Genomic DNA, 144,179 nt, shown 5'->3' with positions numbered 1-144,179 from the left:
ATAGCCGCTGAGCGAGTGACATCAATAATTTGATACAGATCAAAATACAGTGTAACCCCTACGCAACGGGGACCGTATTTTCTTAGATGTGTCCACCGGCTCATTCGATATTCATGGTCGCATCAGAGCTAAGCACGTGCGAGCATGGGTACGTTACCGGAAAGGAAAGGCGCGGGGGCATTTTGGATGTTACATATGCTCGGTGGAAAAATTACACCGTTGGAATCCGGATTGAAATTGAAGCCCCCGTGTCACGTTACGTTATACGCTTTTATCCAGGCGCGTGAAACGAAATTTGTTAGCAGTCTGTGCGCTCCCAAAGGGAAGACCAGTTAAGAATAATTCCATGTGTCACGGAGCTAGGGGAGCCTTGGTCACGCTAGAGACGATTCTAAAACTCCGGCATGTATCTCTTTGCGCATCAGCCCAGTACGGGGCCTGTACCGCGCCCTAATGGATAAACCTACAAATTAATAATAATTATTTTGATTGAGCATTTCCGTGTCCATTAAATTGCTGTCAGTTATAAACTGCCTCTTATAGGACGAGTCTGATTCCTGAAACTGTCTACCAATTACCACGCTCGTCAGACCTAAAAGCTAAACAGTGTTAGAAGCTGAACGTTTAATTATATTCACGTGTCGGGAATTGTGTAATTTGACACGATGACTTCAAAATCATTCCAACTGCCTGCGGTTTTAGTTTTCATCTACGGGCTCCACCTCAGGCACGTGTCTAATTTTATCCGTCAAAATTACGAATCAATAGTCAACCGATGTTCCTCAATTACGTTGATCGATCTTAACCGTTTGAAGAATCTTCCGAGAAAATACGAAACTTTTTTCCGACCGCAGATCGCGTGACTTGAAAAAATTATAGAGCTAGCAGATGATGCGCGTTATTTATTCCAGATCACCGATTTTCAATCGGATCATTGCAATTTAAGGTTTTCGATAAAAGAGCAAGGCCTGCGTCGGCCATATTCAGCCCACGGCGATGGCCACGTGTTCTTAAGTGTACCCCAAAGCGGTCTGAATGGCTGGTGAAATGGGACCTCAGACCCGTAAGCCCCCTCCATAGCGCTTCTCTTCTGCCCCTGTTCGTTCTTGCCCTTCACCACCAATAGCAGGTATGTGCCGTGGAGTGTAGTAAGACGTTATTTGAACCCTAGCATTGTTAGTTACGCACGGACAATGGGGCAGCTGAAGAGCTGGGCACAACATTGAGACATGTCAGTTGTTATTCGTGTCACCGGAGACACACCCCTTGATCGTTATTACGAAAATATTTGAGCCCTGTTGCTCTGCAATTCTTTCACAGTTGCAGAAAGCTCCTGCGCAGCGACATTGCCGGGTTTTATTTTTCCTCGTCTCCCCCTCCTCTTTTATCCTCCTTATTTTCCTCTGTCCCAATACTCAGTTGATGCGGGAGACGATGCTTTATACGTAACACGAGGGAGTTCTGAATGCCAGGGGAAACACTCTCGACTAAAGATGCTTCACCGGATACCGAGCGCGTTGGGTACCTACGGTTCCTCGTATTTCAGCGTATGTTTCGCAACCTGAGGTATACGGAGTGCCTAGCTTTGGGTGAAGGTCAAGAGAGTTGCAAACCTTGTGGCCAAGCAGGACAAAATCCCCTTTCTCCGGTCTAAGGATCCCGACTCGGAATGCTGATTTCGTAACTGCGTAACCGGGTTTGTAGCACGAATAGTGCATATTCACGGGATATAATCACCCTCGGTTATACTAGCTGCAGCTATAATATTGGAAAACTGTATCCGAAATGAACCGGCAAATATTGGACAACGGAATTCATTACCCCAGTTCGAATGGGATTTTTGTCTTCATTCTTCAACGGTTGGTATTGAAAATTTGTACACCACCAATGCAGCGGCCCTTACTAGTCCAGAAGCTGGAAGAAACTGGAGAAGACCTTAGCAGGTTGAAAAAAGAGAAACAATAACATAATTTTCCTCTCTCTTCGCTGTATCAATGGTATAATGGGCTTCATGGCACAATGCCGTTCGGCCCCTCGGAAAATGACGGTGCCACCAAATTAAACTGGGAAAGGTATAAAGATGAAAAATGATTCGTCGGTTGGCTGCAGGGCAGCAGGGCTCCTTAAAAGCCGTTAAATATCGCGCGAGACACGGGCCAGTGTGCCTCGATGATTCAGGTATTTACGGACAATACCAGAGAAATTGGCTTTTCGGGACCCCGGGGCCTCGGCACGCTCCCTAGGAGGTCCCCCATCTTTCCTACGAAACTGAAAGCCGTCGTTGCTTTGGGTCCGCGAACAGTTCGCCCGACACGTGAAACTCATTCTGCCTTCGAGGTGCTCCGTCTTCTTGGTCTCCCGCTTAACGGTCACGCAGATCTCGGTGGCCCAGATTCCCACGGCTGAATTGGTCGAATTTCTTCCCCACGTCAAAACGACGGAGATAACAATGTGTCACGGCGCTAATTCGTGTGCGCAAGCATTGGTTCGCCGGTTTGGGGTGGTCATTGTTCTTTGATGGAAGAACAATGGCGCGTCGAGTGCAGCGGGATGGAATGACATTACGTAAGATGAGTGAACGTAAACGATCGGAGAAATTCCAACCTGCGAGAGGCATTTGGACGGATGTAATTGTTCGGCTGACATTTTCGTGGCTGGCAAGCCAGGCAGGTTGACCTTATTCGCGTCTCCCCCATCCCCCATCCCCCATCCCCCATCCTCCATCCCCTGCCGCCTTGCATCCTGCATTGAAATGTCACCGGGTAAACTATGTCGGTCAAAGTGTTGCGTCCCGGGCTTAGAATTTCGTTAATAACAACCACTCGTCCCGCTCCGCAGCCAGGATCCGTTGTTCGGTTCGTTTCTACTCACTTTTCCATCTGTTCAACACCCGCGTGCCAACTGCTGCCTAAGCTTGGGGCCCTCGGAAAGCCCGAGCATTCGTCCTCGGTTTACGTGGCTGATTTGCTCCTGCGTTTAGCGCTGCATCGCATCCTTTAACGCCACTCGATTAGGCGTGGTGCAGGTTCGATAATTACGAAAATACCGAGACGAATATTTTCGCTTGTCACCCGACGTCTCAATGGAGACAATATTTTTGTATTGGCTTTGAAAAATCACACTGGAGCGGTAGAAATGGGGCACGCTGCGTGGTCTTCGGGAGCCGGGACATTAGGATCGCGTTAGGAGTCCTCACGTTTCCAAATAACACAAAAACTCCACGAGACATCGCAAGTCAAAACCGTACGGCATGGCACCCCGAACTCTGACGACCGGAAACCCGGCGTAAAAATATACCATCATCTCGGTTGCAGAGCCATTCTCAAGCGGGGAAAACTGTTTACAATGATCTATGGATCGCATTGCTCCTTGACGCCTTACGAAGATCGGGATCTGAGAGGGATATTATTGACAACGGTGGATGGTCGCTGAAAAGGGGGACCAAAAAATACTGCCAGACAATCACCTGGCCCCCGCATTCAACGCTGCAGATGCGCAATGGGGCTCGTCGACTCGACGGAAGGATGCTCCTCAGGCTACCTGATCTAACAGAGATATCCGCATAATCTTCCCCGCTGCCACGGCGAAGCTGTGAGAATCAAGATAACCGACAAAACAACTCACTACTAACACCGGAGTCGCGGAAAGTCAGTCTATAGTGAAAACATTCGATCGGAACGACTCGTTGCTGGACTCCTGAAAGCATATGATAAATAATTGAGTAGATGTATATTGTGTGTAATGAATGATTGAGTAGACGGTATCCTTGCAAAAGAAATATCTCCCAAGACTTGTTTGAAAAAAAAAAAAAAAAACAGCAGATCTATGGAGAAAATTTGTAATTCGTCATCCATATTACATTTCCGTCTATCAATTGAAACAAAGCAAGAAAGATGAGTTGTATAGATCATTCAAAATCAAAAACAAAGATCATCATTCAATCTTAAATTTTTTACAATTCCTGGTTATCAATCCGAAAAAAGGAAGTAAAAATGCGCTCTGGAAATTCCAGGTTAATTCGAACCGTAGTGCTCCAATTCCAATCTATGTGGCTCGATAAAAAGTGACCGGAGAGAAAACGAACGAGCCATCTAAGATGGACTTTTTCCCGCGACATCCTTTTACCGTTTCTAATTCAATATACACCTGGGCCAAACAAGGGACTTTATTCCGTACTTACAACGTTTTTAGGTCTGGCTTCCTTTGTTCTTCGTTATCCTCGTCGTTCAGTGTAGTTTTTTACACGGATGCTGGCTGGCGGGCTGCAGATTGCACTGCACTCCATTTCTAAAAATACAATTTAGTAAGTGTACAAATAATTGGGTCGAATAGAATTTGAAGTATTCTGAAAAGAAATAGTTTTAAGAATACGTGACAAAACAGTAACGAGTTTTTCCTTGACACGTTGAACTGTGCGGGAACACTTCGTCAAATACAGTGGATATTATTGTGAACGTAGAAAAGCCAGAATAGAATCTTTTTATGACTATCTTTTCACATCTCCACCATCCAGGCACATACAGCTAGAAATTCAATAAATCAACGATGTAAGAAAGATCAAAGAGTTCATGCGTCAGTCAATAGAGTGCGAATCACTTTCGCAATTCCAAATTGTTTGACTTGATAGAAATGGTTTTCCGAGCACGACTTTTACGGACAATCAATTTATCGTTGAATAATGAAAAGGCCCTGGTGTGTCTATCCATTAAAATTTTGTTGGAACTTTTTCTACTGTCTAGACACATCGCAGTTCAGATGCTTCGTGATCGATCAGATTGAATGGTCAAAACTCGAGTATCGAATAACTCACCTATTTTCACAGAAGCTCTTTGACAACAGAGTTGTATACTTGTACCTGCAATGATTTCTACTTAACTTTATGGAAATTTTTTTTTTATCATAAGTACCCGTCGCCATGAAACACCTTGACTCAACAAATTGTGGCACGGTTCCTAAAATATCGAAGCGATCAACGGTATCGATTCATTTTTTTCCATACGTTATGTTTTTACAAAAACACAAATAAGAAATACGATACGTGGCGGATAAATAATGAGTAAATAGAAAAATGAAAACCCATTCGCATAGCACGTCCGAGGCTGCAGAGAGGGGCACAGAGATAGATAGAAGCAGAGAGAGACAGAGAGAGAGAGAGAGAGAGAAGGGAGAGGGAGGGAGAGAGAAAGAGATAAAGATACAGAAAGAGGAAGGGAAAGAACTCTGGAGAAAATTGAAGTGAATAAATCAGGTTGGGCGTCCCTTTAACCCTTTGCCCTTTTAGCAAAAAAATTGACTTTACGATTTGTAATTTTTTTTATCGCTCAGAGGCTCGACTATAAATCACCTAAAATCTAAAATACTTATATTTATAACCTATAAATATGGAGATTGGGTAAAAGACGTGCTTGGCTGGTAACGGCGTCGCCGTAGTCAGCAAAGGGGCCTGCGATATCATAAGTCGAAGAAATTGCGCGCCCTCCAAAAATGTCGGAGAAGGAGAGAGCAAGAGAGACAGACAGGAGAGAGAGAAAAAGAATTGTATCATTTTCGCAGAGGCAGCTATACCTCGTTGTTTAACAGACGCACTTTTCACCGTTCAATCCAGGCACGTATTTACGAAAAACTTCTCAAAGCGAGCCAGTCCAGCCTCACAATCAAATCTCAAGCGTCCGTCGACTACTTGCAGTAGTTTGCGAATCGAGGTGGAATTTGGTTCTGTGGTCAGAGAAATTTAGCCGCTCAGACATGCAAATTAGCCCACGTCAAAAGACCGCCGCCTGTCACATACAGACTCCAATAGCAACGTTATACACTTAAGCTTACCTCGCAAGAGCCGTTTCGACACAGCATTGGTCAAACTTCCTCTCTCTTGTGCCTCTGCCTCTTCCACTGGTCTAAGGTAAGCTGGAGCTTTACCGATGCAGGTACAGCGCTCGCGTGTCTTCCTGCATCTGGTTCGCGGTGACCGTCCTTAGCAAACCAATATCCGGCAAAATCTCGAACGAAGTGGTTTATGGTCTGCCGTTCAGTACCGAGGCAGTACCAAGCCATAGAATCCGCGACGCGGTATTCCAGGGGATTAATTTTTCCGAACTACGTCTACGTAACCGTCTTTGAATCCCTCCTGACAGGACAAATGTCTCATCGTCAGCTGGTATTGCACGGCCAGCTTTTAGTGAAATGGAATTGACTCGTAAATGCGGTGAGCAGGTTCAAATCAATCGACCGTATCCTTTCGTTATTCGAGTGGAATTAATTGGGAATTCCTTAAAACCACATAACACGTTACGTGGTAGCTTGAATGGCAGTTTAGTCGCGTTACAAAGTTCAAGATGACATGTACACTCAGCTTTGAAAATTAATTACATTCTACAGAATCGCACTTTCGAGTGTCAATAAACGGCCACATTACAGAAACATTCAGCGCGCTCATCTAGACGAGATAGAGTGCAGAGCTGGAATGCGTGCTTAGACTGTTCTTTGAGACGAGATCCGCATTCGACAGACGTTACGGCGGTGATATTTCGTTTCCAAAAGGCAGGTAGTCGTAGCTGTTGGCAAGCCAGTAAGCGTATATTTCTCCTCTCATTCATGGGACGTTCGTTGCATACATTAGATCCAGCGATAAGAGCCTCGGCATGATCCCGATGTTGCCGAGCTCAAACGAAAGCCACGCGCGCTAAGTGAGAGCTTAGTATAAAACCAACCGCAAACGGGAGTTGGCAGATAAAGAAACGTGGCCGGAAAATTCACTGATCGGTAAGAGGCTATCCCCAAGAAGAAAGAGATCTCTGTCGGAAGAGAGAAAGAGAGGGAGAGAGACTGAAAGAGTGAGAGAGACGCGAAGAGAGCGTAGATACCGAGGCATTAGGCACCCCACGGTTCCGTGGGTCAAGAACAATGAAAATATTTCTTTAGAGCTGTACTCTGGAGTGTAGGACATTCCCTAATTTACAATACACACGTGGAGAAACAGAGCTAGACGATATATGGTCTGGACTCTGAGATACAAGGCGTCGGTCAGTGATCAATGCGCTTCAGGCATTCTCAACGACTCCGAAGGGACCATTTCACAGTCCACTATTTCTAACAGTAAAACTGCACCACGGGCGAAATAAAGAGAGTGCGAATGAAATAAAGAATGACGAAAGTGAAGTAGGTATCTCTGTAGAGCAACGCCTAATAAGTATTCCTGTTACCATGGAGAGGATACGTTCTTGGATATTTGCCAAAACCTCGATGGAAATAATAATAATAATAATAATAATAATAATGCGAAACAAGAATAGGACAAATAAATATCGACGATGCTATGAGGAGAATAATAATAATACTGATGATATGGCCTTTGTTGCTTTTCAATTCGACATACCGGATACAGTTGGCGGATACAAACCTTATTAGGGTTGTGGGAGGCTTTCATCAATCGTACAAACAGCAAACACAAACGATACGTATTGGGTAATAGAAATTTTACCGCTGCAATAATGGCGAGGATTCATCGAACCGGTAAATACAATTGCATTGAAAAATTTGATTCTTGAATCACACGTTGGCACCGTTTGCGTCCACTTCGATCAGCAACGTAGGCGCGAGATACGTCAATACGTGTACATTCATCTATACACGCGAGGCATTTTCCCCTCTTTGTATGTAATAATAGACTAAAACTGTCGAGGAGGAACCCACGTGTAGATGCCATCGAGTTACGAGTCTATTCATTATAACTACGTAGTATCGGATGTGACAATTAAGGTCACTGAATTTGATTTTTTCTCGTTGCAGCAAGTGCGAGTTACTGTATGTATGCATAGCTATGAGTTTAAAAGGGCGAAGGAGTCTGAACCTCGTTAGACTTGACACATTATAATGAAAAGAATAAAACCCAGGCGTAATCAGGTTGCTTTTAAGCTCATGGTGGCAGAAGTGTCGGGTGGACGCGTTTGTTTGTAAATTCGCAGTAGCGGGGACAATATTTGCTTTGTACCGACACGAGGACAATGGGATCCTCTATCCATCACTTGATACACGATGCGTACTCGCGTCACAGGCTGAGCCACCCTCGGCTTGACGGTCCTTTGCCCTTCATGGTACTCGAATATCGCGCCGTACCTCGCTATCCGTTATCCCGTCGTCTTCCGGACTGATTTGCAATTCGCTATATCAAAATGTGTGTTGTCGGGAGTAGCGTAAATCATGTACGACTACGTTAATATTCCCATCCTCGATTGAGCTCCGAGTTGTACAAATTGCATAACTTTACCTATTCCCTCGACTCCGTCCATAGCGACCATGTTCAGAGCAGCATGCGCCTCAAGCACTCGATTTGTTACATTCAAGCTCGTTCCTCGACTTCATTCCAGTATCGCGTTCGTCGTGGACTCGATAACTTTTAACCGCTGTGGTCTCAGATTTACGAGGGAAAAGGACCCAGCTTATTATTACCGGCAGGGTGAAAGCGGAAAACCCATAGGTTCTGTCACGAAAACAGCATTTTACAACGAGCCTCTATCCCGCAATTATGTCTTGATGCAACCGGGTCAAGACCCGTTGCTCAATTGGCCTTGACCTTGAGCAGGGTCTTCGGTGAAACGGTAGTCGAACTACGGGTATCTGCGGTACTCGTACCTACCTTATTACGGCTGTAATTTACGTCATGGATACTTGAGGGATTACCGAACGACAGCTTTCACCGACCGCAAGCAGGGTGAGACCGAGGGCCTTCCGTTTTCGGCTCTATGGGGTGGAAATTTGAAGAAAGCATAAATAGCCTGCAGGCCAAAAGAGGAAACGAGCGAGGCGGACCTCCCGCATTTTGGGCACCAAACGGTGTTTGACATTTGCCCATTTGCCCTCAAGTTGTGACCAAAGTGTCCTCCCACGCGGACCACCGACACAGTTCAGCTTCATTGTGCCCTCGCCGAGGTTCCCGCATTTTATTGGTGCTTCCGGATTAGCTGACTCCTTTCAGGATTTATAAGTAGTCACAGTGTCGTCCCTACGTCGAATTCAGACGTCACGCGTTTTATACCACATGCACATTTATTCTGAACCTTATTCCAGACCTTGCTATCAGTATAGACCCGCGCGTATGCGCCTTCGTATAAGGAATGGAATGCACTCTATAATTCTTTTGCCTGCTTCATATAACCTCCGCGTAGGCTTAACTTTTGATTTATTCAGGTCCCGTGGGTTAATTCATTTTTACCTTACGGAGTTTGGTCAACCACATGTAATATTACCATATATGCTCCCACGATTATAACGGTTTCAATCCAACCACTGAGGTTCACTGTACCAATCAGGCGAAAATCTCTGGATTAATTTTGCCGCACTTTTGTTTTTCAAGGACTTCTGAGTGTCGTCTTTTATGGTAGACAATGTGTAATCATTTCTTGAATGTGAAAAAATACATCCTAGTACGGATAATCAGTAGCTAGCTGGCGAGTGATTCTCCGAATTATTCATAATATTTACTCCTAAACGAGTAAAAGAAAGAAAGAAGAAGAAAAAGAAGAAGTCGCATACTGTATGTTTGATGAACGTGCCAGGTCATTTTCGTTAAGTTAAGCCTTATAGCTACACGGATAATGTATACGATCTAGCGGAGGTGGTGAGTGGTGACAAATACCATGGTTCTTAATTAATACACCGCGGTTCCACAGGTGTCTATATTAGAATTTTTTAAATGACGAATGGGCAACGAGTCGTTAAGCGCTCTCTGGCGTGTTTTATACAAAGTTATTATGGAGCGTTAAATGAATTAGTAAACGATGTCTATTCATCAAGTTCACCATGAAATGACCCCAACGAATTGGTGGGCCGAAGCGTTGTCTCTTGCTCGAAGAATACGTTAGCGTAGAAGACTAACGTTTCACTAGCATAGGTAATAAATTAAGACTTAAGGTAAAACGGCTTGCCGCTGAAACGAGCAAGAAATACCGCGAGCTCATTTATTAACATAGGCACAGGTAAGGCAGGACTGTATCAGCGAAAGTTAATAAACGAAGAATCGAATAGAAGGGAAAAGTTGGTACGTCCATTTCATTTGTGGAACGGCGCGTCGCCGTCTGTCGCGAAATTACTCTGCCGAAGACTCCTAGACTCCGCTCCGCTCCGCTCCGTTCCTCGTCCTCCTCCTCCTCCTGCTTCTTCTTCTTCTTCTTCTTCTTCTTCTTCTTATCCTTCGTAAAACTGTTTTCGAAGCCTCGTATAAACTTTTTCTCGCCCGACCCGTATCTTCGAGTCAATTACGAAGGTTGTCCCGAGCTCGGCCTGCAGGCGCACTCCTCGTCCCGGCGGGATGACTACCTTGGAAAAGTCACCCTTTGACGTAAGGTGTAATAAATTAGAAAGGGGCTCGGATAAAGAACGCCGTCTGTCCTCCAAGAGAATGCTTTCAAACCGAAGCTGAAGCTACGGCCGAGAAAGATACCGTGTCACGCACGCACGCAGGAAGCGTGAAAGGCGTGAAGGGGCAGGGTGCAGGTATACCTTGTACGTCCTCCTCGTATACTCAGTGCCGTGGGTTCAAGTTCGCATTAATCTAAGTGATTCGAGTCGTGAGTCAAGACTAAAACCCAGCCCCGAACCCCCGGATAGTTTCATTGTCGTTGGGGGGCGAATAATCCAGACCCCCAGGGCTCAGGATTTACGCACGGAACTTCCACCTCGGCATCGATGGCGACGTTGGGTCGGTGTGACGTAAAGTAACCGCGGTCCTAATCTGGTGACGTCACTGGCTCAAAACCTCGGAAGAAAGGAACCCGAAATGATATCCGGCGGGATGCTGTATACAATGTTAAAGGATCTCTTCATTCTATTTTTATTTTTTTGCTTTTTCTCCTCTTTGCGGGCGAAACGCGGGCGTTTATTGGGCGACGGGTAAACACCGGCAAATTGCACGTATCCGAGAAGTTGTTAAAATTCTCCATCTCACTAAATCACGCCGAATTTTGGGCCCTGTGAACTGCCAGAAATGACGTAGGAGAAGACTGACTACGTAGTTGGAGCTTTGGGCCACAATTTTAACCACCGCCATATATTTCACCGGGCAGTGAGTTATGGCAGAGACTCTCGACGCGAATGATTTAGGTTTAATAACGACGAGAACCGAACCGCACCGCACCGCACCGCACCGTTCCGTGCCGCACCACGTTGCCCCGTCAGGTCAGCCGGGCATTGTGGGACCTGGAAGGTGTCCCCGTGTAACACGAAGCAAGAAGGACCCCCGCGGCAACGGGGCCCAAGAGTTGGTCCCGGTCCCTCCGTTCACGGATACCCGATGTTTATAGCTCGACTGGAATTTCAGTTAGCCGCAGCCGAGAGAGATAACGTAATTTTAGTCGGGCGTAATTGGGCCCTGAAAATGGGACCCTATCGCGTAAATATCCACCTAATGTCTGGAGGCACTTTATTCCTCAAGCCGTTTGAGCCTCAAGTCTTACGGTGGCATGAAGACGTCAACGTCTCCTTCCTTGGGACGTTGCACTAAACACCTTGACCACGATACCAGCAGCTGCACGTTGCAGACGTGCGAGTCATACGCGCGTTTCCGCATCATTGCGCCACTCGACTTCCCAGAAATTGTAAATGCCCGTGTATCACGGGCAACTCTTTGTCCTCCTCGAGCATCACCGAATGCTCGAAACGCTCGTTCATCTTCGGAGAGTTAGTCACAGGTGATTATCTCCCGGTTATTATACCTGTCCAACGGTCAGGTGGATCACGCGCAAAATTCTTCAACTTTAACGTCGGTGTGTCTTGGAACCGCGATATTTCGTAGAATCGTTTTTTGCGACACCTCGGGGTGATTCATGGGAGGAAATAAACGCACGTTTCGACTTTGGTGAGATCGGTCAAAAGAGCAATTTATTCGTTGTGCCGTGATGGATTTTTATAGGCAGTAGGAGTGGTTTTACTTAGCAGCGGCAAGAGTATAGGATTCTCGAAAACCGTCTGTGTAATGCAGACAGAAAAACTATGGCATTGGTAGATCGATTTTTATAAAGGTCGAATTTCGGTTACCAAAAGCCTTCAGCGAATTGACCGGATATATCTGCCATGCAGACGCATATACAGAGTATATGCTGCCCGTCTGTGTAGGTGAGTGTTCGACTTTAGGTGTACTATAAATTGCGAAGACCTAATGTAAGTAAGAAGTTTGAAACGGTTCAACTTTGTAATTCGATTACCACACCGCTAGATAATTTATAACAAAGCAGCCCGAAGAGTTGACGCAACGTTAATTCAAATTTATATACTTAAACTTCAATATCGGGAAATCCTGGGAAGAATTCACCCCCATATATAAGAGTATGAATAAAAAGGAAACAAGAAGGAGAAGAAAGTAGGAACATTCCGCGCTCTGAACCCAACACATTAGCTGATTGACTATACGTTAGCAATATTTACCCGCCTCTCGTCTCTGTGGCGTCTGGAACGCGCTTCGTCATCCCTGTCGACCTGGACGCGGCACGAACCGTTCTAAGTGTCAACGATAAATTTAAAACCACATTTGTCAATTTTCACGTACATACACACGCGTCTGACTTCATTTCCGGGAGAGAATAATCGTAGTTTTGTTTATCGTTGATTGAAAAAATGGAGAACACGAGGCTTCGGTCCACCGTTTGCGCGGGCAATCGAGATCTCGTAATCGCTTCTATCGCTTCTGTCCGTCAAAGCCTTGTGGAATAATCTGTGGTCCATCAAAGGATCGTTAAAGTGATTTGTGAATTGCAATTCCTCCCTGCACTGCATTCGCGTCGTCGAGGCTGCACGAAGTACATTTTTCACAGGGCCTCGAAAGCCTCCCCTCAGCTTTCTTTATATAGGTATAAGCTTATATTATTAAAGACGTTTAGGGGAGCCCGGCCAAAAGTGTCTCTCCATCCAGAACGATGAGTAATGTTCCCTCGTATCGTTGAGGACCGGGAAAGCGCCGCCCCAGCTCCTTTAAAATACATTTATGGATATCGGCTGTGCACTCGTAGCGTAGTTTAAAATTTTATCAACTGCCTACGAATGATTATTTTCCTCAATATACGTACACTCACGTGATTTATCTCACGATTTTGAATAAGTTCCGATATCTCTATACAGCTGGACACGCAGTATCTTCATTATATTGGTCAAACCGCTTTGACTATCTGCGGCAATTTAAATTTTTTTTTAACTACAGTCAGGTGCACAATTTATAGTGCTAAGATGGATAGTATTTTAATCCCAATAAATTTCACGCAGGTATAGCATACGGATCTCGTGCTTCCGTCATCGCCCTGAGGGATCCTAGTCTTTTACATCAGAATTCAACCGCATCGAAAGATATAAAATTATAGCATGAGTATAGAATTTCGTATAAATTTAAGACCCTACTCCACCCGTTTCTCTAAGAATAAAATCGGAATCGTGGCGAACAGCACTAATTTCGAGTATAAGGTGGATAGGAAAAAAGGCCTGCGAAGTCTGTTGACTGATTGTGAGTGCTGGCCCTCGTCTTCGACCAGAAGCAGAGACCCGGGGACTCGGGAAGCCTGGCGTACCCGGTAGACCAAAACGCCCTCGTCTCTGGCTCGTGGTAAAAACGAGATTGCTTAAATTCAGCAGCAGCCCCCAAAGTAACCGAAGAAGACTGGCCAACCCCCTGAGTTATAAATAATGGGCTGCCCGCCCTTTGGCCTTCCATCAGTGTTGTGCTCGGCCAGGTTGCCGGCGGAATCCCTCCGCTCTCTGCCTTCCCGCGGCGCGACTTAGCGAGGCCTTCGGACATGCGGAGACCTTTTCTCCCCCTTTCCATTAAACGCAGGCGAGTAAGTCCAACGTACGCGACACGCGACGTTGCACTGGGATTCGTCCGACGTTCGTAGATTTCTAGGAATGTAGAACTAGGAAAAGGCTTTCGAAACCCAAGTCGCTTCTTCCCTCCATCGCAAGAATTTACACGTAGGTATTATCGTTAATGCGTCAGCACTTTTTGACCAGTCAACTGTGGGTAATAAGTCTGAGGGGATCTCAAACAATGCAATTTCCGAAAGATTATATTAGGAATAATGACAGAGGGTCATTCCCCTGGAAGATTAGTTTTATGTTTACCCGACACTATCTCCTCTCATCAGTAAACATGACTGTTGATTTCTTTAAAAAGACTCCCCAAAAAGACGCCCTTTGCTCGGCTGCGGCAAACCGACGGCTCCCTTTCCAAACCCGGACTCAGACACAGCAGGATGTGCCAGGGTTGTCAATATTTTTGACCGCGATACGCTCGACCGCCATAAAATTTTCCCTACCTCAGGCTACCTGACCTTCAACTTGAAATTTTTAACCAAAATCCGCAATGTCATTCGAGCAAGTTTTACTCAAAAATTTCTGTTTAAGCAGCGAACCAACCTTTATAGGTACACATGTACATACATCATTAAATTTATCGGAGTGCGAGATTATGTTTACTAGAATCCACGATGTGACCGTACTTTCAATTTCTCCCGGCTTTCTTCAGTCTCGTTTTTCTACGAGCTCAAGAGAGAAGTAAGAATGCCCCGAAACCCTCGGATACGCGTATAAGGTACGCGTACACACCTACACTGCAGGGTCAACGAAATTGTCCCCGGTCAAAACTGTTTAAGCCAGTATCGAGGGCCTCGCGTTGTCGTAAACACGTAAGGGATTTGGTCATTTGGGATTCAACATGAAACCCCAGCCCTTTCGAGAATCCCTTAAGGCTTAGAGACCTAGTCGAGATTCTTGCCCGGATAGAAAGGGCGGTCACGGAAAAATTTATAAACGGAGATGCGGACGCGGGCCAAAGCTCTGCTCCAGAGGCGAATTTTTAAGAGAGGACTCAACGGCGGTGCCACGCCATGCCATGTCGGGGCGGCTCGACCCCCCGGGTCGCCGGAACAAAGAACAGGCCGCAAACTCGAGTCCTGAGGAAAACACACAAGCTTTTAAATCATTATTGGGCAAATTTGGCGGTAAACTTTATCCTGGCTCGTCTATGTCGAGGCGGAGAACTCCAAGTGTACAATCTTAGCCGGTACTTTTTTCCCAAAAAAGAAGAGACTGACTCGATAAAACCGGTGGAACAATTTCTCAAAATCGTTCTGTATTGTTGTGAGTTTCGTCTACTTCTTATTGCTTGCTTTTTGTCACGATACATATGTATATATACATTTCCGAATCAGAGGATCAGGTCGAATTTTATCGCAAAGTAGACTCTACGATGATATATTGATGAAGCATGAAAGATTGTATTTCAGGTGAGTCACTTGAGAAGAATTTCAGGATGAAAAAATAATAGATAAAAACGTTCGTGAAACGAGGAGAGCTGGCTTGTAAAGATGAATTGATATTGTTGTCGATATTTGAGGATTGTTTGTAGATAATGCGCGAGTCTGGTACCTGACCGGAAAGATTGATCGTGTCCATAGCAAGTGAGGGAGCTGTAAAAATTTTGAAATTCCGTTCTCAGGAACATAGCGCGAAACGTAAACCTAACAAACGCATATATGCAATAGTCGGCGTCGGGAGAAAGGTTAATATTTTTTTACGCCGCAAAGAGGAGTAGAATAAGAGGAAGAAAAATGTGAAACTCTCAAGTTCTCTGTTATTCTAAGAAAGAAATTCAAGCACCATCGACATTACGAGATCGAACGAAGTTGGAGGGAAGGAGAAAAGAAACTATACGAGATGAAAGTTGGCAGGTATACCTATAAGCGGCGGATTGGTATATATGTATAATGTATGGCGTGAGAAATGTGTTGTCGGAAAATTAGCGCTCTTGTGCGTTTACAAAAACACAGTCTGAAAGCACTTCTGTCTTGGTGCTTAAATAGAGGAGAGCAAATATTTACTTTTCAAGCGTGCCTCGTAATCCGGAATAGTGCCGCGTTAGTTTCTCTTGGCACGAGGGGATGGCACCACCCGTACAGTCTTGAATTTCCAGGTCTACCGTAGTCACTCCTCGGCACCGCCAACCGAGCTCGTTTATTATCTTGCTATTTGAAATTGAGCCAATTACACGTCTCAAGCATAAAGTTTCAGCGACGCCGACCCGGAGTCGGTATTACGTCTACCTACATTTTTTTTCATCTTCTTCGGCAGTTTTTTCGCTTTCTCCTTCTTGTTTTCACCGCGTTTCATTTCTCTTCTACCCCTCGGCGAATTGGAGGGAGGTCCTCGTTTTATTCGAGGTCCCTGGGATGGACGCAAAGCGATGGTAACTGTTATCGTTACGACTGTGCAGGAGGCTCTGAAAGTCGTAATCAAAAGTTACGCAGCGGGCTGCGCTTTAAGCGCTAAGCGGTTCACACCTTTCGGATAATTTATCACCCGCCGAGATGATGCTTGTAAATCTACATCGCACGCATATGTGGCTGTAATAGTTATATCTCAGCGTGTGCATGTAAGTAATTTTCCTACTAACTCGGCGGGGCTGTCTTTGCAAGAATTGAAAAGCCCCCGCTGGATGCTCATCCTGCGGTTAATTCTTTACCCACTTCGTCTGAGACGAAGAGTTTATCACTTCAGTGATTAAAGTCTGAATGAAAACTTGAAAATCTCGTTACTTCTCGCTGCACGAAGGTCCTTAGGCACACTTGGATTTATATTTCACGCGTAAATCTCACAGAATAATATGAGCCGATGTATAGGTATAGTTTAAAGGTATACAGATTCACCGTCGCTGAGGGAAAAAAATTTATCACGGTTCGCATGGCTGACTCAGTTTAATACCGCCGCGCGTTTCATTCGATAATGTTCTGTTTTGATTAGAATTTGGAAAATTCAGACGGACGAGGGGAAACATTTTTCCACCATTACGCCAGTAGCGATGAAGATTTCATCAATAATGAAGTATTTGGTACAAGCCGATAAACTCAACTAGCGCGAATCTCTCGAATCAATGTAGAATTAATCGTTTTAATTGGTGCTTTGACCACGTGCAATCGGAACTAATTGATGGTAATTAAACGCAGCATTTCATTCGAATGAGGTAAATCGATCCACCGTACATTTTTTATTCTAGTAATGTTATGTATAAGGGCGAAGGCCTACGTGTACACGTACTGCGGGATCTACTTAAACTTATCACGTCTAAGAGAGAAATTGTGTAAGAAACGTTAGGGAATCCCGGCGTTATAAAATCCGTGGAAATTGTTGTTTCGCGAACACTCTAAAGCCTTGAATAACGTCGTTCACTCTCAGACCCTATTAGCGAATAAATAAAACGGATTTATGACTTCACAACAGAGCCATAAAGGAGACTGAAATAACGGCGTTGTATACAGCCTGATTTTGTTACTCCCGTCAGTCATTTTATTTTTTTTACGAAAAAGATGCGTAAAAACGTGCGGGGAAAGAATAAAGGGTGTTATATTATCCGCGATAAACAGGCAAACGCAAAGCAAAGTGCGACTCGAAACTAAAAAGAGATAAATCCTGTCGCATAGTCAAATCGCGATTCACGTGCCCATTCGGAGAATCAAAAATCACACGTCTCTCGATCTCTGATAACCGCCGGTATCTTGACGCGTCCAGCAAATAATTCCGTCGTCGCATGAATATCTACTGTACTATAAAGTGGGCTCGATCTGCCCCTGGGGGGAGTAAAATTTATTGAAAGACAGCCGACTTTTGTCCCCCGGGGCTGTTACTCACGATTCTTGGCGCCTCGCCTCGCAACCCTGAGTAACGCCGGGCTCTCGCGGTGTACAGAGGAGGCCGTACTTATCCCGAAGAACCCCGGGCTGCTCGGAGCAACGACGCTAAGTATGTGGCTAGGGGTGGAGGGTAGGCGAGCCCTGCAGCCCCCAGCCCCCAGCCCCCAGCAATCATAACAAGCTCCCCCGAGCCGGTTCGAAAGTCCGCGGGGGGATTTCCCTGCCGATTCAGCGACGCGGGGAGAGAAACCCCTGCGAAATAATGCGTACGCGCAGAATTCGCCACGCGAGAACTGCGGCTCACCGGGCGGCGCGAATCGTACCTATAAATTATCGGGCCCAGGCGCTAGCAGGGATTGTAATTATTTAAATCTAACGGCGGGCATGCCTAGCTGCAGACGTTAACCGAGGGGCGGGATAGTGCAGTGGGACTCGTTGACGAAATTGCTCATGATACGTCTATATGCATCCGTGATTCGGCAGAAAACAGATGCGTCGTCGCTCGGCGTCAAGTTGCTATACGGCTGCGGAATTTGAATCCCGTAAATATACGCGTTCGCGCGACGCGTCTAAGTGAGTTTGAAAATGTTTTTGAAAAGGGATGGACGGCTCTTTCAATCCAATATCCTTCCATCGTGCTGGATTTCAATGCCCATTATCTTCATGCAGTTACCCATAGACAATGCGCGCGTCGCGACGGGGAGAAAAGAATCGTGTTCGCAATAAAACTCGACTCTTGAATCGTCACGACGTGAAATATGTTGCCAAACGGTTTGGATCGATTTTATCATAGACATGATGTGAAAGGACCGATATACTATAAAACATCCAGAAAACTATCTGTGTTGCGTCTGACGTATTTTCGGAGGAATTTCACTCCCTTGATTTAGATCTACAATAACCGTACAGCTATTAATTATTTTATAGCAAAATATTTACATTTAATTTTTATGAAATTGATTTTCATTAATGAAAAATCATTCTTCTGATGTGAAAAATTTTTGGAGCGATAAGATCGTGCCCGTTATATTTTAGGTTCACAGTTTTAAGAAAAAAATTCATTTCGCTCATGTTTTTCAGGCGTACCCAAACCTTGAAGCAAAATCAATGTACACACCACCTGTAATTTTATTCAGGCAAATGTCAGTCAGCAAAATTTCCGTGTAAGTACGTGTGTAAAAAGCAGTAAAAAGAAATGAGATTGGTTGTCTCTTGATTAAAAACTCAGAGATTTGTAAAATCCAAGATCAGTGTCAACGAACCGCAGACACGCTTTTTAAGTGAAAAAGAGGCCGACAGGTTAATTATTACAGACGAATTACTCACGGCTACAACGCGTCAGAATAACCAACTGTAAGTCGGTACGTGAACTCGTCTGAAATGGGCTTGAATTTCACCCTTCGATGTCAATATGGAGTGGCATAAACGTAGAAAGCGGACTGCAGGCGTCTGAAGATTCTCTCGCGAATGTACTTTCATATATATTATATCTATAGAAGGTATAATACGTAACGCCATAGAGCGCATAAGGCGGGTCATAGATCGTAGGTTAACGTCTCCCGAAAGTGGGGCAAATCTGAGGAAGAGCCATCGTAATGGTGAGGACCGGCTCATCCGTTCGAGAGTATCAGGAGGAGAGAAGGAGAAAAGGAGCACAAATCGCCCGAGACAGGCATCCCTGGGTTTTAACTGTCCTGTGGGACCCAAGAGATCTCTCGCCGCGGGAATATCCCGAAGGAATTTGAGAGATCCTGTTTGTTGAAATATACGTGACAACGTTAATCCTCCACGGACAGCTCCGCGATACGTACCAAGGCGTTTTTATTTATTGCCTATGTACCTTCGCGTGTCCTCGAGCTCGTTTTTCGCCGTTTTCACGACGCTGCGGAATTTCTGATGCCAAATATGTTGTTGCAGCGAAAACAAGTCTGACGACAAATAGTAGAGAGTTTTATTTGCAACCATACTGCTGCACTGATATTTTCTCGTATCAATAAAATCCAGAACATATTTTCAATACTCATAATCCACGACAGATTTTGAATATATTTTGTATATGGCTGTATTTCAGAAATTTTCTCACCGTAATTCATTGCGTTATCGCACAATAAAATAGCGATAGTTTGTCTACGTCTTTCCAAATAACCGAATCAGCATACAATATTCCAATTTCTTTTCTTTTTCAACCGTGGATCCGAAGAAGTTGGGAAAATCAAGTTGTCGCTTTCACCCCGTTCCAACAAATATAGTTGATTATTTATTACAGCGACAGACGACTCAGATCCTCTTTCTTAGAATTATCCAGTCAACTATAGAGTACCTTTATATTAAATTCACCCAAAAGCATCTGCGTACCATATTTTACGCCAGTAAATATCCTCCGGGATTTAAATTTGCACAAATTGTCCTTGCGATTCTGTCTCCAGTCAATATACGATTGTGTGTACAAAGATGCGATTCCAATGCTGTTTTCGTGCACAGTCAACAATGAGTCGCGGTGTTCGTTTCATTGCAAGAGCCATATTGGCATCCGGTTTGAGGTTTTCACCGATGAATCGCGGAAGAGCTGCTGCACCAACCGAAACGGTCATGAATTGACGTGACTACAGCGATGCGATGGCAGTTTTAACAATGGCGGTAGAAAATTACAGGAGAACCACGTGTCTCGCATGGCGACCGCACTGGCTTCCGGTTTCTCGTCCCACACGTTGCCTCCGTCTGATCCCAAGACGTTTAGTTGTAGCGGCCCCCACGTCTCCGCTTTGCGTGAGCGATGTCTTACCTGTCCGCCCGTAGAAGAAGCGGGGGAAAGGCAACGGGAAAAGAAGGAGAGGATCCGCCATTACGCGAATAGGATGTCATTCGCAGAGCAGAGAGTCGGCCTACATCCCTCCTCAAGCGGTAACGTCTTATGGTATCACTCACTCTGCGGACAATGCTGTGATACCGTAGGTATTTGAACAATGACCCAGGACGCAACTGATTTATCCAACTCAATTCACCCCCACGCTAATTTCACCTACGTCGTTTTAATTGGAGATGATCTCGCGGAACTGGCGCCGCCTGCCGCCGATGGAAACCTCTAATTACGCCGAGCCATTCATGCGCATGACACCTACGTCGCTTACATGCGGGTAATTACCGGTGCTTACGTGCCTTGGAATTGTACGCAAGCGGATGGACGGCCAAGATGAATTCGACGTTTGTTCCCTCTCGGAGGAAAGCTCTTATAAATTTTCTCCGAATTAACCGGGGTGATTTATCAGCCCCCATCCTCGACTCTCACACCTTCCGAAATACCTTTCAACCTCGTTGTGTGTTAGGCTCCACGCACTTTGATCATATCGAGGAGCTTGCAGATAATCGTTCGCGAAAAGAATGGCCTCGCTCTGCAGGCATCGTTTTACTCACGCCAAGGAGGAAAAGTTTTTTGCGAAGCTCCCGGAGTATTCCTTGGGTTCTGAAGAGGGCCCGAGAAAGCATGCGGAGAAAATTTTAATCGGATAAAAGGCTTATGCGGGTCAAAGCTCCGGCCATTTTCCTTCCTCAACCCACTCTTCGGCTTTCGAGTTTTCCAGGCTCTTATGTACACGCACCAAGGTGAGCCTTGTTAAGGACCGGCTTCTACTCTATACCCCACGGATTTGCATTTGTATTTTCGCCAATTACACCTATACCCGTTTACACGTTAATTATCTCTGCCATGTTCTTTTTTGCCCAAGCCTCACTGCTCGCTGTTTCGCTGTTTCCGTTCTCCGTAATATTTTTCACAACCTCTCGTCAACACGCAGACGACCGGCTTACAATAGGTACTTGGCAAATACGCGGGCAGCGTTGACTCTGGCGTATATCTGCTGATCCGAAATCATTTCGCCTGACGAGTATACGCGGGTTGGAATGGCGTGGTAAGCTGGTACCGCGATGGCACTGTGCAGAGCAAAGTTTGCATTGTTCACCCTTGAGAAAACTCGCGAAAGCAATATCGAGTCTTTGTTTCCCCAACGAAGTCGCAACTTTTTCTCTCAAGATGGTGAAAAGAGGCGAGACAAGAGTGAACGAATGAACGAAAAAGAGATGAACCGATTCAGGATGAAGGAGGAGTGAGGAGAAAAGCACAACACCAGTTCCACCTAGAACGTCAAAATTCTTCGGCAAATAGCGCGCGCGACATTCTAAAGAAAGGCGAGTTGAAGTGGTGGACGTACTCGAATTTCTCCTATATCGAAGCGACGGATGTCCTATCGGGGGTCAAATATTGACGAAATTCTCGAAGAAAGCGACCCACGCTGTAAGTCGAAGTATTATAAAGGGATGCGCGGAGCGAAGACGTGGAAAACTAAATAGAATTCGTGCGTTGAAAGCAAAAAAGGATGAAAGAAAGAGAAAAAAAAAAAAAAGAAGAACGAAGCCAGAGATGCTTTGAGGATAATCAAAGTCCGGTTCCGGGAGTTATTACCGCGTGATCCAATCCACGGAACGATCAAACGATTGCGACGATCGGTTCGCAAGCACGCGGAAAAGCTCGACTTACTTAGTAAGGGGACAGCGAATGGGAAAAAAGAGATTCCCTTAATACGCGAGTCGAACGAAATTAGGCAGTTGATCAAAGCCAGGGAGCCCGTTCATCTACGTCGATCCGTCTAGGCGGGCAGACGGCTGGGCTGGTCTCGGGAGTCTACCGTGAAAACGAGGACCGTGCCCGCAGCGAATCGGCTGCAGTCACGCCCAAATACTATTGCTTTGTATTCAGTCCCTCGGCCACCCATCACCCCGTGGGTAATTTCGTTTGCTTGAACCCATGCCCACAGTGGAGTTGCACAAAAGGATGATCGGTCCGTCCGCCAATCGGCCGGCAGCTCCAGGGGAAGACGCAGGACTCTCGAAGTTCGTGACGGCGATTCTGCCCCGAGGATCAAGGTTTCCGGCGCTGATTCATTTCGGGGTAAGAGACAAGACGAGGGAGCAGCGGCGGTAATCTGAACCAGATTTCGGTTCATGCTTATTCGAGTTCCATTTATGATCGCCTCGACCCAAATCCACCGGCTACGTTTTCCATCCGACCGTTATCTGGCCGCTTCTCGAGGGATGCTATCCGCAGCAATGCGAACATTACAGGTGCCTCCGTATATGTACGGATACATTTAGAATATGCGCAGAACCTATTGTAGCCTAGAATCTACGGCACTGATCAGTATTGTGCAAGGATGGGTGTGCGTGCAGAATTTTTTTTACCGTAAATTCGAATGTCTTCTCTGACTAATCCGTCGAAGTTTGATAAAGAAACATAGTAATTTTTAGATGGATTCTTTGCTAGTACGATGTAACTGTTACGTAACAGTTATCGTAGGAAGAAAAAACTCATTTTTACGTATATAAACTAAGAGAAATTGAATTTTCTATCTGTTACACCTGTTACATAAATAATAAAACCCTTGAATTCAAATTACTCCAAGTGTTTTCATTAAATTTAAAAAAAAAAATACTCTTAAAAATGGGTATGATTTTAGACCGATATGATTTTAAGAAATCATATTACGTATAACAGGTATAAACTGTTAAATTATACCGTAGACAGAAGCCGATGAAAGAGGTAAAGGAAAAAAAAAAAAAAAAACGAGCATAGAAAAAGGGTAAAGGGTACACTGAAAAATTTGATCGAAATTGAACTCTACAAGCGTAATGTTTTCGCAGTCCACAGGCATTCGGTTGTAAAACCTGTCGATCCCCGGATCACGGGATATGAAATCCGCGGACCGTGCACAGGATAGAGAAGCTGACGGTTTCGACGAAGGTCGAGAGACGGTATCTCAAATTCCTGGCAGCGCATTGGAGCTACGCCGATCAGCGTCGAGGGTTTCGCGTTTCTGTAAATGTATATACATATACAGAAGCGGGGTGTTTGTACAACGCGCATCGCGCTGTGTCGAGCATGAACGAGGGGCAATGAATTATTCGAGAAACTCGAATGGCCGGAGTCGTAATTGAAAGGCGGCACGCCGATCGCATGGAAAGTGACGCCTCGTGTTCCCGTGGCGCCGCCACCCGGACGGCCAACCCCTGACTGCAGGGCTGAGGGCCAGGGTCCGCCTTGTCCCGCGACTCGAGTGCTCTTCCAGGAGTCTTGACACGCCGAAGGAATGTCGCGATTGGACCTGGCTGCCCGCACTCGGCGGCACTTCCCCGGGAAGCCTGGAACCCCGGGGTCGAGGTTACCCTCTAGTTGCCACCGCGGGAGCCCCGCAACCCCCGCTGAACACGAGGCGACGAAGTACTCCGGAGGAAATAGCCAACCCCTCCTTTCTCCCGCCTGTTTTTACAATGAATCCCTATTTATGGGGCTGTCAATGCGATATTTATGTTGGCCGATATTGCCTTACGAACCGAGTAATTGAAATTTCCCTGCTGCTCTCTTACACTCCCGCGATCCCATCCTCCGCAGCTGAGTCAGCGATCGTCTTCATACGAGCAACTCTCCTCTTATCCCCTCGGTATCCTTTCGGGGATCATTGCCAAGGTTATATGTACACTATATGTGCACGTATACCTATATCCCAACCTTCTAATCGCAAACGATCCTTCTTTGCAGCTTACAGAATCGAATCCTCTCATTTCGATAAAACACGAAACGGGTTCGAGATATATGATGTGCATGGTTTCTTGCTCATTATCGTTTATCTCTCTGAATCTGATATGTGTTCTGAATCTGACTTAAACTTTTTTATGCTCAAAATACACGCATTTTATATCAAAGTTTGCGACCTCGTGACCATATAAGCTACAGGCAATAAACGCGGTCGGGTTATATATCCGCGAATGCATATCGAGGGAAAACTCGTATACCTGGCGATGGAACTCGTGCAACATAGACTTGAGGTGTGAATAGTTTCTACGACGTCGTTGCGGAACATGAATGGATATTTGGCAACGAGCGGTATCGCCGTATACTTGTGTGGGGCAAATGGCAGTATTCCAAATCTGGGAATTTGCGGTGAGGACAAAAGCTCCTTAATTTAGAAATCAGATAAGCTTTTCTTGCCGGTGAAATTATGGAAGACACAATTGGCAACTAAAAACATACATGGGCATAAAACAATCTCGGTATAAAAAAAAAAAAAAAAAAATCCCGGAGGGATTATTATTGCCGAGGTTATACCCGAGGGTCTACGGCTAGAGTACGTGTCTGGATATAAATCCACTCAAAACAGCGGGTCTCTCGGCTAGCCAGACGTGTAACGGTTGGTAAACGGAGCAATTTGAATAACTACTAGTTGCGTTCGGATACCTGAAGTTCACAGACTATCGAGAAGATGTTGGTTTCCGGCGTTATGTCATTCTTGCGCATTCTTTTTCTTTTCTCAACTCACTGGGTTTGAATATGATCCAGAGAAAAAAAATAGAAATACGATTCTTCAATCAAGACTTGGGAGAAAATACAGAACTAAGTATGCCATTCATTCACTTAATTCGGAAGGAAGACTTCGCACAATCTGTTTCAAAATTTAGAAATTGTTTGTAGCCAATCTGAAACTCTTATACGTGTGAATTAGTATGAAAATTTTTGAAAATAAAATCCTAAATTTACTGATAAATCGGAATACGTATCGAAAAATTTTGTGGACGGTCACTGAAGGCATAGAAATTAAACGAATGAAATTCAAAGGATCTTATTCATCTACCGAATTGATTCATCTAGAAAAAAATTTCGAAATGAAAGTTATTAATTCACCTTCGTTGGCATATTTCGAAGAACTTGACCTCGATTTATCCGCAGAAAGCGAACAGCCGTTTCTTCACCAAGGAATTTATACGAGTACAACTCCGGATGCCATGAATTCTCCTCTTCGTAGAAAATCCGCACCATCAAAGGATCGGCAATGTAGAAGAGTGCCGCGAACATGGCTCGAGATTAAGCTCTCTATACTTCATGCCTCGCTCGTATAATGCGGCGTACAGAACTATGGCCGGGCATGAGGAAGCGATTGCCCGCAAGCTATGGAGAACCATAATTGTCGCGAGATGCCAGACAGCAGGTATATAAGAGGCATATGTAGAACGGTGCGTGGCTCATGGAGTTCTATGGTAATCCACTTGTTGAATACATGCATGCATGCAGCTGCAACTAACGAGTCCAGCCTATCCGTATTCGGATATGCATTAATTTCTGTTGCATCAACATTCGACGTTGTCATGGGTAAAGCGAGGAACCGCTTTGGAGTAGCGATTATACTGAAATGTTCGTACGGCCATTGATCTTCGGTAGGAAAATAAATGAGCAAACCCATGACACATGGACGTTTGATTCCTAATTACCACGACTCACGTCGATTTCTCTCAGGAACTTTTCAAAAATACCAAATTGACATAGCAATTATGACTAAGACTAACCGGAAATCATAAGCTTGTTACTCAGCATGGAAATCAACTTAAAGCAACTAACTGATTTCAATTAATTCTCGTACTGCTGTTGTCCTATATTAAAAAGATAATAATATTGCAATTTTTTTTACCGTGAGTAATCAAGTCGGGTAGCAATTGTTTTTACAATTCCATTTTCTCGTTCTTGCTCAACTCAGTTTTGAATTAATTACGATGGTATACATATGCATAGTCAATTGTCTGCTGTAACATATTCCAGACAATAAATCGTACACCAAAATGTATTCAGAGCGCGATACGTCTTTCCAAAATCGTCACCACTAGATTACTGCAAAGTGCCATACGTTTGGCTTTCATTCCTCATGCTCAGGCACGACGTGTATACCGGTAAAACTAGAATGATTATGGAAATTGTTGCCGAGGACAGGTATCGACGTAGCCAAGTAACACGGAAAACTAATGAAATATAATCCACCTCTCAAAAGTCCGCCCTCCCACAGAGCCTCCGTGCAGGTATAGTAACCCGAGTCCGCCGAAAGCGTCGGTGGCGTTTCGGTACAAGCGAAAGTGAGGGAGAGAGAGGGAAAGAGAGAGATAAAGAGATAAAGAGAGAGCGACAGAGTGAGGTTACTGTTATTACTTCTGACCGTAAAGCTGTCGGAGGGGCGCGTGCCGCGTTGAGAGGAATTCGCGAAGGCAGCTTCACCCGGGTGGAGTTGGCGTTAGCTATCGACGCCTCTCCCTGCAGGGGCGCGTTTCTTGAAGGGGATTACCCTCCCCTCCTCCTCCCCCTTCCTCTCTACCTATAGCTAGACGATGGCTGAAAAATGTGCATGGAGCCCGAGGAGAAACTGGCCAGGTCGGATATGACCTCTGCGAGGATGTGGGGTGGAGGTGGAGGAAAAGGACGCGTTCATCTGTGCTGAGTTAATGCCTGGCGTAGTAATTACGCTTTCGCGTTGCGTTGCTTTGCTTTGCTTTGCGTTGGCCGGACGGAGAGGGGTCGAGGGTGGTGATGGGGAGGTTTTTCGCCGATGAAGCTCTTCTTTTCATCTTTTACCACCGCTGTTTTGCTTTATACGAATAATATTTGCATTTTCCCTCTTCCAAAAGGCGCGGATTCCGCTATTTAACCTGCGCGTTAAGTTTTTAGTTTTACCCACTTTTTTCACGATAATTTTCCTTCAGCATCGTTAGTTATCGATGACCCAATTCGTCCGCAGTGACGTAAAGTTATTACACGACGTTCGGTTGGTTCGGGTCACACGCGATGATCGGGGTTCGCTCCCGTATTTCTGTACACGGAAACCGTTCGTGCTTCCGCGTCTATGCTGGTTGGATATACACCGAAATCAGTCGATGGACGATTTATTAAGTGGTAGGTATACCATGGCTAATAGGAAGAGTGATAAGTCTGTTTGCCCTACTCGATCGTTACGTCGCGTCACATATTAGGAATACAGGCAAACTGCGGTGCATTAAAAGTTAATATCCTTAGCCGTATACATAATATATAATAATTGTTATCGAAAGTGCATGATCTTTCACCTGGTAATACCAACACATTACCGTAATTATAAGAACCGTCGCATTCCATCCGCGCATGCAATTAGCGACCACGACGTCGATCGATCGCATCATAGATATAGAATACAACACTCATATCTAGCTGCATGTACAATAATTACGAGTTTAAGTGAATTGGCCTATGAACGTTATGTACGATTAACCCGTTACTGACCTCATTAGTACGCGGCTCAAGCTCGACGTTGCACGTTATACCTAAATATTGCGGTAATGAAGGCTGATAGTCACGCGCATTATTTCTACGACACAGAATATCCTTTGCACAAAAGTGTATTATGTATACCTAGGAACAAAAATGTTCCACGGGGTGTTCGACCGTATTATTGTTCACATCCTCGGCATACATCAATAACAATAGAATTTTTTCCGAATGGTTATCCCACCGGGGAATAGGCAGCCGATTTTTACGGTCGCCGATCGTTATTACCGTCCTGCAGTTTATACCTCACGCAGAATGCGAAACATTTTATTGTCCGGGTCTCCTCATTCACTAATATCGCTCCACGGGTACCGGGCATCAAGCCCCCGCTGCCATATGGTATTCCTGCAGAGTTTATTTTCCGCGTTTGCAACCCCTTTTTTATACCCACACTGCACGTCTTCTTCGTTCGTTATTATTATTTACAACGGCGAGGTAGAAGCGGTTATAACTTTACCAGTTTATTAGCCGGTTTCCTTTTTTTTTCGTCTTCTTTCAATCCTTTCTCTTCCTCTTGTGATATTCACTTTTCTACCCGCGCTAATCCTTTTATGTTTTAATTGCACAGGCGTACCGCAATGACCGCACCGTCTAGGTAAGCCGGGGAATATGAGCCGACCAACCTTTCCTGCCCTGCAGCAGACCTCAGCATTTTCCAAAAAGAATTTCCGGTCTTAACACCACGCGAGTAACGAAAGGGTACATCGATTTTCAACGAGGCCAATATCGCTGCAATATAACTGTCCAGTTTAACATTAGATGTGTAACATTTTCAAGAAAGTACTTGGCTCCTGTTGCGCCCCCTCCCCCTCCCCCCCCCCCCTCCCATTGGATCAGGACATCCGTCACTTTATCGCTTCGGTTTCCACCCTAGGTATATTCTTGTTGTTTCTATTATTCACCCTGAGCCGCGTAGGTCGGGAAATATGTACAACGCCGTTGCTCTTTCTTATAGACGTATATTTACATGCGGTACGTGATAACCGGGAGAGTCTGGTCTGAACGACGACGGTGAAAAATATACTAGACACTAGCCGTCGTTGAAAAGGTTTGAAAGTATTACCGAGGAGACGGAATTCTTTGTTGACATCAATTCCCCGTCATGATTCGACCGGCGATATTCATGGAACAGGTTTTTCTATCGCTATTTGCGGATAACATATATGTTGTAATAGTAATACGTTCAATTTATATCTTTGATAACATTTTCTTGCAGGCCTGTACCTAACATATAACGCGTTATTATCATGGAACATGACACGATTCACTGATGAATTGTGAAAATAACGATTTAGCATTTGAACAAGGTTTTCACACCTAACTACAGCAAGAATCTGACATTGTTAACGTCACACAGCTGAATATATTTCGGGGAAATTTTTGGGTGGACAGTTTTTCTTTCTTTCGTCTAATTGTAGCTTTTACTGTTTGCCGCTGGAATGGTTCAGTTGGTTTGATACGAATATTGTTTAAACATCATTTGTACAGGTGGGAAATCTTTTTTTACTTTGAACCATTAGAATTCCTTTGCACGATCGTTCACTCGTGAACAGTGCAATTAGGTCGAACCTTCGCTGATGTAGAATAGTCGTAATCAAGTTCTCCGTTACTTGTTACTTCGACTTTTACGTTTTCATTGTTTACAGTAATTTTTCTACTCGCTGTCTTGTATACCTATATACGTGCATACTACTCGAGGTGAAATTTTTCATTCTTAATCATTTCAGTTTGCCCCATACCCAGCTAGTCGACTTTGCACATTTCGTGCGTCTAGGTCTAATTTACTTTAAACTTAGAGAAAGCTTTCTACTTTTTGAACAAAATCAATTTATGATGGATGCGCAGTGCAGAAGTTCTTTCGAGGGAATACAATATTTTGTTGTGAATAAAAGAATCTATCGAATAATTTTGGATGAACGAATATATATATGTAATTTTCAATTCAATCGAGCTGTTATTTGGCTGTTTTCAGCATCTAAAAACTTTTTTCATGAGGCTTAATTTTTATGTACCTTTCCGAATAAAGGCTCATCAGCACGCTACTCCGAAAGCATTAAAAAAAAAATCATCTTCTTAATTTCTTCAAGTTAGGCGAAGATCTCAATTTGCCTTAAAAAGTGTAAGGATAGAAATTTAAGTGATTTAGCGAACGATCTAAATATGAGTATATTTTTGGCAATCTCCGAATACGATATTGAGGTTCTACGTCACTTCGCCAGTAATAGTGCATATATCGGATTCGAAGTGAATTAACATAGGTAAATCTGGAGAATTATAGCCGCGAAATTGGTTGGAATCATTATACTGTTGGAAACACGACTACTGTTTCCCATCATCTGCTCTACGGTGACAAATAATTCTATTAACAACTCAAACCGATTGCCAAGTTAGGTTCAATATCCATTCAAATAGCCGAGAGAATTAACGTATGACGTGTTCGTTACTCATACCGGTTACGTCAAGAATGAATTTATTTCTGGGCTTACACCGTAACAAGATGTAAGCGAACCCCAGAGGCATTCGTTATTCAAACCCTTATAAACAGGGCATGAAGTATAAAGTTACTTGGGCGAAAAATTCCCTGAATCCAGTTTTCCGTAGGTACCCCGTATTACACATACTAAAGTAGGTTGGATCATTTCCGCGGGTATTTCCGGTCACGGTCGTGAGAGTTGATCCTGTAACAGGCTTAACACGCATGTGTTAACGCACGCGTATATACTTACATGTCGATATTCGCTAGCAGTAACGACGACGTCCTCGGAGGCTGGAGCTTTGGCAACCATAGGCGTGAGCATTAATTGAACAATTCGACGAGCCGGATCGAGCGATATACGTAACTTCTTAATTTGGGTCAAGACCAGGCGCCGGGCGATCCGCGATCCACGATCCACGATCCACGATCCTCGAAACCGCAGTCCGAGTGACGTGTACGACGTATACGACTCGCACGCTGCACGCTGCACGCCCGCTCGCTTCGATCCGAATTCCTCCAGAAATTCCTAGCGATATTGACCGAGTCATCGCGCCCTGGAGCATGAGAGGAAAATTCGTGATACCTGAACACCGTTGAACCGTGCGGCGATGCATGTGTGCAGTGAAACCGCACACGCCGCGCATATCGATACACAAATATATTAAAATCCGCTGGTAGAAACACGCGGACGTGCACGGCATCCCGCCTTCCAGCTTTATGCGCAATTCACGTAGGCGAACGCTCGCGGTATTGTGCCAAAAGGGACTTGACCCGGTTTTTGGTGCCTTTGACAGAATTTAACAAATACCATCATCGTGAACTAATCATGCACTTCAGCAGATTTTTCTTTATCCCTGAGTGTCAAGAGTTTGTGTGAATACAATGAGAAGTCATAAAACGAAATTGCACGAATGACGGTATACCTGCAGCAATTACGACGCAAATTTCGAGCGGATATACGTAACACCTTGATTCACAACGAAAAACATATCACGAACAGATATCGCAACTTCAAAACTCCATCCTGCCGACAGTTTTAAAAATTTTCAAACGACTGACTCGAAATTCTGCACGAACTCCTATACCTACCGACCCACCGCAGTAAGTATAGCTGGAATCACACCTCATAAACGTGTTCAACAGCGCATATAAAGCCAGTTCATTTAACCGAGGTCCTATCGGGACTAAAATATAGCCCGAGGTTCACAATCCGCCTGCAGCATGAACCACAAACGATCGGCAAAAATAGCGACTGGCTGATGGGAGGGGAGGGGGTCGATTTCTGCGATAGGTTGGGTCTGTCGTTCTCTCAAATAAAGTGCAGTAGCATACCAACACCGAAATAAGAGAGTGCCCACATACCTGGTCCCGTGCACCAGCGTCGGAGGGCTGGATAAGGGGCGAAGGGTGCGGCGAGGGTCGACCAAGAGGGTGACCCGGCAGGGGTGGTTTTGTCGAAAAGGTCCGAAAGAGGGAGTCCGAGTCGAGGCGAAACGGCGAGTGGAGGGGAGGACCTCGAGCACAACCAGTCGAGCCCCGGCCCCAGCTTGCAACGCGGTATTCAGTAGAGTGGCGAGAGCCGTTGCGAGCGGTGTAGGCTTCTCGCGATCGCTTCCAAGCTTTTAGCCGCACGACGGGACCGTCATTCGCCGTACGTCAGTCGAATATACATATGAAATTTAATTGTTGTGAACAGAGTTGTCAGTGCGATATATATTCACCGGACCAAGGATCGTTATCGAACGGGACAAATTCATCCACCCCAAAAAAAGGGGAAAAAAAGTAAACAATATAAACCGAGAATCCGGGCGAATAGTGACTCGGTGCTCGGTTCGATTCTCACCCTTAATTGGTTGCAGCGGGGATCACAACTACGAGTGGCGATACGATTAGTGACGTTTTTGGATTATTGTGATTGCTCCGATTCGTCGGTTGCGTAGTCGAGGCTCATCACCGTCGTTCATTGAAACTTCCGCATCGGGTTCGCTGCAGAGCCGATCTTTAGAGTGCGCGCCGATTTTTCGTAAGTTCGAAACGGTTTATCGAAGAAATCTAAGTTGAGTGACGAGTCTCTTCGGTGTTGTGACGTGGTTTTCGGTAATTGTGCGTGCCGAGGAAGGCTCGGGAAGAGGGGAGTCTTCTCTAGGCGAAGACGCGACCCATTACCGGACTGCAGACAAACGTGATATCGTAAAACGGGCGGCAAACTTGAAAGGAATCTTCGTCGAGCAAGTGGTAAGTTCTTACATCCCGGACTGAAATTAGTTATATTTCGAGACGGAGGGGAGCCGGAGGATCCGGAAGGCTCATCCAGAGGATCTCAAAGAAGGTCTTCCAGCGGCGCGCTTTGACCGTGATATCCGTCTGTTCGCCCATATTGCGTATACGATTGTAGGTGATGCACTAAAAGCCTTGTGTACACAATTGCCCCCTTCACCTCCGGCAACACCAGAAGGAGGAAACCTTTTATTACACGTTCGTTCTCACCCCTTTGACTGGATCTTTTATCGCGTTTTCTCGGTCCTCTCTGACACGCGAGCGCGATTCTTTCTTCCGAGAAGAATCTCGATGTGTTCGCGGGATGTTAAGTCTAAGTTTGCAATTAATCAAGGCGTGTGAACCGACGTTCGATATTTTTCTTGATCTCAAATCCGTACTTTATATCCTCGCTTCCGATAACAGAAACAACTGCCGGTGAAGACGAGGGTGATTCAATTCCAATGTTTAAAAATTCAAACTCTGGTCACGTAGCTTCAGATCCGAGCTACTGATGCTACTGACGAAGGTATCAGAATTAGCTTTTTTATACCTAGGTTCTAATCGTGTCGAGGATTTCAGGTGTTGATTCGTTTGTCCGACTGTTTTTGGTTCCGATTTGTATCGCTCGTAGTCGTATTCATGAAAAATTTGTTAGAATTTCTTGATACTTTTCAAGTTTTGCAAGTTGTCAAATTGTTTGTTTATGATTTTTAACAATCGAGTACGTTGGTCGACGAGGATAGTTACAAAGCGTCAACTCACCTCCGGTTAACCCGAAGATAATTGAGATTATGTTTCTTTGAGAGAGAGAGAAAGAGTATTCGAGCTTCTTCGTTGGATTATCATCTAGTGGTCCAGCAAGCCATGGTTGGTGAAAGACAGCTAATCTTCCCAAGTTCGATGGTGTGGGCAAAAACGCGCAGCCTCCGGCGTGACGATTGCAACGAAAAATTCGGCCGTTATGTTGAATATTGATGAGCGATTGGATTTGGACGTAGCAATATTAATTTTGATTCTTCCCGACTGGAGGATCAGATTTCCACAGTAGCAAGTTGCTGGTACTTTTGTCGTTCCGTGTCTTTCTCTTTCTTCTTCTCTCCTCTCTGTTCTCTTATTCGTATCCTACCTCACAGAAATTCTTGGTTTCGGTAAAATCTGGAACGAACAGTGAGCTGAAATTCCGAATCTCAAATCTCTGTGAGAGTTTTCAGACGCCAGGTTTATGCGTAAAAAATGTCGCTCGCTGTCACGCGGAGGATACCGTCGAGTTTCGTGGTTTGGGTGAAAAGTATAAATCCCGACTGCCTCTCAGCTGACGTATTTCTGGAAAAAAGAAGTCAGTTCAATTAAGAGATGAGAAAAAGAAGAAGAATAACGCCGGCACACGACTCTGCGAATCTGCAGCAGTGCTGGCTGCGGTCATTGTGCGACGCTCGATTATTGCGCAGGGGGTGAGGAGAGCCTATTTTACCGAGGGGAAAGTTGCGGAGATCCTGGAAAACACAAAGAAGTTCTTCGCCTTGTCGTCGTCGACGTCCTCGGCAGCTCCGCCCCCGAACACAAGCCTGCTCCCTGGGAACAACAAAACGAAATTAAAAGCATTGTCGTGTTGCTTACGGAAATAAGAAAAGTCCAGGTGAACTATATAAGCGTAAGCGTCTGCCTCTCTCCTCAACGCCGGAGAGAATTTCACTCCCCTTCCGTCTCTCTCTCTTTCTCTGTCTCGGAGGAGGAGTTGCACGTGTCTGTAAATCGGACGAAAATTGCGACGCGTTCGTTCTTTTCTTCTTTCTTTTCGCCTCTCCAAGTTTTCCCTCGTTCACTTTTTTTCCTTCACTTTTCCCCAACCCGACTTTGGAATACACAATCAAAGTTATAAGCAGGATGAAATGGGAAATAAACCAGGGCCGCGTGGAGGAGAGGAAAATTACCCGGCGACGAGAGCTGGGACGTCGACGAGCCATCTTTCTCTCTTCTTGTCCCCGTCGCGAAATCCGCCCTCCGCAGTTTGGATCAACGCGGATGCGATATCCATTAGTCGAGGAATAGCTGCTGCAGGTCCTCTTGTCGCAAAGTGGAGAAAAATTTCGGCTCGGATGGAAGGAAGCTGGAGAGCCGGGAATGGTCCAGATTCACGAGCATCTTTCATCGTCTTCGGCCATCCTCTTTAAGGATACCCCGAAGCTTTCTTCATCTCGCTTCTCCTCTCTTCTCTCCTCTCTCTTGTCAGTCTGGTTGGTTGCTTTTTGCAGGCCCGCGTTTTCGCATGGAAATGACGGCGGCGTTTTGTATGCACCGGTCCTGCAAAACGCTCCATTCAAACGAGCCAAAGAATATTTTCTATCCTTTCAACCTCCTTCTCCGACATTCTGACTTCCCGTAACGCTCGATGTTCCGCGTTTCCTCCTCCCGCTACTCTCGCGTTGCCGCGTCGCGCGACAAGAATCATTCAATTTTCAACTTCCGACGCTTCGGCTCTTTTCTTATAATATATACTTGTATAACCGAGCGACATCTGTCACAACGTTTCCATTAAATAGAGAGACGTCCCGAGGATCCCAGGAGGAAACTCTATGCTACTGCTCCTTCTTTCCGCTTGCCTATTATTTATCCTAAATTGTACAAGCTCCCTTTCTCGTCCCTGCGATCTGTCCCTCCATCTGCTTGCCTGATTCAATGGCCACCGGCACGAAACAACCTCGTTCACCTCATGTGAAGAATCAGCGTGTTCTCCGCGATGGAACAAGAAACAAAACCAAAGTACTTATTTCTACTGAACAGTAGCAATATATTCGTGAACGAGTGCGAGATGAATCGCAAAAAAAGTGGTGCTAGTATTGAAAGAATCGTATTTTAGAATTGGGATTATCAGTTTTTCGAAAATAAAGTGATTTCATGAAAAAATTTCTATATTATTTAGGTAGAAGATGAGGTTGAAGTTGTTATACCGAAATATCGGAGCCAAATGACTTTTTTTGAAAATGAAGAATAATTTGAAAGTAGTTGAGATTGCAAAGTATGAGTATTTTTTTGATTCGGTATATATTTAACTAAATTTCAGACAATCCTAAGGTTACGGAATATCAATTTTTTTCCTGAAAACAAAACGTTACACAAACGTTAAAAACTTGAACTTATTCGATCTTGTACTATACTATCTGCTAAATTGGAAATCTGAGCACTCAGGTACGTTTCAGCTGCTTGCTTCGGTAGTGACGATAATTGCGAGATGAGAGTTTGAACATGGCCGCAAAAAAGTCGAGGGCTTATTCTGTTCGAATATTGCGAAACGTGGGATATGCGAGAAAAATAGGGAGTAGGAGAGGGGGAGAGCGCACGGGAATTGTAACGATATAACAATTACACGATTTCGAATTTAATTGGAACTGATTGGACGCCGAGGCGGAGCACGTCGAATCTCTCCCTCGCGGGGGTTGCAGGCGTATATCGCTAATGCGAATTATCAGGATTTGACGAGAAATAATATTAATTTGCACATTGATTGGCGTCACTTTGCATACGTTTTGTGAACACCGCTATAACCCGCCTGGCAGTGTAGTGGGTCTCGAAAATTAAAATAATTATCGAAGGGTTGTTATTGGCTAGGCTTGGACCTGAATTCTAAAGCCGTTCTCAGCCCGGAAATAATTGCATGTCTCTGTTACGGACCCGGTAATTCGGTAACTTAGAATTCGATTAACCCCCGCGTGCCTGAATTGTTGGAAATAATTTGTGTTGTAGACACGACATTTTTCAGGGGTGAAATTCATAAATTGATTCGAATTTTGCACACGTTTTTCCGGTTCAGTTTCCTGAAATTTTCAATAATACACATTAAATCTTACTCATCGTCCAGAAAAAAAAAAAGGAACACGCAATAACAAAATTTTCATAATTTCAACTAACCAAAAATTCTACTCCTGATTATTCCTCAACGTTGTATACTAAATTAGAATAAACCTACTTATCGCATGTTCAAATTCTGATTCCGAAGTATTCAAACATGCGTTGACAAATTACCGCAATTATTAAGTATGTCTACATTTGAATTTGTCAACGAACTCCCAAGGCAGAGTAGTCAGGTAAATCAATTATACACGGAGTACCCACTCAATTTTCGTATCAAGAGATAGAAAAAGGAGGGCAGAAAAGAAGCACCAGAGAGTGAACTCAATTTGACTGAAGGGAAAATTTAACGGGGCGGAAAGGACAGGTTATATACTGTAGATGTACTGGGTTCATTTTGGGTTGGACGACGTAGGCGTACGGCGATCATTGTGCAGGAAGAACCGTTTATTGATCTTCCATATATTACGACACCAAATAGAATTGGTCCTTCGCCGGAACCTTATTATTATCGCTTAGGTGTCACCCTAATAGGTTTTATTTCTTTTTCCCTCTAGTCACGGAGAGATGGCGAAACTTTCGGCCTCGTTGACGTGGTTGCCAAACTTGTTTATTTGGCGGTGAGCTCGGGGTGCGAAAGTGAGAATAAAGCTGAAAGGCGAAAAAAAGGAGAGGAAATGAATGAAAAATAAGGAACGTCCTCTTCCGCTCCCGCAACGCGCTTACGTATGTTTTATTTTACAGCCACGCGTCTTCTTCCCGTTCTCCGCTCCTCGCCAAACGGTCCCAGCTACTCCTTCTTCTCGTGTTGTTGTTATTCCGACTTTTCCTCTCTCTGCCATGCTTTCCAGCTCCGTGCAGTAGTCATAAATCCTAGAAATATATCTAAACTGAACCTTCGCCGTCGTCCGGCGAGCCTGAACCCCTTGGCTCTGTATATTATTCTATGTATCTACGGTGTTTGTTATCGCCGAACATTTCAACACCACCGCCACCGCAAAGCGAGAGGAATTTTATCCACCTTCTAGTTGCGCGGGATCCCTGGATTATGTATTCTTTTTTTGAATTATTACTTCGACCACTTTTACGAACGCGTTTTACTCAGCCGCACGCGTCTTACGCCCTACGCCCTAAAATTTTCGATGAACCATGGCTTCGGGAACGGAAGCTGTCTGACATCTCCCGGAGCTTTCAAGCTCCGTGTCTAAACTCGCCGTGCTGTTCTCTGAAATAATTTTTTTCTTCTTCTCCTTCCAATTGCAAGTTGTGACCTCGTTTTTTCTGAAGGGGATGTAGGCGTTGTTTCTATATATAGCAACTCTTGCATCGGACGAAATTAATATCCATAATATTGTTGAAAAAGGATGCAGGTGAAATATATAAACGAGAGATTTTTTTACGCTCAAAAAGTTACCCGTTTTCTCATTTGGCATTAGGGCTGAACCGTTGCGTACCTTTCTTCGTCTTTCGATCGATTAGTCAACGTTGTCAAGCTTTATTTAGTGTTAATTATTTATGAAATTTCACGTCCATCTGATAAGCTCCTCCGAAGACGGGACATTCCGTTCGATGTCAAAAAAGAAGTATGTATATACGTAAAGGTATAACTACACAGCTAGATAAGAAAAAACAGGCTTCTCCTTCCTCCATCCGTTGAACACATGTAGCGTCGCATTGCCTTTGAAGTGCATACGATGTAACGACATCGACGCATTTCCTGTGAATTAGAATTCGAGCCTGCCTCACCGAAGATGTCACGTGGCGGTGGCTCGGTTCGTTTACCAGGTGTCATCCGATCGTGTCCGGTCTCAGAATGTGTGTCGGTACCGGATCACGGTGAAGGTATGTTCGTCGTACCAATCAAAGGTAGGAAATACACACGAGGGTGGAATGTTAAATGCAGTGATGCACAAGAATCAAGAAATGTAAAGGGTCCTGCGGGGTACAACGTCGGCGAAACTGCTAAAAAATTGAAAGTACATACCAATCTGTACTGAAAACTTGACTCAAAAACGCCACACATAAATTTGGATATAAATTGGACATGATGAATGTATAGAAAATCAGCCCTGAAGATAGACTTGATGTGTGTGTGTTTTGTTTTAAAACGCACGTTTTTTTTTTTTCTCTTTTGAAATTTTTTTATCTACCTGGGCTTTGGACCGAGCATGATTATAATCTTCATCCAGGCGCGAGGCCGGGAGAAATTAATCGGAGTCGATGGGGTCACGGATGTTGGATATAATCCGGTAAAGGGAAGGGCTGAAGGGTGGCCTTGCCGGTGACGACGACGCGCGTCGAATATTATATGCGAGAACCGTGGACCCCGCAGGAACAGCGAACGAAGAGGGCGTTGGTCGAGGGACGAGTGTGATCTGTAATTTGGTTGTCCGTATATATACTTACGAATTACAACGAATAGAATTCGATGGACGATATGACGGTCCAAGACACACCAGAGGGGTAATTTCAAAGGGCGACGAGGCATTAAAGTCGCTTTTCCCGGTGTAACTGTCATTTGATTCGACAGTCGTCGTGTCGTAGGTATAGCTTCTACGATCGGAGGGCGTTAATGGTTGGGGGTGAAGAAAATTCGAACCGTCATTTCCGCTCAAATTAACCAATATCAGTGCCTGCCACTCTTCACTTTTCGGGGGTCGCAAACGCTTCGGAACAGACTCGCGCCGCCACCCTTCGTCTCTCCTTGATTCGAACATTTTAATTGCTTCTTCTTTACCTCCGACTCGGCACTCTCGAGTTTCTTTTGCGAGCCTTTCTTTCGTCTGTGACTCATTCTATTCAATTTAGCTTCATAATTGAAAGTTATAACCATATAAATTCAATTGTAATTCATTTCTTTAGTGAGCAATTAAGTTTCTGAATACACGAGGCATTGTTTTCCTCATTTTCTTCAATCTTGAAAGGTACAACGCTGACGATCGAAATTCGAGTTCTTTCTTCTAGGTAAATTTGCAGCTGAGAGAAAATCTCACGGAAATATGTACAGTCTGAGTATAATAGTAGCTTCAAAATACACACAGCTGCGACGTGACAGTAGAATTCGGGGGAAAATCGGTCGATATAAACCAATCCACAGAAATTCTATCCTCTCTCGAAGTGCGCCGGGCTTCTTCTTCAGCAACTCATCCACCTCGAATCCCAAGTTTATCTCAGATTACTATTTTCTACCGATGCAAAAAGCGCGGATGAACAAAGGTTACTACCCGTGTAGGCCTGCGTCTAACGGCACGTACCCTGTACGTTATTATCACCATCAGACGCAGCGGCATCGACGAGGTTGGCCTGGTCTCCAGTCTCGGGGGCGTCGAGGGGCGCTATTTAGGGGCGACAGACCCTGGAGCCCTGGTTGACAGCACCGCAGGCAATTCGGTGACTGCCTTAGCCGGCTTACACACCACAAGCAATAACGCTGCAGCGTCTATAAATATACAGTACCTACCCACACCGAGACCATACCAGACCTGGAATAATATAATTATCCTGGTGATATACACACTGTGACTCTCGCGTACATTGGCCTGTTTTCTCTACACCGTTCGTCACAGCACCGAAGCCGACGTTGTTCGAAGACTCGTCAACCACCGGCAGTGTGAAAGGCTCGTTCATTTAGGGAGGAGCAGTGCGTATACATCGGTTAAACAGTGAATGCAACATGCGCTAATTAGTTCCTCTGCTGTAATTTCATTCAGCTTCAGGTATTCGTGGTTGACAGTAGAGTCTATGGTGTCGTCAGGAAAATTTTTTATACCGGAAATTCTCGCCTTGTCTTTTGATCTCTTTCGATCGAAGCAATATCCGGGTAAAAGGGGATGAAAATACTCTCGGCGTTGAGGTGGTCGGAGCATTTTGAACGAGATCAGAGTTAACGATTCTTGACCGAAGCGAAATATCCGTGAAAAAGGAGCGTTGAGTATCCAATTAACCAGGGCTCCCGCTAATCGAAGGTAAAAAGGGTACTTGGGATTTTTCACTCAACGCTTGCTGCGCCATTTTACCTGCAGCTGTAGTGGCTCTCAATCTTTAAACGTTGTACGCAGGGCGCATATCAATACCGTCTTCTGCACAATACATTCTTTGAACCGTTGGTTATGATGCAGGGGCAAATCACTTTGCGATTAGCATGTATGTACCCACTCTCGTTGACAAAAGATCGTGAAATGTTTTCCATTCTTTTAAATGTACTTTCGAACTTTCTTAACGACGCATTATAGTACCTATAAGAACTCGAGACCGAGCGAATCAAGGTACGCTTATTGATTTCCGTTCAACTTAGATTTAGGGAGATGCGATCTGGGCTTTGAGGTTGACGCCGAAATTGCGGGTTAACGCTGACTCACAATCAAGTCAAGCTAAAGTGAATACTGTGTGGTAGTAAAAGTTTCGGAGTTTATAAGTAACGCAGTTTTGTACCTGCCTCTTTCGTAAAACTCTATTGCACGCTGATCTTGAGTAGTGTCGGTGAACTTTGGCAGCAATTTTCCTAAATTTTTCACCAGTTTTGACAACCTTGCATCCTTCTTGCAAGTTAAGCACTGGTCAACGCGATACACACATCACGGTTGATCGTGAGCGTAAATTTAAACAGGAAGAGAAGATTGGTCCCCCAGCTAGCTCACGCTTGGTAAACACATGGTCACAAAGTTTGTGACGACGTGTTGCTCGCAAGCCGCGCTTGTACACCTTATCGTGGGTGAGATGACAGAGCGAGCTATTTTCTTTAGCCCTTAAAAGAGCGAACGCACACTGGCATTATCACTCAATAAGGGTGTGCAGCGTTTAACGTGGAACATATGCGACTAGGTGACGACGTGTTCGTCGTTCCCTCTTTCCCTCGTCTCGTCTCGACGAGAGCTGGTCCCGCCGCTTCCACTTCTTTCTTTCTGCGTATCCAACGCAGCGTCGCATCGCGACGCCCGCGCTTCTCTTGACGAATGTTTGCGATGCGAAGGGGGCACGAGTTGCGCCACAACGCAAGCAGTCTGGCGAGCTTTTCGTAGGGGAATTCCGACCCCGGCTCTTCAGACATGCGCACTACGACGATTAACGCGTAGCTGCACTTCGTCAGACGGAAGAGCGACTCGCCTGGAGTCCTTTTAAGCTCGCGAGCGTGTGCGAGACGTCGTCGTCGTCGTCCTCCTCCTCGTTCAACCCACGATGCGAATTTATCAACCCCGCAAAGACGCACATGCCTCGGGGGAAAAAAGAGATTCTGAAATCTCTCCGCGCGAATAGACTCCCACCCTTCTCCAGCACACCGTACCGCACAGTAGAAATTGATTGTTTGCGGACGATGCGGAGGAAGGCAGCAGCAGCAGCCATCGGCTTCTAACCGCCTTACTTAATATCTGATTTTCAGAGGATTCCCACGTCGCCTCGAGCTAGAGAGAGAGACAGAGAGAGAGAGAGAGAGAGAGAGAGAGAGAGCTGAGCTGCCATGATAATTCCGAAAACCCCGTTCCGCTCGGTGAACCTTATCGTTTCTGTTGGTGAATGGAGCGGGGTGAGCGACGGTTTCCTTCTTCGCGCCAATTCAGGAGCGCTCGATTTCATCGAGCCAGAAAGAAACTCTCGCTCCTCGCTGTGCGATGGCGTTCGATTGTGATCGGTAATTAGACTGGCACTTAAAATTTGATTGGAAATTTTTTCCTATACCTTATACCGAGGAATTCCGTCCAGGCACATTTCTGTCTGAATTACGTGTGCGAGGGTGGGGGAAAAACTTGGAAATGCAATTTCCAACATGCAGAAATCAAGTAAAGTAGGACGAATTGTTCGAAATCTTGATTTTCGAAAGTGTCACTGATTAGTAGTCATCATGATTATTGCCATTCCTATTTTTCACCCTCCCAAGTTTTGACCCCCATCCGTATGTGAAGTGTGCTGCCGAAAATTAGTGCGATATTTATATTTTTCCAATTGCCGGTCACGACGGTAACTCGAGTAACTCAAGCTTCGCCGTCTTTCCTAAAGCTTCAAAATCTAGTACCGCTCAAAACGGTTTCAAAAACCGTCCAATGCAATTCCGCAAATCCGGAGTGTCCTGCAATCAATACGGTACTGAAATTTCACGGATTTCGGTTCGATCGCGTACTCACCGTGCGTTGTATTCCATCCGATGAATATTCTCAATCAAGATCGTAAACAACGCCTCTGAGAGGGGGACGTTGCCTGTCGCGTCACTACAAGGCAGCAGGGTTCAGCCCATGTTGTAGTCATGGGCGTGGGCCGAAGGCTGGACACCGAGTATGGATCAACGGAGTGGCCGAAGTCTCCTGAGGGTACGTCGCGACGGCGGTAACGAGTCGTGCATCTGTTACCACGTGTATAATCTGCTCGTGCCCCAGTCGATGGGCAATGCGTCAATAGAGAAGACGTCGGGCGTGGGTCGTCCAGAATATCGCGACGTACCTACTCGGCCCTTCTTCCTTCTTCCTTCTTTCTTGTTCCTTCGTCCCTCTTCGCTGTTCACACACCTCTTTCCCTTCGGCTCTCGCCGCGTATTCAGCAGCTGTCCGACCCGCCATCAGCGTACGCGACGTTACCACGGAAGCTCCGGCTTAGAGGCGGCCTGTCGAGACTTCCGGTCCCGTCATGGGCTCATAGCCAAATTAAACTTATTACCTACCGGCGACGTTCCAGAACGGCGTCGATCTCGCATGGATTCGCTCGAAACACCACGTGTTTTTCATCCATCTCCGGTTACCCTTCGGGACTATTTACGACCTCCGCAGACCGGCTTGATATTCTGGACTCGCTCCATGATGGGTGAAGGGTGCGGGATGCAGATACTGATTCGGACCTCACGGTGCCGACTGACCCTCGAAGCAGGGGTCGGGTACTTGGAATATTTTTAGATGCGGCGCAAAATTTTCTACCGAATAATAAGTTTTTGAGAAATTCGTTTTGAAAGTAAGACTGTAATTATTACTCCGAATCGAAGTACGAAATTTTATGGCTTTCAAAATAGGTTTGAAAAATTATGCGTACCTAGATATAATTGCTGGGTTTATAAACATGATAAAAATTTCATCAAACTTGCGAGAAAAAATTCATTTTCAAACCCTCGAACAGTTTTGCTATTCGACGGCTGTAAGCTCCACAAGGATTACACTCCTTACACTCGAATACGTTGGATAAGCGTCCCGAGGTGGGTACATCTAGGTAATTTTTGACGACCCCATCCTTTGTCGCCGGTAATGATTAGGATCGTGGTGAACTCTGAGAGACTTCGAGACACCGTCAGACTTTATGCTAATCCGCTTTGGGCCTGGCCGAGGCGCGGCATTGTCCGCTAATAATCATCTCTGGGACGACGAGTCGGGGCCTCCACTGCTGGAGAACCAGGCATCCCTGCGTCCGGAGACCAGCAATTATCACGCTGCTACGTGGTTAGAAAATTCCTGGCTATCATTACAGAGTCTAAGGCATAGTCCTCCGCGTCGAGGAGATGACACTAGCCAGCCCCTCTCTGGGATTCATGCATCGTACGTGCAGTCCACCTTATCTCTCCAACGCACCCCGTGTATTTATATGACCTTTCGTATTATACGAACAGGTTCGCTTGGGACTGAATTAACAATCATGAGGTGCCGGTTTCTTGAAAGGATCCTGTTCGTGTAATGAAAGTACCGCGTCGACGAGATTCGGATGAATATTAAAGTCTTGCTTCTGGGAATCTGTTATACAATGCTTGGAATACTGTCCTTTGAATATATATTGATATTGTAGTGGCGATTTTTTTCCCATAAGTGCATCTCGTGGTCGTTTATTAATATTTTGTTGTTTCTGGGAGCAGTTGAATTGAGTTAAAGCACCCTGCAAAGAAGCTGTAGAAATTCGACGCGAGGTACGGATGAACCTTTGGTTATGTACGAGGTTCTTGCGGCCGTCTTATGCTCCTCCAAGACGTTATGAGTCGTCGTCGTATAGTCGAGGGCTGCGAAGAGGACGATTTAAATTTAAATAAGCGTGACAAAGCTGCGATAAAATATAATTAAGTTTCATGGTGGAGGCGGGAGAGGAAAAAAGAGAATAAGAAGACAGAGATGAGGTGGAGGAGGAAGAGAAAGAAGAAAAAGAAAAAGAAAAAGAAGAAACCGCTAGCTCGAGGCGAAACGGCTGGTGGGGAGGATCCTCCAAGTCCTGGCGAAAGAGGTCCTCTCGGGGTTGCGGCGCTGGGCGTCACGTCGCGTCGCTGCTTAACTTGACGAACTTAATGGGAAAAGGCGTAATGGGTGCAGACTGTGAAAAAAAAAACGTAATTAAGGAAAGGAAGGATACCGAGCTGTTCCGGCGCGAAGATTTATGCATCGCTGCCCTCCTTGTAGCGGCGTTCGCGTTTATATACATAGACGGGGGAGGACAAGGAACCTCGTCGCCTGGTGCAGGACGTTTTCCGTTGAACACGATCGCCGAGTCTCTCGAAAAGCAGCAGCGTGTACGGTATCTCGGCGAAGGGTATGCAGATAGCGCCCGAGCATTTCTCATCCTAATGTGATTTATGGGGCATTTTTAACCCCGGGTAATGGCGCGTGGTGGGAGGAAGGAAACCGCCGCGCCCGCCGCGCCGCTCCGGCTCTTCCAATCCTTCGCCGCTCTGCCGGACGAAAAACCTCATCGAGTCTCCCACCGCGAAACATCCGCGATATTTTCGGGTGATTATACAGGGGTGTCTGAGGTCCCAGCAGTAATATTGTGATAATGGGAAGCAAGGCGGAGTAAGGAATATCACATATTTTTGGTTCTTCTCCTTCGTAGGTCAATGTGTTGAGAGAAAAATTTATAACCATTTTTTACAATGATGGGTCTTACGATTAGATCATCCGAGGCTCAATGTTCCAAAAGATTTTCATCCATTCGTTGTATGTTTGTTCAACTAACATGTGAAATAGATACAATTTGAATAAAAGTTTTTTTTTAGGAATCATTTTTTCAAGCTCACAACGATCATATGTGAAAGTTCGTGTCTGCTGCGTTGAAAGTTCGCCCTCCGCTCTCCCCCGCCGCAAAAAAGCACGGCGGTGGATGTAGTTGATTTATTTTTGTACCCTGTGATAAGTTAAATAAACTTTTGATATATTATAGCCTAACGTATACCTAATAAATGATGAAAATCTTCCGTATTAAAATCAGAATCATATTTCTTCCAAGTCTTTTCTGCGACGAATTGATCCAAAACTTTAAACAAGAATTTCTGTCGTACTGGCTTATCCCGATAAGCGAGTGAAGGTCAACTCTCTAAAAGATTTGAAGTTGGGTAAGGGAGGTACAGAATGGGAAAAAAGAAAAAAAGAAAAATAAGAAAAGAAGAGATAAAATACATGACGACGACGATGCGAGTGCGTAATTCCGTTTTCGGAGTTTCGGAAGAAAAAGGTGCAGGGTTCATACATAAAAAGGTTATACCGGTGACCGGAAGTCCTCTTCACGCGTGAATGGCATCTCTCGGGTCTTTCTCTGTGTGTTTCGCACCCCCACGAACCCTTTGGATGTTTATCTGCATCCTTCGGACCCTCGCGACGAAAGAAGGGAATAAAAAAAAGAAAAAATTCGAAACTGAAAAAAATATTAAGTTCGGAATCAGACGAGTGTTCTAACTTCCAAATATCACGCGAATGCGACGTCGCGACGAGCGAGGGGTGCAGAAGTCGGTTCGGTTCGCTGGTTGGTTGAACGCTTCGCGAACTGATGAGTTTTTCATAAAGTCATAGCCATCGGGCCCTCTCCTCCATGTAGGGAAAGAAAGGGGCGGCGGGGAGGGGTGGGGGTACCTTATTTTCAACGTTCATTAATCCCCGACATCCCATTACACTTTGCGTCGTAAATAATCGCTGGAGTCTCTCGGACGCGGCGCCTTACGTGTTGCGTCGAGACGCCGCGCAAATAACCACCGGATCGTAAAGCATAATCATAAAGACTGGGCGATGGACCAAAGATTGTCGGTCGCTAGCACAACGCCACTGCTGATCTTCGCCGCGTTGTTGCCGTTGTTGCTACTCCATGCATTCGGACCCTTCGGCCACCCCGGGAACCCGTCGATGATGCCGCTGCTGTTGCCGCTGCTGTTGCACCAGGCGTAGGTGTCGGCTGGCTGTGGTGTTTGTAATGAACAACGCCACTTACGACTTCCCCTCCCCTTCTTCGCCCGCTCTTGCCAATTCACCTTCCCGTATATATGCCTTTGTAAATTCATAAATTGATACGTGCACGTACGCCTTATGCACCTACCCACCTCCCTGTATCATGTATGTGCTGTGTCCGTCCACCTCATCCCACGTATAGCAATCATCTCCGCGCGAAATTTGCGGCAATTTGTTCGACATCGGGAGAAGGGGAAAAAAAAGAGAGAAATTCTGTTTGCGAAAGATTTTGAACCGTCCAATTACAAGAAATGCATCATATTCAGATCTGCTTCCGATTATCGCACTTGGTATTCTTCTATTGCGCTATCGTTATCCAGTATATTATTTTTCAAGGCAAGCACGAGATGAAGATAGGAATTTTCAGATATTCTAGATACTTTTGCATTTCATATCAGGAAACAGGGAAAGTGGGGTTATTCAAGTTTATTCCTCGCACTCCGTCCCGAGCGCTTTTGTTGTAATTAAATACATACGGTGGGTAACGTCCCAAAACGACATTTCCGCAAATTACAAGCTACCGCAGTGGATTTTCTCGCGGACGGAGCTGTACAGCAGGATGATTTCAGGGGATGTTGCTCCGGTTCCGGCCCTCAGGGGGGTTTCGCAGCCATGATTCTCCGAAGGAAGCGGGACGATAAATACAACGTTTCACGCCTCACGTTTCATCGACGATGCAATATAATAAACCGTGAACAAACCTCCGCACGCCCAACGATTTATGAACCGCCTTCTGGGACCAACAAATTCTTTTTCTGCGCCCCTCCAATCATCTCTTCGGGACAAAATGACTTGGGGTCGGAATTAAAGATTATTTTCCCAACCGCACGGATCTGCCATTGAACAATAACTCTGCGACAGTATCGTTAATTATATGAGCTCTGGAGGTTGCGAAACGGTATTCCTAAAATGGCGCGCACGGTTCAGGTACACAGCGTCCAATTCAACCATCGTCATCGTCATCATCATCATCCGTTCTTCTTTAAAGATTCACGAAGGAAGAACCGGGAAGTCGGGAAGACAAAACGGTTGGATATCTTCAAGGTGATGCGATCCACTCTGTCTCTGGCTCGCCTTCCCCGGGTTTACTGGGTTAGGTATACCCGCTTCTACTTCTGCGGAGTAAAAAATATCTCCCTACCTCAACTCCCGCAGCTTCCTCCTGCTTCTATTCCATGCCGCAGTGGAGAATGATGAATTATTTTAACCCGTCACCCTTTCGTTCATTCTCGCAGTTACACCAGCTCTCGGATCAGAATAGACATGAATTTGCGATACATTGTTCGCGCATTATCCGCAATATGCACAACCAACTGTGATTTCTCTTGTAAATATACGTCGAAAAGATTTATGTTGGTGAATGGTCATCATTACGAGTAAAAACCTTAATTGTTTCAACGTACTACGATGACCATAATTTTCCTCAATCATTGGATCGTTTAAGAAAAAAAAATTGCGCAAACTCAGAGTTAACCCTAACTGTACATTCGCGGGAAACGTTGAGTCGAACACAAAGATCAGAGCCGCATGCATGGATTACTGTATTTTTCACCTCGGCACTGAATTGTTTGTTTTATAGATCGGAATCCGCGCAGCTCAATACTAAGGTGAAAAAAGCGTATAGATAGCCATAAAGTGGAGGCAATGACCCACCGCCCGGCTTCTCTTGCGCAACGAATCCGCTGTTATACATATTTATTTCGCGAGTTATGCGCACAGCTTTGTACACAATCACGGGAAGCCGTATAAAGTTACGAAGGTAGCCGTGCGCACCAGAAGTGCAAGATCGAGCCAGCATTATTCATGAGTTGTTGCAGTGTTTTCGCGTTTCTTTGAGGGACTTGCATGCGGTGCGCTCGTTCGGTTTCAGTCATGCCGCGTTTTCTATGGAGGTTTACGATGTGGATGACCTCAACGGCGGTTTGTATGCGTGGTGGAGGGATGAGCACGGACATGATTCCCGTAAGTAATTTGCGGGGACCCATTACCGTCCGAGTTTGTTCTGCCGATTATAGGCGAACTCTAATAACGAGACAATTATGCCGTTTCGAGGGAATTCGACCGCCTGTGGTACTACGGAACAATGGCTTCGTTAAGGACCCCGTATGTATGTGTCGCGCATATATCGGATGCCACCTACACTCCTCGAGAGCTTCCTCTTGCCCGGACAACAGCTTCGTCGCAGTCACGATGACGGGATTCTTCGTTACGGGTATAGTTATACGGGTACATTGCTGCCTCCGCCACACCCAAAGATCACCCTAACTCTGTTTCACCCAAGTATTTACCCCAGATGAAGGCGGACTTCTTGCGGTAGCTGAGCTGCAGGTATCGGACAATTATAATCGTTTGCCAGATGGATTCCACCTTTTTATCAGATCATGTCTGTAACTCGTTTACACCTTATCATCGTGTCGTTTGGATATGGAACTACTCTTTGAAACATCCTCTTTAAAAAAAATTTCCCCAGATTTTATCAAACTTTCATAGAATATTCTGTTATGAAATCTTAATAGAACGACGGCTTGTAATCTAGGTCGATTGAGGAGGGGCTGTTTGTAGTAGCCTTTTTTAAAGGTCTAAATATCCGAAAAATTGGAGCAAGATATCGATTTTGTTTGAAAGATTCAGAATTCGGTTAGCGCGTGTGCCAGCGACTGTTTTAAAATTCACGGACAGGGTGGGGCTTATCATCATTCGTCACTTTCGTTCGCGAGACTGTTTACCCCGGATCAAAAGCATTTTTTAAACGAGCGAAAGAGTCTGGAATTTTGACGTTATGGATTACTGTTTGTTTGTACGTCGCGGCGCGCGTTAGCGCCTCAATGTTCGAACCGGAACTCGGTCCGACATAAAACATCAAACTAGTCAAAAGTCGGGCTTTTGATGTTTGCGTAGAGCATAAGGCATTCGGATCTTCTCTCTATCACCTTACTCGAAATAACTCTGCTGCTCGTTACGTTTCGGGCTGATCCCGAGCTGCGGCCCTTCGAAATACCGATATCAAAATCTCTGTTGGCTATGTATAAACAGGAGTCAGAATGTCGGGGGTAGCATTTTTTATTACTCGATTTCAGACACCGTTCAGCATCCTGCCGTACGCCGTACTTCTCGCACCTCGGAGGCAGGCTGGCAGGTGGGCTTTGAATAGTCCCCAGAGTGAAATTAATCCATGCCTCGTGTTTATTTTCCTTCTTCTTCGATGTACGTGTATCTATGTATACGTACATGATACATATGCGTGCGCTACTTGCACGTAACACGTATCTGGGGCGGTGGATTAATGGTGACTGGCTGCTCACCCTTCTCGCGGACTGGCTATGTCGGTAATCGAATAACGTGAAATTTTACACACTGAAAAAAGGAAAAAAAAACAGAAGGTGGAACTGAAAATGGTATGAAAAAAATGGGGTTCGCCGAGCGCTTCGTCGCTCGAGACATGAATATAAATAGCGTATGATTCCTCGATCCGCTGCCCACGTAATATCATCATCATCGCCACCCCGTTCCGCAATATACCCTAACTGCGTCACAAATATCCTCAGAAAATTCACGCTGCCGTCTAAGAAGGATATTGCAAGGAGGCGAGGATAGACTCGGTGCGTAACGAGGCTGCATTAGCTCTGGATGGCAATTGTTGCGAGGCGTTAATACGGGCAATGAAAACATTGGTTCAGGCTCAATTTTCTCATCAAGCCACCAAGCCCTCCAAATTGAGAGTCGACGTATGCATGCCTCCGAAGTTGGTTCCTCTCCACGTCAAGATGTACTATACTTAATAGTAGAGGAGAGCTGTTGTGCGTTTTTTGGATAGGTGAAACTCCGCGTGCCCCCGTACACAACAATTTAATCTAACCGTGCAGCAATAACAAGCAATGACACGGCACGCGGTTTACGAGCCGTAGCTGAGGGACTCGGAGGCGAGAGGAGGCGTCGCATAATTATATGCTGGCTGCCGCTACTGCTAGTTCAGATGCGAAGAACTCTCTTCGGGAGTTCCCAGTTGCTAGGAGCGTTGTGGTGTCGGGTACTTTCGAGAGGTCCACGAAGACGGGGGTACCTTGTGCAGCGTTCCTGGAACGTGCCTTTGGAAGACGAGCTGGGAGTTGGTGAAACACGTACGTTCACAAGGACGGATGTTTCCGGCTCGAGCTGGAACTTGGAGGGTATGCAGGCAGCAGCGTTCCTCATATAATCGGGGGGCTTGTAATAGCCACTGCATAAACGAGCTTAACGCCGCATCACCAAATTATTACTCTGTATTAATATTACATCAGAGCACTCATCTACGCGGGATCTCCGCAGTATAGGTACGACCTTTGATCCAGAATACACGCGGCTACCCTCCTCGATGGATTTTTAACGCATTTAAAATACACTCCGGTACACGTTGCCCGTAATCCATAAGGTTGTGCGTATGTGAGTTCGTGTGTGTGTGTTGGTAGAGACGTGCGATATACACGTGCCCCGTTTCTTTACCGGGCGACAGGATTTACGATGTCCCCATAATTCAACCTTTTCAAGCACCACCGGCTTCGCCTTGCTGTATGAGTTCAACGTTCATCGATCAAATCTTTTCAAAAGTATCACTTTCCGCCCTTATATTTCTTGACATCCCCCCTCCTGCAACCACCTTTTTAGAGTTGTGACGTGTAATCGTCCAGACGTCTTTTAAACACTCGGAACCGCCGAACATCATCACGATGCTGCTGTGTTATGATATACGTGCGCCTCCATTCCACGCCCACCCTGACAAAAAACCATCAACGCCGATAAGAAGCACTTGAACTCCGTATCAAGACCTCGGATGTTTCAGAGTCAGTGAAAGAAACTGAGTGTAGTGAACTTGGACAGACACGAAAGACAGACGATCTGTGTTTTAGACTTGTAGTTACACCCACAATCTGAATTTTAATCAATCCTGTTATACGTTAGATATGTGTTATGTTCTCCGAGTGTCTTGCATGAATGTATAATTGTATATATATTATCTATCTATATATGTACGTAGGATTATTCAGTTAGGAAATATGAAAACTACGCCGGTGGCGTCTGTCAATGTATTCATTGCATTCTCCGCGATCTTAATTTCTACTATCAATATCTTACGATCTTTCTCGTACAATTAGAAAGATATCCCCCCCCCCCCCCCCCCCCCCCCTTGATTTGCCAAGTTTCTTTCTCCGAGGCGATGTCGGTAGTAGCCGCAGGAAATCTGCGATCACGCGATCGTCTAGAGTCTAGACCCGTTTCTCGGTCTTCTTTTCCTCCTCTGCACTGTTCGTATATCGCTTCTCGCGAGTCTGACGGTGAAAAACGGTAAAATCGTTTCTCAGTCACGCCGCGTTCGCTCAACTTCCCAGGACCGAATCTTTGAGAAGAAGCTGAAGAGGGAGAATGAGGAGAATGAGAATGAGAATGAGAAAAACGAAGGAGAAGCGGATTATTATCTCTGAAAGGGGGCTAGACGGGTACTACCGGAAATGAGAGCTCGGATTGCGAGGTGCCGCGGCAACAAGCAGCCCGTCAACATCCAGACGATGCGGCGCGGCTTCTGCGTTCGCAAGCGTTAACAGTCTCTTCGTGATCGCATTCCCAGGCCTAACGACATCTTCTCTTCAAGGGATGCGTGCCGCCGCCGTCATTCAGTGCCGCAGGCGGTATAATATTCACTCGATGTTTTGCTCGGTGTTTTTTCAACGCTTATAATACCACCGTCTCACGTCCTCCGCGAAGTCGGGTGCAGTTTCCTCGCCACTTCGGTATCCGGCTTATCTGCATCGTGCACGTTGTAATAATAAACGTGACGTACGTACCTACATATCTACCTCGCCAAGGGTCGGCGATAAATGTTTCCGATAGCTTCTGACCGCACGAGAAGATAGTCAAGTCAGCACCTGCGACGAAACGTTGAGGTGTGCCATTTCTCGCTTTGCGCATCATGTTGCAACTGAATCCTTTTGCTCATCTACGCTTTCCCCGAACTTGAACCAAGATTGGAGAACATGCCAGAGTCCTCATTACCAACCACCTCTCCAATTTTACCGGCAGGCATCTACCGCCGGTCGAACAACTGTCGTTCTGCTAGTATATAACGCGTACGAGCCACGTGATTCCAAGGTTTTTTATCTCCACCTAGGCACGCGGCCTTCTCTAAAGTTCCTCTTGGGTCAGCCCGTGTCAGAGATCAGAAGCGACAACCTCGGGTCGCAGTCCCGTTGCGTTCCTTGCCGGACTCTACTCACTCAGCGTCTGCGCCACATCCGAGATCTCACCAGATTCAGGCTCTATCTTGGGACGCGACTGATCGCTCCAGCCTGCAGCAGCCTCGCCTAACTCAGCTCCGTGCCACCTCCGATTACACGCCGGCGAACCAGACGAGCCCGAGGTGTAATTCCGCCTGTTTTATTATCCTCGGATCACCGCGCCCATTCCACTCGCCTTTCCTCTCCTTTTTGCGACACTGTGAAGCCGCAGGAGCCGGCTAGATCTGTAGCTCCGAGGCGCAGGTTGGGCCACCCTGGTCCTCCGGGTCGGCCAGGTCACCTCCGTATGTACCGTTACACACCTCGACTCGTTTGGCTCACGTTTTCTCAGAGGCCGCATCTTGGCCGTCGTCTCCCATATACCTGCCTTATACCGTCACGTACAGCCGTAAAATATTATGTTGATATGGTGCCGCGATCCTAACTACAAACGCCTTGCGACTTACGATCTTGTACCCGTCTTTTGTACCTACAAAGCTGTATATTTGCACTGCTGCGGCTATGTATGTGCGTTATACGTTTCCTTATTTTTCCACGTCTTCAGCGGACGCGCGAACCTTCAGCTTCTGTGTTTTCCACATAGTACTCAGACTGCCTTTTTCATTCTCTCACGTGACACGTGCTATGTATACACGCGATGTCGGAAGTTCAATGAATTCAGTTTTAGTTCGAATTCTCCTGTATGCTGTTTCGCTGCAGGAATTTACTTCGGCTTTTACACCAGCGCGGGGATCGTTGAAATTTCGTGAAACTGCTACTTGTACTTTCTACCGGTAGCGGTACACTCTACGATTCTGTGACTTTACTGTGTACATTATAGCACGAGTATATCATGTAGTCGCAGCGTACGTTTTATATCGGTCGTAAAGTGCAGATATAACGGTATTGCTTGCACATATCGCCCGCGTATCTGCCAGATGGTGTCCGAGAATATGGCACACTGACCGTGTCTTATACTGTTTGCAGATCGATGCGAAGGACTCCCTGGTATTCGTTCGAATGCCGTTGTGAAAGGTCCGCTGGTCGCCTCTCACTCTCTTCTCCCGTCCGATCCCAGGCTATATCCTCTCTCGTTCTATTCCGGACAATGGGCTCATATGTATTGCAGAGAACACCGCGTTATATGCATCCACATCCCATCGATTTCGCGAATTCGTCGACACCCTCGGGACGCGAGGTCAATCGGAATCATTTTTTTTCCGCGCAATATCGTTTCTCGATGATGTTTTTTTTTTTTTCTCTTCTTTTCTATACCAAATTTTTTTCTCTCACTCCCACCGTTTCTTTTTATTGCTATACGCCCAAATGCTATTGATCGCTTGAATACAGAATTACTATTTGGGAATCGCACCGCGCCACACCTGTGGCTATCAACTCTCCGGCAATCAAGCTCAAAGTTTTTATAGAACGCTTCAACTTTTTCCCCCTAACGAAGTAAAAACAAATAGGAACAAGCGGATTCAACCCAGCCGTGTGAACTGACAAAAATGAAGACGGAAAAAACCACTTTGCCCAAACATTGATCTTTCAACTTGTTGATAAATCGTGGATGCAGCGTAGTTGTGCTCACGGTAAGAAATGGTGAAAAACGGGGGTCTCCAACACTTTGGACATCTGCCACCCTTTTTTGGGGATGGAAGGGCACGCATATATAAACACTCTAAAACCAAACCTACAATCGCGGTTGGACCGCGGGTGGAGAGGCTTGAGTGCGGAGGCGTTAAGTGACGAAACACGGTTCTCTGCTCGGTCCTGCGATGCACTACGAAGGTCGGACAAGAGGTTCACGAGAGTTCGTGTCGTCGATTTCACTCGCTGGCAGGGATTTGGCCGACCGAGAACTACGTCCTCGACATAAAACGAGTCTGAGTTACAAACCACGGCTTCTTAAAATATGGCAACAGGGTATACTTGCGTGAGCGCACTTATTTCCGAGTGCAACAATTTGAACAGCTGTTGTATCTAGGGTAATCGGAAATCAATGCTTCTTTCTGCACATAGATCCGTAGACAAATGATCAATTTGTTGAAAATTTTCGAAATACGATACGCGCCATTATACTTAGTGAAAGTGATAGCTTCCTGGGTCCTATAAGTCGAACCGACGGACTCGAATCCTGAGAAGCAGCTGCTTGTTGCCCCTGTACATCACAGCTACACACCCGTGATGCGTAGCGCGTGCATCTCGTAACGTAAACTGACACGTAATGTAAAACTGGGAAACGTGGTTAATCCGGCGTGTAACATTTGCGTGGGGCTGCTGCCTGACGTGCCCGGAGTAAAGTTTGAAGTTTTTCCTGAATGGAGGCATCTGTTACACTCGGGGGAAACTTACTTTTGCCAAAGAAAAAAAATGACGCCAAGTAGGATCAGGGAGGGGGAAGGAAGGCAAGCGGATCGAGGTTCGGTCGACCCGAGGAGGTAAAAATAAGTGGAGCCCATAACTCAGCTCCCGGGAGTGATTAGAAGACTTATGTTTTCACAGTAACGTTGATGCGAGAAACCGTATGAGAGCATCTTTGGCGCCAAGAGGTATACTCATCATGGTTGTTGGCCAGATGCTCTTCGGCCGAAATGTCGGCGGCATCCATCGCGAGGTCCACGCGTAATGCACCAAGGCTTCCCGGTCTCCTCAGAGTCCTCCTCTTCTATTTGATACCAAAACTTGACCTAACCAACCGTATCTTTCTTACTCCGTCTTGATAATGACTTTGCTCTGGTTCATCCTTCTAACCACAATTCTCGTTTCTTTTTGTTCCAGGTGAGTTTCACGCAGTTCATATGCTGATGCACAAGTCCGTGTGACGTAGTCTCGCTGAGAGGAGGAGTTCGGACTGAGCTCGAAGACTCTTCTATCATCTTCGCGAGTGTAACGTGGGTATAGGTATGCCCGTGATGTACGTTCATCGAACGATAACTATACTTGATACCCGGGTTCGCCGATCAATCTTTCGAACCTTCTATTTTGGGGTATCGGGTTTTCACGCGAGTCCGGGTCAGAGGACCTTGGTATTCGCTCGTGTGTTCAGTTTTACGACCGAGTTGGTGAACCGCTCCGACCCGGGCTGCTGAAAATTCAACGCGTCCTTTTTTCCCCTTTTGCAATTAAGGTCCAGAAATATCCACTCGTGGTAATCAGAGGGTCGCTGCAGAGTCCCTTCTAATATAATATATCATCTTCGCCTGACGATTTCCTGGCACATATATACCTACGTGAGTTGGCAAGTATTTCTTTATCTTTCTTGCCTGTCCCCCGGAAATTCCTATCGCACATCCCTATCACGTCCTTCTCATTCGCGGCTGCTTCTATTTGGGTCCTTTTGTACCGACACGTTGTGCCTCGCCCGACTGAACCCTTGACAAGCTTTCTACCCACTACTTTGCCCGGATATTTTTGCCTTGATTGATTCTTTCGTTGCCAATGATCTACTTCTACTTCACTGTCTAGCAGAAAATCATGCTGATTCTTATCCTTACGTTTCACGCAAGGAAGTGGTTACGCCCCGGATGAATGTTGCACAAGTCATTAGGTCTCGTCGTGTCTTCGGAGTAAATTAGCCGGGGATAAAACCGGAATGGCAATCCATTATTACACGTATAGTCCATTAACGGTCGTTTGACGGGTCATTTCTTTCATTTCTTCCGTTCGCTAAACTTTGAGCGTGGGATTCAGGCTGGACGGTGCACTATAGTAAATTTCACTTTCGCCTTGGGTACTTTTTGCTTCTATGAAGTCATTGCGCATGCACATCTTCTCAGTCATTAAAAATAAATTATCCCATCGTTCGTAATTTACGTCTATCATTTTTTACTGCCGCGGTTCGGCTTTCGGCTACACAACTTTGAAAACTTAAACCGCTTTTAAAATACATTTTTACTGCTTGACCGACCGCTTTATATCCATACGTATATGATTACGCATGCCACAATGAAGCCTGCGTTATATACCGCTGGGACTTCTGCAACTGTGTCGAGAGAATCCTTCGTAGAGCCGTAAATACGTTGGAATAAAGGCTGTTGAAATTAAAGCATTGGTCTAATTATTTTAAAACCCGGCTTCGTGCTTGTTTCATCCACCATCTCACGAGTGATTCTCAACTTGTACATCCGTTGCGATTACAAAAATCAATTTGGTACTTCTCGGCCACAGAAAAGCACCTTCTTCATTTAAAATTGCCTTTGCATTTACTCTGCCCTTGTACAGCCCTGTTTCGTATTTTTAAACTGTGATGGTTACAAATTCCAGAGTCCACCGAGTTTCGTTTTGCTTTTTGTTTCTCATATCTTTGCCTGTCATCAGCGTAACTTGTCCTCTTCAACTTTCAACGAACCAATTACAATCTCATTAAAAATCTCCTCCTTATTTTCCCTGCGGCGATTCTTCCCCGCACTCAGAGGGATGCTGAAACAGATCTAGGCCGATGTTTCATCCTCCGGGTATCGCTGTGTCGTCCTTTGTTCCACGTATTCGGGTAATTTCTCTCTTGGCAAAGCTAAGTAAAGTACGCTTTGCGAGGCTTATGGTAAAGACTGAAAACGCGAAATTAGGCAATTCTGGGAAAAACGATCGGTTTTTGTTGCGTCAGTTTCCTCTCGCTCTACCGGATGCGGACGTTACTTGGTACCACCAACACCTGCAAACCACTGTTGGGGTGAAAAGATGCGGTTGACAAACGATCTAATAACTCAGCGCATTATTGCAAAGTACTGCGAAACAGCGTTCTGTATAAGCCAGTCCGTTTTGTTGACGAAGAAGACGATCTACATCGAAATATCGTTATACAGTTCGGCGACCGACCAAACTTATGAATGCCCAGGCAGGGTCTTTCCTGCCGATCCTAAATACACAGTAACAGAAGACCGAAGGACTCTTCCTGCGCACAAAGATGGGATAGAGCTACGTGTATGTACGTGCATGTACGCTGCAGGATAGCCGCGTCTGTGGTGGACTTTGATCCTTCTGTTGGTATTTTTTACTCCCTGTCCCATTTCTAGACGGTATTCCCGATCCTTCAGTCTCGGCCAAACGGGGGAGGATTAGCCCCGATGACCAAGGTGTCAGGGTTAAGCTCCTCGCCATGATACGGGATTATGCCGGGTTGAAATATCGCCCGATGCTCGCACCAACGAACGTCTACGAATTTCTCCCCGTTTGTACGGTCCTGTTTTTCGTTAACCGAAACCTGATCCTTCTCCTTCGCCAGAGCTGTGCCTCCTGCTCGCATTCCGTTGGCGCTTTGAAAGGGTCGGCCGGCGGCACTGAAGACGCCTCTTTTGAAATCAATTCGAAATCAGATATTCCTGCTTCTGGTGCAGCATGTGTGCTCGCGATGCGCTGCGTCAGTTTTGACTTAACGGGCATGGCTGTAACGATCAGGAATCACTGGAATCGAAAGGTCGACAGATTTTGCTGACGGTGAGTTCTCGTCCTTCTTGAAATCAACTTGTTCCCTGGAATTGAACCGTGCAGCTTTCAGCACTGTTTCGCAACGTTCGTTAAACTGTACGCCCGTTTCACGTTCAACGTACGTCGATGCGAAGAGCCCCCCCGGGTCCCGACGGGGCAACGGATTCCGCAGGGGAATGACGGAGATCTTGACGAAGGGCGACGGAAGAAGGGGGCAAGGTGTCTCGCGGACAGCTCCGGTATTGTGCCGGAGCCGGCTTATGTGTAACGCGATATCCCGCCGACACAACTACTACGCCACTTCATCGTCGTCGTCGTCGTCGTCGTCGTCGTCGTCGTCGCACTTACGTAATCCATGCGGAACACACCGAACACGAGCCCTACGCTGACTCCGAGATACATAACACGGGGCCAAAACAACCGACGTCAGGCCCAAAACTTACGACGGGAGGTTCTTTGCCCTCTCTCTCTACAATCTCGGATGCTGTGAAGGGAGTTCCCTTTTTGTCACTGAATTCCCGGCTAATTAGTCAAGAAGTTAATTACCCAACCTTCCCATAGCTCGCGGGTCTCTGCAGCTTTTAGATTAAATCTCCTTTCCACGGCGTGATGCGGATAGGCATATTATATCTCCGTCGTCTCGTGTTTGAGATTAAGAAATCTTGAAAAGAAACGGAAATGAGAATTGTGCAGAGGTAACAGCTGCTGCCGAGAAGATTATTATTGCTTAATTAGAAAGGCGCGATGATGCTGATTATCGTTGCTGTTCCATCAAAGCAGATGGAGAATAAATGCGACGGTTGCAGGTTATTCGGAGAATTGAGACGTGAGTGCGAAGCCGTTCAGTCCCGACTTAATCCTCTGACACATCTCGGAGAGATCCCCGCGAACCTGGATGAATAAGCCGGGAGCTGAAACGCGTCAGTCGACAGCCGATTCTTGGTCGGAATGCAGTCGGTGTGAAATTTTGGCCTGAAAGTAAATCTTTGCCAGGATTAAATATCGTCTCGGGTGTGTCGAATATATTCTATTTGACGCGATGAACGTTCACGCGCATGGATAAATGTGTCTGAGCGACGCCTTGCACCCGAATTTTAAATCCGAAGAAACTAACTGGAATCGACGAAGCAAGGCGATAGATATTCGCACGAGCCAATCGAGCGGCAGTAATAGCGATCATGCCAAACTGCGACGGCGTCTTAAAGGAGGTGGTATGCAAGGGATCCCTCCTCTCTTCGCACTCTGGAAATTATGAGAGGAAATTTATCTCCTTTTTCTCCGTCACCTTTCCTCGCCCCCGCCGGAGGTGAATTCTCTCTCTCTTTCTCTTTCTTTCTCTCTCTCTCTTATCTCGAATATTACTTCGCAGAAACGCGCTCTGCTGTTCTTTCGTCGCCTCGAGTCGAGCTGCTCTGCAGATTTTAATCAACTATGCCTGCCCAAGGTAAAGAAAGTATCATGGGAGTCGCTGCTTCGGGACGAACTTCATTTGATCCCAAGTATCCTGTATTATTTTCCCCTCTTCTTTTTCTTCCGCTTCCTCTTACTTCTCTCTCAGCTGTCGTCTCTTTTCGCAGGGACAGATATAGCGCTGAATTTTCACCATCTTGGCGTGCGTGCGTGGCGGATAAAGGGGAATCGCAATAGCCGGTTTCTTTCGCATTATAGATTTTCCTGCGGGGTTAATTTACACCCGCAATAAATACACGCTTTGGACAGTTGAGTGTGTTCTTTTAAGCTCGTGCACAGCTAAGTCGCGCTGCCTCGGCTCGAAACCTCTGAGTAGCTCTCACCGGCTGGTAATTTGTTTTTTATCGTGTATCTGCCATCGGGAAAGAGTTTTTTCTTGCAGAGTAACGCTCGGCGAGCTGCTGCTTCATGCTCCTGAATTTTATTAAGATGTCCGCGGATAAGAATCCCAGCCTTTATACACCCTCGGTTAGGTGTTTACGACCGATCGTTCGCAATTGGCTACTCGACCGTTGAGTGACTTTATTACGCCCCGGGGGCAAGATATATCACGTATTTCTTTCTCTTATTTACTTCATTTGCCCTGCAACGCCTGACTCGCATACGCGAAACGAAAAGGCACGTGCCTCGGTGTTGTTTGAAAAGTTGTGGAATTCACTTGTTATACTTCTACCTATACCTATACCTAAGCGATACGTCTAATCAACCGGAATTTGGACGCGACCCTTTTTGTCCCAGAGAAAACTAACAAGGGACAGAACAGGGAGCCTGTTTTCCAGTTTCCTCGCCGGTCTAATGCTCGAAGATTTATAACCTGTCAACCGACTGTGTCGCACGGAATGAGTAATGATGGATTTGTTGGCATGCAACGCGGTAGAGATTGAAACTCGCGATAAGAGAAACAGTTGCGTCGGGCACGAGTTTGGGGGTGCCTGGTTGGTTCCACCCACCCACGGGTTAGTTTGTATGAAAACAATGTCGCTCGGGTCGTACTCGCCCCTAAAATCATCCCCCAGTGTCGACCGTGACCGAAGGTACCCATCTCCCTACCAGAATATTAACGCATCCTGGGTCCGCGAACCTTAGCTTATCCGGCACAGCAACCGCCGACTCCGAATGCTTCGGGAGAATTTTAACCAGTGGTAAATTAAATTATGTATGAACCTTGCTTATGGCCGTAACATGGATATGTATGCGCGTACCTCTTCTTATATCTTTTGGGAAAACTTTTCTTACCGTCCCATTTCAGCAGCAGCAGCCGAGTTGTGCGTTAAAAATCCAAATCCTCGCTCCGAGACCTTCCTTGTCTTGGTTTCCTCGTTTCACTCGGCCGATGCAGCCCAAATTCGAGTCATATTTGAATGTCTGGTCTTTCACTTTTTCGGGGTAAATATAGGCGGTTGAATCGGACCCGGTTGGCCTGAAACTCCCGACGGAATATCCATCGCGTCTCCCCCCCGTGGTGACGGATGCGTATGATTTTTGTTGAAAAACGTTGAAAATGACGAGGAGTAAATAAACGCGTTCATGGTAGAAAGAAGAGTAGTGCGATTTTCCAGTGATCGAAAGACCGTAAAAGGCCGCGTAAATACAGGCATTACAACGAATGCCAGGCATTGTTCCGTTGTCAGTCGCTTGAATAAATAATAATCCACCGGGCAGTGGGACCCGCTCGAGCCCTTTTCTCTTGTTCTCTTCTCGCCCTTTTCGCCCCCGCGGAAACCAAAATATAAATATTTCTATTGAACCGTCTTTAAAGCGATCCCACAAACGGCATTTTCCCATTCATCCAGTCCCGTCAATGCGGCCTCTTTCCATCCCGCCTTTCTTCCTTCCTTCCGTCCGTCTTTCCTTCTTTCCTTCCTTCCTCGGGGCACAAGGATCACCGTTCGATGTTCCCGGCAACCACCACCCGCGTGTCCATGCCGCTGCACCGTTCTCACTCGCTCCGCCTCGGTTTAAGTGCCTCCGAACGGCAAAGGGTTGTTTGCTTGGCTTAGCGAAGATCGAGGCGTGTCAGGAACAACAAACTCCTAAGCAAGTCTGAATATTCCCTTTCACAGTAAATCCTTCTCATACTGCTTGTCTATCATCCCGTCCCTACAGCAGAGTACGAGGTATAAGGGCGCTCAAGTTCTCGAACGTCAACCGAGCCGCACTTCTAGTTATATCCCTTCTTGGGGAATGATCATTATTATACGTAGGTACCTTATGTATACCTTCGCTTCCCTCCCAATAACCCCTTTGCGCGATTACACAGCAGAGAGAGAGAGAGAAAGATATAGATATCGGATTTTCTTATGCCTTGGCCCAATTAAACTTTCAGGCAAATTAATAGTAATAGAGGCAGATAATACAGAATAAACCTGAAGTACAAAACACACAGTGAGAGAGAGAGAGAGAGAGAGAGAGAATACTTTGAATCGTGAAGTTTGGGCCGGTTATCGCATTCAATTTCGGCGCCAGTCGAAATCGTATCATCGATCGCGTCACGTGGACCAGCGCTATCTTTCCGCCAGGATCCCAGCAGGAAAGCACCACAGGAATTATAGACAAGGATTAACAAAAGTGATGTTGGCACACCTGCCCTCTGGCGTCGTTGTTTACTCGTCGCACACAACGGCCACTCGCACCATCGAAATCCAGCCGGAATCCTGGCGAGTGTGCTCTGTTTTTAAAATAATATTTCACACGGATTATTGTTCTGTATAGTCATGAAAGGGTGCCGGGCCGCTGGCCGAACAGTTTGAGTTTGAACGGGTCGATTGTGTCCACCGACATAGTTCGCTGCGATTACAAATACCATTGGACTTTTATCGATAGCCTGTGAGGAAAAATGAATAATGATAAGAGATAATAGGTAATAGAAGCTGTGTAGGTATAACGAAGCGAGCTTTCAGGCCCTTCGCATGCCCACACGTGCAGTCTTAATACACTTTCCGGGGTAAATGTTTTCCCGCGAAGGTAACTCCTCCTCCTCCTCCTCCTCCTCTTCGTCCTTCCGCCCCCCTGTCTCCCGCCGCTGCAGGTATAGTATAATCAGCCGGAACCTCGTATCCGTCTTAGTTGGCGTTTCGGGTATTCTTTGGGGAATACACGAGTTCCAAACGAAGTATGCGCCTCTGGCTAAAGACTCTAATGACGCGACGTTCATCAAGGAGCACCGAGGCACAAGGAAGGCGAACACCGGTGCGGCGTTCCCGTTTCGCCGAGAGGGGGAAAAGCGGATGGAAGCGTGAACCCGGGTTCCCAAAGCTCGGGAACTGGCTTGCTGGATGGCTGGATGGCTGGATGGCTGGGAGAAAGGCTGGTTAACCGTCGAGAATACCGGCGTGCGATGCCCACCCAGAATAGAATGGCATTGAGGCTGAAGATCCTTGCCGGGTCGAAATATAATATATTATGTGTGCATATCCGACCGCCGATGTTTACGTTCGCATAGATTTTTCCCACTTGTTAAATGGGAATTCCTCCTTGCTCGAATCGAGGAAAAGGAGGACTTAAAATCACGCGGAATAAGGCTCGTTCTACGTGTGTGCATACCATGCGTATCCTGTAGGTACCTGCGACGTCACGTCTACAAATATTGATTTTACCTTAAAGCCGAATGCTACAAAACGACAATAATTTGTCGACGTTTCAAGGTGTGTACCGCACTTGGACCCGGCGCAAGATGCGGTGCCACGATGTTTGTTAAACCGCAAGACGAGACGAGATGAGACTGGGAATTATAAGGAACCCGGGTCATCTTTCAGTTGTCGCTGGTCCAGCCATGCGCGCTGCTGATGTTGAAAAGGGGGCGAAACGAGGGACCTCGAAATGTTTTGTTCACTGAAATAATCCGTTCCCTATAACGCCCGTCGACCGGAGTCAGTAGAAGCGATTACAAGACGCGACTAAACGCGGGAATTACAACCTTGTTGAATCGTGTGAAACCCATTTGCGCCTTCATCCAATACCTGTCGTCGCTCAGATGCCACACCGGCTATACGAGTACATACATGTACGTGTAGTCTCGGTTGGCATGTTTTATTGGTTTTATAAAAAAATTAACGACCACGTTTCTTCCCGCCTTTAGACTTGCCTACTTGAAGCCGACATGTGTGTAAGTACTCTTTTATACTCATACTTTACGACTAATTTGTCGAGAAGTATCATCAAAACGAGGGACATAAATATACCTGAAACAAGGAATTCCAGGCGACTTGAAATCCGTTAACGGGCCTCCGACCGGTCGCGAAGATGGACACGATCCGCTCTCTATCTCTCTCATTCTTTCTCTTTCTTTGGCTTGATATTCGAATTGAAATTCAATAAAAGAACGGATAGAGCTGGGCATACGTGAACGAGGTAAGCCGGACGTTACTTAGCATTATCTAATTTTACGTCCGAAGCGTTGGAGTCGAACTTTTATGTTCCTCACCTCCCTTCCTCCTTTCCTCCCTTCCTCCTCCTTTGATCCGTTCTCAAAGGGTCATTTCTTCAAGTTTCTCGTGATTCCCGCGCAGTTTACGACACGCCTTAGCTTACACCTCTTGCCGCTGCCCTCGTCCTCTTTCATGCCTATGGAGCGACGCATCTAAACGACCAATTTGTACTCTTTGTAGAAATCTTGTTCTTCGTCAGTGTCACCACGACCACCGTCGTCACCACTGCTTCACCGGCGAAGACACGGCCGATTGTCACGACGATCGTCTCTCGACTTCTCTTCCCCGCAGAGCGTTACTGAATGCCCGTTTTATCCTGGCGTTTGTATGTTGATCGGATCTTTTATTAAGGGAACGCGACTGTAACGTCAAGTCTTCTTCAAATTCTTCCCGGTTTTATCGATTCCACCGCCTATATCCGTTATTTCACGCCTGCCCTTCAAGTCGAGATTATAGGTGATCTTTATTCCCATCGGTTTGCTTATTTTATATTTATTTTCACCTTCGCTCCTTTCTTCTTCTTCTTCTTCTTCTTCTTCTTCTTCTTCTTCTTTTTTTTCTCCGATTCGCCGGGAGGTGGCAGAGATCGTCGTTTTGCTTGGCTTCAAGTTTTAGCATCATTCAATAATTATTCTCGCCTCAGTCCCTCTAACGAGTTTTGCGAATACCATGGGATTAAAGGCCGAATCGTCGATCCGGGATAATCCCTCCTCGAAACAGACGAAAACTCGGGAGCACTTTGAATATTCGGTTGGAAGGCGTGGGTGAGCGTCGGTGTATACGGATATCGTAGATCGTTGTGTACAGAGGGATCGGAAACGGCATTCATATAAATTCACCAGTCGGCCTACCAAATACGACTTTCCATTATTTCGAGCCCTTGGATCCAAAAGCCGATATTTTATCGCAATATTTACCCACGGATTCCAGCGTTGTACAAACGTAACAAGCAATAATCCTCTCCTCTCCTCTCCACCTCGCCGGGCAAATACGGACGTTTCAAATTACCCGGTTTAATCAGAAAATTTCTGATTCCGTATCAAATAAATTCCATTTTCATTAAATTCAATACTAAATATCTAGGAATCAGCAGTTTTCGATGAACTTTTGATGAACGATGAAAAAAAATTATTTGTTGCGTGTACCGAGTTTTCAAATTCATTTTTCAGTTGAGAGAAAAATATATCCTACGGACGAAAGGAAATTTCAATTCAGAGCCGTACCTCGATGTCCTTCGGGTACAGCTTTGTCCTAATTTTGTCTGCATCGAGTCCTGCGGGGCATTGCCGTCGTCACGCATAAAGCACCTGGAGTATAAATATCGACGGGGGAACGCCATTAGTCAGAGACGTCGTCGCGTGCGACTGGATCTTGTGAACTTTCACGGAGGGCGAGTCCGCTGCGTCATTCTGTAAACACGTGCCGGCGGCGCAGCTCCGTGCTATTTTTTGTAAAGCTCGCAGTAACTTTACTCCTCGTTTCCCCTTCCAATTCACCCTATAAATTTATCGATCCAGCTTTGAAATTTTCGAAATTCGCGAAAGCATGCGTGCACAAATGCACGATGACTACGGCCATACGTTCGATATCCGTGCGGGATCTTTTCGCTCCAGTATAATGAACGAAGAAAAAAAAGCAGAAAACAACCACCCTGGAATTCTCGGAGCAGGGCTTGAAACGACGATCGCACACCCAGGTCGCGAGGATGTCACCTGAAGTGGGTTCGAATATCGAATGGAGAGTAACTTCATCCCGATGAAGGTGTACGTGCAGCTTTAAATGCGACTCTGCACCTGTGCCACCACCCTGAACGGTTTTGTGACTACGTCACGATCTTAGAAAGCTAAGACGAGAGATATATGGGCTCGGACCGACTCGTGCCCGAGTAATCGATTGTCATCGACATCAGGCCGGTGTTGGCGACGCCCAGTTGGCCCGGAGGCAAGGGGTGGTAGAGGAAGGTTGGTTTCCACGGCACGTTGGCTGACCCGCTTTGGCCGAGGACCGCGAGGCCACCCAAGCCGAGGGATCATTATCGTGAGAGTATTTTCCCGTCGCGATAGGATTTTATTGGATAGCGAACGGGGTGATAAACCGGCTGAGGAACTGCAGATATTACGTAAAATGGCGGGCGGGAAAAGAAAAGGGAGCGATGTAACAGTGGCAGTCGATGGATGGTACGGGAAGAAGAAACGGAGGCGGTTCCGCACAATTGCCAATCTGCGAATAGCGCGAAACGCGGCCGCGCGTAAAGGGGCGAAAAAGGAAAGCGGAAAAGAAGGATGAAGACTGAGCTCACCAAAGGAGCATGAACTCCGTCCCGTTTCCGTTTCCCCACGGCTCCTTGTTAGCGCCTTGCTACCAGCGATTGGGCCAAACCACGCGAAACTGCGGAGAACCGTCTTAAGGATCCGGAGGCCTCCTCGAGAGCGGGTCTCTGACCAGTCGTTTATCCTGCCTTCTTATTACCGTCGACAGGGACCATTTGCTGTGTCCACGACGTTTGAATTTATCCTGCTGGCGCCTAAAACATGCAGTAGGTACAGGACTCCTGCAACGTGTGCGCTGAGCTTTATGGTCTGCTGTAGCGTTATGAAGAGATAATTAAAGCTCGGTTTGGTGGAATTTAATTGTGGCAACCAGTTGCTGCGTTTAACAATGAAGCTATTAGCGGATGTTCATTTTTTCTCACTTTTCACCAAACCGACGTGACGGTCCACCCTCTGCGCTCACTCTGCTTTTTATCCGCTTCCAGCCTGCCGCGTCGCTTCTGATGCTCCGTTTTCTCCTCGTCGACCGGTTTTCGCGGGGTGACCTTGACCCAGAGGATTCCCCATCCAGACCCGAGTGTACGGCTTTAACTCTGCTCAGGCCATCCTTGGAATACCTTGGAGACATAAATTTTCTCATTTTTTGAATTGGCACCGAAACTCCGCCAACTTGGCTGGACTTATTGTATACCAGTTGAAAACAGGGCACAGATCGATAAACAACTACGACATCAGTCGAGGACTCCGATTCTTGGTATAGTGTAAGGTATCTAAACTTGTTCCGTGAACCCGTTTCAACGTAACAAGAGGTAAATCACAGGCGACACATAACCTTCTCGCAATTCGGAAAACATATCGGCGAGTTTGTTAGATCGATTTACTGCAGCTCGAAGATAATCGGAACAGCATTGTTAGTATTTGGTGCATAGACACAGGCTACAAATGATTGTGATGTGTTTAATTAAGCGTCGGAGATTCATAAAACTACAGAAAGCAAGCTTTATAATCGTGTATGTCGACTTCAATTATTCCCAGGACTGTAAAACTGTTTAATTCCTGTGAATTTATGCTAGAACAGAGCAGTGCGTTATTTAGTTGGGCATGTATATAAAGAGAGAGAAATAGTGTAGATGCAGTCAACTACAATATCAAAGATGTAAATCCGTTTCAATTTCGCGCGTATCGGGAAATATCGTCGTTTCTACTTGAAACAAGGAACGATAAAGTCGCTGTTCCACTGTCATGGGTAACATTAGGTGAATTGATATGTTTTACACCGGGAATTTTTATATATAAATATATAACATTGACGCACAAACAAATTGGAGAATGTACCTACTCTCCGAGTCTATAGAGCAGCGCGACATGGAAAGCGATGGGTTGAATCGTGGGGTGAATTTTGTGGATCGAATTTCTCCACGAACAAGAACCAATGATTGAAAAATCTATCGCTACGATTTTTCAACCGACTTTCTCCTCATGGCGCGTATCTATCATAAATTAACTGGTTGTAGTCGCGGTGAACGCAATTATAGCGCCTTAATTAACGTGTTGTACCACTGTTGTAGCAGCAGTGGCGTAATATCCTCGCAGCAAACAACCCGAAGGATGTTCTCTTCCGGTGGTTCAAAAAGAAAAAGAACAACCTTCGTAAACATAGTGGTGGATTCGAATTTCATACAAATCTGATCAAGCGAACGCTTGGTCCCAAAATCGAATTGATCATTGAAACCAGTCAATTCGGCTTAGCGAGTATTTCATCCAGTCGTTTCGGTGGTCATATTAATTTACGCTGTATATGTTCCTAACGAATTGATTCCGCTTTACTTCAATACAGAGTTGTGTCAGGTGATTATAAAAGCTCAATTTCTAACACAAATAAAATCTCGGTGAAATTCTATACACACTTGCTTGTTCACAGTTGGTTTCATTTCACTCCTTTCACTGTACGTTCGGTTTTAAATAACTAGAAAATACACCTTTTCATACACGCCACTCGAGCCCGCGTGTTTTTATCATTTCGAATACCAAAAAATAATTCAGCGTACATGTTTTCCAGCCTATGAATAGTCTCACCGGAGTTTCGTCATCTGTGGAACAATTTAAAATAATTAACGCTTATGTAAAAAAAGTGCTGCGGGGCCCGGGGGAATGAATGGTCCATCCTTAATTAAAATATTTGACTACTGTCTCTGTACCGCGGTTCGTTATGCTTGATCACCTTGTGCGACCATTCCAGGAATAATCGCATGCAAGATGAACCGAGGAGAGAAAAACACGAGAAATAAATATAGTACAACGAAGTTTGGAAGATATTTGTATCCATCCATTCGAGAGCGATCTCGTTCAACGAGGAACTCACGTTCGTGGAACTTGAAGAGTCTTTCGAACTTGAGCATAATTTTGAGCAAATTGCTCGGTAAAGTAGTGGAATATTGCAGTGCGGAGGGTCGGGACCAGTACTTTGCCACAAAGTGCCTTCTCCTTCGGCAGAGGAAACTAACAGATTCCGCGGGGCAGTTTGAGAGAAGATGGCGGAGCACGACTCGCGAGGCCTCGTAGTGTTGCATTAGCCTCTGGCCTCCAAGTAGCTCCCCATAGCTGAATTACCTATTACACATTCTTGTACTAGCCGCCACGCTGAGCTCGTAATTTCTTCTCAAATAACTCAGATTTGTTTCAGCACAGCAAACTCTCCAGCATTTGTTAGTTCTTCATTTTCCAGCGTACAGGGCACGGACGGTATTATTATTAAACAGGAATAAAGTTGGGCTGTGTTTTCATCGTTGAATTAGTATCGTGGCTCACTAACCTCCTCCTCGTCCTTTTTCTTTTCCTCCTTCGCCCAAGACTTTCAACGTTTATATTTTTATTTGTTTTACGGCTTGAACCAACTCCGGGATCTAATTGAGCATGAAATGATCACGTTAAGGTATCTGTTTGAGTGACTTTGCAGAAAATCGAACCAGACCAAGTTTTGACCCGCGCGGAGAAGAGTTTTGGCGGAGAACGAAGATCGCGTATCGTGGGTGGAAAAACAAACGGGGTACTCGTAATATCTGCGGAAGTTTCGTTAAGTTCAGATTGAAAATTTTTGCCCTCGTCAGAAGAATTCTTTCGTGTCTCGAGGGTGAATAACGCAGGTTTTTGTTTCGCGGAGGTTTACTTTCTCTTGAAACGTAAACATCCGATCATCCTATGAAATTTTCAGACATTATATTGCCTCCTCTGTGTTTGTTATCATTTTTCTCGGTCTTCATTTTTCATTTTCCATTTTCCATTTTAGAACCGGTAAACCAATATATTATGAGTGTGAAGTTATGCCAGGAAGCATACCACGACGTTGCGCTCGAGCGGAAATTCGCTGAAGGTATTGCAAGCCGAATAAACAGGTCAAAGGTCGCTGGCAACATGCTCACTACCAAACGACTCGCAACTGTTCTCTCATTACGCGGGGGCACAAGTAGGTCATTCGTATAACACGGAACGTTACGAATACACGTGTGTATCCCTCTCTAGTGTTTAAACGTTTATTATACAAAGTATACATTTATATAGATATATATATATATATATATATGTAATATGAACACGCTTATATACACTTGTGCGTATAATAATATTGTTTATAATACAAGGTAGGGAACACAGCTACCTAAATTCACTTCTAATTCTCCGAGACACGGTAAACCTGAGAGGAGAAACGACCGAGTAGTGCACAGCCATAGAGAAAGAGAGGCGGGCGGGAAACGGGGGAAAATAATAACGACATAACCGAATGTCGCGTGTTCAACACGGGGTGCAAATTGAATATTTTTCGTGGCAGGTTCCCGGCATAACCCCTTTCGTTCCTTCCTCGATTTAGTACACGAGCATTTGCGCTCGGGCTGAATAATAATTATTTCTTAGTCGTGGAAAGTCGGTCCAAACTCATTCCACCACCCCTGGCACCCAAAACGCAGTTAGATTCTATCGGTAATAATATCTGGACTTAATCTGTTTGTTTGTGGGACGTTTTTGTTTATTCCTCTTTCCCGCCCATAAACAAATAATAATAATGATAATAATGATAATAATTTCCCAGCTTTTCCCGAAGGGGAACCGGGAGCCGCTGCGGAATTGGGTTTGAACAGAACGCGAATAATTTTCCAGGTAGGGGAACGGGAATTAAATTGACAAACAACCCGTTCCAGCATCCCGTATTGCTTTCTCAGCCGGAACTGACGAGGTTCGAAACCGCCGCAAATCGAATCGCCTTCATCAGCCTCGGAGAGCTGCGGCCAGGCAAATATCAGCTTTGCTGCGTGCGCGTCGTTTGCCGGTCCTCGTAGGAAAGAGTAAAAGGTATTGGATCGCCGAAGAACCTTTCGGTGATTGGCGACCACTGTGATGGATGACAAAAAGGACAAATCCTCTAACCGAGCGAATTTGAGGCCAGAGTATAATGCTACGTGCAGTATTTGTGGCATATTGGTTGGTCGACGACTCGTTCGCCAAATGGCGAGAATCGGCACTCGCTGCTACAGCTTTCACCAAGCGAAAAGCGCAAACCAATTTCAACCGGATCGATCGATTATTTCAGATGTCATTCCTTTTACTCGCTCGTCTTTGGAAAGCTCGTCTCAACGAACCACGCGACGCATTCCTTCGGCTTTCTTTCCTCACTTTTTATCTTTTCACCCTGTTATTTCCTAGATCGATGCATGGTATAGGTATATCGGTATAACGTACCTATAGCGGCGGGCCGTGTTTGAAGTGGATATCAGCTCGTTTTTCCTTATTCTCAAACAGAGCCGACACAAAGCTTTCGGATATTCCGATTGCTTTGATCTTGGCATCGCGGTACTGCTCCACAATCGTAATTACCTTTTAGTTTATTCAAATATAGTCATTTAGACGTAGATCATCTATACTCTGAATATAAGGTTCATTGTTTACAACCCTTTAGTACAACAAACATCATCAAGATATTTTCAATTTTACGACATGTATCTAACAGTCTACCAATTCACATTCAATTTCCCGCACTCTGGCCATTATCATGTCAAATATCTACAGTTAGCTTGATTAGTCGTATACACTAGAAATAGCGAAGGAGTAGAAAAGCAGCCTTGCGATACGTGTATAAGGATTGCAAATTTCAACGTGATAAACAAAATTTCAATCGTCGGAAACGCAATTCACTCGCATTCTCAACCTGGAAGTTACGGGGTCGAAATTAGATGTGGCTGGGAAACTGAAACTGTTATACATATTGCCGCATGAAATCTTTCTCCGCGGGTTTTCCACCTGCATCTAGACACTCGAATACCTAACGTCCCCAAGTGGTGGTGGTGCAGTGTTAATTAGCTCGTTAACGCGCGGTTTGTCCGGGAAACGTCTACCTACCATCAACAGTAATTGACCGTACGCCTGGCCGCTTTTGATGCCTTTCCGACCTGGTCGACCCGAGTGTGCCATCCTACGCGGTCAACTTCCGCCCTCGTCTAGTGCCGTTCGTTGTCGCCACCCGCGCAAATGCACCAGTCGTCTAACAAAGCAAACACACGGCCATTCGAGACTCCTCCTGACCCTTCTGCTCGAGCACGGTCGGGAAAACGAGTCTTGTCACAGAGCTGGGGAGTGAAAATTTCTTGCCAAACGGTTAATTCTACGCCGGAAGGGAGGGTCCACCCTGCGCAGCTTCTAACGGACAAACGAGGCCCCGCAGAATTGGGGCAGCGAGCATCACCTGAGTCGGCTTTGATTTGCGGTGTGGCGTTCAGTCGATTGCCTCCAAATTACGTCCAGCACTCCCGCGCTCCCGGCATCGTGTTGGAATGTCCAATAGCGGGCATCGCTTGACCGTTTGAATTTCCTCCGAACCCCTCTGCCACCCTCGTTGACCCCAGTGCTGATGCCTCATTGCATTCAAACGCGCTACAAATTAAATGGATCTGGTTAAATTGTTGTCGAGAATAAATTCCGGTTTCTCTGATTTTCTGGTACAGGTCCAACCACTCGTCGAAATTCAATCAGTCGACGGTTTGTGCTCACGATCAGAGGCATATAAAAATTAAAAAAAAAAAAAAAAAAAATGAAAGAATGTCGTTTACTGGGACGATCAGTCAAGGCGTAATTCGCACTCAGATGTATAATGAATACTTTCGGTCTGTTCAATGACTCTAGATTCGTGTTCGGGGCTGGGCAGGGCTAGACTTGCTAGTGGTGAAACTTTGGGAATGGAACTATACAACCGCTTGTAATTATGGTATGATACTCGTGGAAAACTTGGTCAAACTTGGTCAGCACCCGGCGGGGGTCGCCAGGAGTTCCGGCGCGATATCGACTCCAAAATTGCTGGAAACACGCAAGTTTCGTCGTGGCTGCCAACCATTATTGAGGAGCAAGTGGCCGAGGCCCAGTATATTTCGGAAACGGAGATCTCAGTGCCCGTATCTTTCATGGACCGTTTGAATTCGCAGTTTCGGATGATATGGACCTCGATGGAAAGAGAGGGACATGAACGCGGGGTGGGAAAAGCAAAAACGGGAGGCAACAGAGGCGGCTTGAGTGCCTCTCTCGTTCGCCTGCTCAAATATTAAAAGGCAATATTCTCACTTGGTCTACGAGGATGTAAAACTCACCTAATAGGATCGTAGCGGGATGCTGATGCGGCTTTTATCGCCCGGATATACATACCTACGCACCGTGCGAATACCTGCCAGCTTAGCAATATTGCGAGTTGTTGCAGGGATTTTCGTATATATGTATATACATATTATATTCAAAAGCTGAAAATTCCTTCCTCTATTTTTCCCCATCCATGTCGAGCTCCGCGGCGAAACTTCACCTCTATAACTAACGGCCTGTTATGTTCCCTGACGTGAACACCCTTGTTAAACGGCCATTCGAAACCCCGCGTATCTCAGCCATTAACCTAGCTGCAAGGGCCAATGAATACCGGAAAATTTAAGACTCCTTGTGAATATTGTATCATATGCAGATTACACCTAGCCTAAGAGAGGTAAGATAAATGGAAAGAAAGGGATGATGGAATCCTGAAGAAGTGCAGGGACCGTGGCATACGAGCTGGCGTCGATATTGCTACGAAATCAGTCTGTTATACCTACTCAATCCAAGCTGACCGAATTTCACTCAACAGTTGCGTTCACCTTTCTGTTTCAGATGCTGTAAGTCGCGTTATAGTCTCAACGGCGAGGCGAGAGAGGCGCGGAAAGTACTCATCTCGAACGATGGAAGCTCTCGTTGCAGCTTTTATCGTCGCGTTCGCTCTCTTCGGCAACTGCTTCTGCGTCGAATGGCGACACAGCGCGGTGCTGGACAACAATTTCCTTGTCCTGTGGACCCCGGGTGAGAAGGACGTCACCTTCGAGGTCCAGGTAAAAACTCTGGGCTACGTTGGCCTGGGATTCACCAAAGATGAGGGACGCGCCGGAGCTGACATGGTCATCGGGTGGGTCGACAACAATGGACAGGTTCATCTCCAGGTAAGATCCTCATCCCCTTTATCTCGCGATTCGAGAAATACGTGCCGTTTCCCATCGTCACTCCTTCGGTACGAGAATTTTCGTATCGAGTGATGGAATCTAATGACTGTAAATCCGTCCAAGTTTAAAGGTCCAATCCCTCATCCAGAAATGCCGGCATAATAGAACCTGCATCGAGCGATGTAAAACAAACTTTGAAACACTGATATTCCCGAGACTCGCTACCGTCGCGATCAGGTGTCCCGGTCAAACGTATGGTAATAACGGGATCGAAGGTTATAACAATCCGCCAAGGGAATGTCGGTAATGATAGTCGTTGAGCTTCGGTAAGCATCGGGTGTCCAGTTTCAATCGGTCCATCGAACGGTAACGAATCCCACCAACTGCGGTCGAGGCGCCCTGTCATTACGCGTTATTGTTATTTTATACGACGACACGGTCAGTCGCGCGCCGAGGATCAATCTGCGTTTCACCCCCAAAAATTCACGACTAATATCACACTCATACACAAGCTACACTCGCATCAGACGATAAAACCATGCACGCAGCTGCAGCAAGGATCCCCCGGCACGGAATCTCCTTAAAAGATACAACGCAAGCTCGGAACGTCGGAACGGTATAATAGAAGAAAGCAATCTTCCAGGAATACCGAGTGACCGCAAGGATCACGCGGCAGAATGTAGAGCTCCCTTCGAGATTGCAGCAGCAGCAGCAGCAGCAGCAGTAGCAGCGGAACAGAAGAGTCTGCAAGTCGCATATTTAAACGCGTCCGCGGTATGCCGTGTTCGCTATTTTTTCACCACTTCTATCGCTGTCCATCGCGTCTCTTCGTTCCATAATGCATGACGGTCCGAGAGCGAGCGCCGCTTCTGTTCGCCCGATGCCCAAGCTTAGGCTGCAGGAGTCGCCGGATGCCGGGCACATCTCCTGCGGGTCGGTTCTCTCCGCACGGTCGCGGTGCGGAACGAAAACCGCCGCGGGGCGAGCACCACGACAACCGACCAATGGGAGTGAGGGGGCTTTTTCGTCATGATTGTAATCTCAGAACCAGACCAGCCCCGGGCATCCAGACCTCGAACTGACCGCGGGCATTCCCCATACACAACCGCTCGGGACACCTTTATATAAAACCCATACCTGCAACGTGACTATTTTATCCGGCACCATGGGGCAGCGGCTCTCTTGTCTAGAACCATCGAGCGATCTCGACGCTGCCGCAGGTAGTTCGTATATACACGTATACGTCCATTCCCATTTCTCACAGTGACCAACATGAATAATTCAGTGACGCTTCGCGTGGCAAGTTTCTATCGCCGCTGTGAGTCAGGGGTGTTATTAACTTTCATTACAATTGTTAACAGTCCGGGAGCAAATTGGGCAGATGATATACACGCTTGACCCGATGCACTATATAAATTCTCTTGGTCCAGGTACCGCGCACACATTTCACCTTCCGGTAATCTGGCTGGGTTTGTACTATACATGTATAACCTACGTGTCTGTAAAACATTATTCAACCGAGTTTTCTTTCATCTCGATACTCGGCGCTCTTGTTATTCATTCTTCCCGCGTTTCACTTCTCTACACTTTTATCTCGCCGCGGTTCGTTTCGCGATTCCATGTTATGGCTTTCGAATAGTTTTCCAGATGTCCTTACACGTCCTCGGTCTCGTCGCTGTTATACAAAACGCGACACAACCTGATGACGAAAACAGTTTACTTTTATCCCGGAGTTTCGAGTACGTACTTGGAACTCTGCGTCATGCTGCTCTGCAGTGCAGTAGAGGTACTTGTTTAGCAGCGTGGATTCTGGCACATATTGTTGGCGATCGGGGGAGGTGAGGGACGGGTCAAACGCAGACAAGGGAGTCGAGAGAGTGGAGAGAACCGTCGAGGGAGGAAAGAGCGAAGGGAACGAGTGCTCTCGGCATAAATGAAAACGCCACTCCGTTTCTACATCAACGGTGTAGGTATTTGAAATACCTGCGTTGAGAGCGAATTTAATGCAACTTGGTAAAATCTCGACGAGACTGCGACCGTCGGCTTCGCGAATGCAATTATTTATTTCATCAAACGTTACCGCAGCTGTCGTCCTGCACCGTTGAATATAATAACGAAATTATTTTTCATCCTGTTCATAAATTTCTACACAATCAACCGGCAGCCGGGATGCTATCAACGTTTGCAAAACAATTTCACGTTTTCGTTGCGGAAATCCAATTCCCGTTCTATTCATACCTCGCACAAGTGACGCCCGAATTTTTTCGACCTCTCGCCAGTTACTCGCGCTAATACGACCTGATTCACCAGCACCAATAACCTGTAAGCCTATTAAAAATTACAACCATTTATACTCGGTGGCCGCGATAGTGTCGCGCTACTATTGAAAGCCTCGGATTCAAACACAACCACCGTCGCATTCACCGTCCTGTGTAACTGCATTCGTGTTGAATCCTATTCACCGTGCTGTCACCCAATCGCATCCCAATCTAACTCCGGTTGCATACACATCGCGAGTTACAACCCTGCAGTCTGTGTGTGGGTAGCGCGAGCTACTGCAAGATACCGGGATGCAGTTGCCTTTCAATGGTTAACTGATGCGGTTGCATGCGATCGCTGTCCTTTGTAACGCGCAGATGATGCATCCAGCAGAAAATGCATATTCCAGCGTAGTTTGTCCAAGGATCGCCGCTCATTCTTGTACGCAGCGATTCGCAGTTTCTGTATCATCTTCGCATAGAAGAATGTATTTATGGGGTTATTCACTCGGCGATATGGCTAGTTTATACCGACTTCATACCGCGGTTGCGTTCGGTACGTATATTGTGGGTATAATAGGGTTGGTACGTGCGACTTTTTTACCTAACGCCAAAGGCGAACGAACGGAAAATAGTGTGGGACACGTTTTAGCCGAGAAAATTGCACGTTTCCGAACGGTCGTGTATACATGCATGTATACCTATATATACAGGGGAAGAAGATTTACTACCGTCGTCCGGGTAAATGAAACTCCCGTACCGAACCGCTTTTATTGGCTATCTTCGAAATCTTTGCAGCCACCGCATTCGCAACGCGCAGCGTAATCCGATGTAAGATTAATTCGTACGTGCGGCGGCGGCAGCCAAGCTCTACGTGATCCCGTTTCTAAACCTCAGCTCGTCTCGTTATGTGGTCAACGGAATGGCCCAAATAAGGCCCGGCTTTTTTCGGCCCCACTGTCGTCACCGTCGCCGCGCTTCTCTAGCCCCCCAAGACTTACTTGGCAGCGCGGATAAAACGACGGCCAAATTCCACCCGCGCTCGCGGATTCCTGCTTCCACAGATTTACAGTCCGCACCCTTGTTAAGCTCGGCTATATGTTAATGCCGCGAATCTGCCTCCTCGCCGACGACGTATCCGCGTGTGTTACGCGGCTACCGCGCAAATTCACCGAGGCTTTAGTCGCTGGCTGATATATTATATCGCCTCATGCGCGCTGGGACGTGCCGCCATTCTTTAACTAACGTTTGCCATACATTAAACAATGATTATACTAACGACCAATTAATTTAATTATTTCTCTTATGCCGTTGCTGTACACCGGTTGTATGAAGTTTCGCTGGAGAGAAAAGAGAAGATATTTGAAGAAAAAGAAACTCAGGAAAGTTATGTATAAATTGAAAAAAGCGCTGAATACAAGGGACAAAGAATAGCGTGGGATATTAAAGAGAAGAAAAAATACAATTGAAAACAATGGAATACTTCGCCAAGAAAAAATGGAGTGAGGCTGCCGTGCCAAGTATTGTGAAGAATTTACCCGACGCAACTTTCTGACCTATTTCACGTTACGTTTGGAATTTTTTTTACTCACTTTTTTTAATCCGTCTGTGTTTTTTTTTTTTTTGTAACCATTGTTTTTTCATTTCATTTTTCATTCTGCCCCAAGACCCTTCTCGCGATAACCCATACCAGCCTGCTTGGATTATTCAAATAGGTTATCTACGATTTTAGGAACCCTCGCTGCTGCTCGGGTAACATCTGCAAAAAGCACTTGACCCTGGACGTGCCTCGTGGACGCACTGTACAGTCGGCGAATGGTGGCTCGACATTCTAAGGGATCGGGTATATGTGTGTACGTATACACGTACCGATAAGCTGGCTGACATAAAGTTTAACAACGAGTCACCCGAGAAGTTGAGTTTTATTTTACCGCATTGCATAAACTTTCCAGACCTATAGAAAATCGGGGTATTGAAACGTATGTGTCTCACGTGAGGTACACGTATCTAATGACGGATGTGTTAGAATTGTATCGACACGCGTCGGCGAGAAACAACACGTCGGGCAATCTCGTATATCCAGGAAAGAATAAGACCTCGGAGAGAAATTTACCTCGTATAGGATATCCGCAGAGCGGTTGAGAATTCCGTATGCACGACCTCTGCATGCGGTCCCTCTGCGACGGGAGGGTGAGAGGACGTAGAACGGAGAGCGAAATAGAAGGTGATGGATCACGCCTAGTCTCGTGGATATATAGATCAATATTATAACGCCAACCGGCTGACTGACTTCGCGCCGGTACAAACGTCCAGCGGCTACCTTCCTGGTAGGACGTCGATCATAGATCCGATAGTGTCACACACGGATATATAAGGTGCGAAGGAACGACGGAGAATCTTGAATCTTGGATCTTGGATCGAGAGAGAGATGCTCAGACGTCAGATACGGGATCGAGACGAAATTAGGTCGAAGGAGTCTGCGGCGCTATCCTTTTTCGGCTTTCTCGATGAACTGTTCCTCTACAGACATCTTTTGATCACTTATGTCACAGAAAATTTTCACCCAACAAAGGATAAATATTTTGCCTCTAGGCTCTCGAGTCTCTACTATCGTACACAGCGTGCACGTGTGTGTATGTGTGTGTTACACCGTGCAATACTTTTATTCCCTGCTTATTTGTTCTCTGTATAGCTGAGGCCTATCAGTCGACGCCAATCTGTTAGCTTCAAAGCCAAACGTTGCGCTCGCGTGGTACCGTAGTCAAGACGAAGTGCAGCTGTCCCCATATCTTCGAGTGAAGAAGAAAAGAAGAGAAAGAAGAAGAAGATGAAGGGTGGTTGGCGCGTGTATACACGAGAGTACAATTGTACACGTATATAGGTACCTTCCCACATGTCGTAGGCACGTCGATATATCTTTTCACCCGTTAAGCCAGACGCCGACGCCACGGAACGGCGCTGTCCTTATCTCGTTCCTCTAAATTCCGAGTCGTCGTTGTTGTGCCTTTATCCAACTTTTGGCGAATGGGTTTGTTCCCTATTTGCATTTTTATTCCATTCTTATGTACGAAGCTTGAGAACACCGTGATTTTCCGTTACTTCTGACGATATGACGTGAACTTTGACCATGAGTATCCGAGATGTTATCAATGGCGGTGGACTACCTACAGCAAGAAGACCGTTATCGTCATATTGACTTATGATTTCTGTTTATCTGGTAAAATTTTCGGAAGAGACACGAGAGGTGGACCTTCGTTATACCCGAATACCGCGCAACGACTCGTTTGACGTTTCTGCAAAGAAACATTGGTCGGGGCCGGCTATTGGAGGGTACATTGGTGGTTATCGAAACCTGAGGTCCACGCGCCCTATCGATGATTCAAGATACACGCAGTTGCTTGTTGGCTTGTCGAATAACTTGCGACGAGGCAATATGTAGCCAGTTTATCAGCTGACTTGGAGCGAGCGGACCTTGGTCTGCCCATCAGAGTCCCGTCCCTTCTCAAACCGGCTAATTGCGCCACGTTTTGACGTCTCGCTGGTATTTCCACAAATGACGATTTAAAAATACAAGCTACCGTTAATGGTATGGCTTAGCAGTATCCACTAAGTGGATCCAAAGTTCTCAAAGCAGAAACACCCGATCGTCAGAAGTGACATCCGTCGGATCGGATCGGATTGGATTGGATCGGAGTCGTTCGATCCATCATGCTCGGGCCAATTAAACAGGCTGTCTCTTTGTTCCACATACATAATGATACGTTACACATGCACACGGTCCGGCAGTGGTCGAGCCATTGGTTTGGAATGACCGGCAGCGATGTGAGAGATTGAAGAAAGTCGCTCCCACAAGAGCGATAGCCCGGAATGGAGGCACTGCGGGTACGTTTTGTCAAATCACGCCTTGTCATTCTGATATTCGTTTTAGATATTATTTACTCTGTGTCTCGAGCTGCTCGCCTTTTGAAAGAGAACTGATTTAATACCATTTCCATTCGAATTAGTTTCGAATCTATTCCCCCCCTCGCGATCCCCCATAAAGGATAGCGAAGAACATTATACCCATATGCGTTCAGTGCATTTCGTATTCACGTGTACCTTCGGTACTTGACGCATCAGCTCATGGTTCAGTCCTGGTTCGGCTCCCGCTGCCAGTTGACAGGTTGAAGTACAGCTATTATACCTTACACGTGTTATTATTACGTGAACGAGCCAGAGGCTGGCCTCCTCGTCGACTAGATGGTAAAGATTCCTTGATATATCCGGACAAGCTCACGGTATGCTGTAGCGGTCACCGTACCGAGTCTGAACGCCGGCGGGCTGGTATCGCCGTCAGTTTGTGGTACCGCGCTGACACTTTGGTGTTGTGCTACGTCACCGGAGTCGTCGTATGTGGCTGTTTCGTTCGTACGGGCAAACATACGCGCGGCCTGGTGAAAGAGAGGAGAGGAGAGACGGGGCGCGAGGTTGGTCCACGGCGTGAGTCGAGATACGAGATCCTATCGTCCCTCTTATTATGACAATTTATTTGTCCCGGTTTATTCGGGCCACCGTCGACTGTTATTACCCAAGAGTCCAAGTGGTCTCCTGCAGGTCGTGCATGGTCGCGGCCGCGGCGGGACGGGACGGGGGCGTCTCTGCGAGCTTGAGATATTATGTCGGTCTGTCTACGTCGCCCTTTGTTCTCTTTTAAGCCTTTCAAGTTTTATCTGAAATCTGCTTCAAAGGGTCCTGCGAGGCGCTCTTGAAACCCGCTTCTTCAACCAACTAGCGGAATGACGAATCACTGCCGACTTTACGGCTGGCCCTTAGCTCTGACCCACGCACACGCACAACGACAACGTAAACGACGCAGGTACGCACGGCTGACTGACTCGACGATGGAACGGAGATTCCATGCACCGCTCACCGGTCTCAGGTCTTCTGATCGTGTCTAAGTCACTCTCCAGATTCTCGAGTATTTTGGTGAAGAGGTATGACGCTGAATTTACGACGCGTAGGTACACCACGTCGATTGATGCTGAAGTATTAGTATTTTTCTCATCCTACGGAGGATGCCTAACGGATGGCGGCCGGTTTCCAGTGGGTGGTACAAAGCGGAGCGGAGGACTACACAAAGGATCAAATCTGCTGGCTTTTAAGGACCTGGCTTAGGACGTAATCCTCGAGGCGAAACTGGCTTACACGGGCTGGACGGAACTGGAGGAGTGGTATTCGGTACTCGCGGCGATGAGGAGAGACACTCGTAGAATATACACGACCGTACCGCGATGTTCTACGACACAGATAGAGTCTTGTTTCTAGCTGGCAGATGGAGACGTATTGCCGGAGAACCCCCTTCGCCCTTCCAAAATCCACGTCCAATATCTCCGCGACGTAACAACTGCCTGAGCTGCAGTGTAAAGACGGCTTTGCAGAGTCAGCCACTAGTCGGTTCTATAACCGTCCAACAAAACGTGCTAGTTTTTTCCTCCCCTTGAGCTCTCCCCGATGGCCCACCACCCTTCCTTAGATCGTATCAAAACTCTTTGTGGTTATATATATCCTGATTTTTTTCTTCCCTCTTTACCGTTCTTACCGTCTTTTACTAGTACCTTGAAAAAGAGCGACGAGAGAAAAAGAAACAACTGGTATTTTCCGACAGACAGACTACACAGAAGCAAAACTCCGAGTGTAGGTACCAAGTCAGCGAAAATTAGGGAGTGTCCCTAGATGAGAGAGTTGGGACTACGTGCTCCGATTCACCGACGCGTACGTCTCTTTGGGCCTGAAATCCGCGTGACACGAGGTCTCAAACATCGTTCTGTTTCTCGATGGCAATCTTGTGCTAATTGCAAGTTGGGTTCTTGGAGTCAGCCAACGATAACGACTTAAGAAGTTCCGAGAAGCTCCCGCACGTTTGTCGAACCGGTAGCCGAAGAGGAGGACGAGGGCGCGTGGCCCGAAGGTATTAAGATTCAGCGATGCAGCTGAGCCTCGCCGGCTTTTCCCCACGGTCCGGCAGGCCACTGATCTTTTTTTTTTTTTTACGACGGAGAGTTGCCCACCGGCATAAGTCATCTCGGACATTTCACGGTCGACGAGGTCGACGAGAAACCGAGAGATGATATTTTTCGTATAGTACGAGGTGTTTGTCGTGCAGAACGGACGATATACGGGGGCGAAGAGTCACCGCAACCTATCAACCGCGTCATCTTTCCCGGAGTGATCTTATAAGGTGCAGCTGGGCAGCTGCTGCTGCCGACGTTCTTGCGCGTCGAGATGGGAGTCGAGGAGATCGGTTCCTCCTCCAAGGTACCGAGGGTCCTGCGAGTCGGACCACGAACGTGAATCTGTACCGAGGAATGATTCATGGAGGACAAAATTATACCGGAGAAGGGGAACTAGTTATGGTAATGAGAAGATGCGCCGATAGCTTGCGTGTATGCGTTAGATTGTGTATAGCCAACCTACTTACCGACCGGCAAACGGTCGCTACTCTAGCTACTTGGTGCTCCGTTGGCAATGATCTCGAAATCGAACGGCCATCCTATCGCAGCATCCTCCCCCCTCCTTCCTAGTCGCTGTCTTTCCTTCGTCCCACCCCGCTGCCACCGTTATGTAAGACAAGCATTATCCGAACTGTTGGCTGCAATCTGAGAACGGCCGCGTGCCCGCGTTGTTACACTGCAGGCACGGGTACGATTCGAAAATAGGAAAACAAATCGCGGTTCTTTCTTTTCCCCCCCAAGCCACCCCCGCCGCAAAGAGTGAAGCGCTTGTTAGAACGCTACTACCGCTCCGCCAAACATTCCCGCGTCTCAATTTCCCCCTTTTTGTTTTCCTCTTTCGCTTTGAGACCGCTTCTCCTTCTTTCCGGCTTACCACTCAAATTGGATCGCTCTCGTTGTATATATATACTTATATACATGTATACACATCTGTAATGTTATTTCGCGTATAGAAAAGACCAAGCGACAACGTTATTTTCAAACCAGACTCTTTATCCGCGACTTTGTACCACCTGCACCGTGACAACTTTTGCATCGTCGCTTCTCGTTCACCAAGCGGAGATGGTTTTGAGGCGGACCGTTAGTTTTTTCCTTCCTTCTCATCTCCGTCATTTTGAATAAACCGTCAAGGTAATAGAACCTTGAGAGAAAGATGTAATTTCCGTTGGTGGCTGATCAATGTACCTTAAGGTTGCGGTAGGTGGGGATTATCTGGTCGTTAATTCGTGTAGCTAACCAGCCTGCAGCTTCAGGCCACAGCTTGACAATAGCCTCGGAAAGCGTCTACAATACCCGTCACACGATCTTCTCAGCGGGACAATGCATACGTTTTTTCTCCGTTGTACCTATCAGGCTGTGGTCACCGAGCGAGGTGAACGAGTGAATGACATGACGCTGTGCCCTGCGAGCATGGAAGATGTAGATGATCCATGACGGTGGTAATATGTGGGCAAGAAGCTCGCCGTTTCTGGGTGCCTCGATTTTCGGACGAGAATGGTAATTTATTCTTTACGTACCTTCACGAAGTGAAATATTATACCTACATAGTTATCTTGGCCACCGACAAACACTGTTGGCTCCATTATGATGAAGAACGGTTCATTCCCAGTTTAAATTAATTGTAGTCTTAAGCAGTTCGCGTGGTGATCCTGGTCATTTTTCAACGTCACTCGTCTGGACGGTACGTCGAAAACACGACATTCGAGTTGCCTACTTGGCACCGACGAATGTTAATTGCTGGAATGAGTGCAATGTTTCGTGAGTCACGTTTAGACTAGGTGTGGCCTGCAGCCCTTGTGCCTCGTGACCTCGGTCTTGAGTGGGAGTGAATAGCTACTTCGAGAGAGGGAGGCATTCGATCGCGAAACCAACGCCGATCGAAACGAGATCGAAGTTCTGATCTCCTGATCTCCCTTCTTGAAATACCCGTAAATTTTCCGACCGATGAAGATGACTTTCCTCCAAATCGGTCTCTGATCCTGTTCCCGATAATGTCTACTCTTTCATTTCTCATACATCGTCGTACCGTCGACGTATGTATACGAGGAGGAATCAGATTGAAATTGACCGCCGTGCTTCGATTGCCGAGGCAACGTCATAATCGATTTCGACTCGTCTAAAAGAGAAAGCCTCCTTCCATCGGTCAAGTTTACATTTGTGAATGTCCGGATGCGGCCCCTCCACGTCCACCGTGATCGGCTCCGCCGTCCCGCCTATAAAAGCGCGAGAGTTACGGTGATTAATGAAATATCATTGATTTTTCCACGCGCTTGTACCTGCAAGTTTGTATCCGTTTTCAAACCGGGGTAAACCGTTTGTCTCCTATGTTCTGCACGCGTCGTTTTTCAATCGCAAAATCAGGCCCCCCGTCTTCTCATCTTTGCAGTTGCTTCTGCGACAGAAAAGAAGCAAAATGTGGATATGGAGAGAAGAAAAAAGGACATAAAGAGGAAAAAGAAAACACGAAGCGACGCGGTGACGACCACGAGTCGGCAATAAAACGGTGCGGAGAAAAAGGAGCAGGACATCGAACAGGCGCGACCGTGTGGCGAACAGTGTCAAGCTGCGAAGCGCAAGAAGAAAACTGGATTGAGATCGGCGTGTTTCAGAGCTGTGTGTGTGGGCGGGGGCGTAGACCCAGTCGATCTCCACGTCTGACAACCAAGACGCCTATTTCTGGCGCCGCAGAAACTCTCGATCGCCTCTCTTATACATGTCCCACGGAGTGTGCGAATCCGGAATGTGGAATGCAGTTGCGGGACGATATTTCGGAATAAAATATTTCATGGAAGCAACCGAGTGTCTCATTCTCAGCTCCGCCTCGGCAATGTACAAACACATCACAAGCTTTTATGGCTTTCAAGTTGAATACGATATTGTATACGTATATTTAAAGAGAAAAACAAGAGTAAAATGAAAAAAAAACAATGATTCCGATACAAAAAATTTTTGAAAAGGAAAGGTAACGGGGTAGAAACGTTGAGAGAGTTTTTTCCAGACGTATATTTTGATCGTGGATCGAGGCCAATGGCTCTTATTATTCTTACGACTCCATGAATGGCCTCACAACGAGCAACGACTTCACGCCAAGACTCAACGTCGGTGTCTACACGACCCATTAGTCGAATTATCTCGAGATGTTGTAGCCACCATCGATAATAGGGGCTGGCGTTGACCGCGTCGTGGAATTCGATGAAACGACATTTGTGGAGCTGGTTATAGGAGCGCAAGTTCCTCCTTCTCCTCCTTCTCTGCCTCATCCACCTACTTTTATTCTTCTTCTACTTCTTCCCACGTAGCTTTACCGCGTGTACAAACCTTCGTATATATACACGTGTAATATAGACGAGTGAACCTGCGCACACGCAAACTACCGACTCACACGCGTGCAGTACGTGTATCTCGTTGTTCGCCGCCGACGGTAGCCGGTAGCCGGTAGCCGGGCCCTCCGGATTCCACCGTCCGTCCATCCGTGGGCACGCGTGGAAGTCGGGATGGCAGGCGACCCTCTTTGCCTCTCGGCTCCTTCTCTCTCCTCGCAAACGCAGCTCCCATCGCTTAGTTTATCACCGGCGTAATAAGTAGTGCGGGTATACAGGTACGTGTATGGGTGGGCATGCTTGTGCATGGGCAACCAGACCATCCGCCCTTCCTCGCACTGCAGTCAAGCCTGATATCTTTGGTCGCGTTCTTGTTGAACGAAACCTGATTTTATAAAGTATTCGGAGTACGGCGGGAATGAACGAGGCTTTGTCGCCGACTCAGGAATCGCTTGGGCGTCAGGAGAAAATAAATTGTACAGTAGAAAAGCTCGATGACTCGCTGATTGTTCAGGCTTCTATTTCTTTTTCGTTTTCAACTAATCTTACTTCAAGTCTGAATTTTCCGGTTTCTCGTAGACTTGTTGGTACTACTTTTTCTAGACTTGCTGCCTATGAAATCCTGGCTTGTAGATCCTTTACTGTGTAATGCATAACCTGGATGCAGGGAAGACTGCCTTCGCGCACCTCGAGGCGACCGACTGAAGAGACACGCAATTCCATTTCCGATATTTTATTCCGTTTGTCTTCTTCCCAAAGTATAAGTCCGTATAGAGTCCCACGACACCGATGACGAATCAATTATTCAGCTGGTCGAAAACTAACACAGTGCTATGGAACTGGGACGTCACAGATTGATTGTGATGCGTGCTTTGCGAAGGTTTGACGACACAATTCGTCTTACGTCATTTTTCTGTTCCAATATATTCAAACCTGTTAAATGATCTGTCAAACGATATCTTCCTTTGGTATCTTTATCACTGTTTGGCTCCTTGTGCTATTTTCGTGAGAATGATTTCACCGTGTGTTACTAGCTTTGTGCAGACTCGGCGAATCCGGGTGCGAGGGCGGAAATTCTTCCACCGAACAGGCTTCTGAAACCCGTAAAACCTGTTCAATTTCCGCAAACATAGAACGTATACCTTTCCCCGTTACGAAGGTGTTTCCAAAACGGGATCGGTGCCTGAGCCACCCATCTTTCCATTTTCATCTCGCAGGCTTTAGGTCGATATTCAGATATATACTAGATTCTTGGTGCAGTTGATCTTCTGGTTTTACTCCGTTCCTGGAAACGCAGCGTATCTTCTGTTACGGCTAACGAACTTACGTCGAGCGCAAAAGCAACACAGGTGCTTGCCTCGCTTATATACGGTTCGCTTGAAATGTATCGGAGCAATGAAAAATGTCAATTTCAGGACCGAGTCGTTAAAACGTTTACGACGGTACCCAGAAGTGACCGACCACCAGTCAAACTGAAATTATGGAATATCCTGCGGTTGGCAAATCGTTTTTCAATAATTGCATCGGGAACAGTGTGCCCGCAGACTCGGTTTCGCGGACTTTTGACGCTTAGTGACGCTGAACGTTAACGAGAAATGTTGCGTCGTAAAACGAGGGTTGCAACTTTCGCCGTTACATTCCTACACAACGATTATTGTTGTCGGTGTGATATTCGCGTCGAAAAAAAAATTCTTGAAAACGAATTTACTCGGTTATAGAATATATAAGCGAGCGTCGAAACACAAAAACACCTCGGTGCTAAGGACGGAAAAGCGCGCGGCCTTTTTGCCACTCTTGTGAATGCGAAAAAGGTGGAAAACGAGGCGGCGCCGCAGGAGACTTGTGCACTAATTGTCGGTACATACCTCCATATAACACATCTCTTATTACGCGGTTTTTCGTTTCGCGGGTCTGCTTTTCACCTCGGTTTTCTTTCGATGCATTTTCATGAGGCTTGAAATGTTTCCTCGTCAACTTAAGGAGACTCGTTTATTCAGCATATAAGTTCCCTCGCGCGGTTTGATCTTTTTTTTTCGTCGCTGCATGGGCAAAGTCCGACTCTCTTCCACCCTCATTTCCCATCCCCCAGAACGCGGAAGCGCAAGTCTTCACATATACGTCCCGAAGTTAAAACAGGGATGTAAACTCGCTCTTGTCATGAAATGCGCTGAGTAAGTTTCAAACCTGGAGCTGAATTGGCCCGGCTTTGGGAACGCCGCATTGCTACTGTATGTTACAGACCTCAACCTCGAAAAGGGTGAGGAGTCGGCACGCTACCGTGTGCAGACTGCAAACGCGGTTCTAGAGCTCCTTGGCTTCCTTTTTCCCCTTCATTATTTCCTCCCGCCACTATTTTCCTTCCGGGTTTTCGCTATTTGCTCTATCCACGCTCGCTGCAGCCAACATGGAGAGTAATTAGAAATTATTTACCCCACCTCCTTGGAACTGCATCACACCACGGAGTCTTATACATGCCCGGCTATATAGGGTACCTGGCAAAGATACAGCCTTTGTCGGCGCATCAGCCTGGGTAATTCACGTCTCGGGTGCATTATAATTTACTAATAACGCGCAAGCTTAGGTTGTTACCTGTCGGAACGGTGTCGGGAAACGACGCTTTAAAATACCTCGCTTTACCTACCAGCACCGGAAAGGTCGGAGAGAGAGGCCATTTCCTTCGCTTCCTTCCCCCTGGCAGAGATTCCTTGTGAAGTTTTATACACGCCTAGTAATTTCCAACCAAGATCCGTTAACATCACGTCAAGACTTTTCCTCGGGCCGTCTACGGGATGGGCGCCAGGTTTTATATGCAACGAACACACAGCGTTTTAAGAAGTTGTGATACCAGGTGTTTTGCAAATGTTTGAAAAGTACCGGCAAACCGGGGCTTCTTCTTCACTTTCTCTCTTTCTTCTTATCGCCCGAGTTTTATCAACTCCTTTGCACGGGTTCTCGCGCCAGATTTTCTACCCAATTAATAAACCTCACTTTGATCTTAATTTATTCCTCTATCGGTAGGAAGGGGAACGAAAAAAGAACAGCAAAGAAGAAAGTTAAAAGTGAAGTAGCTCAGGTCGTTCCCCAATACCCTGTAAAGAGAATTCACTGATAAGGAAGAGAGTGACGTGCGTGTCCCTTAAAAGCACTAGGTGGAATCTGGTAGCCGTAGTGGTATACATATACCATCGAGATAAGATCTCCGCATTATGAATCTTCAAGGTGTGGTCCAGCGGGGTGGTCGCCTCATCAAATTAATCATTCGTTTTGGAATTCCACATGGCCGCCAAGGTCCTCGAGCCTCTGAACCAATTGCCAAGAGCATGGGAGATACCTCGTCGACAAACTGTAACATTAGGTCTAACTGTAAATAACCGAATCGCGCGATGTGAAATGTCGATGGATTCGCGATCCATCCGCATTATCGAATATTGACGAAGGGAGCGGATGGATATTTAGAAGCAGTGCTATCGAGCAATGGCTTCACCTTACAGCGTACGGGTTTTCTCTTGTGACCGGTGTAGTTTATGTCCAAGTTGCGTAACGTTGCTCTTCGGTATTTATCCGGAGTCTATCTGCCGAGGGAAGAAGAACGAGGGTTTGATCAATGTTAACGGTGTCGACCTTGCCCGACCGCCTATGTATCTCTTTGATTTCTTCACCCGACTTTAACAATGTAGGATCACGCAGCGGCTTGGCCAACGCGCGTTTACGTAACTCGGAGATAGGTAATTGATCTATTTCTTTCCAATCGTGTTCTTCTTCTTTTTCTCTTCTTCAAAGCCCCTCAGCTACGCCTTGAAAACGAAACCGTACACATGACACGAGGTCGCAAAATTTTCACCGCCGACTTTTCCACGGCCGGGGAAACGCGTGACGCGTTATTCCCACGGCGATACACTAATCCTCGATAATGGCTCTTGGGATGGACAGTGACAGTTTCTTAGCCGTTGAATCGACGTCGGAGCGGTGACGTGCCGTGTTCGGCGAGCATCCAAGAAAAGGGTCTGTATCGCGAATCTTAAACGTGGGTGAGTTAGCAGGAAGATTTGTCATTCAAGAGATTCGCTGACGTGTCACCGGAGCACAGGTCCGCAGTATATCTATTGTATATGTATGTGCACGCCGCACGGTTCAGGCTGACATTTATGCATAAACATCGCGTCTCGTATTCTCGGTAGCTGCTCACTATCGTGCTCTCGCAGTGCGGTGCGGTGCCATGCCATGAGTTTTTTGTTTTATCATCCGAGTCTCTTCGAGTCGAGAAAAGGAGGTCTGAACTAAGCGGCGGACAACCGAAATGGAAGAGAGAAGATCAGCAGCAGAAGGAGGAGGAGGAGGAGGAGGAGGAGGAGGAAGAGGAGGAGGAGGCGGTGAGCAGCTAGTCGGGCCGATCGTATTCCTCTACATATCCCGGGGCAAAACCGTAAAGCTAATGTCGCGAGAGCACGTCGCATATGAATGCGTTATTTGGACGTTTAACTGAGTAAGAAAACAATCTGAAATCGGATCGAGCTGGGCTGTTCCTCTTAAGTGGGTAGGTATACGAAAAGGATGAGGAGGATGAGGAGGAGGGGGAGGGGGGGGGGGCTGAAACGGAGGGTTGATACGCCGAGAGCGTACCGGCGATCATGCGGGATAAAGAGAGAGGCGAAGGTGGAAAGCAATAACCCGTTATGGAGATGAGAGAGCCACCGGACAATGCTTCCAAAGGAGGAGAGAGGGAGATGAGGCGGATCCGGAGGACGAGACCGGGCCTGAATTCATAATCCTCGTTCCTACGGCCGGCTCACAATGATCCAAATATGTTTTATGTATAACAAAACGCTTTTATAAATGTTTATCATTAATTTAAATATTATCTGATGCGGGTGGCATTCGGTGTGCATATACAGAGAAGAATAAGAGGAAGAAAAAAAAGAAAAAGAAGAAGAAGATACCCATGGTGGACCATGATCGTCAACCGCGATTCTGGCTCCGGGATGAAGAATGGCTTTGAGATTTTTCACCGACTTTCACCGATGCAGGATCCGCGCGTTCCAGAGATCCTCGGTCATCTCTTATCCTCCTTCCTTTTCGCTCCTCGTCCCATCCTCTCGTACCTCGGGCAAAAGCTTCTTCTTCTCCCGCACTTACGGTACCTGTTCGCGAAGCTAAGTTGGGAATGAATCGAGCGAAGCAAAGCGAGCTCCGCTCTCGGGTGCCCCAATCAGCCTATGAGCAACCGCATTTCAGCTCTCTTTCACCGCTTTCTTCGGTTCTCAACCCTCTTACCCTAGCTTGCCCGCGGGTATCAATAGCCGTTGGGTAGCCTTCAATCAGATAGAGAGCCGGAAAGAAGAGTCAGCACACGCCTGGGCGAGCACCTACTCGTCTACTTGCCTGCTCCGAGGATGCAGTTCCTTCTCCAAAGCTCACCTGCTTTTATCGATCTGATTCAGAGTGAAATCGGCGCCACTGCCGCCCCTAAATCTCCAGAGTTTCAGTTCAGACTTGAAATTTGAGTAATTGCCAACCAAGGCTTTCGTTCCATCAGGTATCAAACGCCGCCCGAATAGCGGTTTTCGCGTTTCAAGTATCCTCAGCGTTATCGTATCGCTTTTCCTGCGGCCGGAAGTTGCGGCTGCGATTGACGGGCGGAGTAATAAAGTGTAGCTTACACCGTTGACAGAAGCGTCGTATACAACTGCCGATATGTATATTACACCCGTCTTATTATCGTCTCGTAACTTGAAAACGGATCCTTTAGACACTGGAGGAAGTAACAAACTCGATATTACGCCAAGGGAACAAAGCTGCTGTGGTATTCAAATGCCACTTGATGCGGCGACATTTTTGTGATGGAATACAAGATGGAGTGAAGTGGAGAACTGGGAAGCGGAGGAACGTGATGGCATTAACCTTGATTACTTCATTCGTATCTTCTTTGTTTACTCCTCGTTAAGGGACCGCTGAGATGAGAGACTACTTACTCTCACTTACCCACTTTGGACCTGGAGTGAATATTTTTTACCGCTGCTCTCGCCTCGCGATCCCGTATCGTGTTACTTGACGGGTATAAAACTGCCTCACTGACTTGGGAAGATCTTTACCCAATTTTTTCCCTGTTTTTTCTTTTCTTCCTTCTTTTTTTCAGCGGAGATATTTTCTTTATTATTATACTCGTACGCTTCCAGCCACGACGCCAAAGCGGCCGAGTTCAGGAAACCGGGTGTTCAGGTATCCCTTGGAAATTAACCGCGATTAGATTGTATTAAACATCCGGTGCTAGCCGATCTCACCGTCAGCCACGAACTCAAAAGTAATTTCTCATCTTTCTCAACGATCTCTCGTACAACTTTAAATGCACTAAATTCTAGGCTGCCATAACGTCGGTTTGCTTAGTTATCTCTTTTGACATGGCTGAAAATATACATATTTATAACAGTCAAATATACAGCAGCAACACAGATCGGAAGTAAAGATATCGAAAACTTTCCATCACGCGGTGCTCGTCAAATCCTTGCGGAATCGTTAGTCCCTGATTTTCCAGAAACTTTTGCGTCTCACTAGAGCCGCTCGTGCGTACTTTCGCTCGTCTCATTATTAGCGTCTTGCAGTTGGCCGCGCAGAGTTGAGGGCAAATCATGAACTCCATGCGAAGCTGTGCGCAGAGTGCTTGTCGAAACAATTTCAAGTCCGATAGCTGGGCCATTATAACGACCGTCCGCTTGTTAGGAGTTTCCAGCTGCTGAACTATGAGGTCCGAGGCTGTTTGGGATCATCCGGGCAAGCGACGATGAAGTAATTAGAGGCTAACTCGGCCGCGAAAACGGAGTTTGAAACGTGTCAAGGAACTCCGTGAGCTCAGGGGGCGGAATGCGCGCGTCGTCGTGGAGAGGCTGTCCAGCTCTCATGATACACGGGTCCCTGGGTCCCCAGGTCCCCGGGTCCCGGAGGGCCTGAAACCTCCTGCAAAGGGTGAAAGTCAGAATCGCTGCATTCCCAGATGAGAATCGAGATCCTCACCGCGGTGCGACGCTGCAGCGACGTTTATCTAAAAATCTCAAGATCTCGTCTCGGTGCCGTGCCACCCGGACCCTCCGCCATCCGGGCACACGTGCACCGCAAGGACGAGATCTCGGAATTCTGGATCTTGGCTGTCGCTCCGGGAGGAGTTGCGTCATTGGTGTAAGAAATATGAGACCGAATTAATCCCTTTATTGCGTTAACTGCTTTTATCTCGTTATCCTCACGCAGTGTGTCCGCAGCTTCCTCAATTTCCACACATGGATCCGCAGGCGTTCCAGCACTCGCAGAAGCAAGCGGAGAAGACCGACCACCTCGTCGCGACGTCTTTCCGTTTCAATTCCACGCTCATCAATATTCAGCCGCAGCTTATCAGTGTTTAGCGACGAGCACAACACCAATGACCAAAAGCGCAGGCTCGTCACCGCGGTGAATGCAAGACGACGCGCCAAGCCATGAGCGCGTCGAATCGGTCGCCCGTCTGCTTCGACACGGTCCCTGAGCCTCGGTTATACCGGTCCCAAAAAACCGGCCTTATACTTCTTCGCGGTTCTCTCGTGTCACGTGACTCTCGTATTATATCGGGACTTCGACGTGCCTCGTGTTATTACCATTCGCAACACCGGCGTCACCCAAATCCGCGTTGCGCGTTACGATCCCGGTGTCGTCCAGATGCCGATCAGGATTATACGCACGAACGTTCTGCGATCAATGGTCTAATGTAGGTATGTGCGATCGAAGGATTTAAATACATTCGACAAAAATCAAAGTTCCAAGTTCATCCAGATACACACTGTGTATCACGGTGTGGAGTTTTTCCCAGTATATCGAACAACGTGATGTTCTTATCGAATTTTTCGGACTGTAAAAACACGCTCGTCGGCTGTTTACTCGTTGATAATTACGTCAGGTATACATATATATATATATATATATATATGTATATATCGTTTTGAGAAATCGCTTCGTAAACATCTCGCCTTGTTATGTATATCGTGCCATGAGGAACTTGATAGCGTGACGTTTATACAACGAGTACAAAGTCGATATGTATTTAAAAACTGAGAACGTGCACGAACGAAACGTGATAAGCGACCGCGAAACTGTTGCATTTATTTGTACGACTACCATGAACCACGGGGTGGATATTTATGCCACTTGGTGGAGAGTAGCTGATTGCTAGAGAGGCGCATCGAATTTCTCCTCCACGACTCGCCGCGTCGTATGATCGACGTGACAAGTGGACTGATGCACGATCGGTCCCATATAATCGTCATATACCTGGTGTCGAGTTATCGGGCTGGTCACGCCGATTCTCCGACCGAGTTGTCGCGTTTATCAAGCAACACCGACAGGCGCTTCGTCGCATGCACGAATCGCTTGAGGTTATAACATACAGAGCTCGTTTCACTATCTGCATGTAGGTATATTATGTACCTGAATAAAATCGTGCATGATTGTGACCTCTGCTTTTTTATCTTTTATCACCATCTCGCTGTGTAACGCGATGCTTCATTCTCATTTTCTAAACGGATTTACCCGCTACATACGAAAATCATCGATACCCAAACATTCCGTAACGCACAGCATCAATAACTCGCGGTTAGATATTGCCTACTATCAATGGTCGAGGAAGGGAGGTTTCTTGCAACGTCAACGCGCAATCACGGTGGGTTGGCTCATGTCAAACCGTGAAACGTCTCGCGGGTCGAAGCGATTAGAAAGTTTTTACTGATTGACATTTCACCCGAGCCATCGGTAATTCTGTCGTAGTTTTGTACACGCCCTAACTGATCAGGTAATCGCTGAAGTAACCTGAGCGAGCGGTCAACACTTTAGTGCAGGCCGGTAAAACCGATGTTTTTTTTTTCAAGATAGAATCATCCTCTGACATGATTTTATTATCCATGTCTCTACGTGAAATGTGATGCATTTACAACAAATAGGGAGAAACGGAGCGATCAACGGATATTGCAGCGACATCGAAACCGCGTAACCTGCAGCGGATTAGGAACGACCGGTTCTCCGGTTTCCGGTGAACAAGGGCATATGCGGTACAAGTTGACGGTTTGGATGGGAGAGGTGCGGTAACACGCGTGACGCCTGCAGTGGCACGCAACCGTCGCAAAGCTCCAGCAGCCACGAGACCGAATAAAATTTTAATAAAAGCCGGGATGAAAAATAAAAACTCGTTTAGGAGCAAACAATAGTTTCCAATCGCGCACGCCGCTTACACGAGCGTATACCTTGTGCCACGCAGTCGTGCAACGCCAACCCTGGGTAATTATTTCGAGGCGATGGCCCGGAATTCTCTGGACAAAAACTCGTCCTTTAACCCACGAATAGGTTCCGTCGACGACGAAGTGAACGCTTAAGAAGCCCAGGGCGCACACCCGTGCACGTACGTCCCATGGACAGCTGACGACGGTGGTTGGTTATTCGATCGCACGGGAATCAGTCTCGGTGGAAATTGTGAAACCCGTCGGGGCGTTATATTGTTGTGAAAACACTGAAGAACAGGCCAGGATGACTAGGTCGTTGTATTCGGTATGTAAGGAAAGCTGTGTCGAAGCTTTTGATATGATGTGAGAATATATACGGTATATAAGTCGACTCGTCCAATCTCTCACCGCTAGTTCACCCAATTTTTCCTCTCACCCTTAAATTCAAGAACTTGAAACAATCTCGAACGCGTGGTGATTGGGGAAACAAGTAGTCGTCGCTGGTCTCACTTCCTGATCGTGCCTTGTTTGTAGGACAGCTAGAAGCCGCGACGTGAGAGCTGTTAGAACCGCAAAGGTGACATGGAAACGTCCAGGTACCAATTGTTTCGTCATTAAATGCCCCCCCGCGTCAGGATCGATCGGTATGGTGTCACGCATAGCGGGGATGGTGCAAAAGCCTCAATCCGCCCTGGTACTTCATCGCACTTTCCCCCGTGGTGGTCGAGAGGTTCGGTTTATTATGAACGCCATGGGATTTTTCGTAGCTGGAATATCGTGGTTCTCGATCGATGCCCGTGATCTCAGCTACTGCGACGCCAAGATCACACATGCAGCTTATCCGCAGTATGTAACTGTATCCTACCCAGGCCATCCGGATACTTGGATCGCAATTATTATGACCAAGAGTAAACTTTGCAGGGTGTGAAATCTCGTTTATTCATCACAACCGGGTTGATCAGGCACTCTTATCGCACGACTCGGTTTCCTTCAGGGTCTCCGTGCCTTACGTGACACGCAAATTGTGTCCTCGATGGAAATAAATATACCTTTACGCATGCGGAGGGAAACGGTCTTCGAAATCCGTCCCATGAACACATACTTTACCTTCTTATTACCAATATTTTTTTTCCCAGGATCGACACGTGAAGGATGCCAGCAGAGATCCGCAAATGGACTCCAGTCAGGATTATCGTCTTCTACTTGGATATGAGAACAAAACTCACACGGTACTGCGATTCAGCAGGAGGTACGACACCTGCGACCCAAGAGATCTGAAGATCACGGTGAGTGCTCTTTTCTATCGTACTATACATATGTGTACATATTGCACACACGCACGCACACACATATTTATATCAATATGTATACATAACCCTCCCGGCCGTAGCCCAGCTGTGCTGGCCGGCTTCATTCTTTTCATTTCTACCTCGTTCTTCCGCTACATGTATATACATACCTACCTTTTCGATCGTAGTTGGACGATCCCCGCGACCTTATTGAATCTCATTCATGCCCCGCGGCAGCGACTCTCTTTCTTCTTATCAAAGGATTTGAACGAAAAATTGTCTTCCACAGGGACATACTTACCGATCGGATGAAGACGTAATTGTTTCTAGATTCAATCTTCCTGCTCAGCTAAGGGATAGGATTTACGGAACGTGATTGTATTTTCCAAGAGGGATGGAAGTATTCGCGATGGTATAGGTTTCCAAGGTATAAGTATGTCGGAGGGTACAGCCACGGAGAGAAGTGGAATACTGACACAGTGGCTCAGTTACGTTTCCTCGGCGTGAGTGCGAATATTCGCGAAAATTCAGAGGGGTTGCGTGCACAGGTAGATTCCTTCACGAGCTTTAAGGCCTTATTCAATTTTGGAGCATCACGGCGTGTCACAAGGGTAGGAAATTCCTCGTGCACCAGGATATGTGTATATGTATATATGTTTATATACGTACGCGCGTCGAATTGTGCTGCTGCTTTGAACCGGCTATTCAAATTTCCAGGAACCTCAGAATCTAGCTGAAGTCATTACGCCTTTGGGTTTAAACAGACACGAAACCTTCAAAGGATCAGAAATTAATTATTCAACCAGATCAAAGTCCCATCTCACTTTCCACCTGGCAAAGGAATGAAAATTCAGTTTGGCAAGCGCAGCGAGAAAATTAACAAAAGGGTTGATTTTCTGCTGGGTAAAAAGTTGTAAGAATCCCAAGTAAAGACTAGCTACGAAGGTCTTCTACCGTACCTGCGCACTCTTCTTTCATATTTTATTTTTCTAAACGCGCTCATGAGTATCGGATTCAACTAAAACCAAGGTTAATAACAGTCTCTCAATGGCTTCTGTCGAGCTATAAGCAATTAAAGTACCGCAGTGCAAGCAGCAAATGGGAATGGCAAATAATTCTTTACGAGGCTTAAGTGGAAAATGGGCTCAAGCAAAGGCGGCGAAGGACCGTTGAAGCGTGTTCAAGATACAACCGGCGCACTAGAAACTGTATAGTTGTAGCTTTGAGATATATCTGCCTTGTTAAGGAGCCCAGTTATTTACGTTTCATTGTTTTCTGCCCACCAGGAATTCCCTTCTTTTGTATAGGTGTACTTATATATACCCATATATATGTATATAATATAATACATATTACTTCTTGCTCATCCGTTCCGGGTGGAATTTACGCTGTGGCTACCAAAGTCTTTTGTGTTTATTTGATTTTTCTTTTCTGTCGCTTGTTTCCATTCCAATTTCTCTCTCTATATAATCACTGCTGCAGCACGACACAGCGATCTCGATTGGTTCCGGTGTCAGGCCAAGATCTTTCATGATCGGTACAAAGTACGGTTATACTTTCAGTAAAACTAATTCTCCTAAAGAAACCGTACGTCGTAAGAACTCTTTCGAATCCCGGTTGCTCGACCCCCGAGTGACCTTTGCGGTTGATGCATGCTTTTTAACCAGGTTGTAGAAAGAAGAAAACGTTGCTTCGCAATTTTAGGATTGCTTAAAATTCGGTAATCCATAATCCAAGGAAGACATCATCATATTGTGCAGATTTAACTTTACGAAAATCTTTCCAAAATAGTAAATCAACGAGTTTGGTTCGACGCTTTATTACGTTAACGTTGCTAACTTCAATACCGTACTTTTCACCGTGTGCGGATTTTAGACTCCAATTGGAGAGTAATTTTCGTGGTTTCGAGATCGGCCACGCGATAACAGGCAGCATGCAAAGTGGGTGATTTCTGTGAGACTGCATTACCCGCTCTCGCATCACCGTAAAGATGTAAATTTCGAGATCGTAAACCCCCCGCGTTGGCGCTCAGCAGTAATACCGGAGACCTCATACGGTTCGCGGTGAAGATACATTGAAGAACCGTTCCAAAAAGCGCGGGGCAACCAGTTGCGTCGAAATGACAAGCGGTTATCGCTAATATTCCTCAGATTGAGAAAAAAAACTACAATCGAAACGCGTGTTTACCGGAGCAGATATTTTTTCTACTAGAATCGGGAAGTGGAGGCTGCGGAGCGATTACGCCCATTAACCGTGTTATATGCTAAACAATGGCGTATAATGATCAGCGCATTTATGTAATAATGACCTGGCACTATGGAATTACGTCGTTTCGAGGATGGCTCGCCGACGGATATTACTCGCCCTCGATGTAGCCTAGAGCCTAGGACCCGCGCCGAGGGCTTATGTATTCATGTATTCGAGGGCGTCCGCGTCGCGACGCCTGACTTATACCAGCGGCGCACAACCTCGCTGGTCCAGACAAACAGCCGTGCGTATTTACATATAATTAAGTAGAGAGTCTCGGCTAATGCACCGGGTGGAAATCTCTACGCTTATAATTTTGTGGTTGCGGGTTGCAGCTGCAGGGTCACTTCAAACGTCCTGCGAGTGAGTGCTCGGGTCGGTGACTGTCGGTTTTATTATATGCGGGGTTAAAATTGAGGGGTTAAGATCGCCTGAAAACCGGGAAAGGCGTGGGTGACACGCAACAAGAATACTTGCCTTTCCCATACCTGTACGGTGGGCATGTGCATGTAAAAACAGCAAACAAACCGAGATCTTATCCCCCGGGAAACAGCGTCCGAACAGCTCGACGCTCTGCATAACTTTATCTGATCGCGTGACGTTCTATTTGAACCCCTGAGCACGCTGTGTTTTCACGCTGACTGCAATACGCATGTGTATTTTCGCGTTCAAACCATGCCGCTTGCCTAGAGTCACCAATCGAGTTCGATCTATTCAACAGCTCGGTCACCCAGATCGGTGCACATCACCGCAGGTATGACAGATGAAAAAATCGTATAACACGGAGCTGCAGTTTGAAAACTTGTTTCTCGTTTTACGATGATTTCGGATGGGGAATATATCTACTGTGATTAAGACGACATCATATAATATCCGAAATTATCGTATAATATGTATCCTCGCGTAACTGGTTATTACGTGAACGAAACGTAACCCTCGTACGGTTACGTGAGCATTTATCGACTGTTGGCAGGGATCGAGATCGCGATTTCATGCGGTGGGGAAGATGTAACGATAACGATTGACGAGCACTTTGCGATGATCTAATAAACGTCAGTTGAGAAATTTGACTGCGGTTGAAAAGAAGCGTGATTTGATACCGGTAATATTTTACTCCAATTTATCGGGTAATACGTGATTCATCATGCGGATCGGCTCGCGTTTATGTCGTGTATGCAAGATAAAGTAACTCCTTCGGAGTTACGACTTTGTGCAAAAGGAAAATGTTCGCCGTGTTTCGAAAGCTCGGTTGGCATTCGGTCCTCGTATCGAGAGAGGTCAGTCCGATAACGCGGGGAAAAATTTGATTGATTTCCAACCGCCAATGCCTCGTTGTGGCTTAGGCGAAATATCACATATACGTTCAAAATCGAGATATCCTGCGCGCGTGGCTGGCGCACAGATCATGGCGGAATTTCCGTTGTAAGACCTTCCCTCTTCTCCCTCCTCCGTCACGATTTGTCCGGGGTGGAGGGAAAATATCTTAAAGGAATCGATCCTTCCACCGGGTTATGGAACTAATAAGAGGCATTCCTACTCCAGGAAGCAATTCGTCGAACGGTTCCTTCGTTGGAAATTTACGAGGTACTACCAAAGAACGTGAGAGCACAGATGATGCCGCGCGCGCGATTCACGGACCGTCGGGACGTACGGCGAAAGCTCGCGCGAAAATCCTGGGAATCTCGTCTCCCTTTATCGGCTCGCTCTTTCTCTTCAGATCTGCGCGAGACGCGCAACGATCGAACGAACTGTCTTGCTTGTTTGTTCCTGGTATGTAAATTCGACCCCGTTCCTCCGGGATTTTCGCTGCTTCGAGGAACGGACTCTGGGGGTTGAAATAAGGCGATGCCCTTACCGGGATAGAATTGGCTTGTTGACCTGGTTTCTATCTCGGTTTTCGTACAACTTCCGCTACCTTTGCGCTATGAATGTACCTGCGCTACCAGGGACGCAAAATCAGGGGCATCTCGATGTCGTCGAACCGTTGCTCACTATCTTCGGTGAAAAGTTTCTTAATTGACTTTTGGTTACTGTTGAATCCGATCCGCGAGCTCGGATCTCCCTACAAACGCGGTGGCACAACATCGACGTTTTTCGCTATTTTATATGCTGATTTTTCGTCGCGAATACGCGAGCTTCCGTGGTGAAATAGGGATGATGGAGGGAAAAACACTGGAGAATCCTATTTATGGTGGTGATAGTTTACCTCTGAGAAAAGTTTATTTTATTTTTACCATTTTTTTTTTTTTTTTTTATCGTTTTTTCTACTCTCAGCAAGGGTTTTTCGAGTTCTTCTTTCTATCACCGGCACCAAAAACATGTTTATCCAAGATTGGCAAACACACGATGGAACCGACGACGTCCGCGTCCGAGGCGCTAAGTAACTTCTGAGCGTGTCTTCGATTCGTCAAAGAAAGCTAAACTAGGTCGTTGCAAATTTTCCAATTGAAAGAAGAAAAATTTATATTTTACCCGTCCGACTGCCACGCTGAAAAAAGCAAAAGGTATAATTTCCTGTTATTTATACGAGCGTCGGAAATCAAATGTCGCCAACTTTTTCGGTTCCAATTTACCAAGCGCGTGAACGAAAGTTTCGTAAATCAGTTTCGCAATCAGATTTCTACCCGCGACGGCTATCCGGACCAATCCCTTGGAACGTCGGTCCGCGATTATGAGGGATCCGAAGGGTCAGCAATTAAACTCGTATTTCGGATTATCCTTAATTCCGGTCTTTCGTTGAACCAGCCCTAGTTACGAGATTAGTCACAGATTACACGAAGTTATACTCGCAGCTTCGCCGTTCTGTCGTGCAGTTATTAAAGCTATAAAGTTTCTTTCCGTACCTGAGGACGACTCAAAGTAACGCTTTTATACTTATAACCGAGAGATCGTATCTGATCCTTTCCGACTACGTCCCCTGACGAATAGGAACCGGAGGTACTTCTCTGCACTTTGCGATAATTATCAGAAGGATTTTGTCCGCCGATACGGGAGCAGCCAAGGAGTTTCGCCTGTTTTCTCAGGACGAAGATCGGCCCGATAGTCCTTTACGGCTCATTGCAACTAGAGACAAACTTTGTCAACATAAGCGCAGGATCTGCTCGTGTAATAGTTTCAAAAATCACATGGAATGCGTAATGCTTTTTTATTCTCTCGGCCATCTTGTCAACGTCAGCTGTGCAGGTTGCCACCGGTAAACGGAAGTGGATGATTCGATAAGGTAAGTGCGTTTCGTGTTCGGCAAAAGGGGATCACTCGCTAACATCGCACGATCAGAACTCTACATCGCTTCTCGTCAACGGCCAGACTACGTCACTAGGGCATTCTCCGTCGCTTCGAACGGTCGGACGCGATAACTTCCGGTTTGCATTGGCTTATTTTGTATGCAGCTAATTTGCATGTCGGACGGGTAAGATGAAATTGGTTAGACCTGCAGGCCGCGAAGCCCTGCTTCGGCTCTCAGGCCTGCACCGTCTGACGGAGTTACATTAATCCTTCCTACTTACACTGAGTCGACGGAGCTCTGCCGCTTCGGGAACAATCCATCGTCAGCCGATACAACGTCAGAGCGAGTGATTTCGCTAATGGGGAAAATTTTATAAACTTTTAAAAGTGAATTTGTAAACCTTGGGTTGAATTTTATAAACAATTTACGGAGGAATAGCTGCGGGCCGCTAACACGACGCTGTCCAACTCTGAAAGAAAAGTTTGATAACACTTCCTGCCTGCGAGAAGGCGGAAGCTTTGCTCAGTCAAGTTCGCTGCTGTTCCGAGGCGGGTGCTTAGGGTGAATAAGATCGTTCTTATCACCTGGAGCTTCGAGATACGAAACCAGGAGCTATCTGCACCTGGGTTGAGTATAGAACACCTGAGCAAGCTGTTATCGCGTGTATTTATTGGCGTGGATCAGCGCCTTTGTAACTGCAGATTATTTTCTCTCTGTAAAAAGGAATTTTACACATTGATCGAATCGTCGCTCCCCTTTATCGCGGACAAACTTTGCAGCTAATTCGTTACTTGTTTACTCGACTAATACGGGTGGCGTATTTCCGTGCAGTAGTAGTTCGCTGTACGTGCAAACTGCAAAGATTATACGACAGACAAGGGAGCGAATGTGCTGCAGCAACTGCATGAGGCAAGATGCAAAAAACCCCTTTTGTAATTAATTTATTGCCATTTCTCTGATGAATAATCGTCAGGATACAAGCGAGCGAACCGCCCACCAGCAATTTATCTAACAAATGGTTTGAAAACGGCGACTCATGCCGCGTTCCGTAAATAGCGCGGGCCTGCCTCGCCGAGTCCAACAACTCTACAATACATACACTCTGTATACACGTGCAGGGATCCAGCTTCGTTGGAAGTCGATGTGGAAGTCGACCGGTCAACGACGGTCGTTCCTTGTCACTATTTGTTCATTTGCTAGTACAAATCACGACTGACGCCGACGCGTCTTTCTTCCTCTTTTCCCTTCTTGATCGTGATATACTTTGCTGGTAGAACAGGTACGCGGCTAACGGTTACGTCAAGTACCTACGCGCCTTGACAACGGACGCTATCCATCAATCGGCGGTGAAATATGGGCGATGGTGTATTTTAATACGCGTATGGATCCACGACGTCAGGGTCGCGAAGGTGCGTTGACCTTGCCTTGGCAGCGTGGACGAAGATAACATCGAGGTGAAACCAAAGAGCTAGATGGAGATTCGTTTTCCTGAAGCGAAGGGTGGTTCGGTTACGTCGAGGATGAATCGCGTGTCCACGTATCACTGCCTGCCTGAATGTCTCTGGATATCGACTTGACCAGCTACTACGGAAGTATAATGCTACGGTAGATCAGGGGTTGGCTATACTGATGCAGAACACCGTGACTGTTTCTCAAACCGAACTCAGGGCATGCATAACTCTACTAATTACGTCTGAAGAGCTTAATTCCACCCATCACTCCCTCTCTCTCTCTCACTCTCGCTGACGGCGATAATGCAACTATTATGTCCGCGGTTATCCTTCAAATCAGAGTTAGCGCAGTCATCCTGCTCGCGGCGGCACCTCGAAGGAGGTAATCCCGAACTATCTCGGTAGACTGGGGATCCGATAGGACGTAGAGCCACCTACGTACCTGCAGCCTAGGTTAGGAGCTTCGCCAAGTTGGCGTTCAAGTTTACAGCTCCAGTTCTCACCCACGTGCCTCGGAAACCTCCCTTCGCTCTCTCTTCCTCTCTCAGCGCTGTCGTTCTACTGATCTTGGCTCCGAGGCGCGGTACCAGAGGGACGTCTCTGGAACAGTTCGACCCCGCGTAGTTAAGAGAAGTCGTCTCCGCTTCTGCAGGCAAAGTTGGAGCCTTAATCCCGAGCAAATATCTTGGAATCAGCGATAGTTTAACAAACTTATAACCTGGAAAGTCTCACCCTCTTCTCACAGAACCCAGGATGTGTAGTTCGCTCGCGTCTTTCGACTTGAAATTTCTACCCTATAACCCTTATTGAGTAAAACCGCGTGTGCGGCGCAGGGAAGAAGCTATGGAAAATTGGTTATTTCTAATACCCTTCAGCGTCACTTTATTTCCATCATGGCTGTTCCCGCGTGGATGTATAGGAAATATACTTAAACGATCGGACAAATTCATCGTCCTTCTCGTTCCCCAGGCACTTCAAGTGCGATACGATAAACACTTACTGGAAAAGAAGCAAAATTTATAAGGCGTTGATGAAACTAACGTTTGAAGATGTAGGCAAAAATCGATGGCAAGGGATGCGTGATGCAGGTGAGAATCCGCACAAGGCTGCGACCAGAGGCCAGGAAAATGGTTGCGGACCAATTTGAAGCGAAATGAAAGGACACGAAGAAAGGAAAGTAAGAAAAAAGGGGAAACGAAACGAAAAATTACACGAATGTTTCCCCGGGTGTAATTTGGAGTAGCGGAAAAGAGGACTGGAAATTTGCGTGGGGTTGCTCGTTTGCTGGGAGCGCGCGCGCGACTCCCCACGGACCAAATTGTAGCTTATTTAATGTCCCGGCCGAGATAAGAAGCGTGTCACGTTGTTCTTGCCGGAAGAGATAAAGCTGTCTAATACTATTTAGGGGGTACGAAATATTACCGTAAATACCGTGTTTCGTGATGCAAAATTGGCTCGGTGGGATATTATTTATACCTACCCTTCGAGGACGGCGTCGCGCGACTCCTCACGATTTATATTTTCACAGGTTCACCTACCTACGCCCCCTGGGAGGGTGTGATTACCTATCTCAAATTCAATTCTTGACCCGCAGGGTGGGGGGCGCGAGCATATCATCATCGTATCCGGCCCCCGTCCAATCATCTTCTCCATTATTACAAATCACGAAGCTCATTCTTCCCAAATGGGGAAACTAATTACTGATCTGGATAACAGTCGGAATGCCGATACGAGGCGGAGGCGAGAGAATTGGAGAGGTGAAGAGAGGAGTGAAGAGCACCCGAATGCCCTCCTTTGCCTTGTGGTAGGAACGTGTGCTCAATGCCGATAGGGAACAGTGCCATACCTATCTACTGCTTATACTCGGGTTAAGGTGCAGGATAGAGTTTCCTCGTAGACTCGCATAGATGAGCCAGAGCCATCTCGCGTAGAAATGGCAACGGCGTCGAGGGCCGCTTGTTCAGGGGGTGTGAAGGACGATACTATACATCTATACCTCGCCTACTATATTTCGAGACAATAAGTGCCGTTGAGATAAAGCGGGGGCTTAGATAACCCGCATGAACCTCAGATCCAGTAATGGAGGTAGATTCTGTTTTATGTTCCCACCATTTTTTCCCTGATAACGAACAAACGAGTACGTGCAACATAGCTCTGGCTTTTCCAACCGTACACCCACAATTTCCTACCGTGGCGATTGATCCAATTTCTGCTACGGCTCGTGCCGTTCTCTCTCTGCAACCACTAAAACTGCATGCACACTAGCCAATGTACCAACAGTTTTTCAGTGTCTTATGGGAGTTAGTTCCGATGTATCGAGCTTGTTTTCGACAGACATACGAGGATGATGGCGCGTGTTCGTAAGTAACCATTGCTGATGAAAAATCTACGACGATTTGGTGCTTCGGATGAAATATATATCAAAGTTGAATCAACAGATAGGAGAGTCGAGTTAGTGCCGAATAAAATCTGAAATGATTTTGAAAATCTTGAAGCCTTTGCACTTTTAAACTTCTTTTGATGCACTGACGCTGGTCTTCTAACTTCTCCAAGTGGTAGCTTACATTTAACACCGTTCGATCGAAACAACGAAAACTTGACATTTGGAAACCATTCAATAATATGTCAACCCTAAAAGTACGATGTCTTTAACACAGAAACTTTCTACGCGAAAAATTTTGAATTCACTTCAATTATTTATACAAACCTAACGTTAATCTAACATTAACGCAACGTGGGAGCAGCATTCACTTTCTAACCAAAGCTCGAACGCGGAAACCATTCCGATAATTATTTTCCACCGAGTTTCTTGCTCCCCAGTTGTTTCAGGGTTGATGTTAACAATGAATGTTGAGGGATATCCCCGCTTGAATACGGTACTGTGTACGATTCTACAGGCGTGCATTTTTCTCGTTATAAAAATATATCGTACATAATACGTACGCTGCAACTATTGTTTCTATCTGCTTGCCGGGTTGTAAATGTTTTCATAAAACATTGCTCACTCTGCTACGCCGGAATGAGTAATCCGCATCCCACTAATATACTAAAAAGGTGCACCAGGTTTTTATTTCGAAAAAGAGACTGAGGAGTGCAAACCATACGGAGCAACGAAGACTACCGTGGTAATATAAATTATATGCATGCAAGCCTTGCCAAGTTGTTACCCACCACCAGCCGCGGCGGCAAATACGGTTATTAGACTAGATTATAACCACTGTTAACACATCTATTAAAATATACATTCTATCGTTGCGTTGAAAATCCCAACCGAGACTTACGTGGCTCTACAGCATAACTATAATCGTGGGTCTACGTGCACGCCCACATATCCAACTGCACGTACGTTTCATCCATGGACGTATGAAAAACACACACACCTAAACCGTAAACTGACGGAAAGTTCGTTAACATCAGACTCTTCGATGGTTCGATATTTCAACAATTATGAAAGGATTGCAGGAATTATCCATCGGTCAGGATACTCAAAGCTACAGTCGACCTTTCGACCTACTCTCAAAATGATATCAGCACCGTTGGTTCATCGAACAAGGTTTTTTTTCTTCTTTCTGTTTTTTGCTTTCTTAGCAGGGATCGTCTAGTTCATTATCTAAGTCGGCTTATCATTAGGAAACCAGAACCGAAATAATAGGCACTTTGGTACACGCTTGTACGGAGTGCAGTTGTGTAATACTTCTCCATGTCGTGTGCAGCGCTACTTGAAATTGCAGCACGAGACGTTGGTACCTACCGACCTCGGGCCATAGCTATTCGAGACAGTCCTTGTACAGTATTGAACATATTCTCGTCAATTTTCGTGACTCATTTGAAGTTTTGAAGGGGTTTACTCACGAATCACCGCTACCGACGCGCATTATGTATTACAGGCAACAGGGAGTGAAACGGGCGAACATTCCCGAGCTGGAACACCGACGTCGACGGGGCGGCATACCTAAGAGCTAACATGTGTTTTACCTGCATGACTACCCATCCGTTCAACTATGTTGAACCAAGTGAAATGCGAATGTATAGCTAATCCTCAACGCATGATGGATAGCGCTCGGCGCAATTCAATTTCTCCGTGTTAGCATTTACGTCGTTGCTGCTGCTGTTGCTGCTGCTGCTGCGTGAAAACCCGGTGTTTCGAGCTGTTTCTCCACTCGCTTCGGCGCCGCTTCTTTAGCGTGAAATAATCTCGCGAGTGCCGACACGTCACTCTATATTTCTCACGCCCCGTGTGCATACGGGGTGAAATTTAATGATAGCTGGTAATATTCTTCGCTCGAGAAAATCGTTGGGCTGGTAATTAATCAAGATATAACCGAGAGAAAAATCGTGCGGTGGACTGTTATGGTCATCCCCTTCCACGCGTCGCTTCATAACCACGATCGCGAACCGGGAGCGTGCGTTCTCATTTTTTTCCCCTAACATTCCGTTCCAAGATAACAGAGGGAGGATGTAGTAATTGCCTGTAAGTGAGGTTAAATATTTGAGTAGACCTCTTATCGAACCGCGTAATGGCCAGAGCAATGCTCAACTATACCTTAATGTCCGTCTAAGAACGGCAACGAATTTTCAACGGGAGTTAAGTCAATCGCATTCACAGGAAGCGAGCTAGTCTATGGATTGAAAGCAGCCTTCATCCGTTAGAAAACGATTTGACGAAACCTGCATAAAGAAACTATATGAATCTCGTCGTCCGGTTTCACCGCATCCTAGCCCTTTTCGCTGCACGTGTAGCGCACAACAACTCTCAGCCTTAAAGTTCAGTCGTACGGTGTTGACAGGGGTTGAAGTTGGTGCGGAAGTTTAATCTTTCAGGCCGCGAGTCCGTGCGCGTTCCTTGCGGTTGACGTCAGGCTTCTTTTTACGCGGTTGCGAAAGGGGAAAGTTCAGGCTATATACGGCGAAAACATCCCTCGTCGGGTCGTGTCTCCTCGAGCCAAGGGAGCATTTAAATTACAAATTAAACCAAACATTAACTTTCTTTGCAGCGCCAAGCTCGCGGGGCTCTACGTCGGATTTTTAGGGCCGCAAATTATTTTTATGGTAATTGGTCGTTCTTAAGTTCACCACCCTCGTCGTCGCCACCACTCCCGAGTATTCCACGCCCTGTTTGCCTGCAATTTGAATGATTCTCTACCGCCTTTCTTTCTTGCCTTATCCTCGGGTTTTTCTTTCTCTCTTTTTTTTGTTTTGGTTTATTTTTTTTTTTTTTTTCATAATTACTCGCAATGAGTCTTAGTCGGCTGCAACCACCATGATCGCAGACGGTGTCGCTCCAAGCTTTTACACCGTCACGCCGACAACGAGCTCATCATGTATGCGAGAGTCCTTTTTCCTTCTTGGAGTTATTATTCGCTTCCTTGAGCCCAGTCGCAGATTGCCGTAAGCGACGGTTTTAAAAATCGATCGTATGCCACATGCACGATATACGCACGGATATGGTAAGTCGGGCAACATCATTGCGCAAGGGGAGATGGACATCTCGAGGCTGCCGCAGGAAATAACAGATAACATCGAGCCTCGCGCTGGTTATTCCAAGCCGCGAAGAAATGATCGAGTGCCACGCCACGCGAGCCCAACTACCAACAAGTACCTAGGCACAATTTCTTGCTGCGCCTCAGGCAGAAACCTGGTGTTTTCTTCGATTTGAAATTTTTATTTTTAACAGCCACTTTCAACGAGGGCGGAAACAACCCCGCAATTTTCGTAGATACACAGCATTACGCCAACGTGTGTATTATATTACAGTTATTTATTTCTGTTTCCTTCTTCTCGATATTCCTGACCGATAATGCCAACAATAGGGTGACTCAAGCTTGTTATGAGACGACGGCAAAACTAACTTTGAAATTCACCGTTGAGCCGTTCGATAATGGGGTTGGCGGCGGCGGCGGGGGTAGGGAAGAGCCTGCTCTAGTTAGGGGTAGAATAAGAGTTGAGCAATGAGTGGTGGGAGGAGGGAGAAGGGCGGGGCGAGCCGCGGAGGGAGTTGGGTAAATTGGGGAGCGGACGAAGTTTGCATTCTGCGATAGCCCTTAATTGCTTTTTAAAACTCGCAAGTTTGAAAATAGAGAATTCCTCCTGCCGCACTTGACTCGATCGCTCGCTCGCGTTCGTACTTGCGCGGAAGAGAGGAATGTTCGATATTAGATTTCCATATCACGTTGCCGATATATAGCCGGCATGATCCACCCACGCCATTCGTTCTCGTCGATATTATATCCCCAGAGTGCAGTTCTCCAAATTCTCTGTGGTGGAAGGTGGATCGAACGAATGTTCAAGTTTCTGTTTTTTCCTCCGACTCTTCTTCGCCTAGTCTAACTAATTAACGTTGTCACTTTGAAGAAAGAGGATCCTTTATTGGCTCACACCCAGCTCTTATATTATATTTAAGACGCCCACGGCTGCTATGAGCCTCCTTTCACCCATTTTCAAAGTATGTGTGTGTGTGTGTGTGTGTGTATTTCTTCGCGGACGACGAGAGATTCTCCCTCTACCGAGTGTAAATTGCTTTATATTAAGTTGACGACTCGGGGAATTCACCGCTCTCAAATACTTTGGTAACTCTGAAGCGCGTCGTCGGCGGCAAAGACGGGAGAGGCAAACTCTACGTTTCACGTGAAAGAAATTTATAATCCCTTTCTGTAACCAGTGAGATGGTGCGAAGGCTTCAGGGATTCTCCGATCGGTCAAACGACGCGTGATAATTTGTATTCCTGAAACGATTTTCGCCAGCTGTATGTATAACCTGCAATTCGAAATCGATCGATTGCTCATCGCCAATGGTGATTGGGTTCGAGCTTTAGAGCAAACAAAATTTCACCGGCTAACGTAACCAGATCAGGTACTGCTGTGTATCGATTCGGAGAAAGTCACCGAGGGATGAATCGCGCGGCGCGGCTTAAACTTACCCGGTCACGTTATCTCTACCTCCCCATTGGCTCTAAGCCGTGAAGACGGAATATCGCAGGGCGCACAACCCAAAGATCCGTGTCTTAGGGTCGTCGCCCGTTCAAACGGTTAGAAAGTAAACGATCGGGCTCTTTCTCCGATCGTCCCTTTGTTCGTTGCTGCAGAAGAAGAAGCGTAGGATCAAGTAAAAGCACCCCAATCCAAGGATATCCTCGTCGGTCTTGATTCAGATACAAACAATATGCTATATTGCAGGACGTTTAAACCGATTCCGCTCCATCACAGCACCCGGTTTATTTTTCAATACGATGATATGATGTACCCACTTCGACGGGGGAATCAATCGCTCGGAACTTACCGCGATTAAAATCGATATAGCGAACACGCCGCAGGGATGCAGGGATGCAGGGATGCAGGGGCGCACAGCCTGCTGCAGTTGCAGTTGCTGCAGTTGCATCGGCGGCGTGCTTGTACTGCCGAATCGATGGGAATCCCGGGTCGCCAGTTCGAGGCACAGATGCAATTACTGCGGGCATTGTGAATAAGCTCACCCCTTGGCCGAGAGAGCCTTCCCGAATCCCCGCCCCCGGCTCCCAGAGGACTCTTCTTCTCACTCCCCACGTCCTCGTCCTTTCTAGGGTGTAACCAACACCCCGTTGCCCTTGTGCGGCAGCGTCGAGCACGTCTGCAGGATGCACACCTACGCGACACGCGGCCAAGTCCGATGCCTGGTTGTGGATGAGGAGGGGGAGGAGGAGGAGGAGGAGGTGGAGGCTCTATACGTTATTACGAAAGCCCCCCGGGGGTACGCTCTGTCACGATGAGCAAGTGGGCTTTCGGAAAATGAAAATGCGAAATTTATGGATCCTTCTCACGAGAATTCCTCACCCGCGCGATTGCGACAACACTAGGCACCCACCGTGTCTTCGACGGGATCCAACATCGTCGACGTCGTGCGGCATTCATCTGCACGAACGGAGAACGAGACGTCGCTATGTTACGCTCATTTCACGTCAGTTTCGAATTACTTTATAACGAGAGAGGAGAGTATATCCCTGCAGCAGCCGACGGTCCCGTCTCAGTCGTTCAGCTCGGGTCCTATTTCATTTCCAACTTCTGCCGCGCAGCGTGAGCTGCGAGCTGCGAGAATGCGGATCGTAACAAGTGATGCAGCTGAAAAGCACGTATTTTCACCTTGACATATTTTACCCTCCCATTTATTCCATGTTTTTATTTAAAACACCGTGTATATAATTTACTGGAAATTCTCGCTCTTCTTTTCTCTCTCATATATTATACAACTTTTTGCGGTGCCGTGCGAGCAGGTCGACTTTGCGTAAGACGCTTGGAAAATGAGATTTTCTTTGATTGATCCCTCTCCTTTGAAGCCTAACATTCATACATGTAATATACACACATATACCTACGTGAGCACTTTTTTTACTACTATTTCGATCTTCTCTTTTCCGCCGTTTCCTCTTTACTCGCGGTGAGCAACGTAGCGCGAGATCTCTTCGGTTTGTTCTTCGGCTGCTTATCTTTTCCAATCGGTTCTATCGCGGGTCGCACTGTAGCAATACCGCTACCGTTTTATCGCAGTTCAATAAACGCAAATAGATCGACGTCGGCTGATTTTGCGCTCGCAGGCTTGAGCCTCGATCGGTGCTTCGAAATAAGATCAAAGCTCCGACCTTTCCCCAACCTTTATCCTCAGCCGTATAACCCCAGGCCGATTCGAGATTTTTTCCTCGATTGAAAGACGCGTACACTTTTTATCCTCGGAGATTGCAGTGGATGGAATAGTAGAGTTGTAAGGAAATCACAATTGCCACGGGAAACACGTGACAGTGTTGCATCCGTCATAGGCTCGTCATAACGTTCATTTACTTTCATTTTCTATTTGAGACTGCAAGCAAGTCAACTTTTTGCAGATTCGGTGAGTCTCATTGACATTTCTTTAGAACGTTAATTTGTTAATACATCTCGCGATTCTTTTCAAGCATAAATGCAACTGGATGTCGCAGAATATTCAACGGCACGTTGCGGTTGGTCTTCTTACGGTATTATATCTTTGAAAGAACGACGATCCAGTATACCTATAATGAACACGATTTATCGATCTTTTTCACCCTCTAATATTATGTGAAAGTATGCCTCTCTCGTCGTTTCATCCGATGTTATTTCAGTGAAACAGTTTTTTTCATTTCATGTTCTAAAAATGTGGAGTCAGACAAATATGAAATAGCTGGCACCGAAGAAATTCAAAATTCATTTCACACGCGTTCTTGGAGACGAAGTCACGGCGTTGTATGTTTCGTGCCTCCTATGCCGACTCGGGACAGCACGAAAAATCGTCGACTGCCGCTGAGAGGCACGTTTCATTTACCTTGGCAGCAGCACGACGCTTGAGAATTGAATTTTTCCACTTCAAGTAAAATTAATATCCGTATGTTATCGCTCCCCGCCAGGGAAAAGTGGCGAACAAGAAGATATGTCTTGAAAATATGCGGAAAATAAGCCATCTTGTTTTCTTCAACTTTCTTTCATTTTTTATTTTGTCTTATTTTTCTTCATTAATGCTTTCTTCTCAGTCTGTCAGTTTTCTTTGCCTGTAACATCTAAGGAGTAAGCAGCGCGATGCCTGTGCAAGTTCCTCGAAATTCCTTCCGAAAAATAATATACGAGTTTCGGAATGTTTTTGATAGACATACGTATAAAAAATTAACATGAAAAAACGCTGGTACAAACAAAAAAACCTAAAGAAATATACAACAGAAGCATGTACGGGTAAAAGGGATGAAGGGGTCCGTTACTCCAAAACGAATCGTCTGATTGTTTGTATTTAAGTTCACGAGAATACTGCGCATTAGCCCCCTTTTTTTCGTCCATGTCTCGCCACTTCGGCCTTATTTTAATCTTCACGTTGGATGTAGTAAAACGAAGAACATTCAGCAACTAGATCGGTCTCACTTGCACACACGTCTAGCCTATTTGCCGTTTCAAACGGTTTACCTGTCCAACTTACGGACTGTGTCAACGAGCTTTACACCAAAGTAAACAGGTTGCATAGACTGTATATATATATATATATATATATATATATATATATATATATATATATATATATATATAGATATGTATATATGTATTTGCTGACACTTCGAGCAGTCAGCGCCCCGTCGATTAGAGAGTGACTCGCTAATTCGTTTCTCTCCTTGACATCGAAGGAAGGTAAGAAGAGGAATACGAACTTCAAGTTGGCGAGACGTTTTCGACGTCTTTCAGAGCTTCGATACGACTTGGGTGTTACGTCTATTTCTTGCTCCTGTAATCTCGCGAACCCAGTTTTTTTCACACACCGTCAATTCGACGCGGTTTCTATCTTCTTCACCCTCTACCACTCATATTTGCAACGTGACATGTCACTAATTAACGGCGCGATTTTCTTACATGTTTCAGAATGACACAATGCAGGTCGTTTGGCAGTATCACGCCGAGGAGCCGGTATCAGCTGCGGGTGTTTTGCCCGACCACGGAGACGTCAGGGGGACGCGACCCCTTTATCTCGTGCAACGCGATGCGCAGCCACGTCGCAGCTCACGAAACCAGGAACCAGAGACGCCGCTCCAAATTTGGGACGTCTTAAACCAGCAAGTGAGTTGGTCAATTTTTTCAACCTAATGGTACGATCGTCATTTCGAGCAATCGAGAACTCGCTGATTTTTCGTGTAATAACCAGAAGGCTTACCGAGCATGCTATGTAATCAAAAGTATGAAAAATACTTAGAAATTCACAGATATTACTCAAAAATCACTTGATTAGCAGTCAGAGTGATTTTCCAGAAAATTCCTGAGCTCCGGAAGGCTTCGAAAAATCGATACCAATTGCAGGGAGGTTTTGCGGACTCGATAAAAGGGTGATCATAACGCACGGCGAGTGAGGGTCGAGTTATGCATCGTAATCTATGACCCTCCGACGCTAATGAACGTATAGTTTTTGCCGGATGTGACCTGCGCCCGATTTATGTCGTCATAAATTCTGTGTCGCACAATGCCTCCGTCGAAACCTATTGCACCCCGATAAAAATTCACCCTGCCTCCCTGCCCTCGTTCAATTTGCTCGAGTATTCCGCCCGACTCGACTGCGATCATTCCAATAATCGCATCCGACGAAAGCCCGTAAACACCGCAAAAAACTCTGCACGATATTCTCGAATAGAGATTATTTACTGGTCGCAGCTAAACGTAAATATTCAGGGGTGCCGTTCTGGTATTTTTTTTTCCTCTCCTTTTAGTTCCTCGCTTATTTTTGTAACGGATGTATGAATTATGGAAGATGAGCAATAATAAAGGTGCTACTTTTGGGAGATCAAAATTTAAATTGAAACTTGGGGCGTAGGAAAAACTGGAACAGAGAACGGGGAAATTGTATTTTTCCATCGTACCAGAGAACGAGAAACGGCCACAAGGCACATCTTGGGCTGCAGCGGTGGAAGAGGCGGCTAGCTGCTCCGAATTGCGATGTTCCAATTACGGAACACATTGCGACAACGAAGAGGAACTTTTTATTTTATTAACCCACAAAGGCTGCCACGGCACTCACTTAGGTACTTCCGCCTTTACTCGGCGAGAAAACCACCGAGCTGGTTGTTTCAGCGGTTTTTTCCCCTCTCTTTCTCTCTGTGTCTACATTCGATATGGAATTCGAGGTTAAACTCGGTAGAAACTGAAATCAGTCAACGTTAATAAAATCCAAAGTTATTCATACGTACAACATATTTCTCGGTGTAAAGCGTAAGTTCGGAATCGTAGAACATATATGAACCATAAAAAGCACCTCAGATGCAAAAACCTTGCGCGCGAAATACGTTAAAGTGGAAACAGCCAAAAAAATTTATTTTGTATCTCGTTAAAAATCAACAAAATGATGATGCACATTCGAATACCTACCAGCAACAATTCCGTTACAAAAAAAAAACGAAGTTGAAACCAAAATCCTTACTGCCAAGTACATAACATTTCTGTAAAAATAAGAAACGAAAATTATACATAAAGAATTAGGGATGAAATGGAAAATTCGGAATTAGTTGTACTTACCGTTAGCGGGCCGTTTAGGAAAATGCCTCGAGAAGTAACTCAAATTTTATTATAATTATTGTCTGGCACGAGACTATACTGTGAGTCTCTTGATAAAGCGAAGCGGTTGACAATGAGAGTGAAATAAATCTCTGCAAAGTTTTGGCGAAGTGAATTATTTCTGTTGATTTTTTTTTCACAATGTATTCCCATTTTAGACTTTCGCCATACTTTTCCCCCTGTTTTAAAACCGCCCTCACTGCTACGTAAGAACGCAGCCAATTTTTCACGCTCTCGGTTTTTCCGGGAATCGAGACTGCTAAGCCAAGTCGAATCCGTGCTCGGGTATATTTCCCGCCTGTCTGGAGTTTACACCGAGACTACCGCAGGACGCCGATCTAGCCTGATATGTATCTCGCTCGAGGTTATTCCGAGTGATAACGATCCGCTTTCGCGCTTCTGCCGCTACGAGGGCGTGCAAGGTGAGGGCGAAAAAGCCCGAGAGGGATGGAATAGAAGGCGGAAGAATGAGGGAGAGAGACGGAGAAGCGGGGGTGGCGACGTTTACACCCGAGCAAGTTTTGTAGATTAGGCTTTGTCCGGCGGCAAACAGAGAATGAAAGAGTCAGCGTTTCGCGGAGGCCAGGCCGCGTAATCCTTGAGACACGGGTCGAGCAGAAAACCAGCTATGTAATGAAATCTCGTGTGTTCGAGGTAACCCCGTGTGATATCTGCTGAATTTTCACCACCCTAGAAAAACTTGGCGCACAATATCCCGCGGAGACGCGTAATTGCGGATCTTGTATAACGAAATAATACCTCCAAGACTTTAAACAATTCCTACGCAAACATTATATAATCTTTTCGTTGTATTCTGTTCTTCAGGTTCGTCTGCCCATGGGAGAGGACACGTTGCTCTGGTGCAGGGTGCTCGAGATGCCTCCGATCCGGCACAAGCACCACGTTGTGAGGGTGAGTATCCCACTTTTTATCCCTCCGCCATTTTGGTATCGCGGAAATATTCCGCCCGTTCGCGCACGTGTCGGGGAAGGGGTGGAGGGGTAACTTCTTACTGGGTGAGCCGGTGCAGAGAAGGGGATGTCGGTAGTATGGAATTGGGCTAATTCACGGTGAAGGGTAATCGACGACAATGAGGTGGAGGGCTACATCGATGACGCGTGGATGAGGGGTCGTACGCATTGCCACTTATCACGAGCCCTTCGAGTTTAAATTGACGGTATAACGTGATTAGCGTGAGCTCAAAGACGAGAGCGAGTCGTGCCAGGCCAACCTTTGATTATCCATTCCCTTTCGAGGCGCGACATGTTTGCTCTTCCATGGTCATACAGGTTTTGGGGCTAACTGCACACAGCTGGCGATGAGTGGCTCGCAAACATATCGCCTCACTTTCCGCCGATGGGGAGGAAATCGATTAATCGATCGCCCGCTTCCCTGTAATTTCCAGTACGAACCGGTTATCCAGCCTGGCAGCCACGAGTACCTTCATCACATGACGCTCTACGAGTGTCGCGGTTCCGTCGCCGAGTTGGAAACTGCGGCTCGATCCATGGGTGGAGTTTGCTATCAGCCAGGTCAGCCCACCTTGCAGTGCAACACGATAGCAGCCACGTGGAGTCTGGGGTCGGAGGTAAGTCGAAAAAAGAGACTACATACTTTGATAATCCCATTCATTTCGCGCAAAGAGTACAGAACAGACACACACTCGCACTTGGGTGAAGTGATTGCCACGGTGTCACTTTCAGCCTGCCTTAATGCGGCGTAAGGATTCGTCCTGCGGCTCTTTGCGGTTCACCGCGAAACTTGAGCCCCCTGCGAAGAAGCTCATCTTGGGGCTCTTCTTCTAACTGAACGTTGTCTTCTTCTCCTTTTCGCAGGGTTTCAATTACCCCCCGGAGGCCGGTTACGCCCTCGACCCGCACGCGGGGCCGCAATTCTACATGCTCGAGACCCACTACACGAACCCGCAGCTGGACGCTTTCATCAGCGACAGCTCGGGCCTGCGGCTCCTCTACACGGAGCGGCTTCGAGTCCACGATGCCGGGGTGCTGAGCATCGGGATAGACCCGAACTGGAGGCACATCATCCCCCCGGGTCAACCGGAAGTCGTGTCCGAAGGTCACTGCGTCGCCGACTGCACCGGTCAGACCATTCCCAACAACGGGGTCAACATGTTCGCGGTGATAATGCACACCCATCAGCTTGGAAAGAAGGTCCGACTCCGGCAGATACGCGCCAGCGTTGAACTTCCGCCCATCGCATCGGACACCAACTACAACCCGAGCTATCAGGAGTATCGCAGACTCCAGAGACCCGTCAAGGTGTATCCGGTAAGTCGGACTCCCATATGGTCCCGCGATTCCAGGAGCATAGTTGATCCCAGCGAAAATCGTTCTCTTTACCAAGCGATTAATTTCCTGGATTCCAGGGCGATCATCTAGTCGCTGAGTGCACCTATTCGTCCGAGTCCAGGGCTGCGATTACATTGGGCGGATTGACCACCAGGGAGGAAACGTGCCTGATATCCGCTCTCTATTACCCACGGATAGAGCTCTCACTATGTTATTCGCTTCCCTCTCTGCCCACCGTTCTCCACAGTTTGGGGATCCAGCAGCTAACACCGTGAGTATTACACTCGTCGTCTGTATCTAAGTCACGCTCTGGTGCTTCTACTGACGCTCCACACCGCCGGTTGCCACTCGAAAGAAGGGAATCGAAATTCGATGCATTTGGCACCGTAATTGACTCTGTTCTAACGGAAATTGGCAGTGGTTTCAACTGAGCTAAGTTTCATCGTACGATAAAACGGAGGTTTACCGAAAGGAGAAACTCGAAAAAAGGAACTTTTAAATTAAACTAGTTTCTAGTCTCGTAACCGTTGATTATTTTCTTCATAATTGAGTAGTAATGCAACTAGGATTGGCATAGCAGCTATTATATATAAACTAATTCACACGTCGCTCAGAATCATCTTGAGAAAAGTTCACCGCTGTTTTTCTACACTGTTCATTGGGATTATTGACCCAGTTGTACCTGCAGCAAATCGATGTAGGTAAAACAAACTTCCACCAAAATAAAAATTAGCCGATGCGATTCCTTCTAATTACGTGACCAGTACTCGGGTTAAGCACTCCTCTCATAACATTACCGATGAATGCATTTCTCCGAGCATAAGTCTGATCCTTCGGTAATTTTGTTCCAGAAACTCGAGTCCCGTGAAGATCCAGGCGCCCCCTGAGCTCGCGGGTTTGACGCTGGAGGAGCGTCTGGTCAGCTACGACTGGGAGACGAGCTTCCAGAGCTTTCAGGAAGCGACGCGGAGCGGCACGTTCAAGCCGCTCTGCTGGAGCAGTCGGGGCGATCTTTTGCCGGGTACGGCGCAGCTGGAATCCCGCTACCCGCGGATAATCACGCCGTACAAAGAGCCGACGTTACCCTGCACGAAGAAACCGACGCAGAACAAGTTCTCGAAGCTGCTGAGCAAGGACGGCGACATTGGAAGTCCCATCGAGCCTGACAGCGACGAAGCGAACGCCGTCGAGCGGGGCCAGCTGGTGCGCAGCAAGGTTTCGCGGAGCAGCGAAGGGCCCATCGCCGGAAGTTCCAGGGCCCGAAGCGTATCCGTCGCTCTAGTCGTCGCCGCCCTCGTCGCTGCTCTCAGATGAACGCCTCAGGGTGTGCCGCAAACTTGGTGGTGAATTTCGTTTGATTGGTGTCGATTGTGAGTTTCGCGTTTCGTGTCAAGTGCGAGGTGTGTTGGGTGACCCGCGAGGATTCAGGATCAAGGATCGAGGATCGGGGTGATCAAGGATACGCAGATCGGACATGAATGTGTGAGTATGTGATACCTGCATATTGGACAAAGGGGATATTTCGCGTATCCGCGAATACGTCTGCTGATCTGGGTTTTCTTTTGCTGAACGTCGCGATTTCGCGATTAGTAGAAAATTGCGCCACCGCGGTTTCGCACGGGGTATTTTCCTTTTCGCCGATCGGCGGAACCGCCTAATTTTCACTATTTATTCACAGCTCAAAATTGCAAAATTAATCTTTACGAAATAATTACGGAGAAACGACGCGAGGCTGTCGTTACTGTTAGTTTAATTTATCCTTATTTACGCTAATCGCGTACCGCACGATTGGCTGATGAAGAAAATTACCCCGGCGAGGGCGCGAGTCCGATACATAAACCTATACATATAACGTATAACATGTGTGTTTCGGGATCTACGATCAATAGGTACTGTAATAGCTCCGCGAAACATGAAGTGAGAGATAAATTGTAATATTGAATCAATCATTGTTGTTGGCTGTTTATTTGCCCGATGAGAACCAGTCCACGTACGACGTGTGGAATTGAAGCATAGTATATTATATATACATATATATATATATATGCATATATGTGTATATATATATGATATATGCTTTCCCCCATATACTAGTTATCTCATTATAATATGTATAATACGTATATCGCGTCCGAGAATTACGCCTGAGCGTTTAAATTATTCCTCTACCGACGCCTCCCAACTACTGACTCTATTATCTCGTTATTCTGCTCAAGGCATTTCGTACACATAGCTCGAGATATAAACTACCGTGTGTACGCACACCGAGGGTATTCATTTTCTTTTTTCTTTTTGTATTTTTTTTTCTTAGACTTTTCCCTTGTAAATTTTCACGTGTACATAATTATTGTACATAATATATACGTTCTGCGTAATCACTGCCCGCGCATATGTATTATATATTTATATACTGTGGTCCGCATTATTTGCCGAAACCGTCGTTGAATGGATCTCGTTGGGATTTTGTAAATTTTGTTGATTATTAAATTTATTATATAGAGACGGGGCGTTACGTGTGTAACATTTTGTGAAATATTTGTATATAAGCGCTGGTTGACTCGCGTGTCGAGAATGATATTATTAATAATAATAATAATAATAATAATAATAATAGTAATATCCTATATATACATATATAAATCGTTGCCTCAGACGTTACTATTTACAAGCCGGAATTTTTTTTTTTTTTTTGACTAGGCGCGAACAGTTTTTTTCTTGTTTTATTTGTCTTTTTTTTTTAATCGTTTCTTGAAAAAAAAAAGCTTTTCCATCTTACATTCGCGGCCGTTGATCAATTACCTCGCGACTTAACCAACGCTTACGTATCGCAGGATTTCTCTTGTGTGTGTTATTATGTGCAGTATAACGACAACCCAGTATTCTATTATTATTATTATTATTAATATTATTATCATTATTATTATTATTATTGTTCGATTATCATTATTATTTCGAATATATTTTGAATACGTACCCTAAGATAAAAAATGGAAAGAAAGTGAAAAAGAAAAGAGGGAATGAAAAATGAAAACAAGTAAGAAGAAAAATATTATTTATTCATTTATTTAAATTGCTGTAAAGAGAGAGATTATTTTGAAGTAAGGTTGTTGACACTTTTCTATATATATTCATATTATTCATCCACAAATACTATTTGATACCTAATCTAATATAATATCCAACCCCCTAATCAACCTATAACCTCTACTGTAATTCTGAAACCCCCTAGCCTAGAGCCTTGTCCCTAAAATAGGTTTAAGACTAAAAACCGAACGCGATATAACAGTATGTATAAATTAATCGTCAAACGCGTTGAGTCCTTTTGCTATAGACGATATACATGATATAAATATAATATACACAAGCAAATTATGTAGCTCAAAGCGAAGGGATTGCGATGTCGTTCGAAAAATATTACTCAATAGAAATCATTGCCGATTTCGTCTGCAAAATATTTTCAGCTGTATATTTTTTTGTGTTATTTTTTATTCAGTAACAATTTGCTGCTACGGGAATTGTATCATACCTATATAAATATTTATCTATCTTCGAGCGGCATCGCTCAGAAAGAAAGAGTAAAAAAAAAAAAAATCTGACGTACGATAATCGTGACAAGGAAGCAGCAGGGAGGCAATATTAGTAAATTATAAAAAACGGAAACAAAAGCCATGGATTCCATTTTTGATGTCAGACTGCCCCCCCCCCCCCCCCCCCCCCCATATTACATCCTCACGCACCCTATTCATTCCCTATTCCTTTCACCTTCCCCTTTGCCCAGCTTGAGGCAAGTGTATTTGAATTCCTGCCACCATAAAATCGTGCGGAGATTGAGAAAATCGTCCCCCACCGTATACCCTAGATATACAGTAGCCGCCAGCCCGTATATAGCAGATAATGGATAAACATTAATTATGATACGTAAACAAAAATTTTACAATTTAATACAGTAATTCGTAAATGTAATAGGGATCTGTGTGTGTAGGCCGTAGGGCGGTTAACTTGCTATTTGAAAAAGAAGGAGAGAAAAAAAAAATTATAATCGTAAATATTAAACGCTGTATAATATACGTAGAAAATTAAATAGTATATCAAAAAAAAACCTCATCATTCGAACTGACAACCATCAGCTATTATACATACATTATTGCGTTTTTCCAATGTTATCAATGTCGACATTTTTTTTTTCTACCATTCTTACTCAATTCCAATTTTTTTTCTTCCTCCTTCCCCGCATTAACGAGTACACTTTAATTTTTGCTCTGCATTTTTATCGCATACGCTTACAGTCGCAATATACTCGTAATATACTTATTATGCAACATTATAGTCACGGATATTTGATTCAATCTCCGAATCTTCGAAGGATTGCGTTGTTTTCAAATTGAATAAAACTATCGATATTATTGTTATTATTATATTATTATTACTACTACTAGTACGATAATCATTATTATTATCATTATTATGATTATTATTAGTATTATTATTATTGATAAGTGGTAACCGAAATGCAACTGGTGTGGACGTCACGAATAATGTTGAGTTATGGATAAAAAATATGTTCCTTGGTTTTTCTATTAATTCTGAAAATCTGCGAATAGAAAATAAGTGAATTTAGAATATAAATTTAGCCCGTTGTAATAATATTTTTTCATCCGTCCACGCGACTCGCGATGCGGTTACCGCTTTATTAAGCCGACCAAAGCTACGAAATGAGAGATCTTGGGGGGCACAAGGAGCTGCCGGTGATATGACCAGAACAATCAGCAAAAGCGTGACAGTTTCGCAATGAAAAGGAAAAAAAAAAATAAGGAAAAAAGAAACAAGTCACTCAAAATATTGGAATTATGTTAGATAGAAGACGATATTAATACTATGTCTATATACGACGATCTTGTATCATGTGTATTGTATAGTTAATTTCTAATGCGACGCTCGCCTATCGCTCCTTTTTCTTTGCAATTCATCGGAGTTTGTTGTCTCTTGTTTTATGGACAAATCATCGACTTGCAGTTGTGTGCGCATAAGCAAAGAGTGTTATCGTCGTTGATTTGTTTATCGTGGTGATTAATATTTTTCAGAGAGTATGATTTATTTATTTATTCTTGCGTTAGAAAAATTTTCTTCTTCGCATAGCTAATACTAACTAAGATGAAACATGTTGCGATCAAGCAAGCGTCGCCACTTTATGTGTATATTGTATGTAGAAACTTAGGGATTGTCGGTCGAAATAATAAATTTAAACAAACATAACCCGCGTAATGCCGGTATGAAGCAAGTCAAAGGATGGCCGAGGTCACAAGATGAAAGAAAATCGGAATGAGTGTAATAGAGTGAGAGAAACATGAAGAGCGAGAGAGATAGAGAGAAAGAGAGAAAGAGAGCGAACGTAGAAATGTGTACATATAGGAATCCTGTATATAGTAATAATAGTAGTTTAAAACACGTCCTGATATATAGCTCCATAGACACACTCGCGAGATGAACATGTAGCAACATAGAAAAGAAAAATGCAAATACAGAAACAAACAAATACGATAGAGTGAATTAAACTAAAACTCGAATTGATTTTACACGACTTGACTTATATCGATGTAAAAATTGAGTTCTGTCATATAATTTATTAAACACCGACTGCCCTGTTCCTTCACATAGTTTACGCCTAATCTAAACCTATGTACCGTTAACGTTAAGTACCTAGCCACTACTATCATCTGTACTGTAACAAATTGTATTATATTTTATATATATATAAATATGTAAATGTTTTTCTAAACACGTCTCCCAGTTCTTCATGCTCTGAACCCCCCAATCATCCATTCAATCCTTCAGTTAATTCGAAAAGTCTTATAGTTATTAATAACACGATCCTTTTGTGCTGTGATCCGTAGCAGGTATCGTAATATTTCATTCCAAGCATCGTCATTTTCCAACCCGTTTTTCAGTATACGTGAACGTACTGTAAGAAAATAAAAACCCAAGAGCTTCTCCGTGCCACAATATCCGCGCACATTTCACCCGAAACAATCAGCTGTCAAGTCTGTCAGACGCCATATTGCTCAGTTATACGCCCTTCGCAAGTTTGTTTACATCTCCTTCTCGACACTTGTCTGTGTATCAACGATGGCTGCCTCGTGATCGGGATTCAGAAGTTTGCCATACCTGAAACGGGACGGTCGCAGCGCAGACACCGCGATCATATCTTTATTCTCTATATACGGCGATGATCCTGATTCGTTGAATCGAGACGGGAGTGTCAGATACGCGGGTGAGAGTGAATTGTTGTTCCGTTTTTTTCGATTCAACGGATAGCGGGCCGCGCGTTATCAACGTATCCGCTTATACACGATTCAATATTTTTACACGCGACCTCGAGAGCTCGTTTCTTCGTGCAAAAAACAATAGTAACAGTGAGCGAACCCCTCGAGAATTCGACGATGCAGTCGTTTACACCCGAGTCACGGGGACAAATTGACAGTGAGGAGGAGGAGGGATGGGATGCGAACGATTTCATCGAGATTATGAGGACCTACAGTCGGTGAGTACAAGATTACCAGATATTATTGTTTTTGTAAGGGATTTCATTTCGAATATACGTAACTGTAACATTACGATATTCCCTCGTTACACTCAGTGCACGCTCATTATCGGTGCGGTGGTGGGTGGCAATTTCAATCAAGTTAGAGACGAAAGAAAATGGTGTCTTATATTCCGCGAGAGAAGAAGGTTGGAACAAGAATAGCGAGTGTTAAAGAATTCGAACAATTCTACAACGAGGATCAGCCTTAACTTGTTGCTGATATTTAACGCTGATTCGAGCATTTAAATGCATAAAGGTTCACCTTGAAAAATAACAAAACCTTCTTGCGTCCGATAAGAATCGGGATTCGACTGAAGGGTGGCTTGCGAAGAGGGTTGAAGATTCCAAATTAAATCCCACCACCGCAGTCCCCCGCGCTAACGACTGATGTGATTAGATCTCGAATCAGCAGCATCTTTTGTTTCCCCATTTTTCGTGGGACTCGGATCGATTCGTCGTTAAACGGTTCCATACGTTATGAACTTGTTCAAAGCGTTAGAGTGACCTGCTTTCAAAGAAAAAATTGCTCGATACGGATCCTTCAAATTTCCACTCAAGTAAAATTTAGAGCACGAGAATATCCTTCTTGAACTCACGGATACGACTGGCATTCCAGGTGTTGCTAAACTCCGACTGTAAACATTGTACAGGCGAAACTTTCCATTCCAACTACGCTGCTGTCTTTCACGTGGATGCGTTTTGATGGAATTAACAAACTTACCATCATCAGTTTCGGAAATGTGAATTTACCCAATTTTAATGAATTTTGAACGTAAGAAATCTTTTCTACTTTGGATCGTTTGATCGGGGAAATACTGCGACGAAAAAGGAATAATTTTATCCGACTTCTGTCACAACCTATTTTGAATACCTAATGAAGATAAAAAAGTGGATTTCGTACTTCGATTCAAAATATATTTCATTTTCAACTGCTAGCTGAAATGAACCCATACAAATTGCCAAGGTCTATATTATGCTCTCGTTTAACTTGTCCGGAAATATTCCATCAAGAGGATTCAATCAGATTAAAATTCGGATCTCTCTTGTAGCAGCGACCCAAAGCTCCACGAGGCTCCCCATAATTCTGATAGGTTGTTAAAAGCTCCCATCATCTCTGATTGGATTGGATCGGTAGAAAAAAGTTCCTGGTTTACAATGTAAGATGCGATTGTCATCGATGGCTCAAACTGTAAACGGAATTGGAATTCTTCTCGAGTTAATATAAGGGAGTACGATCGTTCCCACATTCCTCCAACCGACGCAACGAGTCTAAAACCGTCCGTGACCGAGTAAATGTCTAGGTAATGACCTGAGGTAACACGATATAGCGATAAATTAGACAAACGCCTCGGTTCCCGGCATTTGATACGGCACATTATAACCGGGCATGGCGCGTATATGAAACACGCTGCTTCTATAAGATCAAATTTTTCGAAAGTCGTGCGTGTGCCTACCTACGCGCTTTTTGAACCCGCCTGACGCATGCACACCTACGCGTTAACCTGGGAGAGACACGAAGATGCCATTAGCGCCCGCTAACCAAAGAGTTGACCGTGCGCATAACCTGCACACGTCTCTGCGGTGTGTTTTAAATAACGTGCACGTCTACAGACGCGTACGCATACATGACTTCACATCAGCTAGCCAGCTGTGAAAATAAGAGCCTAAAATTTGATCATACAGCTCGATAAATTGAAGTTTCCAAAGACTTGACACCCCCGTTCAAAGTGGTCGGAAAGATCCCTCGGATGTACATTTGCATTAGTGAAATTGCTCGCAAGATCGTGTGACGTTCCGTTTCGTTGTTTCCTGCTTTTGGCGGAACATTGTGGAGAAAGTATGCCGATCGTGTAGCTCAAAAAACGTCGTAATTTTAAAAGAAATTTATTTCTCGCGGATTTTTATCGATGAATCATTGAATGATGACAGCTGGGGTTTAAGAGGATTATTTTTCTGTTGTACATTGAGTGTCACGCGGCGTTCGATCAAAAAGTGCAGGTCGCTGCGCGAGACAGGAAATCGATCAAGAGTCCGGCCGAACGCAGGATCAAATCGCGAGATCCTACCGATGGCAAAGTTGGAATTGCCACTTCAACTTAGCCTTGCGATTAGAGCGGTTTGCGCAGCGCAGCGTGTAAGTGTTCAGAAATTCAATCCCCATTGGCAAACAGGCCGCCATGGCTTATCGCTTTCCGCGAAACGACGCCCGCAAGTGACGCTGCGTCAAGGTGCAGGGTATGAAGAGCATTGCAAGGTGTGAGTCGCCACACGCAATTGACTTCCGGCCAACCCGGACATGTCGACGTTGATTTCTATCCTCCGACATCGGTCGTGGCAGAGGTCATCGTGAATGCATCGTTATTGCCCGGATTTTTGGAACCTCGTCCCTTCTGTATTGCACAATATTACCTATAACGGAATTTGCCTCTGACTCAGGTTTATATCCGGGTATCTCTGCCACGTGATACAAAGATGGACAGTAAACCAATCAGCGCAGCTTCACGCCGTGCCGCCTGTTGCAATAAATATCCTGCAGAGAGCGAACGCAAAGCGACGAGCTCAATGAGAACCCGATTGTAATTCGCGGTCTCGACTCTGGCGGTCGGCGAGAGCTCTTGATTGAAATTTATGCCCGATGGGACCGCGCCAATTCTCCAACACCATCCGACACCATCCGACGATGCCGCGCGATGCCGTTTCTCACCTATTGTACCTACCTTCCCTCTGTAATGTAGGTAGAGTGTCGTGGCGATGGACCGTGCGATTGAGATCGTAAAATGGACAATTATTTGGGGAGCTTTTAGTTTTTATTTTCATTCCACTTCTTCGCTATCCGTGGATATAGATATATGAACACACAGTACTGCGGCACTGAAAAACTTCGAGCTTTTTATTAATTCCGGTAAAATATTTCAACGACTGCTATCATGTTATAGCTGTACCAAAAATTCGGACACGGTATGAACTCGCGCAATCAACCAACACTTCGTATAATTGCCTCCGCGAATATTACTGCTCCGTTAAATTTATCACGGATACGTTTTCATCGGTTGATTTAATTTCATCTTTTTTTTTTTTTGTCATTCATGTGTAAAGTATGATTGTTTTGAATATTTTAAAAATTAAGTCAAAGCTGATCATGATCATGATTTTTTTTTCGTATAACTTACAATTTTACTTACGACGAATACCAGGTTATTTGCAATTTTATTCTCTCGCTGATCGCAAACGGTTAATATTGTCAATGTGGAAAAATAAAGATAGTAAAAAAAAAATTTTTTTTAATAAAAAACGACAACAACAAGTAACAATCGGATCAGCTGCCGTTATACGAAAATAATATTCTTACTATAAAAATAGAGACGTTAATGTGACCGAAGATCTTTCGATGTCAGGTTTAGGAACCAACCGATCGACAAACGATCCTCTCGACGGCGAAGACGTTACGCGTTCCGTTTGTACACATAATATATGGATATTTATATTCGACATCAAGCTGGTTCACCACGTTGTGATTCATGATGCTGTTTGTTGCTCGGATTTGCCTTCTGATTGAATTGTGCTCGATAAGATAAATCACATCAGCCATACTCAACCGGCAGGCCACGCCACGCCACGCCACGTCGCCCTCCTGAAGATTGCCTCGTTGATAACATTTCGTGTTTCCCCTGCACTTACTACGTTACGTTACGTAGTCCCTTTCAGCTACGTATTTACATCGACATATATTTATACAGAAACTCCAGCTGCCGCCATCAGCGTCCAAAGTAATTGCTGTGTTTACCTCTGTCTAAATTTCGATCATGTATCCACCTCTTTCACACGTTATACTTCTTACTGACTGCCGTATACGAGCGCCGGATCCTATCTATGATAAATAATTCAACCAGCCCTCGAAATAACTTTCTGATACGACAGGAAATGGTGAATAATTACTTACGCCAGGTGATTTTTAATAAGCATCGAATGATTAATTTAATAATTTGTGGCAATTTTACTTAACTTTCATTACAGGTTTCGGTACAAACAAATTCGCTAGGTATACATATTTCGTCCATGCATTGCTAAAGTTACTCTGGACGCATCACTGCTTCTCTCGAGCGTGTTTGCCAATTAAAACGAGTAAATAAATAAGCGTAATTGTTTGGAATGTGAGCATCCACGATGCTCAATGAAATACCTGCAGGAATTTGAAAATTCTAAATGTCAATATTCATATACATATATATATATACATTCTACCATGCATATATAAATATACACTTCCGATTTAATAACTCAACGGCAAATAGTGGACCCTTGACCGAAATATGTGCATTGCTGGAATTTCAAATGATCAGCTGCAGGAGTGATGTGAATATTTGCGAATAAGAGAGACTGTTGCAGAAATGAAATCAGCGGAAATTTCAATATACCGTGGACTAAAATCGGTCAATAATTGCAGCGTAGAAGCTTAATTTAGTCCATGCGTCGCGGCAAAATACTCGATCGGCATTGCAGTGGAAAAGTAAGAGCGACGCGACCGTACGGAAGAGAATAAAAAACGGGAAAACGCCGTAGGCACGAGGGCTGAACGGGATTCAAAAATGTCGGTAAATCGCGAAGGCTCGCAGCACGCGCGTGGGCGTTTCGTGGTCGCCGTTCGTTATCTGTGAGTGGAATTAAATGCGCAGCGCTGCATCGAGCGCGCGTTCCACTTTGACGAAGAACGGAACACGGAGCAGCAGAGAGCGAGAGAATGGCAATGGACCGACGAAGAGGAAGAAGATAGAGAGAAAGGGAGCGCGCGAGAGAGTCGAGGTTGGAAATTTATGAACACCGGACGCACTCAGCCGCGAACTGTCACTGAAAATTAACAGCAAACAGAGAAACGAAATGGCCTTCCGCGCTGGCGCGAATGTTGTTTGCGATGCTACTCATTCGGCTATGAATTAAAACATAAATTTCAATCACCGTTCGCCAACGTTTGCGCACAACCTATTTCCGCATAGGCGTGTGCGAATCCTGAACGGGAATTCGCGAAGCACGCAGATTCGGCTGTGTGCATATATCCACCCTCGTTGAATTTCCGTGGATTTATTCGGCCACAGGTGTCTGCATCAGCCACGCTTTTCATTGCGCAATTAGCCTTGCGTGAAAATAAATTAACGAATTTTAATACCAGGAGAGAAAGAGACGGTGCGCTGTTGCGATTTTCCGGTAACCGATCCGTGACGCGATGCCAGTTGTTTACACCGCGTACAGGCATACCGGGAACGAAACTGGGGAGTCGCCAATTTGATGGGCTTGTTAACCGCGCTTTACACAAATTTTTTACCTTCTCTTTCCCTTTTTGTTTCATTGTTTAATCCCAGCTGATGAGACTGCCAATTCCTCGTCACGCTTCATTTGTGTGCAGCTGTGTTTTATCGCTCGCATTGGCTGATGATCGCGACTCGGCTGTTTGAAAGTAACGAACATGCGCGGTCAAAACGATAATCCGTATCCCTCGTATGACGAAATCGGACGACAGTGAAACAGGGCCGGTATATTCGGATGGAAATTGTTCAAAGGTGCGCGGTAATTCGATGCCTGTCAATGAGACCCTCGGCGTTCCGTCGATTCTGGTATTCGCGTAATTGAGGCGTTTGCAGCCGATTCCGGGTGAAATTCAACGGGAAACAATCATCCGATTACACCGTGCAGATGCCTGGTGATCATCGCAGGATCGCCGCGGACGAGTCATCCTAAAGAATTACTTAGGAAAAGAATCTCGAGCATGAGACCTTAACCTTAGACCTTGACTGTTATATTTCGACGCGAAGCCCGGGGGGTGAAACTTTCACGGTTTTAACGCACCTTCAATAGTGATAGACTGCCCTCCACCCTTCGCTGGGCCCGAATATTCCTCTCGACTGCCTTAGGTACTTCATAAGTACTTGGTGCGCCGCTTTGAGGCACTATTTCAGGGCACTCCGAATCCCGGCACCTGCAGGCGCGCAGTTCGAAGCTAAGGGTCGGTTTCGAGGTGTGGTGATGAACCGACGCGACGCCTGGGGGAATGCCGTTATATAATTAAAGGTACATAGAGCTGCGCCTTGTCTGAGCTGGAAGGATGCGAGTCCTTGTAGGTACCTACTGTGATGTACGTACCATAATGGTACAGGTGTGTAATTACACGGTTAGTCACGTGTGTACGCGCTTCCGTGTCGGCGGGCATATTCGATGTATTATATATTCATACTGTCCTGGATGCAGGTGTCGGTGCACCCGCGTTTCGTTGCATGTTACACGTTATACGTCATACGTTATACGGCGAGAAGGATCCGGGCGGATAGCTCGGATGCTGAGGATACTGTCTATACTCACGCGTCACATGTAGCTTAAACCCTCTGGAAATACGGCGGGATCAACGGGAGAACGTTGTAACGGCATCAAGACCGATCCAATCAGTTGCATTGTTTAAAAGTTCCCCGCCATGCACTTCGACTCGAGGCAGCGCTATTCCGACTCTGCAGGATCGTACGAAATGCGTTCGTTTCCTTTCCTGATCCCTGATGCAGCCTGTGGTATAAGCACAGATGTGTATATGTGGACACGTTCGACGTGAGTTACTACGGCCGGGTTCCAATTTAATTAACATTAGTGGATTAACTCGATTTAATTCTACTCTCAGTGCTGCAACCTTTCGCTATTCCAACACGGAATTGTCCTCCTATCTCTTTCCTCGAGTGGACTTCTTCAGGTTCAAACGATATCCGCGATCCACAGACCTAAAGATCACCCCAGTTCTTACGGATAAATGTTGACCTCGAAGATCGACCTATTTTATGCGGTTCTTAACCTAGTTCTACAATTCCTGGAAAGAAAAAATCTTTTTTACTAATCATGATTACAGAATTTCAAACGATTCTTTCGCACGCAGGTTATAAATTATGTAAAGATGCAATCAAAACTGCGAAGGATTGATTTGCCTTTCATCGATTCTCGCTGAAAGTAACGCTTTGAAACGCAAATCGATGTCTATCTGGTGGAGCAAATCTTGGATGCGAGTCAATTATCCAGAAAGCAATATCCTCACCTTTCTCAGAGTCCTGAATCCATCGTTCGCCAGACCGATCGTGAGGCTAGAATTGATTAAATTTCTTTTGATCATCGGCCGAGGATCGTCACGTAATCGACGAAATTACAAGCAAGTTCCAGGAATCTTTTGATCAATTGGGAAAATTGCAAGTACGGCGTCTTAGACCCGTTAAGCCGTACGGCGAGTTCCGCTCTAAAGACAGGCTTCGGCGTCGTCGAGCGTTCGAGGCTGGATTAATTAACGTCGACGAGTCTTCGGAAAAGGAAATCACTTCACTGAACGACATCCTACAGGAAGATTTGCGTATGCTTCGCGTGGCTGCTGACCAAGTCGAAATCGCGCGCGGCTTTGGACGGAACCTGATCGAGGTATATCGTCGTTGAGAAAATTGGGACAGGGGTAAACGGCGGGAGAAGGAGGGAAGGAAAGAGAAAGAGCTGCGGACGGTTGGCTTGAATGGGTTGTTAGCGCTCGGTGACTACCTCAACGCTTCACAATCACGATGTCCCTTTGAAATTCGTACGCCCCAGATGCGGTCGCTCTGGTTTCCGACTTGCATACTAACTAGTGGGGCAACTAGTTACCAGCTACCTTTCCCACAGCTATCGGGGATAAATTCGTGATTAATAGCCGATTCACGGACGCCGAATGGGGATGAAACTTACTTCCCTAACCACCCCGAGTCTCAGAGTCTACTTTACTTTAACCGGTGGCGCGTCTGCCTTGTTATGAAGAACCAATCGCTACCAGCTTACGGAATTGCGACTGTTACTGGTGGTGGTGCTGCTGCTGCTTCTGCAGGAGACTCCCAACTTTCCTCATGGATTTCCGATCCGATTCTCTCCCGAAAACAGCTCTTTCAGACCGAAATTCAACCAACTCCAATAAGATAAATTTCCAACGTTATAGTCGTGCCACCCTCGCGCTGCAGTTTCACAGAGTCTGGTGACCTAAGCTATGATCGTACTATCCTGAACTCTATGATTGCTCGGATCAACTGTTATTCATAGTTCGTTGAACGATACGATGCTTCTAGTAGCTGTGCTACCCACTCGTCTCGTTCGATTCAGCCGTCAGTTGCTCTTTGAATTGATGGTAGTTCAAGAAATTCCTCTTATCCTTGGTACTTTCGTTGAAAAGATCATTCTCAAGTGGAATAAGACGGCTTCCGACATTTGTAATTACCTAATTGAACAAAGATTGTCTTATGTAGCTTGAAGCCATATTTATAGCTCTAAAATTGGGAAGCAAAACAAGAAAGGAAAAAAGAATACGAGTAAGAATGAATGAGATGGTTGAAGAATAGAAAACATCAGGATGGGCAGAATTCGGAGAGGTAGAAAATGCCCGACGTGCTATACATGTATAATAATTATACGTACTCGTGAAACAACGGCTGACAACTTCGAATGCGGTGAGAATAATACGAGTGGCGGGGCGGCCAATTAAATTGGGCGAAAAGCGAAATAATTCGGGGAAACGGAAATAATCTATTTTGCATGTAAATTAAGAAAAGCGATTTATGGAAATCTGTTTGTAAATCAAATAACAGGCCGCGTCTGGGGCGTTGCGTATTTTAACACCATATAAACAAACCTTCTCCCCCGGCAGGCTAGGCTGCAGGGTTTCGAAGAGGCGATTCGGATGGCTAGCTTCCGCGCGGAATGGAAAGAGATTAGGATATAACAGACGCATCGGGGGGTGAAAAGGGGGGATAAAGAGGCGGGGGAACGGCGGAAAGGCCCTGCTCTTCAGGTTTTTATTAAACTCGCGGAGGTTAACAAGAGTCCGGGAGAGACAAGAGGGACAAGGGTGGAACGAGGGGTGAGGAGGGGTTCAGGGAGGGAAAGTCGGGCGCCTCGCTTAAGCCGGGGATGACGACGAGGAGGGTGAACCGTAGGGTCATTTGCAAACTCCAGCGTCTCGTGCCTCCGGGAGATAAAGGGAAATTCGGTAACTCTGACACAGTGATTGCGAGTCTGAGGAGACGATTCGCGGCGTTATTTTTACCGCGTTCTGAAGAGGATGGGCTTATCTCACCAGGTAATGCCATCCGGAGTCGAGGCCTACCGTAGACTATTAGAGGGATTTCCACCGCGGCTTCAAATTTCAATGGGATATCCTGTGAGCGGTAATATTCATCCAGAGTTCACCACGATTGAGCGCCGAAACTATTTCTTATCGGTTATCCGAAAGTATGCTCTAGGTAAAGAGGAACGGAAAATAGAATGAACATTGATGAAAACTGTGTTTTTCTCTCTATTCATCATGAATCGGAAATTAAAAGGCATAATTGGTTGCTCGAATCAATGATCGTTGGAAGAGGTACAGTTCAAAGTGAAGAAGGAAATTTCCATTCTCCGTTTCTTTTCTTGGATTCGATTTTAATTTTATTCATTGACTTTTTACTTTATATAGACATTCCACTTCACAGCGGCGAGAGACGGTTCGTCAAAGAGCGGTCGGACTTACAAACAGGAATGAAAATCGGAGCTTGTAATCATAATGAGGGGGGGGACTGGCTTTACTTTGTACTACTTTTTCAATTAACTCGGATCGCTCGGCAGCAAAAAAATTTTTAAGCCTAACAAGCCTGGAGGTACGCTCAACACAGTTTGACTGACAGCTCAAAGACCTTTACATATTTATTTCCTTAGAAGTCGTTGACTGTAATCGCCTTCACCTACACCCGCGAGATTATGTACGTTGTTACGATGTTTTTCCCTCGAGAATGTCAGTTTTCCAAAAATCTATGGTCTTCATTAATTTCATTACGAGATAGGCGTATTATTAAAATAAGCTATGAATGTAGAATTAAACGAATCTTATTACGCGATAAATTTTTAACTATTTTTCAGTATTTTGTATCGAATCAAGCACGATATCTTATCTCTTCTTTACTTTGTATTCCAGTCATTTCTATTTCCGTATAATTAAGAATATCTTAGTAGCTTAGAAATGTCAGTATTTGATAAATTAATATACTCGATCTACAATAATCTCGTTGTACTCAAATCGATGAAAAGTATAAATTTTAGTCCGATCAACCATCTTCAGAGGATCAGAAAATCGCAGAAAATGTGAATTAGCGGAAGCTTTCAGCACTTCACTTCTTAGCGGGAAAGTCAACAAGAATGTTCAATTCGACCCAATTCCTCCGGCAGCGGTTATGTGGAGAGAGCGTGAGCGCCGTCTAGGTACGTAAAAAACGGGAAACATTCAACCGCAGTTTGGCTATTCGTTAGCGAAGGCGAACCTCTAATTGCCCGATGCTGCTGGAAAAGAGCATCGCGAGGCGACCTAACGGGATACGTGATCGCAACTTTGACCCCGATCGAGGGATCGAGCTTTGCTCCGAAATCGCGTTTTTTCAACCCCCTTAACCGTCCGCCACGGTAGCGTGGATCCAACCGCTAATCGCCGCGCTTTGACGTGATGTTTATTCTTTATTGATACACACGTGTTCCCTTTCCTTTCATCATTTTTATCAAACAATCCCGACACGCTATCCAGCGATTAATTACTGCCGCGTATGCACGTCACCCTGGTTGATTATAATATGCAAATAACCGTCTAGTCGACTGGCAGTTCCTACGTGCTGCGCTCCGCGAAATAAGGGCTGCGCTAGTTTTATTAATGCATGAAAGTTTACGGATACTGTTCCCGGGACTCGGATGCAATTATTATAGGAATCGTTATACATACGGGCTGCTATTTGGTCACTCGTTGAACGGGTCGCCCCGAGATTCCAGCTTTCAGGTTCCACTTTTATTGCTGCTGTTCCGTGGACGAAATCGACGGACAATGACGAGTCTTATGCTAGCATGCTTTTCGCTCGCATAAGTGTATCATGCGATGTAGGTATATGTCCTCCTCTCATCCACCTAGTACGTACAGAAGGTGCACGCTATATTCAGACAGCTGAAGGATGTTGAATAAAAGAGAATGCCGATAGAAAAATGATTGGATCAGGTTGAGAAGGAAGAATCCTTGAGGGTGTTCTTTGTTTGAAAGAAACCTCTTCCCCGGATGATCCCAATTCTCATTTGTCGGCCAGATATCCGAGGAAGAGAAAACCGGGAAGGAATTTCGCTGTTCGTGATGAGAAGAGTCTGCAGGGAAGATCGTATCTCGAGATGAACACGTCTGTATCTGTATCTCTGAATACTACACTTGTATATGTACATGTTTGTACAATACAGGTGTGTGGGCGAAAGAAAATTCAACAATTTGCAGAATCGTGCCAACCTCGCCGACTGAATTACACGCTAACAATGAGGGGAATTGGATGAGGGGTTTATAATTTATTGACAGGTACATATAGCATACATACATGTACCGGCAGCCATAACGTAAATATATCAAGAAGTTTGTAATGTGTTATGCAAATATTTCCATGACTAGAATTCAATCGCTGATTTGCAATTTCTACCACGCTCCGCTTGTTAGGAATTCTCAACGGGATCTTGAATAATTAAATTAGGCCTCGAAAATCTTGAATTCAGAAATGTGACCCGGTGACCCGAGGGCGCTGATTTATACTTATCATTTTTCTCGTCTCTCAGCGAGATACGAGATCTCCCAAGTACCGTACCTCATTAACGCGATTAACTGCCACCGAACGATGTATACATTTAGCGCGGGGTCCCTGGAAGGCGGTTCGTAAATTATTCACTCAGGTTATTTAATAACGTTTCACGATTTTCAGGAGTGAAAATTGAAACTGTACAGGGCAGCCGGATTAGACGGGTCAAGGAGCGGAAGTGGCGCGAAGGGACTCGGAAGTTTTTCGTTATTTTCTTTATTTGCGCATTTTTCAGACGCGTTAACCCTTTGAAACTAAATACCCCTAACACTCTCACGTCCCGCAATTAAAACTCTCAACAAATGCCTCGTGAACCCCGGACCCTCCGCCCTCCGCCATCGCACACCAAAGTAAAAGCTCACCAAACACAGTTAAGTATTTCAAAACAAACGAAGTTAGCTACCACATAGGACACCCGCGATACTGCCAACGAGGCGTACGCAGTTTAGCTCAAATAACACAAATTTGTAAAGTTCCGAGTGTTTCCTCCCCTGCACCTTCGAAATTTCAATTTCCGATAACCGCAGGCCATTCGCGATTGACGCAAAGCCAAGAAGTGTACTCGACAAACCAAAGGAAGATCTTTTGAACAGATTTTTTAGATACATTTCCGGAAGATAACTGTTATCAGAATTTCCAAGATAGAGACTCGGGCATGTTCTACCTACCGTGCATAAAACCATCCTTTCAAAAGCCTTTTAAGCGACTACCGGCAGTGCCTGTGGAAGTGAGCAAGAGATCCATTTGTTTTCCGCAATCTCCACCGCGGTAAATCCAGACTCTGTGGCGTGCACGCGGACCGGACCAGTGGAATCGAAATTGGGTCGCCGTTCGCGTCGAGGCTTCAACGCTCTCGAGGCGAATCCTTGGCTGGTTCACGATCGGTCCACCCTGCTCGTTCCTCCAGGATGAAAGCCTCTCGGGGAATCAGCCGACCTTTGCCGGACGGCTTTCCGCCTTCCTCTCGGAGTCTCTTGACCTGTAATCGCCACTGCGCGTTATCCGGAGGGCTGAACCGGACTAGACTCTGGTCTTCAGAGGGTTGGAAGCCGTCGATGCAGGTGGACTGACACCGAGGAATATCGCGCTGCGGTAAACTGTTCTTGCGAAACATATATGCTTCACACCTACACTGTTGAATCTCACCTCAGATCTGGTCTTAAGTTACGGCATGCTGCATGCATAATCTACGAAGTTCAAGGTCTGAGGGTAGTTTCCCGAATAACGTGAGGAAATTATGCACACGAGATGTGATACAGAATTTTCACACAAAGCTTTTCACGCAGAAAATAGCACAAATTTCGCTGCTTTTCATACAAGAAATTTTTCTTTTTGTTTTCCAAAATTCGAAAAACCCTGATAATCGAATCTTAGTTTGCATATTTCAACAATCATCAATTCTTGCTACTGCAAAATCTTAAAATACAAATTATTTATGGATCGTAAACCTTGACTCGTCACGGCACATGTGTCTTCTATCCAAACTATTGTGTTGATCAAAAAATGGTTACCTCACGACAAAATCTTCATTCTCTCCCACCCCATTTACCTGAGAGATGTATTGTACTACTAGTTTCCAGAAGCATTTTACACTGCTGGATTCAGAGAGTGGAATGTATTATGGGAAGCGTGCACGCGCGAAAGCGATAAGTGTAGCTTGAGTTGAGGTGGGTGGGGGTGCAGGCCTGCATGGCGGAAAGTAAATTGTGTGGCGATCAGGCAAGTAGGGGCGAACCACCTGTTTATGTAATAGTTGAGTTATGTGACACGTTGTAAATCTTCCTTTCCCTTTACCTACCCCTACAGCAAAGTGGTTGCGCATGCTTCGTCACGTCGTCCCCATGAAAATAGTTGACTCTGTTGGGGTTTCGCGGTTCGTCGACCCTGTATAGTAATTCTCCTTCATTCCCGTCTTTGTCCACATTTCCGCGGGACGATTCCCTGCGGCGGGCAAAAATTTCTCCTACCACGCGAATGCTACAGATGTTTGACACTTGAATTCGCAAAATACTGCCGTTGAAAAGAAGTCTTGAAATACCTTGGGAGTTTTATTTCACTGCGGAATTTCTAAAGCTCGCTGAGAAAAGTGTTGGATACTCAACTTTCGGGAGAGAAAAGAAAAGAAAATAAATTTGTAGATTTTAAAGGCTTACTTTTACATAGAATAACTTTTCTCGTATGCTAATAACACTTTCTGTTCAATATTCTCTTGTTCATCTTAAAAGCTCCGTACTAACTTTTCGTACGGTAAACACTTTCTAAGGCACTAAACTAATTCTTGTTATCTGAGTCGGTCAGAAAATAAAATACAACAATTTGCAAATAATGTAATTTTATTGGTGTAGGAGTTGATTATTCTACAAAGTATTTTCCAAAAATATATTAACTCTGTATTTTCATTATCCGACTTCTTTTAACTCTACCTCGATTATCCCTATATTTGTACATTTCATCCTAATTATGGATAATCAATAAAGCAAACATTCATACCAAAAGTCGCTCCGTGTACTATAATAATCACGGTTCACCGAATAGAGGGCACGAAGCCAGATCGAAAGGCAGCGAGATGCACCGAGACGTGAATGAATCGGCCTCGAGAAAATGACAACAAAAGGTATAAAAATTTTTTGCCTCAGAAAAAAGCAGGCAGCTGCTATACAGGTATGTAAACCTGAATCGTGAGATTAATGGGAACGACAGTGCGAATTTACGTTTTTCTTCCGTATTTCGGGAACCTTTTCATCCAACAATAAGCATGATAATGTAGCTAACTATGTCAATACAGGGGCATGAATTCTTGGGGTTAGTCATGCGCATAAATTTCTATATGCATAAAATATACTTGTATGTATGGCTCGTGCGTCATCTTTAATCATGCCAAAACTTGGTATCGAAATCAGTTCAACAATCAAGTTGAGTCAATTCTCAGTGAATATAAATTTCTGTGTATAAATTTAGATGACTATTACTTTATACGTGCAGTTTTAGACTTTCACGTTAATAAGATAGCTTGCGAAGGCTGCAGATAGAATTCGTTGAAATATATGCAAATATTGTTTTCCCGAGACAGAGAAAAGATTCGGTAAACACAATGAAATAATCATTTTTCTGTTATATTAATGAAATATTGAAGCAGCCTCTGGTATGTAGATTCAACTGAATGTCTTTAAAAATCTTACTAAATCCATTTGGTTGATGAAGTTTAGTTAAATTTACAAATAATGAAAATTATTAAATCGAAAATGGCACATTTCTTGGTCGTTGTTTGATGTGGCAATTAATTTACGTAACATAAATTACAATTGAATGATAATTTTTTTCGTTACACTAATTGCACAATTATTTTTCAATATTCGTAAAATTATTTCATTACATGGATTTGACTTTGCAATCGTAACACAATCTATCGGATTGTGATGCCAAACCTTTTCTTAAATGGATTTGAATTTGATACATATTCTCAAGGGAAATAGTCAGAAGGAAGAAGAAATAGATTTGAAATATTTTTGTTTCGTGTGCAAAGTAGTTCGATCCAATTTTTTTTGGCTACTTTGACACAACATTTGGTGGATTGTATATATTAACCCTAAAATTTATTTACGGTGAAAATATTTTTCTGAATACAGACTCAAGTCGTATTGACCTTATAGAACTCTGTTGAGAATAGCTGAATATGCAGTATCGAAGAAGTGGATTGACGCAGCATCTCACCAAACGATATTGCCTGTCGAATGATGTCTTTTTTTCTTTTCTTTCTCTTTTCCCCATTAATAACGTAACTTTTCAAGAGCAGTCATTAGCCATAGGGCTGAAGGTGCAGGGTGGAAAAGTAAATTCTACCTCATTAGTCGGGTGAACTCTGCAGTACGGAATAGAAGTCTGACGAGAGAGAGAAAGATAAAAAAAAATCAATTATCCCCACTTTTTTATACATCGGTGATCGAAAATCTCTGTTAACAGACGCGATTCCTTTTTAACCCGAGAAAATTTATGATACGGTCTTTGAACTTGCGGGTTACGATGGGTATAAGAGAGGTGAAACGGAAGGTGCTTAGTTTCCTGCGGAATTCAAATACTCGGAAATACGTAACGAGATTCATATATTCAGCAAAAAAGGCTTTCTTCTCAAATTGGAACTTTCCTTTTATTCGCTACAAAACAGAATATACATATACCTACATAAATGCAACGTTTTGCGGTGAATAAGTTTTCTCCCACATACGGAAACTCAGATACGTGGTGAACCTCGATTAATATCAAGCGTCTCTGGAGTTCCTCGTTTATAGGTGCTTTGTACCTTATGTCTGGCTGCATCCTAATGCGTTCCTTGCATGTCAAGAGGCTAAGCAGGTCCAAGAGCCCGATTCGCCCACGAGCAACACCCTTTATACACGCGCTTGTGAATTAAATTCACTCTCTCGCTCGGCAATTTTTATCGGCAAGTATTCCAATTACCTTCATATCAGAATATCAGCCTGTAACGACGAGTTAACGAGGTTTTATCCTGAACCTTTTGCATTGCAGTTTAAAATTCCATTTTTAACGTAACAAGTTCTCGCTTCTACAACTCGCTGGCCATTTGAGAGTGTACATATAGCGACATCCAGTGTCATGCTTCTTTTTTTTTTTGCAAATGACTTACGCACGAGTGGAGGAAGAAATCTTGTCTCAAATGAAGGTGAATATAGGTAATCCAATCACCGTGTACAAAATTTCCTCATTTTCTTTCACTTCGAGTGTATAAGTATTCTCTTTATCCGAGTTTCGTTCAATTTCCGATTTGAACAAAAGCGGCACGTCAATTCAAAGTAGATTCAGTGAGAGAGGTACGCATAATGAGCTATATCATTTCGTTTCTTTCATTTTTCCAGACACCAAATTCTTAAATGCAAATGCCTGGGACTGTGAAGTATACTTATTTGAATTTAAAATCAAATTCCTTTTTCTTCTCTCCTCCGCTATAGGTAAGCTGTTGCTTCGTAAACTGTGAAAGTGAGCTTACGCCCGTTCATTCATTTAAGAGAAAATTTTAATCAATTATTAATAACATTCTGCCACGTACTCGCTACAGCCAGCTGTGATATTGTCCCAGTCTTTATAGCTATACGTATGCTAATATCACTTGACGACGTGGGTGTCCTCAAAATTAGGAATTGCGTGAATGCCAGGCTATCGTTTCACGTTTGACGTCTGTGCTAGAAATCGGCCGCCACTTGAGCCGAAGCAAAGTTTATAAAAGCTGCAGCAGAATATTATTTCAAGTTTACCGTTCGACGGCGATAGTCGATTCGATGACGATACTTAACGATGAGGAAATGGATACTTTGGGAATTACAGCAATAGAACTAGTTCGTGAACTAATTTTGCTGACGACAAGAGGCTATTCAGGGAAAGTGTTATTTCCGGAGTAGAAATTGTACCAGAGGGTGAACTTCCTTAAATCAGCCTAGACAACTGACGGCGGGTAAAGAAGTTGTTGTTGTCACTTTTTATCTGCTCGTTTCAAAGTGCCACTTGCCTGTTCAAACAACCGAGTACAAGAGCCTGAACATCAGAAAGCTGTTAATATTTATTCAAGGCTCTCGAGCTCGACGCCGTTGGCGATTTCATCGTAGTCGCAATTACCGAGCGTACGACTCGCACCCTACGGTCAATTTTTAATAATTAAGCCAAAGCGCCTACAGGACGAAGGCTCAAAGCGACGCTGAGAGCAGAGCGCTGTGCAGTGCGCAAAATACATTGCGAAAACAGCGCAGTCTGCCGTGCTACGCCGTCCTGATATTAAAATTGGAAAATGCCTCCTCCGTGTTTAACCCCCGATTTCTGATGACTGCGACAATATTCAAATAAGTTGCCAGTAAGCCGTCTCTGTGCATCGATGTTACGCCATACTCGCCCTCTCACCCACACAAATATGATCTCGCCTGGCTTGATTGCGTAAAGTTTCGAGGGCAACGCAGCCTCTCAAACTCACTTGGCGTCAGCGTTTCTCCGGCACCGGGTGTCAGCCCCACGGCTCGACTCTTCACCCTGTCGTTGCTCGTAACCAAGCCTAGGATTGTCGATTTCTTTGGCGCTATTGACGCCGAGACTTGCTGCAGCGGTTCGTAACCGGTGTCGAAGGAATTATGAAAAATTGAGATCAGGCCGAGCTCGCGCCTTCGTGACCAGGACATCCGGTATAAAGGATCAGCCAGACGTTGTACCGAGTTCCGGAAGTGTGTCTGCTAGGTGTTTCGCACGGTCGCGTGCCGATTAGAGACTGATCGGTCTGCCGGTATTATGCCGCTAATCGCCGACAAGGTATTTACAATTAGATCAGTTTCCTCCGCTCCTCTTTTTTCCGCAAGTAAATAACAACGCGATTCCATCTGCGTGTGTGCAGCTTCGGGTCATTGGTCTCTGCGGTTATGGCTGTACGCGCGGTAAATACCGCCGTGGAAACTCTTTCATAATGTAAAGTTGGGTCGGTGGAAGCTTGAAGGAGCTTCTTGTTCCTCATCGAGTCGGAAACCTGCTGGAGTCCTGGAACGAGGGAAAATAAATTTCCGTCGGTCTCTAGTGGGAGGAGGAAGGCTTGTGGGCGAAGTCAGGTAACGGGAAGTCCGCTATTCTTGAACGTCTTATTGCTGGGTAAGGTTCCCTTTTTCCAAAGGCGAATGAAATTTCCAACTCTGGATGACCATTGTTCGCTGGAAATGTCCAACAATGAAGATTGAGGCGTCCCGCGGACCGGCTCTGCCTGCATCGGGAGACTCGGCCAGTTTAATCAATCCGTTGCTTTCCCAGAATCCTGCCAAAGCTTCTTCGATTCTTCTCTTATTAGACTTATTCTGGTGCTCGAAACGTAGTCCTCCGTAATTTATTGACGGGTAGAAAGGTATCAGAGGGGCTCCGACGTAGTTGGAAAATCGATATCTTCGTCTTTGTTTTATACATATATATATTAGGGTGGTCTGTATTTAGGGTGTTGACGAAATGTCTCCTCCCCATCCCCCGAATTAACTTCAAATAATTCGAAAAAAATCACCTAATCTTTTTCAAATTCTTACCTCAATTCTAAGATAGTCAGCTTTGTGATCGAAGTTTCTTATGGAAATAACATGGAAAAAAGTGTTTTTCTCAGTATATGTCTTATTGTAAGACTGTAACTGCGAGGTATTAGTGGGTATTGGTGCTACTATTTGAAATACAATACACATCATCATGCCAGGTAATCACGAAGAATTGCACTTCCTTCAAATAAAAGAAAAAGTCAGATCTTGAAGGTCTGCAATTCGTCGAGATGGCCTGGTATAATGATTTGTATTCTTTTTGAGATAGTAGCACTAATGCCCACTGAGACCTCACAGTTACAGATTTTTTGGAACATTATTACCCTTACAATAAAATATATACCTACTGAGGGAAAAAAATTTCCCCATATTATTTCCATAAGTAACTTCAATCACAAAGTGGACTATCGTTAGAGTTGAGGTAAAAATCTGCAGAAATTAAGAAATTGTTTTTGAATTATTTGGAGTTGTTTTGGGGGGTGGGGTGAAACAAGAATTCGTCAACACCCTCAACAAGGATCACCCTAATATATATACTATATATAAAAATATGTATATACTCGGAAGAATCGTTGATTTTGTTATTCTGGTGGGTTGAGAACGGTTTTGATGAAGAAACAGCCCATCGTTCATATCCGAGGGTGAAAGTAATAAGACTATTCGAACTTTTTTGTTAAAACTCGGCAAAGGTTTGCGCAGTAAATAAGAAGCGGTAAAAAGTCGTTGAAAGCCTAGCGCGTCGGGGGGGCTGCGGGGTGTGGTGTAGGTGTATAAGAGCCGGTGGATATTAAAAGTTATTCCGGCGCCGAATAAAGTATCAAAAGTTTCAACTTCCTGCGAGGAAAAGGTACTCCGTTATCTCCGTGATCCTCGACGCCCAACGAAGGCCCTTTTATAAATCCTGACTGAAGCCGGGCGCAAAACGGCGTCGCTATTTTAGCGTACACAACGGCGAAACGTCGCCCCTTAACGAGCTTCCCTTCTCTCTTTCGATTACCTCGTTCCTCGCCGTTTTCCCCGCATTACGTGCAGGCCTTGAGTATAATCGCGAACAATCGGGTCGAGTGATTCCGGAATGAATTTTCGCCAAGTACGTGAGCTCTCGAGACAGAGGCTCGTGCGTGGTCTCTGCAGTCGGCCGAAGATTCTTTTTTTTTATACTTCGCATTGCGGTCAAGATTAGTTCATGGCGAGTCGTGAGACAAAATTTTGGTATGACAGGAAGCGAAGATGATGGTGCGCGAGGGCGGTTACAGGAAACGGAAATACTCAGCGTTAGGGAATAGGAGGAACAGCGGAGTCTACAGTCAGCAGCGCCGAACGAAGTCTGAAGAGACGTTGATTGAAAAAATAACTCCCGGAAAGTTTGAATTTATCCTTCAGCCACCGCACGACCACCACCACCACCACCACCCTTCACCATCAACCCACACCTCGACGCAGTGCTTCCATTCACTTATGAGAACGACGCGACGGAGAAAAGGAGAGAAAGGGAAGTGGTTTCAGAAAGGGAGTGAATATTATGCATAACTTTGCATCTTCGTATTACTTTATTCGAGCTCGCTCTCTTTGGCATGGGAATTGCGGCTTCGGCGTTGGCGAATCAGCGCAAACGGAGAACGAGCGCTCACCTGAC

At 45.6% G+C, this 144,179-nt stretch overlaps 1 protein-coding gene and 1 long non-coding RNA gene across 2 annotated transcripts; both read left to right on the top strand.

The window, feature by feature from the left end:
- The first annotated feature begins 32,083 nt into the window (after positions 1-32,083).
- On the top strand, positions 32,084-119,308 carry LOC124409010 (MOXD1 homolog 2). Its single transcript, XM_046886395.1, has 9 exons — positions 32,084-32,530; positions 73,567-73,889; positions 95,821-95,970; positions 113,275-113,469; positions 115,777-115,863; positions 116,357-116,539; positions 116,787-117,239; positions 117,338-117,531; positions 118,112-119,308. The coding sequence occupies exons 2-9, from the start codon at positions 73,635-73,637 to the stop codon at positions 118,572-118,574; spliced, it is 1,980 nt and encodes a 659-aa protein (XP_046742351.1). The 5' UTR covers positions 32,084-32,530; positions 73,567-73,634; the 3' UTR covers positions 118,575-119,308.
- A 1,456-nt stretch (positions 119,309-120,764) lies between these two features.
- On the top strand, positions 120,765-122,056 carry LOC124409011. The gene is made up of 2 exons (XR_006929491.1): positions 120,765-121,695; positions 121,739-122,056. It is a non-coding gene; the product is annotated as an uncharacterized LOC124409011 (long non-coding RNA).
- Positions 122,057-144,179: the final 22,123 nt, after the last annotated feature.

This window comes from Diprion similis, chromosome 8 (assembly GCF_021155765.1).
Source record: "Diprion similis isolate iyDipSimi1 chromosome 8, iyDipSimi1.1, whole genome shotgun sequence".
Taxonomy (NCBI): Eukaryota; Metazoa; Arthropoda; class Insecta; order Hymenoptera; family Diprionidae; genus Diprion; species Diprion similis.
Note: the sequence above shows the minus strand (reverse complement) of the source record. Positions and strands in the feature narration are given on the sequence as shown.

Bases quoted from the DNA above. Each gene is read 5' to 3' on its own strand.
- LOC124409010 (XM_046886395.1), top strand. From the start codon at position 73,635: ATGGAAGCTCTCGTTGCAGCTTTTATCGTCGCGTTCGCTCTCTTCGGC. The intron at 73,890-95,820 runs GTAAGATCCTCA...TTTTTTTCCCAG, and splicing joins ATGGACAGGTTCATCTCCAG to GATCGACACGTGAAGGATGC. The intron at 116,540-116,786 runs GTAAGTCGAAAA...TCCTTTTCGCAG, and splicing joins CGTGGAGTCTGGGGTCGGAG to GGTTTCAATTACCCCCCGGA.